This window comes from Rhinatrema bivittatum, chromosome 6, assembly GCF_901001135.1.
Source record: "Rhinatrema bivittatum chromosome 6, aRhiBiv1.1, whole genome shotgun sequence".
Classification (NCBI taxonomy): domain Eukaryota; kingdom Metazoa; phylum Chordata; class Amphibia; order Gymnophiona; family Rhinatrematidae; genus Rhinatrema; species Rhinatrema bivittatum.
Genome location: NC_042620.1, coordinates 341,515,948 through 341,660,126, shown reverse-complemented (window position 1 = coordinate 341,660,126; position 144,179 = coordinate 341,515,948). Strand labels below are relative to the sequence as shown.

Here is a 144,179-nt window from a genome sequence, read left to right as displayed (position 1 = left end):
AACATTTTCCTAGTAGGCAGGTAGGTGCAATTAGAGTCTAGAGAGACTATACTCTGACCTTGACATTTCAGAGGTGACTTTCCAGAAACAGTGATGCCATTACACCATCTGATTATCAATCCTGCCTTCACTCAGAACAGCATCTGGGTGTATCCTCCCTGAGAATCAAACATAACCAACATGACACCATCTCAACATGATAGTTGACAATTAGTCAAGTTTGATGTAGCTGGGTGGATCTGTGTATGGATGCGTATGGTACCTTATAATACCTGTGAACAGTGTGGGAATGCCACAATCTTTTTTTTTTCCAAACATTGTTTATTAGAAATACTGCAACAAACATTAACTAACAATACGTATATTTATATATGAACAGTAAGGCAATACTCCTATACATTTTTCCCTTTAAGACCCATCCTCTCTCACCCCCCGGGAGCTGGAACAAAAGGTATAACTAAAAACATAGAAAAAGAGAATAGTTTCAAGTGTATGGGGATTGAGAACCATCTAGTTTTTCCACAACTCACACTGAGGTGTCTAGAGGAAAGAGCGACTGAACAGTGGCTAATGACCTTTGAAATGCACCCCAAAATGTCCTTGAAGAACAACTTCTTCTTTCGTAAGTACTGCGAACCATATTCCAGTTGAAATAGTTCTAACATTAGTGATTTCCACGTATCCCCAGTTGGGGGTGAAGGTTTAGTCCAATGGAGAAAGATGCATTTTTTTGCGATTAAACAAGCTTTGAAAGTAAATATTGTATTGTCAACATTTAAAGAATCCTCTCCACTGTCATTGTGTAAAATCCAGATAGAACAAGACCACTGGACGTTCACACCAAGACAATCTGAGACTTATTTGTGTACACAATCCCAAAATTTTTGAACAGGTTCGCAAGACCATAGACAGTGAATAAGTGTAGCATGAGAGCAGTCACGTTTAAGTCGTCTACTAGAAGCAATTAGGTGAGCTTTGTGGGCATGGGCAGGGGAAAATATTGCTCTATGAAAAATCCTAATTTGCACTTCTCTAAGGTTAACATTAACAGTTAGTTTATTAAAAGCTGCAAATCGAGGCTGCGACTTTGGTCTACCTCTCCTGCGCCCAATTGTCTGCCCGACGCCGCTCCGAGACCGTCCATGATGCTGACATCACACAGGAAGCTGCAGGGCCTACATAGCCAGTAGGCAGGCCTCCTGCGTCTCACGCTGAAGGAGCGTGACTAAGGGGCCTAGTGTGCCCCTTTGTGCTGCCCCCTTCGCGCCCCTCCTTGGTGCCTCATCTAGTCCTCTCAGCCCCCTGAAATTGCAGCTAGCCCTTTCTTTCAAAACTTAAGCCCCCCTTGCCTCTCTTCCCCTCAAGCTCTTGTCCCCCTCCCCCTGGCAGCTCCCTATAATCCACTCCAATACTTTGCCTACCTCACCCAGTTCCTGACCCTTCCCAGAACCAAAGCTCTTTCCCCCCTCCTGCCACACCTCCCGCCTACACCCCAACAGGCCAGACCGATGGAACCTCCATCCCCTCCAAGCAATCAAACCAATATGTCCCCTTACCCTATCCCCATCCTACAATACCGCACACACTGCCACAAACCTCACAATCCATACACCCCCACCACTCACCCCAAATCACTGATACCCATCATGATCACCCCCCTCACTCAACTCCTTGGCCTCACCACCCTATCCATCATACTATTCAATTCCCAATCTTTAGGGAAAAAAGCACCTATCCTGAATGACCTTCTCGTAGACTGCAAACCAGACATCTGTGCTATCACAGAGACCTGGATTAAACAAACTGCTATTGTTTTCCTGATCCAGCTCCCCAAGCAAACCTACGACCTCGTCTCAATCCCAAGGCCCAAGAAAAAAGGCAGAGGTCTCCTCCTAGTCGCCAAGAAAGACCTTAATCTTAGACCTATAAACACCAACACCCCCTCCAGACTGGAAATTGGCCTCTTTAAATCACAACACCTTCAACTCTGCCTTATCTACACACCTCCTGGCCTTTTGGAGCAGAATCCCTCACCTATCATTGAATTTATTTCCGAGAACATTAACATAGACACCCCAGCCATCATTCTGGGAGATTTTAACCTCCACGTGGACTCCATTCCTCTTTCATCATCCTGCAAATCCCTCCTAAATGCCTTTCATGCCTTAGACTTTCAACAACTCATTAATTCCCCCACACACAAAGCCAGACACACTCTTGATCTACTATTTGTAAACGACTGTATACACTCCCCCAACACTCCATCCTGCACCCCTGTCCCATTGTCTGACAACTCGCTCATAAAGGCTCACCTAACTGTGAAGCTAACCCCCTCACCCCCCCTCAAACTCAATAACACCATACAATTCAGGAAACCCTTCAACAACGAAGACCTAATCGCCGCCCTCACTGACTCCCTCCATAACCTCGATCTTACAAACCCCGACACAGCACTCACCTCCTGGAACAACCTTACAAACTCCATTGCCAACAACCTATGCCCCCTGACAACCAAGAAAATTAATCACTCATCTCATGCAAAAAAACCTTGGTAAACCCCTGAACTAAGGAAACTTAAACATGACCTCAGACAAAAAGAAAGTGGCACAAAGAACCCTCCCACTGTACACAAGCTGACTACAAAGCCTCCTTACACCACTATAGAACCTCCATACTCAAGACCAAACGTGACTATTACGCTACCAAAATTCACAACTATCTCTACAACCCCAAAGCCCTCTTCACAAGCATAGCCGAACTCACCAAACCATCACCCCAACCCCCCCCCCCCCCACCCCCCCAGATCTCTGAAGAGGACACAAAAGCGAAATGCGAACTGATCGCCAACTTCTTCAAAGAAAAAAATCGCAAACATCCTTCGACGATTCTCAGCACCCTCTCCCTCCATGCCCTCCTCCTCTAAATACACAAACACCACACTAGAAGCTCTCGACACCACCACGACCTCAGAAATTGAAACCATACTAAAGAGATTACACCCCTCGTCACACCCGGCTGACACTATCCCAGTAAAGCTCTCCTACCCATTGCAAGCACAATTGCCAAATCCTTGGCTGAGATAATCAACTGCTCTCTCTCTCCCATGGCATCGTCCCCAATTCCTTAAAACATGCTATAGTGAAACCCATTCTAAAAAGACACAACCTCGACCCTGCTGACCCAGCCAACTACAGACCAATCTCCAACTTCCCCTTCCTGGCGAAAGTAATGGAAAAAATTGTCAACAGCATCTCACTGATCACTTGGAGATCCACCACATCCTATCCCCAGCCCAATTCGGCTTCCGTAAATTTTTCAGTACTAAAACCCTCCTCATCTCCCTCTCAGACACCCTCCTTAAAGGCCTTGACCAAGAACACTCCTACATACTCACCCTATTAGATATCTCCGCCGCCTTTGACACTATTAACCACAGCATTCTCATCAAATGCCTCACAGAAATCGGGATCTCTGGATCGGCCTTACTCAGGTTCATATCCTACCTGGAAAACAGGCAGTACACAGTCCAAATCTCCAACACTGAATCTAAACCCGTTCATCTCTCCCAAGGAGTCCCCCAAGGCTCATCTCTCTCATCCACCCTCTTTAACATATACCTGCTGCCTCTCTGCCAACTCCTCACAGACCTCGGCCTCACCCATTATCTCTACGCAGATGATGTACAAATACTCATCCCTATACAAGAATCCCTACACAAATCCCTTTAAACCTGGGATAACTGCCTCCACTCCATAAACTGCCTCTTCACCAACCTCCACCTTGCTCTTAACACTGTGAAAACTGAACTCATCATCTCCACCCGCAATGACCCCCACCCCCGACCAACTCCTCTCCAGCAAAATGTACGAAACCTTGGTGTCAGATTTGACAACAAATTCAACCTAAAAACCTTCATCAATACTACCATTAAAGAATGCTACTACAAGCTCCATGTACTCAAAAAGCTCAAACCACTCCTCTACCTTAATGACTACCGTACCGTCCTCCAATCCTCTATATTCTCTAAAATCGATTACTGTAACACCCTGTTACTAGGTCTCCCTGCCTCAACCCTTAAACTCTTCCAAATGCTGCAGAATGCAACTGCAAGAATTTTTACAAGCACCCGCAAAACAGAGCACATCACTCCTGTCCTCAAGGAACTTCAATTGATTCAAAATTCAGCAGCCAGACTTCTTACCGCCACTCCGCCACTACAAAAGTAAAAAATGTCCAAGAGGCGTGGTCATTGTTAAAAAATACCATTCTAGAAGCACAGTCCAGATGTATTACACACATTAAGAAAGGTGGAAAGAAGGCAAAACAATTACCAGCATGGTTAAAAGGGGAGGTGAAAGAAGCTATTTTAGCCAAAAGATCTTCATTCAAAAATTGGAGGAGGGATCCAACAGAAGAGGATGGGGTGAAGCATAAGCATTGGCGGGTTGAATGTGGGACATTGATGGGACAGGCTGGGAGAGAATTTGAGAGGAGGTTGGCTGTGGAGGCAGGGGCTCACAGTGAAAGCTTTTTGAAGTATGTCCGAGGCGGAAAGCCTGTGGGGGAGTCAGTTGGACCGTTGGATGGTCGAGGGGTTAGGGGGGCACTTGGGGAGGATGGGGCCATCGCGGAGAGATTGAATGGTTTCTTTGCTTCCGTGTTTGCTGGGGAGGATGTTGGAGAGGTACCCGTGGTGGAGGGGGTTTTCATGGGCGGTGATTCGGATGGACTGAATCGGATCGCGGTGAACCTGGAGGATGTGGTAGGCCTGATTGACAGACTGAGGAGTGGTGAATCGCCTGGACCGGATGGTGTACACCCCAGAGTTCTGAAGGAACTAAGGGATGAGATTTCAGACCTATTGGTAAGAATTTGTAGCTTGTCATTAAAATCATCCATTGTGCCTGAGGACTGGAGGGTGGCAAATGTGGCCCCGGTGTTTGGGGGGGGGGCTCCGGGGGCGATCCGGGAAGCTGCGGACCGGTTGGCCTGACTTCAGTGCCAGGAGAGATGGTGGAGGGTGTTCTGGGTATCGGAATCACAGGGCATGTAGAGGGACATGGTTTAGTGGAGCAGGGTCAGCATGGCTTTGCCCAGGGCGGGTCTTGCCTCGCAAGTCTGCTTCACTTTTTTGAAGGAGTTAATAAACATGTGGATAAAGGTGAACCGGTAGATATAGTATACTTGGATTTTCAGAAGGCGTTTGACAAAGTTCCTCATGAGAGGCTTCTAGGAAAAGTAAAAAGTCATGGGATAGGTGGCGATGTCCTTTCGTGGATTGCAAACTGGCTAAAAGACAGGAAACAGAGAGTAGGATTAAATGGGCAATTTTGTCAGTGGAAGGGAGTGGACAGTGGAGTGCCTCAGGGATCTGTATTGGGACCCTTACTTTTCAATATATTTATAAATGATCTGGAAAGAAATACGACGAGTGAGATAATCAAATTTGCAGATGACACAAAATTGTTCAGAGTAGTTAAATCACAAGCAGATTGTGATAAATTGCAGGAAGACCTTGTGAGACTGGAAAATTGGGCATCCAAATGGCAGATGAAATTTAATGTGGATAAGTGCAAGGTGATGCATATAGGGAAAAATAACCCATGCTATAATTACACGATGTTCGGTTCCATATTAGGTGCTACAACCCAAGAAAGAGATCTAGGTGTCATAGTGGATAACACATTGAAATCGTCGGTACAGTGTGCTGCGGCATTCAAAAAAGCAAACAGAATGTTGGGAATTATTAGAAAGGGAATGGTGAATAAAACGGAAAATGTCATAATGCCTCTGTATCGCTCCATGGTGAGACCGCACCTTGAATACTGTGTACAATTCTGGTCGCCGCATCTCAAAAACATATAATTGCGATGGAGAAGGTACAGAGAAGGGCTACCAAAATGATAAGGGGAATGGAACAACTCTCCTATGAGGAAAGACTAAAGAGGTTAGGACTTTTCAGCTTGGAGAAGAGACAACTGAGGGGGGATATGATAGAGGTGTTTAAAATCATGAGAGGTCTAGAACGAGTAGATGTGAATCGGTTATTTACTCTTTCGGATAGTAGAAAGACTAGGGGGCACTCCATGAAGTTAGCATGGGGCACATTTAAAACTAATCGGAGAAAGTTCTTTTTTACTCAATGCACAATTAGACTCTGGAATTTGTTGCCGGAGGATGTGGTTAGTGCAGTTAATATAGCTGTGTTTAAAAAAGGATTGGATAAGTTCTTGGAGGAGAAGTCCATTACCTGCTATTAAGTTCACTTAGAGAATAGCCACTGCCATTAGCAATGGTTATATGGAATAAACTTAGTTTTTGGGTACTTGCCAGGTTCTTATGGCCTGGATTGGCCACTGTTGGAAACAGGATGCTGGGCTTGATGGACCCTTGGTCTGACCCAGTATGGCATTTTCTTATGTTCTTATGTTCCCTATTTCCTTTCGTATCACCTACAAATGCCTCTCTATTATTCACAAAACCATCCACAACAATGACATTCATTGGCTCGACAACTCTCTCCGCCTACACACACATCCAGCCGCCCGACCAGATATACCTATAAGGGAACCCTCCATACCCCCACCCTCAAGTCCACACATCTCTGCACCACAAAAGACCGTGCCTTCTCCCTAGCCGGACCCATCCTCTGGAACTCGATGCCAATGGATCTTCAGCTAGAGCCAAGTACACAAACATTAAAAAAAACCCAAAAACTCAAGACTTGGCTATTCAAACAAGCCTTCCCTGAATAGTACCCCCCCCCCCCCCCCCCCCACCCCTCTTACTGCTTCACTGGATGCTTGCAGAAGCCCTGAAACCTTTCCTACTATAATGTTCCTTCTCACTACCTCCTAAATACTTATTTTATTCTCCCCCTAAAGCGCTCCTCCCTCTTCTTACCCCTTACACAAATATCACTGTACCTTTGTATATAACATGACTGTACCCTTGTACAGTCATGAAGAGGTTAGGGCTGTTCAGCTTGGAGGTTAGGGATGTTCAGCTTGGAGAAGAGACGGCTGAAGGAGGATATGATAGAGGTCTTTAAGATCATGAGAGGTCTTGAACAAGTAGATGTGACTCGGTTATTTACACTTTCGAATAATAGAAGGACTAGGGGGCATTCCATGAAATTAGCAAGTAGCACATTTAAGACTAATTGGAGAAAATTCTTTTTCACTCAATGCACAATAAAGCTCTGGAATTTGTTGCCAGAGGATGTGGTTAGTGCAGTTAGTGTAGCTGGGTTCAAAAAAGGTTTGGATAAGTTCTTGGAGGTGATGTCCATTAACAGCTATTAATCAAGTTTACTTAGGAAATAGCCACTGCTATTAATTGCATCAGTAGCATGGGATCTTCTTAGTGTTTGGGTAATTGCCAGATTCTTGTGGCCTGGTTTGGCCTCTGTTGGAAAGAGGATGCTGGGCTTGATGGACCCTTGGTCTGATCCAGCATGGCAATTTCTTATGTTCTTATGTATATATTACCATACCCTCATATCTACTGTATATACCTGTTCCTATTAATACTGTACATGTTATACCCCCCAAGTTCTAATCACCCCTGTTTTTTGTACTTTCACTGTTCAGTTTCATGTAAACTGATATGATGTTTCGACGAATACCAGTCTATAAAAACATATAAATAAATAATAGAGAGAGAACAATCTCGAAGCATGATATCATCCAACTCTTCTGGGAAATTTGGTTGCCACTTCCCAAGGAGAGCAGAGAAAATAGTGTGAGATTTCGAGCCTTGGTAAAAAGAATATAAGCTGGACAGAGAATCTTGTTTAGCTACGAACAGCCGTAATAAAAAGTTGTAAGATGAATTCGTCATTAATCCCAAATTGTTTCTCATATGATGACCAAAAAAAGCTTTCAATTGCCAAATAATAGAAATTGTGTGGGCTTAATACCTATTTTCTCTTGGTATGTTTCAAATTAATAAAACTGTCCCAAGGCAAGGTCTGTAAGCTCTCGAAAAAGCCAGTCAGGGAAAATAGAGAAACAATGTCGCTTGGGCAAACCATGAGGTGTAAAACTTGGGTTCCCTTTAACGGGGAACTCTGGAGGTGCATGTGGAGATAACATCAAAAGTTTATGTATTTCAACCCAGGCTTTTCTCATTGTCCTCCCAGTCCAGAGTGAATCCCGACCTCTTTTAGCTCACGACCAGAGGCATGGAGAACAAATTTGGGGGTTTATAGGGTCAGTAAGGGCTGATATCAAGTCAGTATCTGTATATTCAGAAGTATTATTTAACCAGTCTCCTAAAAAATGGAGGTTGGCAGCCCAGGAGAATGCCCTAAAGTCGGGAACACTGAACCTGCCTTGAGCCCTTGGAGCAGATAGTGTCTGAAACAATAGCACCCATTTCCCCCTCCAATAAAGGATCCCATGCTTTTCTGTAATGTGTGTTGCTCCCTAGACCGCAATACAACTGGAAGCATCAAAAAGAGGTATAGGAGTTTTGGGGCCAACCATTTTTAATGCCACAATGCGGCCTTGCAAGGACAGAGGGAGATTCTGCCAACTGATTAACTTCTGGTGCATTTTTTCCACCAACGGGGAATGTTGATTTTGTACCATTGGTTGGGACATTTGTGGATATAAATTCCCAAGTATTTAATAAAATCCCCCGCCCATTTAACAGGGACGTCCAACCACTCTTGCTGCAGGTACCTAGAGATGTCCAGGGCCTCGGTATTGTCTAGATTAAGTTTAAATCCAGAGACCACCTGGTATTCCGAAAAAATTTATAAGGCCACTAGGAGAGCGCTCTTAGCATTGGAGAGGAGCAGCAAAATGTCATCGGCAAATAAAAGGGTTTTATATTGGCAAGGCCCCACCACTATCCATGAGACCTCGGGGGAATCCCATAACTTAATAACTAGTTGTTCTACTGTCAAAATAAATAATGGGAACAGAGGGACGAATTTCTCTACGGAGGGAAAATTCCTCCACTAATAGGCCATTAACCAGAATCCTGGCTGTGGGATTTGAATAAAGTACCTGAATATACTGGTAAATTTTTCCCACAAAACCAAATTTATCTAGTGCGCTTCACAAAAAAAGGTCACGCCATGCAATCAAAGGCCTTCTCTGCATCACAGCTGACAAAAAAGGGGTCTGGTGTAGCAGCTAAATCACACCTCTCCAAGGCCACCTGCACTTTATGAAGATTAACTGTCGAGTGCCTCCCATGGACAAAGCCCACTTGATCAGGTGAAATAAGTACGGGTATGACAAGCTTCAACCTGTTCACTAATATCTTAGCATAAATTTTAATGTCTAAGTTGAGAAGTGAAATCGGACTATATGAAGAAGGGAGTTGACTATCTCTACCCGGTTTGGGTAGAACAACAATTGTGGCTGCTCTCATGGTTACAGGCATAATACCCTGCACAGAGATATCTTTGTATAAAACACAAAGCTTTTCAGAAATATCAGGAAGTAGAGATTTATAAAAAAAAGAGAGTCAAGACCATCGGAGCCCGGGTGCTTTTAATGCAGGCAGAGATTTTATAGCCTCAGAGTCTTCTCCTGGGGTTGTATCCTGATTCAATTTCTTCAATGCCACATGACAAAGTTGGACAGAAGATATTTTTATCTATTCTAGATAGATATTTTTAGATATTTATCTATTTAAATATTTAGATATTTATCTATTCTAGATAGATATTTATAGATATCTAGAATAGATATTTTTATCTATTCTCCATTTTTGTTGTACAGATTACTTTATTCTTTAGACAGTTATCTGTTTGTTTGTTTTTATGGTCTTAGCCATATCTTAGCTAGAACAGTTTCCCCTATCCAAGTTCATGTACCACCTCCGGGTGAATTCTTTCTCTGTTGCAATGTTTCAATGTAAACCGATGTGATTTGTATATCATACAGGAACACCAGTATATAAAAATTAATAAATAAATATATTGTAAAAACCTATTGATACCATCTTGATTCACCTGGTCAGCTGAATACAGTTTCTGATAAAAATCAGAGAACACTTGTGCTATTTCTAGAGAGGATGTTTTAAGGCGCCCATTAGTGTCTTTAATAGTTGGTATAAATTTAGAGGATTCTCGGCTTTTTAACAACCATGCCATTAGACACCCAGATTTGTTCCCGAAACGGAACAATTGATATTTCAAATTACAGAGGGGAGCCCTGTGCTCTTTCATGAAGTAAAGTACCTTCTGAGTGGCCTTAAACTCCTCCAAATCTTTGGCTGAAGAGCTCGTGATCAGGTTATGTTTCTGACTTCTCAAGCGTGTTTCCAAGCGTATAATCTCTGCCTGCATTATTTTCTGTTTGTAGCTTATGTAGTTAATAATGTCACCTCGGAGCACCACTTTTGCTGTTTCCCAAAATAAAGTAGGTTGATTGAGGTGCTGCTCTTTGAAATCAACAAAATCGGCCCATTTACGTTGCAAGTAGCCCAGAAAGTCAGGGTCCAAGGCTGGATGGGTAAAATCACACTCCCCAGGGTGTAGTACTCTCCATAAATCCAACATTTGAAGATTATGGCACAGATAACGTGATCCCTTTGTTTCACTTAAAGGGTGTTCCCTCCTAGAAGGATAACAATCTAGTTGGGTATCTATAATACAGTTAAGATCCCCTCCCAGAATTATAGGATAATCCCCAAACTGGGATATTTGAGAGAATAAGCCAGAAGAAAATAAATGATCATAATTGTTGGGGGCATGTGCTGAGACCAAAATAATTTCGTAACCCATCATTTTCCCCAAGAGAATTATGTATTGTTCCTTAGGGACTGCAACAGATTTAATTAACTGAAATGATACTGCCTTATGTATAAGTATGGCTACCCCACAGCTTTTTGAAAACCCGATGTGGCATGTACTTGCGAGACACTCCCCCCCCCCCCCCCCGGTTTCCTTGATTTGAGAAACTCCGCAAGAGTCAAATGGGTTTCCTGAAGAAAGGCTACTTTAAATTTGAGCTTATTAAGGTGAGATAAAACTTTCTCTCTTTTTACTGGGGTTCCCAGGCCCGCAACGTTCCAGGTGATAATTTCAAAGGCCATTATTGATGTATTTGAGTGGATCATCCACTAGCACCGAGCCCCTGTACCACTTCTCCCTGCACTTCACACCATGAGCGTTGCCCCCATCTTGCCTTTCGTACCAAATAGCTGAAGTGTTCCCCAACATAGAGGGAGTAGTCATTAAGCTCTTAAACCTTGTGGCCCATACCACAATAAGTTTGTTGCACTTTATCCAAACATGTCAGGTTCTTTCCCACAAAAAGCAGCTAAAACAAACATGTATCTTCCCCACTTTTTGCACCCCAGCTCCTTTAAAACCCCTCCAACCCTTAACAGGTTATCAAACCGTCCCAACTAGGGGGACCTGGAGTCATCTGATGTTGGATGTGCTCTCCACCACCCCACACCAATGATGAACATAACATGTTGCATGAACAGTTACAGACATCTCCCAGTAATAAAGAACACAATACTCTCCAAAATAAGCGTAAAAGTGGGTCACCAGGAGAAAAGAAAGAAACCAGGCTACAAACCTTCCTGCATCATAACTGGGTAACAAGTTGCTAATGAACTTTAAGGATATATTTGGAAGCACTTTCCGTGTTCCTCAGATTGTCTTGGCAAAATTAATATAGCATAGAGCTTAGTGCGGCTTTGGATTGATCGTTTTCAGCCATGTTGGTTGTCTTTGACCGGCAACGAGTTCACAAATTCTGTAGCTGATCCAGGGTTTTCGAATACATGTGTATTCTCTTGATGCCATACCTTCCGTTTGGCTGGATACAATAAGGAGAAACGTACGCTTTTGGTAAACAGAGTTGTGCAAATTGCCGAAAATGCTCTCCTTTGGTGCAGAAAAATCTTGAAATACCAGTATCTTTTTATTTTCAAATTGAAATTCTCTGGACTTCCGATATTGCTGAAGGATTAGCACTTTGTGCGTGTAATTCAAAAACCTTGCAATTGTGACTCATGGCTTGCGACTCATATCAGTCGTGGCCTTTGTTCCAATTCTGTGGGCCCGTACAATCAGACCCCCTGAGGAAGACGGTACAGTAGAGATGATTGAGGTGAGCCAGGCTTCTAAAACACGCGGAAGGTCCAGCTCGCAAACAGACTCCGGGATGCCAATAAATCTTAAATTGTTACTCCTGGAGTGATTCTCCATGTCATCTATTTTTGCATCTCTGCTCTGTACTTCCTTGTCTAACTCAGCAATCCGCCGTTTCATGGCCCCGCACATCGTCCTCCACTAATGCTACACGGCCCCCCACACGTTCAATGTGCGTATCATAGTCATTAAGCGAGGATTTTACCCCTGCTATTTGTTCATATATTTGGTGGAGTCGGATGTCCAAAGCGGTTATCACCACTTGAGAAATCTTGTCTTCCAATGTGTCCTCCTCCACAGTATCGGGGAGGTCTGGAGGAGCGGCGGCCATTTTGGTCTCGGAGGCCTTCAGTTTATCTTTATCTTTTTTGAGCAATTTCGTTGCCATCAGTGGGGGGATCTCTTCTGTTACCACCCAAAACCAGATTTAATCAGTTTTCCTCTGTTATGGAGCCACAAAAGCCACATTTGGCATGGAGGAGGAGCAAAGTTTTAGGGGTGGTAGTCAGAGCTCAGTGCACGCACAGATCACTGAGTCCACCACATCACATGACGCCCCCCATGCCACAATTTTTGACATGCTATTTACTAAAGCTTATAACTGAAGAGCTGCTAGGTGAGCACTTTGATGTCACCACTGGCTCAGAAACTGCTGAGGCAGTGCTTGCATCAGGATGTTTGCAGGCCCATATGACACAATCAATCTGATGTATCGGTGCATTGCCTCAGAGGCACATGGATGTCAGCTATGGAATGAGGCAGTAAAATGATTGAGACTTTTAATTGTCAACCACTAGCTTGAGCCTGTGCCTTTAAGCTTCACAGCTTCTTGTGTATCATATGATTTCTGGAGCCTTTGGCCTCAAGATTTAAGACTCTGCTGTAGTTCTCTCAGACCTATGCCACTATCTCGCCCACATGTGAGGGCTAGGACAGAGTCCAAGGGATAGGTCTGCCCAGCCAAATGCCAGCAGCTAGGGCTGACTACTTTAAATTCTGTAGCTGATTCTGTAGCTGATCCAGGGTCTTGACAGTCATACAGGGTGTTGGTAGTCATACAGGAACACTATGGGGAGACATGTCTCTTTTACAATCACTATCAGGCAACAAACATTAGGCCAGCCACATGTATTTGGTGTTATCTTTACTTGGAAAACACTTTTGGCACTACATTCTATTGCTCCATAAGCCTAAGTGGGTTCTGTTACACACTGAGCCAGATAGAGGACCAGTGAGTAAAAGAAAGATGAGAGAGAGGAGTTTAGTAGAAATAACTCTGCTGGGCTCTCTGCAATGGAAAGAGAATGGGGTCTATGAGGGCTTTCACGAAGCTGGCTGCCAGTCAGCATGTTGTCCTCTGGTTCTGTGGATGGACATGGGCAAATCTTGGGGCAGATCTGAGTGTATCTCTATTGGTATACCATGGCGCAGAGCCAGATTATGGAATACACAGCAGAGCAGCACTGTGTCAGCTACTCTAGGTGGGACATACTTTTAAGCTCCTCCCGTTTTGTCCAAACAGCGAAATCTACTTTTGAGAACCTCGAAGGTGCATTCTGTGACACAGCGGATAGAATGTAAGGCCTTGTTGTACCTCATCTTCGCCAGCGTGTGGGGGAATAGGAATGGGGGTGGGGGGAGGGGGGGGGGGCCAGCACCATATCTGGAATCTTCTGCGGCAAAGACAAGAATGGCTTCATCAATCACACTACCATGACTTTGACAGATCACTAGTATCCCACAGCATGTTATACGACAGTAGAAGCTAAGCTGTAGCTTACCATGAGCCTTAAATTCCTTTTACAAAAACCCAATTCTATGCAAGCTTTTTTGGTCACACTATATGAACACTATAGCACTTGCTTTATCTGTGGCTGATCTACTGGACTGGGGAAACTGCATCTGGTGTTGCAACGTCCTGTGTGCCTGTCACTCACAACCAAGCTAAGGCTCCCCATTTGTAACATTCATCAAACCCTAAAACTGACCATCACATGTCATCGCCAAAAAACATCAACCCTGTGTTATGATTATGCAAGTCCCTGGCTGCTCTGCAGCATATTGTCCTCCAGAGACACACATTGGTGTGATCTCACTAAGTGAATATGCCAGGCCCAATATTGCACTGGCTGCCATTTCAGTGTTACCAGTGTGATGCTTCAGACCAACTGGGCCTGACATCCTGGCTGAGCCATCACTAACAGGGCACAGCAGATCTGGCAGTCCCAGCAGTGTGGGCACTAAAAGGTTGTGATGAACCCGTGATATTTGAACACCTCCAAATGGGAGGAATGGAAACAGCAAAGTTTTAAAATGGAGCCTAAGAAAGTGTTTAGTGGCTGGATGACCCCCCCAACCTTAGTGACAAGTGGCCATACAACATGTAGACTTAATTGTACAAGGAACTTGTCATGTAAGTGACGCAGTGACAACCCCCACAGCCCCCTCCCCCAGGTGCTGCTTGGTGCAAACACACAGGCAGAGAGGGAATAGAGTAAGAGGCATCTGTCTTACCTAACAGCTAGCCCTCAAAATTTTCAAAGCGGTCCGATTGCCTGAGTATAAAGGAATTGTGAGCAGATCCCGGGTCCCTGGCCACCACGTCAAGGATGCGCAGTCGCGCGTCACACACCACTTGCATGTTGAAGGCGTGGAAGAGCTTTCTGTTGTGGTAAAAAAAAACTCCTCCCTGTTCCATGGTGGGATGATGGCTACATGAGTGCAGTCGATAGCTCCCACAACATTTGGAAAGCAATGGTATAAAAGCCTCTCTTCACGTCCATCAAGCCCTGCTTGTCCTAAGGGAATGTTATGTAGCGATTAATGCAGTCACCTACAACTGATATGATCTGTCCCAGACAGCAGGAAAAAGTGCCTTGGGACATTCCCCTAACAACCCCTACTGTCGTCTGGAAGGCGCCAGATGCCATAAAATGCAGGCTGGCCAATAGTTTGGTGATGCCTGGACCTTTCTGTGGATGGGTCCATACCTCCTCGGATTTCATTATATAACTTCTGGATAGCCTGAGAACTGAGGCAATACCTGCTAACCACATAATCTTTTGACATGCCCAGCAAGGAGTTTTGCGGTAGAAAGATGTGCTCCCTGTATCTCCTCCATCATGCCCATCTGTGTGCCAAAAGCACTCCGGTGCAGGCCCTTTCCTAGGAGGGTTTTGAACTTCCCTTAACAGTTTTTGTTGTTGTTGTTTTGGCGAGTAGCCTGAAGCATCCTATTGCCCACAACAAGTAAACTTCATCCAAACATAGTAGTTTTAGGAAGTCAGGGCAGGTAATAAAAACTGTTTTTATTGGCCCAGGAGGCCTCGATAGGTGAATCAATGAGTATCCCAAAATATTGCGTTCTGCACTAATAGCCGCAATCCATGATAATGGCAGGTGTTACGCCCGGTCGCAGATGGCTGCGACCACTAATGCTCACCTCTTTCTTTGCTGCCTTGTCACTTCTTGGACAAATGGTGGTCTCCGCCAACCACTACTGACCTGCCTGGCGTTCCTGCCTGGCGTTTCATAACCAGACCAGCACACAGAGGCCAACCGCTCTGCGATGCAAATTAAATCTAAGTATCTGATAGGCCGCCTCTTATCCCCTGCTCCCTCCCGATCTCACTGCCATCCTCCTAATACTCTCTTAACCACAAAACTCACCGCCGGGTTCCTCCATCCTTCAAGCTTTTGGAAGAACGAGAACCCCGCTATGTGGGCCTTGACCGAGGACAAGGAGTAGCCATTGCTCTTTGCCTACAGTATAAATTGCACTATCCACTCCTCTCCAACCTGTCCCCCCCTCCATCCTATCGACTGCAGGAAGTGCACCACAATATCTCTTCCTGTAACATAGGCTGCCCAAAGTGGTGGGTGCCATGGATTTTCGAATCAATTTCCATTCTTCCTCCAACTGAGCTGCCACAGATGTTCTGGAAAATGCTCCGCCGTCTCGCAATGCTCCGCCTTCTTGCAAGCATGAGGTGCCAACTCCTTGAAGAGACTCCACTTGAAACGAGAGAAAGCATCCGTAATCACATTTTGAATGCCCGGGACATGCCTCACTCTCATATTAATATTCAACTGCAAACAGAGACCTACCAACACCCATAGCAAGGCAGATACCTGCAAGCACTTGGCTGATAGTCGATTAATCACCTGCACGACTCCCAAATTATCGCACCAGAAGACCACGCACTTGTTACTCAACTTGTCCCCCCAAATCACCAAAGCCACAACTATAGGAAATAATTCTAGGAAAGTAATATTTTTTGTGACGCCCCCCGACAACCAATCCTCTGGCCAAGGCTCTGCACACCATCGCCCTTGAAAATATACTCCAAAACCAGATGCACCTGCTGCATCCGAGTATAATTCCATATCAAAATTTTATATCTCACTGCCCGGTATCAACCTCACCCCATTAAAGGATTCCAGGAACACCTCCCACACCCCCAGTTCCTCTTTGACTTTCTGAGTCACCCGAATAAAATGATGTCCCACTCGGATGTCTACCATGGAAGCCGATAACCTCCTGATGAACGCCCGTCCCATCGGAATAACCCGACAGGCAAAATTGAGTGATCCAATCAAGGACTGCATTTGCCGCAATGTTACTTTAGTCGCCCCTCTTACTTCCCGCACCAACTCCCTCAGCTTTAGCATCTTTTCCGTTGGCAATCTCAACATCATTGCCTCGGAGTCCAACTCAATATCCAAAAAGGTCAACTGCGTGCATGGACCCTCCGTCTTATCCTGTGTCTTAAACTGCCAGTCACTGTCATAAAACCATACAGCTGCTCCTGACACTGGTTGGATGTGCTGGGCCCTACAAAAAGGAAGTCATCTAGGTAATGCAACATACTGTTGCATCGCGTATGTTGCTTGGTTAACCAGTGCAAAAAGGAACTATAGGCCTCAAAGTATTATTATTATTATTATTTATTTCTTTTGTATACCGACATTCGATCGAGATATCACATCGGTTTCCAGAAAACAGGTTGAATAGAGCCGGAACTGCCCTATTTTACATTGTAACAAGAGAACAGTTGATTAAACAATAAATATAAGGAACATTGTAACATATGAATAAAATTAAAATTAAATATTAGATGTGGGTATATAGAAATGGCATATAGCCTATATACAATATGTACAATATGACTTGGTTATGAGTAGGGTGGGGGACAGGGAAGAGGGAGGTTACGAGAAGGGTGGGGGGCAGGGAAAAGGGAGGATAGAGAAGGGGGGAGGGGTTATGCGTTCATGCAGAGTAGAAGTTATGCGGTAAGGCTTTCAAGAGCGTTTATTATAGGATGTTGGGGTTCAGGAGGGAATGCTTTCAAGAACAGCCATGTTTTGAGCTGTTTTTTAAAGACTTGCGGTGAGGGTTCGTTTCTGAGCTGTGGGGGGAGGGAGTTCCAGAGGGTAGGGCCAGCTATTGTAATGGCTCGTTTGCGTGTTGTATTGAGGTGAGCATTTTTAAGAGTTGGGATGGAGAGGAGACCTGAGTTGGTGGATCTGAGATTTCTTTGTGTGAAATATGGTTGGATGTTGTTGTTTAGCCAGACCATTCTGTTGTTGTTTATTTTTTTGTGAAGAAGGGTGAGGGTTTTATACTGGATTCTTTGTGTGATGGGCAGCCAGTGGAGGTCTTTGAGAGTGGGTGTGATGTGGGAGGATTTTCTGTGATTGGTGATAATTCTGGCGGCGGCGTTTTGTAGAACTTGGAGGGGCTTGATGTGGATTTCAGGAAGTCCAAGGAGGAGGGAGTTGCAGTAGTCGAGTTTTGAGAAAATAATTGATTGTAGTACTGTTCGGAAATCATGCGGTTGGAGGAGAGGTTTGAGTTTTTTAAGTGTTTGAAGTTTGAAAAATCCATCTTTGATTATATTGGAGATGTGTCGTTTAAAGTTGAGTTGGCTGTCGATGGTTACTCCTAGGTTTTTTGTGGATGGTGTGAGTGAGGTTCTTGATAAGTTTGGCATCCCAGTGTTGTTTGCGCTTCCTGTGTTGTTTGAGGGGGTGCTCTCGAGGGGGGAAGCGGGACGGTCGTCCTGGATGTGAATGATTTCTGTTTTGGCTTGGTTGAGGCAGAGAGATAGTTGTGATAGCAGTTGAGATAAATTTGAACTGAGTTTGTTCCATCTTTCCATGGTGAGTTCAATGGATTTGGTGATGGGGAGGAGAATTTGAATGTCGTCTGCATAAACGAAGTAGGTGAGGTTGGCATCAGAGAGGTATTTGCATAGTGGGAGGAGGTAGATGTTGAAGAGGGTCGAGGATAGTGAAGAACCTTGAGGGACGCCATGGGTGAGGGGCACTTGGGAGGATTCAGAAGAGTTTGTCTTGACAATGAAGGATCTGTTAGAGAGGTATGATTTGAACCAGTTGAGTGTAGTGTCTTGCAGACCGATCTCTTTAAGTCTGGTGAGGAGAGTTCTGTGGTTGATGGTGTCAAATGCGGCTGATATATCGAGGAGGATCAGTAGAAATGTCTTGCCACTGTCTCGGCCTCTGAGGATGGTGTCGGTGAGGGAGAGGAGGAGAGTTTCTGTGCTGTAGAGTTTTCTGAAGCCGTGCTGTGTTGGATGGAGAAGATTGTGGGCGTCGAGGTGGTCTGTGAGTTGATTGTTGACAGTTTTCTCGATGATTTTCTCCAAAGTATGCGCACAATACCATGCATCCCATGGGAAGACACCGATCTAAAAAATACTTTCCTTCGAATGAAAACCCCAAAAGTGGCAGGCTCCTCGGATGTATGGGTAACAACCGAAAAGTCGACTCAATATCCGCCTTTGCCATCTGCGCCCCCCACCCCGCCTTGTGCACGATCTAACGCGGCCTCAAACGAAGCATAATGCACCGAACATGCGCTTTTAGGGATAAAATCATTGACTGACTCCCCAGCCGGATAAGAAAGGTTAATGATCAATTTATACTTACTCAGTGCCTTCTTTGGAATGACTGCTAATGGAGAGAAATGCATCCGCCGAAACGGGGGGGGGGGTCATCAAACGGCCCGGCGATGCACGCCATGCTGAGCTCTGCCTGTAGCTTCTCCCATGGGCAATCTCCCCACAGACCTAGAATTTTTTGGGAAGCCCCCCCCCCCCCCCCGCCCCCGGCCCCATGTACGAAATTATAAAGCCCTCCCTAAAACCATCATATAACAAAACTGCAACTTTCTTGTCCGGGTAACAAGTTAACCCTGATTGTAACTCCTCCATCACAACTGGAGAAAATGCCTTTTTAAAAGGACTTCATTGCTTACCATCTTTTCGGACTGCTCCTCCCTGGCTAGTGGTGCACTTAGTGGCTGGATGAGCTCCGCCACATGTCCTACACGCATGCCGGAACTTGCAATCTGGGAACAAGCAAGTGGCCTTATTGAATCTCCAACATACATCTGCCCCGCTACCCGCCGTCTTGCTCCCCATATCTGCCCTACTGGTGCTGCCCGCTGCACGAAAGGAACTAGGAACTCCTCCCTCGCTCCCTACATTCGTCATCCCTGTATGACCACTCCCTCCACCCACCACCCCTTTTGCGCTTAAGGCACTCTTGTTAGTCATCTGCATAAGCCACAGGTTGATATCCTGTGTACCCCAAGACATATGACGATTACCTGCCATTTTATCCCGGAACTTTTCATCATAGTTGAGCCATGCCCAACCTTCGTAGTCCCTAAATGCTCCTAAAATGCTGTCAGCATATGCTAGCAACGGCCCATACTGTACCGGTTTCAAAGTGTCCCACTACACTAGCCAAATGTAAGAACCCTCGGACCCAGTTTAAAATATTCTTTGCCACCTTAGGTACCCCCGACCCATCCTTCGCTTTTTTCTTATTCTTCTTCTTATCCTTCCTTCCTCCCCGTCTACCCTCCAATAATTTGAAAATATTCACATATTTGTGCTTACAAATGCGCTTCCGCATCTTCCGTGGGACTTCCTACCACAGTTCCATCAGCGACGCCAGGGCTGGATGACCCATGTCCTGCTTTGGACCCACACCTGCCCCCACATGCCTACCCGTCCCTGAGTCACAGGAGGTGGAAGATGAAGACGAAGTCGAACTGGAGTCAGACGCAGAACTCAAATGCCTTGCTCTCTTCCTCTTTTTGCCCTTACCCTCCTCATATACTCCCTTGCAATCTCATACTCACCTGTTCCTAGGCCCACGAAACTCCCTCCCACAGCCTCCGGTGCTCTGGCCCTCGCCGTTGAACCTTCTCTGCTCCCATTCCTTGTCAGGATACAGAACTGCCCATTCCCTCCAAGCTTCCTGCTGGGAGGTGCCAGGAAACCCTGCATCCGCTGCACCTGTCGGCATAGAAACACAGGCCACAAGACTGCCACGCATCCCCCCTCGCCCCGTCCTCTCGAACCTGTGGAAAAACCACCTTCTGTAATCCCATCACATATGCCCTCACCAGTCCCCCAATCCCTGCTAACTTCTCCTGACCTGCTCCTGTCCTCCGGGGCAGCTTCCCTGTACCACATAGGCCAGCCACCAATACCTCCCCAACCCCGACGACCCTTACCTGCCGAAGGGAATGAGGGGGTACTTCCCTGTTGTCTATCTGGAAAACCGTAAGGATATCCCTCGGGTAGTGTCTGACGCCTACCCAACCCTTCTGTAGCCACGCCTCTAGCGACATCTCTATCCCTTCCCCTTCAGGAACCAGCAAGAGAGGGAATAGATTAAATTCTTAGTGGAACGCAGGATTTGGTGAGAGAGGTAACGGTGGTGGGGCCACTTGGCAATAGTGATCATAACTAAGCTGTTTCATTGTATTCGACTAAGGAATTTTTTCCTGCTTTTTCTGTTTCACTGTAAACTGGCATGATTTGCATTTAATGCAAGAATGTCGGTATATAAAAGTTAAAAATAAAAATAAATAAATAAATAACATGATCAAATTTGAGCTAATGACTGGAAGAGGGACAATAAGTAAATCTACAGCTCTAACACTAAACTTTCAAAAGGGAAACTTTGATAAAATGAGGAAAATGGTTAGAAAAAAACCTAAAGGTGCAGCTGCAAAGGTTAAAAGTGTTGAACAGGCATGGACATTGTTTAAAAATACAATCTTAGATGCGTAGTCCAGGTCTACTCCACACATTAAGAAAGGTGGAAGGAAGGCAAAACGATTACCGGCATGGTTAAAAGGTGAGGAGAAGTCCATTACCTGCTATTAATTAAATTGACTTGGGAAATAGCCACTGCTATTACTAGCAACAGTAACATGGAATAGACTTAGTTTTTGGGTCCTTGCCAGGTTCTTAAGGCCTGGATTGGCCACTGTTGGAGACAGGATGCTGGGCTTGATGGACCCTAGGTCTGACCCAGTATGGCATGTTCTTATGTTCTGGTTTTCAAGGGGACGTCGCAGCACTGCAATCATAAAAGAAAAGAACTAAACAGATCTGTAGATGCTCCAGTCCTTACATTCCCAGTGCAAAGATTCCTCAAACGTCCGCAGTTACCTGGAGACTTAAAAGTTCAGTAACATAACGAGTATTGTGAGTCCATACAAGTTAAGCAGTAAAGACTGTCCCAGTTCAAATCAAAATGTAGAACTCAAAGTACTCCGCTTATGGAAATAGTTGCAATAAGGAAATGGGAGACAATAAAACTTGTGTCCCTCGCAAGCTGGGCCAATAGCCAAAGTTACAGTGAGAATGCTGAAATCACAGATCTTCGAAATAAAGATCCGTGCACTGCGGCTAGAAAAAAAATACAAAGCAATAACAGCATTCTAAAAGCGATTCTCAGTGGTGACGAAACGTTATGAGCCACAGCGCTCATGTTGTCAGTGAACTGCAGTGCCTCAGCTGCCAAAGTATCCACTTATTGCCCTCAGCTAAGGACACTCGCAGCTTTTCTGGGTAAGTTAGAGTGAATCCAACTCTCAAAGAATATAGCCGCTTGCAGATGGGTGCAAATTCCCTCATTTGGGCTGATAATTTAAGTGAATAATCTTGAAACACCAAAACCTTAACTTTATTTTAAGTCAAGGTTTTTCCATTTTGGATCGCTTGCAAAATTTCGGATTTGTAGACAAAGTCAAGAATCTTAGCGATCACCATCCTCGGATGTCCAGAGTTGTCATGCCAGTTCCCAAGATGATGGGCCCGCTCAATCTTATGTGGGCCTTGCGCCAATGCCAGGCCCAGCTCATGCACCAGCCTTGTTTCCAAAAATGGGTACAATTCTTTATCTCCCAGCGACTCGGGGAGCCCAACGAATCTCAAATTATTACGACAAGAGCGATTCTCAAGCTCCTCAAGCCGCTCTTCTTGTTGCTGAATCCGGGTTTGTATACCTCGCAGATCATCCTGCGTTGCAGTAATGTCATCCTGGTTGCCCGATACCCGATGTTCAAATTCCTCACAGCGAGATTCATAGGTAGCAATGCGGGTGGTGAAATCTTCAAGTTTGTCAATGATTTTCTTAAATTCAGAGGCCAACACATCGACTACTCCTGCTTTGATGTAAGAAAGCCCCATTTCCTGTAGTGGACTTGGCTCTGCTGGAGAAGTTATGACCCTCATTTTGCTGCTGCCCGACTTGGATTTCACTTTATCTTTATCCTTCTTCGCCAGTTGACTCATCATGTGTCATTCAGTGATCAGAAAAGATATGCAGGCGACTTCAGCCTACCATACAGCACTAACCACATCCTCTGGCAACAAATTCCAGAGATTTATTGTGCGTTGAGTGAAAAAGAATTTTCTCCGATTAGTCTTAAATGTGCTACTTGCTAACTTCAAGGAATGCCCCCTAGTCCTTCTATTATTCGAAAGTGTAAATAACCGAGTCACATCTACTCGTTCAAGACCTCTCATGATCTTAAAGACCTCTATCATATCCCCCCTCAGCCGTCTCTTCTCCAAGCTGAACAGCCCTAACCTCTTCAGCCTTTCCTCATAGGGAAGCTGTTCCATCCCCTTTATCATTTTGGTTGCCCTTCTCTGTACCTTCTCCATCGCAACTATATCTTTTTTGAAATACGGTGACCAGAATTGTACACAGTATTCAAGGTGTGGTCTCACCATGGAGCGATACAGAGGCATTATGACATTTTCCGTTTTATTAACCATTCCCTTCCTAATAATTCCTAACATTCTGTTTGCTTTTTTGACTGCTGCAGCACACTGAGCCGACGATTTTAAAGTATTATCTACTATGACGCCTAGATCTCTTTCTTGGGTGGTAGCTCCTAATATGGAACCCAACATTGTGTAACTGTAGCATGGGTTATTTTTCCCTATATGCAACACCTTGCACTTGTCCACATTAAATTTCATCTGCCATTTGGATGCCCAATCTTCCAGTCTTGCAAGGTCCTCCTGTAATGTATCACAGTCTGCTTGTGATTTAACTACTCTGAATAATTTTGTATCATCTGTAAATTTGATAAATAGTGATGAGAGAGTATCTGGATTGTCCAGCCTACTTAATGAAAGCTTATTAAGAAGTGATACTAGTTCGTTTGCCTGTATAGAGTTAAATTTGATATTTTATCCCTATTATATGTAATGAAATACTATAAATATTGTTTATTTAGGGAAAAGAACCTATATGGCAGGATGAGGTGAAATATGCAGTTAGTTTCTGAGTGTCTTTCTCTTTAAACAAAGAAGATGTTTGAAATTGTTTATGCAGAGATCTGATAGAGATGAGATAAGATTCCTTTTTACTTTTCTGCTTTATGCGTCCGGTGGAGAACCTTCTCCCTAAGTTGCATAGGGGCCACTGTCTTCCTGGGGGACACTAGAACCGCGGCAGCTGCCAGGATCCTTACAGGATCAATAATGTGATGGGGTGATTCCTGTGTATCTGATGCTTTGAAGGAACAGGAGAGAGCATCCTTGTGTTGATTCATCTCTGCTGGCCAATACTTGGGCTTGTAGTCAAAGCGATTAAAGAACAAGGACCACCTGGCCTGTCGAGAATTTAGCCATTATGCCTGTTGGAGGTACTGGAGGTTCTTGTAGTCAGTGTATATTGTGATTGCTGAATGGCTCCTTCTAGCAGATAATGTCATTCCTCCAAGGCAAGTTGTATGGCTAAAAGCTCCCTGTCTCCTATCGTGTAGTTCCTCTCTGCAGGTGTGAACATTCTTAGAGTAAAAGAAGCAAGGAATAAGTGTCCCCATTATCATTGTGCTGAAAGAGAATAGTCCCTAATTCAGTGATGGATGCATCTACCTCCATGGTGAAGGGCTTCTGAGGATCTGGGTGCTGTAACCATGAGGCTTTAAGAAATGCTATCTTGAGCTGTTCAAATGCTTGAATGGCCTCTTCCAGCCAGTTCTTGGTATCAAAGCCCATTTTAGTGAGTGATATGAGAAGTGCCACTAGAGTAGAATAATTATGTATGAATGGCCTGTAGTAGTTTGTAAAGCCTAGGAATCTTTGTTGGGTTTTGAGGCCCATAGGCCGGGGCCAGTCTTGTATAGCTTTCAGCTTTTCTGGGTCCATCTGTAGACTGTGACAAGAGATAATATAACCTAAAAAGTGTAACTCCTGAATCTTGAAATTGATCAAGCATTACAATAAAAAATGTCCCCCAACAAGGACACCGTGTCTCGCCACAAAGGCTGCGTCATAAGGGAGAAAACGCCTGGCAATAGAAGAATGTATCTATGAGTGTAAGAAATACAGTTTTTTGTCCTTCCCAATGCAGCCTTTGTGGCGAAACACAATAAACACATTTTTGTGCAATTTTTAATGAAAAATTGCTATTTGATTATTGTAATAGATTGAAAATAATAAAACAGTGAATGAGATATGTGCAAAAGTTTAGATACCCTTGCAGTTGATTCATTAGTACTTTTTTTTAAAAAAGTTGTCCATAAAGCCCAAAATGTTGAGTGACTCATTAGGCCTTCAGTTAGTCAGGTGAAGACAATTCCATGGTTGAATACTTTGACCCTTCTAACTTTTCAGCTTGTGATTGTTATTCTCTCTCTTTGCTGCAACCATGGGTTTCTCTTCACAGCTGTCTGAGCATTTGAAAATTAAGATAACTCACTCTTGCAAAGCAGGAGATGGCTATAAAAACATCTCTAAATTCCAGCTAGCAATTTCAACTGTCAGAAACATTGTTGAAAAATGAAAATTAATGAAACTGTTGAGCTCAAGGCAAAATCTGGAAGACCAAAAAAGTCTCTGATAAAACTGTCATTAAAATAAGGAAAATTTGACAGATGACTACCCTAAATGATAGGATCTGACTTAGGAAGAAGACAGACTTCAGCCTGTTTAATAGATCACTGGAGATGGGAGTGGTGTTGCGAGATTGGAGAAAAGCGGTTGTGGTCCCGCTTCATAAGAGTGGTAGCAGAGAGGAGGCTGGAAGCTACAGGCTAATTAGCCTCACCTCAGTGGTAAAAAATTAATGGAGACGCTGCTGAAAGAAAGGATACTGAACTATCTACAACCGGTAAGTTGCTGGATCTGAGGCAGCATGGATTCACCAGGGAATGGTCCTGTCAGACAAATCTGATTGACTTTTTTGATTGGGTGACTAGAGAATTGGATTGAGGATGAGCACTTGATGTGAACTACTTGGATTTCAGTAAAGCTTTCGAAACCGTGCCGCATTGGAGGCTTGTGAATAAAATGAGAAGCTTGTGAGTGAGCGCTAAGGTGGTGGGGTGAATTACAAACTGGTTGACTGATAGGTGACAGCGTGCAATGGTAAATGGAACCTACTCTGAAGAGAGAGCCTTTTTTGGTCTGGGGAACTGATGCGCAGACATAAGGCAAAATACACAGGACTGCTTCTACAGACTAGTCCATACGCAAAGCATGTCAAGCAGCACTGTCTGAATTTCACAAAGCTTCATCACCCAGTAGAAATGAACACTCGGGAATAACTGCACAGAGCAGCAGTTGTTATCCTTAAGAGAAACCATGGTGTAACCTGCACGGCACGACATGGCAGAAACTTCCATAAGAAGCTTGCTGAGCTGACTGGTTGGACCATTTGGTCCTTTTCTGCCCTCATTTCTATGTTACTATGTTAACCTGTCACTGGAACCAGAGAGGATAATGTCCTTTTCTCCAGTTTTTTTTTCTTTTTACCTCACCTTCTCTTGTAACTTCTCTCTGCTATTGTATTGTCTATGTCCCTCGCGTCCATTCAAGTTCTCCAGCTTCGTATTTTCATCTCTCATTCTTTTCATAAGCAGTGTTCCAATTTGTCAGGTTCAGCAACTTCATTTCACTATGTGCACATATAACATACCACTGTCACTTTCAACACGCAATCCATAAAATGTAGTACAGACATAGACCAAGTGACAATTGCACCACCTACAAAATCCATTACTGCAAACCAATTGGCATATCTCACCTCATCTTTCAACTTTTTTCTTTCCTTTCCTATTAAATACTTCTATTTTTATTTCCTTTCATTCTGTATGGCCATGTCTGTACTCTCTCTTTTGTTTTTCTTTACTGTAATCCTATCAGCTGTAGGACTGCCAAGCACAAGTAACAAAGGAAAATTGCTTGACTTTTCCATTTTGGATACGAGATCATTCCTGCAGTTTGTGAGATTTCCTTTGCAGTGATGGGTTTGGGTAAAGCTAAAAATAACAGAAACCCAGAAGCAGCCGCCTGATAGAAGATGAAATGCAATCATGGATCGTTTTACGTCAAAGAAAGGCTGCAGCCCACGTCTCCATTAACTAAAAGTTCATAGCGCAAAAATGTTCTGGTAGGTTTATAGAACCAGTTTGTGAAAACAATATTAGAAGAGTACAGCCTCAAAAACATTATGGGAAACCTCGATGCCCAATGACTTTACACCTTCTGTAGTGTGGCTGGCAAGCTCCTTGTAGATGTAGAGGACAGATGGCTTGACTTTCTGGGCAAAAATGAAAGGGAGCAAATCCGCATTTATTACTACTCTTGCATAAGGAGGACAGACTGACCATGGTAAATTAAGGGTAAACACGGGGAGGATAACTTTCAAACAACTGAGCCCAGTGGCATCTACACGAGTATATGGCCGTGCATAGTTTTACCATAGTAAAATATAACCCGTGGATATCAGTACGTGCGTATTATAAAATAAGCTTATCTTTACCCGGCAACATACACGCACATGTATGCTTACGCACGAATACACGCAATGCATTGAACGTGCATACTTTTTCTACCTATTTTTAAAAATAGTACGCAATGGACACGTTTAATAATATCACATACGCAAGATAACCGCTACTTCTTTCTTCCCTTGGTTATTGCAATGCGCTATATATATAGGCCGACCGCATTTACACTTAATGGCTTTGCAATTGGTCCAAAACTCTGCTTGATCTCTGGGCTCTTCCTTGCGGGAACACATTTTCACCTGTTCTAACCAGTCTTCATTGGCTGCCTGTGGCTTGGCATCTGAAATTTAAAGTTTTCACTCTCTAATTTTTAAAGCTTTGCTCAGTCTTACTCCAGACTCTAAAAATCTGCTAGAGTCCACCCTTAAAAAAAACCCCATCCAGTCTAGAGCATGAATCTTTAGTACGCAGGCCCCGACTTACGGAATGATGTACCTGAAGAGATCAGAGCAGAAAAAAATCTTCGTTTCAGAAAGCTTTTTAAATCTCATTTTTTTCACTCTCGCTTTAGTTTCCTTGCTCTTCATGCAATGCAATTTCTATTTACCGATATAGCTTACGTATATATTTTGTGTTGCTTTTTGCTATTTTTCATTCATTTTATACTCGTGTATGTTTAACTTTTAGATTATTGTTAGCGTTGCTAGGTTAATTATGTTGTGTGTGTGATTTTTATTAGGTATGTAAAACTGTAAACAGTTGAGATTTGTGGACTGGCGGTACACAAACCATTTTAAATAAATAAATTCGCAGGTGTAAACTGATGCAAGTTGGCAAATCTGTGCACGCGTCTTTTAAAATAGAGACTTACATTTACAAAATGTTGGCGCCCCTCCCCCCACCCTGGAACGGTTCTAGACCGCCCCGTTTCCACACGTATATATGTGTGCACAAAAGTAAACATATGCTCGCATATTTGTGCTTTCTAAAATAGCCTTTACGCGAGTAGATGATGCTTATGCAGCTATAAGCTCATTTTTACGCAAATCTTTGAAAATTCCACCCCCCCCTCATGAAATATTAAAAGTTTTACGGTGAATCTGAAAAGCTTGATGCATGCACCAATTAGGGGAGGAGCGAATATGTCAGGCCGGTGCGCACCAAGCAGATTTTAAAAGCCGCCGGGGTCCACGAGTACTTGCCGCCGTGTGCACAAAAGAAAAGTTTCCAAAAAAGGGGGCGAGGTGTGGACTAGGCAGGGCATGGGGCATGATGGGATTTTGGCATGAAATCTGTGAATAAATACTTATACGCGCTGGCGTGCGCCGGGGTCCCCCCTTCTGTGGAACTTCACTTCTGCTACGGATGCCGTGTAAGTTATACAACAAAAGGAATCTAGCAAATCGGTGGGGTTTTAAAGTTCGGGGCTGAACGGGGGAGAAGGGAGGTTATTAAACTCGGAGGGGGGGGGAGGGGACTGGCAGTGGTGTCAGCATGTGTGCCTTTTAAAATCCCTCCCTCCCACTTACGCAGTAAAAGCAGCATTTGTGCGCGCGATCAGGCTGTTTTATAAAGCGTGCGCGCGTAGACACGTTGTAAAAATAGCCGCGTCCCCGGGCACAGGCCATGCAACGCGCCACATGCTGCTTTGAAAGTTACTGTCCCTCATGCAGCAAAGTTTGTTCAGATAACTTTTCAATAGTTTTATCGCCCTCTGTTAAAGTCCCCTTACTAAGTTTCTCTTTCCTCTCTAAATTCCCGCCTGCCCCTCTCATTTTAGGCAGGTTTTTTGGCTTGCGGTGTGTTTGTTATATTTCCTTAATTTATAACCATCGTCCCGGCTTACCACTGAAAAAAACTTTGTCAATGGCCAGATTATTATAGCAAACCTATGTTGTTCATGGACAGTAGGGGGCACCTGGGTTATCTTTCATACTTGCCTCAAGAATTAATTTGCAGATACATATTTTTTGTACTTTTAGAGCTGCTCCCTATCCCAGTTAAGTCAGGACCCTAAAAAAAAGTATCCTCGCTATTCCAGGCAATTTTACTGGCTTTGTCGTCTCCCGTTGGGAACATTTTGCTGCCAAAATAAACATCTTTTCTTACCGTTTTATGTGGTAGCATTTCTTTTCGCAGTCATCATTAATAAAATTAGATGTGAGACGAAAGCAGCAGAACTAGCAGCACATAAACAAAAAAGGTGTATACCCTAGAGGAAATTTGGGTTAGGGGAGATATGATAGAGACATTTAAATAGCTGCAAGGTTTCCACGCGAGCTTCTTTCAATGGAAAGGAGGCTGTGAAACGAAGGGTCATGAGATGAGGGAGAAAAAGGGCAGACTCAGGATGTGTTTCTTTAGGGAAAGTGGTGGATGCATGAAACAGCTTCCCAGTGGAGGTGGTAGAAAAAAAACCCCCAAAAACAGTTATCTGAATTCAAGAAAGCACGGGATCAACACTGAAGGAGTGGTAAGGAATGCAGAGCTGGGCTGTTGGTGTGGTTGAACAGACTCGACTGGGAATATGGTCTTTTTCTGCCATCACATTTCTACTCCCAGAAACTACTTTCTGGGAGTAGTGGACATGAATGTCCATGGTCTGCGTATATGCATGGATCTGAAAAAAAAAAAAATCCCCATGCCTGGCAGATTCATCATATCTGACCTGACCTATCCTGACAATTTGGGGTGGATAAGGATGCTAAAGAAAAGCGTTATCAGGGGACACAGACAGAGATAAAATCATCTCACAAGCCTTTGCTTCCTTTGGAAAGTTGGCTAATAACACGCACAGTTCTGACCAGCATTAAAGCACACAAACCTGCCAAGGTTTTCTTTCATTTTTGTTTCTGGGGAGAGAATATTGATAATGAAAAGTTCACTATATTCTTGCCTACATATGCTTACCCTTCCAATCTCGGGTCCAGAGGTCTAAATAAAATTAGGGCGCTCATCTTCATCAAAACTCCAGGTAGGTATCGTACCAAGGTGAGTAAACCACAGTAAGATACAAGCAGCTGTGTGTGGGAATGAGACTCAGAAAAGCCAGGAGTGTGGCCAAAATAAAAAGCATATACCTGTATACAGAAAATAGAAAAAAGTAGTTCAAAAAGAGACTAGATCTTGGAATAAGACCAGGACAGGAAGCGATAGAATCACAAAACCAGGCAAACTGATATGCAGAGATATCTAGATAGTAGATCTCCCAAAACTGAGGAGAAGTACTGGCTGTTTTTGTCTGGCATGAAAGCTGCACAGATGATCCATTTTGTTAATAGGACAGGACTCTAGTCATTTAATATTACTTGGGCCTAGCTTGTTTTTGCTGGTCAGTGGCTGTACTGCCATTCTACCTGTCCACTCCCAAAACATTCTCAAACCTGTCCTGGAGGACCCCCCCAGCCAGTCAGGTTTCAAGCTATCCACATGAGATGAATTTGCATGCACTACCTTCACAGCATGCAAATTTTCTCTCATGCATATTCATTGTGGGTATCCTGCAAAGCTGACTGGCTGGGGGTCCCCCCACAGGACAGGTTCGAGAATCTCTGCTCTAGTGGTTCTTCACGGACAGAATCGGAAAGAAAAAATAGAACTGGGGAAATATTAAATGAGGCAGGAAAGACGGAAGACTTGAATAATATGCTTTATTTTTTTTTTTTTCAGTTATCTCAGATTACATGAAAGATGATTTTAAATAATCTGCAATTTTGTGAATCATTTACTTTATCTATGGTATCCCATGTATTCATTGGATTTGGGTCCCCCTTTAGTAGAATTTGCATTGTTTACGGAACAGTTGCAGTTTGGGCAGTGGTGGTACGATGGAGTTCGATGGTGAGAAGACCTTGACATTGAAATCGCAGATGCAGCCGCAATCATAGGCATCGAGAACCAGGGGTTACAGAATGGCAGTAAACTAGCCAAATGAGCCTGCATTACTGAGATATCGGGGAACATTGTTTGGAAGGAAGGAAACCCCATCATATGCCCAAAAGGACTGCTTGGTACCGGAGGTATAACATGATAAAGAGAGGTAGCAGAAGTGGTTGTAGTGGAATCTATGTCATGGGTGTTAACTCGATTATGACAGGTGTGTTGGGGTTGGTGAAAGGGTGCCAACTGACTTAGCTTAGCACTAGGATCTGCCGTGCCATGTTCTGGCGCTTTCACTGAAGTGGACGGTTGAGCTGCGTAGCCGCTTCGGATGCGGTTGGTCGCAGTGGGCGGTTTCTGGCTGGTAGTGGGATTTTCGGATAGTGAGTTCTGAGTGGCGTCCTCCGACGGAGAAGAAAAATGGTCACATGGTTGTGGGCTGGAATCAATGCCCAGGACAGATTTCTGAGTGTCTGGATTATCTATGTTTTTTGGACTGCTTTTTCCAAAATCTTGTTCCAACGAGCAAGTAACGGGAACAGCATTTTTGATGCCAACTCTTCTCTTCATTCGTCCTAGCAGATGAGGATAGTCTCTTCTAAAGTTTGGGTTGTGGTAGAACTGTAACTAAAACAAAAACAAATTAAGTGGATTATACAGATACTCATGGCTAAATAAGCAACGTTAAGTTTGATTGAATCATGTGGGACCCACAGTTCCTTTCTACAGCATCCTGCTGCTCTTATGGGCATCCAGTTCCATCACAACCTACCCTCAGCTGGGGGCAGGGACGGATTGGCCTATCGGGGGGGATCGGGCATCCCCCCGGTGGGCCGATCGCTCCAGTCATGTGGTCTGCCGTGCGCGGCCGTGACAGAGCTGCGCTCGGCAGACCACGTGATGTGTCCTGGGCGGCGAATACCCGGGCCGGTCCGACATCGTGTGTCCGCCGCTGGCTGGGGGTATAATGCCTTTTACAGCTGTATGGGCATTTCCCCTCATTTTAATTCCCTCGCTTTCCTCCAGCTATAGTCTATCCATTGCAGTGAGTCTTTCGTAGGGCTCCACGGAACCAAGAAACAGGTGCACGTGTGCTGGGAACCCCCACCCAAGGGCATCACGGTCCCTATGATGGCTGTCATTCCTTCCCTCGGGGAGCCGTGAATGCTGTCTCTGCAGCGTCCTCAGCCCACTCCCCGCAGGTCCATTGAGCAAAAGTCTAGTCCAGGAATCAAGTCTAGGTCTTTTATACAGCAATTATTATTATTTATTAGATTTGATATAACATGTAAAAAGTAAATTAACCAAGCAGTTTACAATAAAAATTAACATAAAATCACAATTTAAATTAATTAGTTAGGCAAAGTACACTGTAATGCATAATAATAATAAACATATACTAAAATATAATAAACATACAATCAGATGCAATGTGCAGCACTTCTACTGAGCCATCAAGTTGGCCCTGCCATGATAGTTTTGATTGGATGATAAGAAAAGGGAAAATAATATAGATGAAACAATATGTAAATAAGATTGGGCAAGCCTGTAGGCTTGGGAGTGTGAATAATAATTTTTAAATAAATAAATCACTCTTAAGTTGTTAGTGAATGTTGCTTGGTCAATTAAATAAAGTTGCACCAGCTAAGTGTCTAATGTTTCATACTGCTCTATGCAGAAAATGAAAGCAAGAACCACAGAACAGATTTTGCTCTGACTTGCTACACTATATACCAATCTTACTGTTTTTAAAAAAAAAAATATTTTAAAAAAATTGGAAAAGCACAATTTATATCTCAGACAAAAAGCAAAAAAACCACAATCAATTCTTCAGGAATCCCTCCTGTACAACCATAGCTGTACGTTTTAACCCCCCAAACACGAAAGCCTTGTGAAGTCCGGAGCAAGAGTACATTTGATGCTAGCAAATAGATCATTCTGATTGACTGAGAAGCAAGAGACAAATGTATTCATTTTCATGCAGTGCCTAAAGAAATAGGACTATTCCATTATGGCTGCCCTGTCTATTTCATAGAGAACTGGAATAAAAACAAACCTTATAGCACTTTATAACATTGCATAATTCTTACGATTCTTGATGTTTCCTATAATTGAATTACAGGGGGTCAAGGTAGAATCTTAGTTTTGTTTCGCTTTGATGTGACCCATCAAACCTCGACAGGGCCTTATAAACATGATAGAGGCATCAGTAGAATTTCAACACAATTCAGGTACGCACACCTCATTCTCTGCATAACCTATATTTTAAGTTCTTCTGTCTCATATTTTTGTGCCGACCAGAATATTCAAATATATTTTATTTGCTTTTACCTTGTTCAAGGCTGTGACTGTTTTTTCTTCTGCTAGAAATTCAGCGAGAGAAGCAGAGCGTTGAAAATCCTGTCGTATTTTACTAAAGCCATAGAGATTGAGCTGGCGAATAAAACTCTTCATGCAGTCAGTCTCAAAAATCCTGAACAGGCCTCTTCTTTCTAGCACCTCTCTCTTGAAAAGTTCTTCATCAATCACCACATAGTTCCCTTCATCGTCCCACCAAATGGACTTAAACTGCTCGCTTTCGACAATTTTCCACAGTTTCTTCGGAAAGGTGAGAGACAGAAAATCATTAACCTCTACAAATCCATCATCACAGAAAGTAAAACGTGGTCTCTTTACCAAGGGCCCGTCGGTCAAAGCTTGGAAAGCCGTTTCTTCTATCACAGACCGCAAGTCAGAGTCGCCGGCTGCTGTCTGATCACACATGGGAGACACAGAAGAAAGCAGTGAATTTATTGAGATCTCAGGGGAATCGACCATTTTCATTTGATCGGAAACGCATGGAGCTTTTGCTACCAGAGACTCCATTTTAAAATCTCCCTCACACTGGGTACGCTCTTCAGCTGTGGCCATTATCATGAACCCTGATTGATCTCCATGCTGTTGAACCCTGTGAGCTGAGTGAAATGCTGATGCCTTACAGTGAACCTCAATAAAGAGTTCTAGAACATCATAATGCTCAGTGTTGCATGGCTGTGACATCACAAGGGGACTTGGTTTCCCAGGAAGTGACTTTCCTTGTTGTAGTTAAATCGCCTGGGAAACCAAGTCCCCTTGTGATGTCACAGGGCATCTCAGGGAGGGCTTGCTGAGCCATGGGGGTTGTGGGTGGTGACTTAACTACCAACAGGGAAGTTGGCTCTGGGAGTCTTAAGCATTTGACATTTTCTTCTCAGCAAAACATGAGAAAAAAGCCAGCTCTGGAGAGAGAAATATTTTGACTGCGTTAAGCAAAAATTGAAAATGCAAAATGTTTTATCTATGCAAAGAGAGTGTCACAAAACTAGTATTCATAAAAGTATTTCCTATTTATCAAAGCAGATTAAGGCAGCTAGTATGCAGATACGCCTATGTTGTTCACATGGCAGACTGTGGAATTGTATTGAATGGTTTAAAGTGACAGGTGGCATCATACAAAACAGCATTTAGTATGTTGTGAAGTATCTGACTTTACACTTAACAATACAAATAAGTATGAAATAATACCTTTCAAGGTTTTTGGCAGTAGAGAAGAAAAACAGGTGGAGGCAACATAGTTGCCACAACCCAAACACTGGCAGGCCGCTCTGCATTTTCAATCAGAGAAAAGCATGCCGAAGCATAGGCAGAAAGCAAGGATATTTCCTACAGGCCCTAGCTCCATCCATAGGAGAGCGATGGATCGTTTTTTGTCCATCTAGAAGGGTCAGGCCTGGCTATCGCCGGGCTGCTTCCAGAAGCCCACCCCCATCTCAAGGTGTCCTGTGCACTAGAGGAGCCACCTGTAACATTGCTGAGTGGTGATTTGTCTCATGTACATTCATTGTGGATAGCCTGAAACCCCCAATGGCATGGCTGCGCAACACCATTGACCCAAATGGAGATTCCTCCAAAGCACCCCAGTGCTGCTCATTGGTTAGCAGGGGCTATAAACAGCAGCAGCTCTCTTCTCTCTGGGCCTCATTGCTTATTGATTCCATTATGAAACCGAATTTGTTCTGGCTTCTATCATCAGGTACAGTACTGAAAATGCCCCAGTCCATCACGCTCTCCAGTTCACGGAGACCATCTATTATTCCTTTACAGCAGTGCTGGCCAGAAATCATTGATGATCTTCTGTTAAGATGGCTGGCAGAAGTACTCGAAATATTATGTTTTTAGATTTGTTACTACTTCATGTAGTTTTGGCAAATGTGACACTTCTAAAAAGGATGGTCTAGTACATGAGCTTTCAAGACCTCACAGGCGTCTTTTTTAGATGTACACGAGACTGGTAACAATTCAAAAGCTGATGTTTTACAAGTTTTTTTGGTTGGTGCTTTATATTATACTTGTTATTTCTAGATTGTCTTTCCAATTTTAGCTCAAGGTGGTTTACAGCATTTTTTTTTCATGTACAAGTCCCTGCCCCGAAGAAGTTACCGCCAAAGTGGGTACCTAAAGCAAAAGGAGATAAAAATGACTTGCCTAAGATCACAAGGAGTATCACTGGGAGAAGCAGAATTTAAAATATATCCCATCCAATAAAGACTCCAGTTTTTCTCCAGTAGATCTCTTACTACCATCGTTCAATGGTTAAGAAATAACATAGTGCATCATGTAACCTATCAAAAAAACTCACAGGCCGAGATAATTTGTGAGGCATTAACTAGTAATAGAGCAGATTTAATAATGCCTTGTAACATCAATACACTCTAGTTTAGATGGAATTTGAGTTTATATATTAATACTTTGTTAAAAAAATGTAAAAGCTGGAACATTCAACTGAGTGCATTAAAGCATTTCAATATACTTTACTAAAGACATGCATAAAAAAAAAAAAAAAATATATATATATATATATATATATTTTTTTTTTTTATAATTATCCATACATAATCAAATGCATATACAGAAAAGGAGGGTTTTATCAATAACCAACATAAGAACATAAAAACATGCCATACTGGGTCAGACCAAGGGTCCATCAAGCCCAGCATCCTGTTTCCAACAGTGGTCAATCCAGACCATAAGAACCTGGCAAGTACCCAAAACTAAGTCTATTCCATGTTACTGTTGCTAACGGCAGTGGCTATTCTCTAAATGAACTTAATAGCAGGTAATGAACTTCCCTTAAACATTTAAGTCTAAATCTATTTATTGTATTTATTTATTTATTTAGAATCTTTTAATATACCGATGCTCAAGATAAATATCTTATCGTACCGGTTTACAGCATAACAGGGGATAACCAAAAGTATAGGAGGAAGTTACAAAAAACAGGGTGATGCAATTCAGGACAAGAGAGCAAGGAAGAATTAGCTGAACATAGTGTTACTATAGTGTATAAATCTACTCCTTCCAAGTCCACATTATATAGGGAGGGAGATATTTCCAACCTCATTACAATTTCCAATATCAAAAAGAAAAAAAAAAAAAAAAGACTAAACTGTTATACAGAGAGGTCTCTTAATTTTACGTATATTACAACAAGCTTTCTTACGGTGTTCTCCCACTTATGCAGAGCTTACAACAAATGTTTTACTTGCCAAGAAATTCAATTCTTGTTCTGGAGTGAAAAATACATAAAGTGTTCCCCTGATACTTCAGGATACACTTTAACAAGGAAATGTTATTAAGTAACAAGCTCCTAATTCTAGCACTCTACTTTTAAGATTCAGGAATTCTTTGCTCTTCATCTGCGTTGCTCTTGACACGTCTGGAAATAATGAAATATGCTTATTTTTAAGCCCATAAACAATTCTCGTCGGTGGCGAAAATATAATCCATTCTTTGTCTGATTCTATAAGGAAAGTGACAGCCATTGTAGATGGCACTACTAACGCCTCATTTGTTGACTCTAATATTCCAGATATATTCATCGGTGAGGACAGTGGTGTAAGCTCTTGCAAGCCGTCTTGGTTTACAGGTCCTTTTTTAAATAGTGGTATAAAATATGCCTTTAGAGATTATTGGCAAAACCTGTTCTGAAATCTTGAGAGTTTGAAGCGTATATTTTTTCATAGCATCCTTAGCTGCTATCAATGGTTCTTTGGGAAAATTTTAAGATCTGCAAATTTTTCTCCCCTTATTAAATTTTCCAGTTTTTCCACTTTATTCATCAGATCTTTATTTTCTTTAACCAAGTTTATCTGAAGATTATTTTTTTTTCCTGAATTTCTCTCTTTAGAGTCACTAGATGGTCAATGTTTTTCAACCGTACTTTTTTCTAATTTGTCCACACGCTGCTCCAAAGCTTTTTGAGTCTTCTAGCACAGGATTTGTTTCCAGCTATAAGTTTTTATTCAAAGTCTGAATGGCTTCCCCATATTTCTTCCAAGGTAATTCGCTCGGGTCTTACCTTAACCAACGGCTCGATGCTCCTTGGGTGAAGTTCTCCGTCACTTGTTGCTTCTCCGGGCAGGGCTGGTAGTTTAGACAGGATCCCATCTCCTCTGGGTAAGGTCTTCGGCACGACTGCCTCCAAATCAGCAGCCTCGCTTCCTTTCCCCTCGCTCTGCCTCCCGGAGTCGCTCTCCCACACGTGTCCTGAAAACTCGTTTGCCTCCCGGAGTCGCTCTCCCACACATATCCTGAAAACCCGTTTGCCACAGCCAAACGGGTTTTCAGGATATGTGCATGAGAAATTTGCATATACTAAGGAGGTAGATTTTAAGAGACGCGCCAATTTTATAACATGCACGCTCATGTTATAAAATCTGTTGGCCATGCACACATACGCACCGGATTTTATAATCCGCGCAAAAGGGGGAAGGGGTTAAATTTTTGCAAAGTCCGTGCAGCGACGCAATCAGGCCTTCCCCAGTTCCCTATCCCCCTGCCTACCCTTCCTTCCCCTTCCTTTCTCCTCCCCACCCTCTGAACCTAACCTACCTTTCTCCTCAATTTTATTATATTACTTACTGCTCCTCAGGACCAGAAGTAATTTGCACGCGGCGGCTTGGCTGCCGCTGTGCGCTTCCCTGGTACAGCAGCTAATGGCCTTTTTCAGGGCCCGGCCCTTGTGCACATAGCGGTACCTATGCGCGTGGGGCCAGGTCCTTTTGAAAAGGTGCGTGGGGCCGGGCCCTCGCGTAAGTACCAATTGTTACGTGCGCCGGGCATTTAAAATCTGACCGTAAATTCGATACGTAGATTTCTCATGTATATTCATTGTGGATATCCTGAAAACCCAACTGGCTGTGCAGGCGCCAGGACAGGTTTGGGAAGCCCTGCGCTAGAGATCACGGCAGTAGTGCCTTTCCTACTGCACTACCGAAGCTGCTAGACTGTCCTGGCACTAGTGGGAAAGCGAAGGTATGCGGCAATGCCCACGTGGCTGCTTTGCATAAGTCTTCAAGTATTACCTCCCACAGAGGAGTGAAAGGGGAAGTCATAGCTCCTACTTGATGAGCTTTCTCTGGATTGGCTAGATCTAGTTGGATGCAATCAGTAATCCAATTTGATAAGGTGCATTTTGCTACTGCAATACTGTGAGTAATAGGATACAAATAGTTATGAGAACAGATAATGAGGTTCTGCATCTGTAGTTGGCAAGAGCTCTCTTGCAGTCCAAGGTATGAAGAGTTTTTTTGCCCTTGTGACTGTAAGGTCAGAGGAAAACACATCAAAAGTGTTATTGATTGGGTAAGATGAAAAGCTGAGATAATATTTAGTAGGAAGTTAGGGTGCAGTCATAGAACTACTTTATTATAGAATTGCAGGTAAGGTGAGGAATGGAGTAGAGCTTGTCGTTTGCTTACCATTGGTGCTGAAGTGCAGCAACCAAAAATAGCATTTTCCATTTGAGAGAGAGGCTGTGTCTAACCGGTTGAAAGATGGCTCCATAAGAAACACGAGCACCAAGTTGAGATCACAAGGAACTGCTGGTTTCTGAACAGAAGGTTGAAGGTGCAATAAATCTTTCATGTATTTGGATATCAAACAGGAGAATTATCAACTGGAATGTGATTATGCGCAATGACACAAAGTTGCCAGATCAGCCTGAGGTAAGAAAGGATTATAAGGGAGGTTTCACAGATCGATTTAATGCTGTTTGCAGTAATCTATTCATTGCTAATTAAAAGGAAGGATAATGTCTTCTGCTGCCCTTGGTAAACCAAAATCAGCAATTATCGAGCACTCAAAATGCTTGCCATCAGGTTAAGAGATGGAAATGATGGATGGAGAAGCTTGCCGTCTTCCTAGGGTCGATCCTAAAACAGAAAGGGTGGACACCGCCAATTTTAAAAAGACATCACACCAGATCTGTGTCTTGGCCATTCTGGAATCATTTGCACTTGGTCTCAAATAAGTTTCTGTACTGTTGTTCTCACTACAAGGGGTAGCGGTGGGAAAGTGTACATGAGGTCTCTTCCCCAATCCAAAAGGAAAGCATCCTGGGCAGACCTCCGACGACTTGGAAGAATGAAGAAGAACAGATCTAAGTTTCAATTTTGATCCAATGTGAAAAGACTTATAGCTGGGTGACCCCACAACTTGAAATTTCCTGGCATGACATCCAAGATCTTGTTGCTTCTTGTTTGTTCACTTAGGCCCGATTGTCATTCTGGAGAATATTCCCCCCCGAGTAGATAGTTTTTAATCATGAGCCTATTCTTGATAGCTCTGAGCTTGAGATTAATCTGATAAGTTTTCTTTTGGGGTAACCATAGGCCCCAGGTGTGAGAGGTCTGTGTTTGGGTGGCTGTACTTAAGATCACCTGATAGGGAAGCAGCGCAAACTCTGCAAGAACAGATGGTTAGAGCCACCACCAGCTTCTTCTTTATTTCTAATGTGATGTGGACCATGGTGTGCAGCTGCTGCAGTAGCTGGTGCCACTGGTTTCAGAGACCCTATTGAAGGCAGTGTAGAGGTGCATTAGAGGAACAACAGGGATTGCTGCCATGTGCTCAAGGAACACTAGTATTCGCTGGGCTGTGGAATACGATGCCAAGAGAAGGATGCTGATCACAGAGTGTAAACATCTCGCTCTGTCAGTGGGAAGAAACACCCTGCCCTCCAGAGAATCTATCAATGCTCTGATGGATTGAAGATGTTAAGTTGGGACACGATTGGACTTTGCAAAGTTGATGAGAAAGTCTAGGTACTGGAGAAACTCAACTGTTTGGTGGAGAGCTTGAAGGACTCTGTCATGAGTATAGGTTGTGATAAGCCAGTTGTCAGGATATGAAGAGACTCGGATTCCCTGTTATCTGAGAGGGGCTACCCCTATTGCAAGGCACTTGGTGAAAAATCTGGGGGCAGCAGGGAGCCCAAACGGAAGAACCTTCTATTGGTAGTGCACAGAGGCTATCTGGAAGCACAGGTATTGCCAAAAGGCCCAATGAACGAAGATGTGCACATACAAATCCTTCAGGGTCACCAAGTACATCTATTCTCCCTGATGAATGTAGGGAAGAATTGTGTTGAGGGGGTTCATTTTGAGTTCCACCTGTTGCAGAAAGGCATTCAAATCCTGGAGATCCAAGGTCTTCAGCACAGTAGTACGGGGAATAAAAGTCTTGGTCATTGAAGGAAGGTACCTGAGCTATTGCCCTTTGTTGTAGAATGTGTTGAATCTCCAAGTGGAGCTGTGGCAATTGTGAAGGATCTACTGAAGTAGTGGTAGGACATGGTAAGATCAGCAACTAGGAAAAATGTAAACGGTACCCATGCTAGACTATGTAGAGGACCCATTGATCAGAAGTGATGGCTTTCCAATTTCTCAGAAAGAACTGGACTCTGCCCCATCCACCCCCAACCAGGCTGAAGCTTTCCAGAGCCTTGGGCCTCAAAAAGTGGGAGATTTTGCTTGGGTTGGCACTAGTCCCTCTGGTGTGATCTGGTCCACAGTTGCTGCAATTATTGTCTGTGAGGCTGAAGAGGAGGGAAGCGAGAGTGGTGCATGGGACAATAGACATGTTATACTAGAAGAAGCATAGTCTTCTGTGAGGAGAATCTAGTTCCAATCCCTTTCCTGCACAGTGGATCACATTTTGATCTTATCCATGAACCAGAGGCTCGCAATTTTTCTCTGAAGAGATTACTGCCAAGGCAGGAAAGGTCAGCTAATCTGTCATGTGTCTCTCTCACAAATTGAACTCCATCTTGAGCCATGCCCTACGTAATGCTCTTCTTAACCACGCAGATGATCTGGCATAGGGTAAAAAAAACCACCTGTCTGAACAGATGTCTTACTGCCTCCTCCAAGACCAGGAGAGGTTGAAGTGTCAAGCTATGTCTGTCTTCTGAGCAAATAAAGGTTTTCAGGCATTGACAACAGGCATCAATATATAATTGGCAGTGAGCAATTCAGGTGGCAAAACTGGTGCCTCCAACTACCTTTTCCCCCCCACAGGCAACCAACAGGCAATTGTTTTTGCCTGGTGGACAGCATAGTTCCCTCTAAGCTGAGCACATGAGCAATTGCTCATACATTTCAGAGCATCGCGAACAGGTTTTACATGGTCGCTCACAAACGTTTTTGAGCTATGTACAGAAATACTGGCACTCAAAAATTGTTGGTTTAAAATAAAATTGTTGCTCACACAAAAGAAACTTTGCACACGCTTACTCTCATCAGAGGGAACATTGGGAGTTCAAATGCAACTTTTTTTTTAATTTTTTTAAAGCTAGTAATAGCAGTGGCTATTTTCTAATTCAACTTAATTAATAGTAGGTAATGGACTTCTCCAAGAACTTATCCAATCCTTTTTTAAAAACAGCTACACTAACTGCACTAACCACATCCCCTGGCAACAATTTCCAGAGTTTAATTAGGCACTGAGTGAAAAAGAACTTTCACCGATTTGTTTTAAATATGCCACATACTAACTTCATGGAGTGCCCCCTAGTCCTATTATCCGAAAGAGTAAATAACCAATTCACATTTACCCATTCTATATCGCTCATGATTTTAAACAACTCTATCATATCCCCCCCTCAGCCATCTCTTCTACAAGCTGAAAAGTCCTAACCTCTTTAGTCTTTCCTCATAGGGGAGATGTTCCAACCCCTTTATCATTTTGGTCACCCTTCTCTGTACCTTCTCCATCACAACTATTTTAAGATGTATCCACCAGAATTGTACATAGTATTCAAGGTGCAGTCTCACCATGGAGCAATACAGAGGCATTATGACATTTTCCGTTTTATTCACCCCTCCCTTTCTAATATTTCCCAACATTCTGTTTGCTTTTTTGATTGCCGCAGCACACTGTACCAACGATTTCGATGTATTATCCACTATGATGCCTGAATCTCTTTCTTGGGTGGTAGCTTTTAATATGGAACCTAACACTGTAACTATAGCATGGGTTATTTTTCCCTATATGCATCACCTTGCACTTATCCACATTAAATTTCATCTGCCATTTGGATGCCCAATTTTCCAGTCTCACAAGGTCTTCCTGCAATTTATCACAATCTGCTTGTGATTTAACTACTCTGAATAATTTTGTATCATCTGCAAATTTGATTTCTCATTTGTCATATATCTTTCCAGATCATTTATAAAATATATTGAAAAGTAAGGGTCCCAATACAGATTCCTGAGGCACTCCACTGCCCACTCCCTTCCACTGAGAAAATTGTCCATTTAATCCTACTCTCCAGTTTGTAATCCACGAAAGGACATTACCACCTATCCCATGACTTTTTACTTTTCCTAAAAGCCTCTCATGAGGAACTTTCTCAAACACCTTCTGAAAATCCCAATACACTACATCTACCAGTTCACCGTTATCTACATGCTTATTAACTCCTTCAAAAAAGCGAAGCAGATTCGTAAGGCAAGATTTGCCTTGGATAAAAGCAATGCTGACTTTGTTCCATTAAACCATGTCTTTCTATATGTTCTGTGATTTTGATATTTAGAACACTTTCCACTATTGTTCCTGGCACTGGTCAGGCTAACTGGATTGCAGTTTCCCAGATCACCCCTGGAGCCCTTTTTAAATATTGGGGTTACATTAGCCACCCTCCAGTCTTCAGGTACAATGAATGATTTTAATGATAGGTTACAAATTTTGACTAATAGGTCTGAAATTTCATTTTTTAGTTCCTTCAGAACCTGGGGTGTGTACCATCCGGTCCAGATGATTTACTACTTTTCAGTTTGTCAATCAGGCCTACCACATCTTCTAGGTTCAGCCCATCTGAATCATTACCCATGAAAACCTTCTCCAGTACAGTTATCTCCCTAACATTCTCTTCAGTAAAAACTGAAGCAAAAAAAATCATTTAATCTTTCCATGATAGCCTTATCTTCTCTAAGTGCCCCTTCGGATATTTTTTTTTAAAGATTTTATTGTGAGTTTTTGCCTCTACAGCCAACTTCTTTTCAAATTCTCTGAGCCTGTCTTATCAATGTCTTACATTTAACTTGCCAACACTTATGCATTATCCTATTTTCTTCTATTGCATCCTTCTTCCAATTTTTGAATGAAGATCATTTGGCTAAAATAGCTTCTTTTACCTCACCTTTTAACCAGGCTGATAATCATTTTGCCTTCCTTCTACCTTTCTTAATGTGTGGAATACATCTGGACTGTGCTTCTAAGATGGTATTTTTTTTTTTTTTTTTTTTTTTAACAATGACCACACCTCTTGGCAAATCTACGACTACCAATTGGTGAGGAAGTTGAACTACAACAGGATATTTCTGCATTCATAACTTGAGATCTAGCTTCCTGGTTGTGGTAGTACCAGGAGTTTGAGGTTTCTCACATTTTTGACATGTATCAAGAATGGCATGAGTCAATACAGCTGTTGGCTCAGAGGTATATCAAGTATCTTTAAGATCTCCATAACTTTCAGTTTGTGGATCTGGGTCTTCCGGATATGGACACCAAGGGTTCAGTCCATCTTTTCAACAAACTTTGAATAAGTTAGATCTTCTGGAAGGGAAAAGCAATAAAGCAAAATACTGGCGGTAGGTTAGGAGTATGCCTGTAGAACTTCCTGGGGACTCCCTTGAGGACGGCCATCCTGAAGTAGAAAGAGAGAGTGATCTAGGCAAGGGGAATGTGTGAATAACATGGCCAACTTGGAGATGGCCAAGACTGAGATCTGTGTCCCAAGCAAGAAGATTCTGCCACCTGGGAGGAATCCAAAAGAGTAAATAGTGGAGGAGTTCTGGAGACTGCACTTTGCGGTGACTGAGGCAATAATGGTTGCTGCGGAGTCAAGTGCAGAAGCAGGAGAGGATATGGAGTTGATGGATCCAGTAAGGCAGCAAAGAAAAACAAAATTCCACAAGATGCTCCAGAGAAGATGGAACTATTTCAGCAGAAGTTGGGGGAAAGGGGGGGGGGGACATCCTCCTCCGGTACAAGGATGGGCTCTTGCTGGAGTACAGCTGGCCTAGCTGATGCCAAAGGAAGAATTGAGTATATTGGGTAAGGGGACAAAACTGTAAGACTGATAGTGCCCTGGACAGAGGAGGTGGAAGATTGAGTGCTTCCTCTGGATATAAGGGTCGCTTCAATTGAGGATGCATAGATGCTTCTAAAATATGGGGGCTCCCCCAACACTGATATTTGCTGGTTTTGTGCTTCTGGAACAGATATTGCATTATATTTTTTGTTTTCCTGAGGTTTTTTGATTGTGTTGCGAAGATAAAGAATGAGTTGAGGAAGGTCAATGACTTTGCTTATGTAAATATGACTCGGTTGGCGATTTTTGCCTGAAACATGTCAACCCATTTTTGGAATACGTGAGGAAGATGCAGACAGAGAGGGTATGCATCAAGGTATTTCACTGAATGCATCAAGCAATTGCTTGTGTGTCGGGCACTCCGATTTGCTGTGCACACTCAAGCTCTGATGGGCCATGATTTAGGTGCTTTCATGTGCAGTTTTCCAATGCATCACAAATGTGTTTCTGCAGCTTTTGAACCTGACCTCCAGACACCTATGCTAACTGTGCATCTCTGTGCTTCTTCACAACAAGAGACTAGTCCCCTGGCTTCTCTCTTCACCTTTGATGCACCCTGGTCCTCCCGCCCAGGGGCAGTGTATTGTGCTAAGGGAGGACGTTTAAAAATGGTCGCTCAAGACATTTACTGGTGAGAAAGACAGCTGCACTCCTGGAAGAGGACTTAACGGTCTCTACAGGACCTACAGAGGCTATCGATTTTCACAGCTCTTGAATGCTGAGACCGTGGGAGATGGCTGTTTCTAACGGACATGAACCCACTCACAACTGGCTTCTTGTCATCAGTGTTCCAGAAGATTCTGAAGTGAATCTTTTCTTTTTAGATGCTGCAGAGGCAGTGAAACTTTCATTTTTTTTTTTATAAAACTGAAGAAAGAGAACCCTTCGTGCATATGCTTGGACAAAAAAAGATTGAGGCGGCTCCAAGGCAATGCCTACATGGGAATTCTTGCACTGCTGGATGACATCACATATCTATCTATCTCGTGGCTAATTCGGACTGCCTATCGATGGAAAAACATGCTTCTCCAGAAGGCAATTTAAAAGTGATTTACACTGGTAAAAAGCATTTTTCTTGTGATAATCTGCTACCTGAAAATTGCCATCCCTCAATGCGACAAAGTCTGTTTGGACCTCTAGCTACAGTGAGATGTGTTTCGGGATTGAGGGAGAAGAGAGAGATGTCGAGGTCTGAGTTTGAATTCTTCTGAATACTTTTCCAGCAAAAACTCTACCTTGCAGATAAAGCAGGTGTAGCTGAACACACGTACTTTGTCCCCAGAACAGTTTTCAGAAGGAAAGACGCTGATGTATCCTCTTTGGAAACTGATGCAAAGCCCAGGTGTAAAAAAAAGAGGACTGGGCTTTGCCCCAGTACAAACAGTTTGAAATGGGCTTCTCTTTCCTTCCCAATGTGTTAATGCTTGGGAAAATTTCATGCTATGCTGGTCTAGAACCGATTTTAAAATCCTTATGCGTGCATTACTAAGTTAAGTTTTGTCATAAAAAGGCAACGTATACTATAATAGGAAGGATTTTATTATTTAATAAATATTAGATAAACAATTGACAACTACAAAGAGGGAAACTACAGCCTTGGATCTACTTGCAGTCTCAACACAGAAAATCTGATTTCTTCTGGATACAAAAAAAAGAGATCTTTTTGGCACAAAAAGCTGTGAGATATATAAACTCACTGATGTTAACAGTAAACGATTTCAAGTTTGACATCTAGAGCAAAAAAATGACTTCCTAGTCAGTCAGTTTGCTTATACAACTCTGAAATGGCACATCTTTTGAATTTAAATTTCCTACAATTTCTGGAAGGGAACAAATAAATCTATAGAAAAAAAAATGCAAGAAAAATATATGGTGGGACGTTTTGATTCTTAGATTTAAAACTTTAGAACAAAATTCCCACAGTGCATGTTGCTTAAAAACTTTTTTCCTGTGACTTTTTTTTCCTTTCCTGATGTTGTAGGAAGTTGGAAGTTTGGGGCAAAAGATAAGCTCTTTCAAAATTGGGTAAGACACCTGACTTTTGAACCATTGTTTTAACCTTACTTCTGACACTGCCTCCCCAAAAGGTTCAGCAAGGAGCTGCCCCATTGCTACTGCAACCTGAGGCAACCTGCTCAGACAGCTTTTGGGTTGAGAGAGAAATGGCTGCAGATAGGAAGACAGAAGGAAAAGGCTGAAGGGAAATACAAAAATAAAGCAAAATGAGAAGATGGCGGGAACATGGTGAGTGGCTTAAAGAAGCGCCAACACTTCATACTCATGACACTTGGGCCATTCCTAACTGGTGTTTGGTGGAATTTGAGGACCGAGAGCATTGAGACAATAGGTTTACAATATAAAAAAAAAAAAAAAAAAAAAATTCACAATTTACAAAATAAGCAGCATACCGAGCACAAGCCAATGACAGTTTATTTGACATCTGTAATAGGGAAAGACTAATTAAGAATACTGTCCTGTATTTAACAGTAAAATCATGATACCAGAGGACTATAAAAACTATTTTATAATAGAATAACTTACAGACCCTTCATAGGCTGGTGCAAAGATTATATGAACATTTACAAAATAACTTAAAAAATGAGTCATATTGTAAAGTAATTACAACTATAAATCATTAAATAAAAAATATTTTCAACTCTGTCCCGACGAGGAGTGAAACACTCCTGTGCCACCTGTCTTCCAAATGATTTTGAATACATTTTTAGAGACTTTACATCCCATGGACAGTTATATATATATATATATATATATATATATACATACATAGCTCACACTAAATAAGAAATCCAAAGAAAATGGATTATCTAGATCTTAAAAAAAAAAAGCATGTGAAAGATACTCTCATATAATCACTTTTTTTTTTTTTTTACAAATGAGTTTTTTTTTATAAAAATACTTTATACAATATATAATATACAGAACTAGAATTCTGAACAGATTACATTACATTACTAAAATGGTCATATAAATACTATACAGCAAAGCACTGATTAACTCGTGCAAAGAACAGTAACGAACGAGACACAGGATGAAACGGGCCTATAAATACACCTGGGCTTCAAGGAACGTTAGTTCTTTAAAAGAAAGACTTGCATTTTTAACCAAAATGTGTAATTCTGTATTAAGTAATGCCAAATTTGTATTTCACAGCTCAAGATACTTAACGTCTTGCGAGACTGCATGTGGTACAGAGTAACACACGGTCTGCCTTTTCACAACCTTTCAATTTAGCAGAACTGCAGCATTTTGCAAACTAGTTCTTGCGCTTCAATCTGACATCTGTTATCATATCCCCCCCAAACCAAATTTGCCAAAGTCAGTTTCAGGTATTTTTTTTTCCCCTTATATATACAAATTTGCACTCAAATGTCTCCAAGAGTTTTAATGTTACTGAAATGTTCATTCCCAGGTACGAATCCTTCATTACAATATAAGAGAGACAAACATTTGACGACAGACTATTCCAGTTGAAAGCGTTATTAAGGTTTTGAGCTTCATCTTAATCAGGCGTGTCTATGTTTAACTTGGGAGGAGGAACAAAATACTTCCCCGGACTCTGGGTAATCACCACGTCGGTCTTTTTGCGGAACAAGGGCGCTATTTTCGGAGGCTCTGGCACAGGCATTTCTTCAGCCTCTTCGTGGTCCTCGTGATGGAGGTCGTAAGAAATGTTGCCATACTCCCTCAAGAAGGGGAAGATTTCCAGCAGGAACTGGCAGAAGTCTTTGCGAATGCCAAACCACCCTGGCAAAACAAAAATTATTCACGTTTTATATTCTTTTTCTCCATTATTAAAAAAATGTATTAGCCACCTGCTGCTCGGGTCGCGGCAGATGACATAAAACATATCCATAATAAAAACACCAAGAAACACACCAGCATGAAAAATATGATAGCGACATGATCAATCCGACAGTGAAGTAAATGAAATGAACTTAACAATCAACACATCAAAATCAGACACTGCTTTTCTGTAAATTCCTCCGACTTAATATCGCGGCGATATTAAGTCGGAGGAACCGAAAGAGGAAAACCATAAAAAAAAAAAATAAAAATAGTGTGCCTGCGGTCAGATTAGGGAAACGGATGCTCAATTAATAAGTGTCCATTTTGCACAAGTTAGGAAACACAAAATAAATCAGGCGCTTGGGAGAGGTGGATCAGTGTACATTAAAAGAGAGTGGGTGCTCAATCATGAGCACCGGTTTACCGCACACCGATATGGCATTGGCCCATGAGTGAGTAGTGTCTCTCAGCCAATATTTACCAATTCAAGCAATGCTTTGCCTCAGATAAAAAGATTGATAAATGCCTCTTCTCTTATAGCCATCCCCATGGCTCAGGCCACACTTCTACCACCCAGATACCCAGGATCGGATCAGTTATTTGTTGGGGGGGGGGGGGGGGGGGGGGGGGGGGTCGGTCAGGCCTAGACTCACAAGGGACATGGTGAGCTGAGGGAGTGGACATGAAAGAAGCAGTATGTGTCAGTACTTTAACGACCTCTGCGGACTAACCAATGGCACCGAGGTGGCACCCCCTCCAATCAAGGTTGTACTGAGCCACTGGGCATGCCACCAGTATGAGGGGAGCAAAAATTGTATGAGTAAAATGAGAAACTATTTAAAAAAAATGTCTTCCCTATAAAGCACTCTGAATATATATGCGTATATAGACTAGACATACAGATCCAAAAATATGAGATAGCTTGCCATTCTTTGTGGTCTTGATTTTAGAGACATAAAACACATGCACACAGCATTGCAAAACGCTCTAAAGCTAGCTGCTCGATTTCAAAAGCATAAATGCATGGATTATATGCCTTTACTTGAAACCGAGAAGCCACAAGTCTGCGTATGCTGAAAGCAGAACTCTCTTTTCCAGGACAGTTGAGCAACATTTGTCCTGTCTTCAAATCCAGATCATTCCTTCGGAGTTTGCTGCAGCGTGGCGACAACCTGTGCTATGATACGGTTTGAGTTCAGTCCTGGTTTTGTCTGCACATCTATTTTGCATATTGCTAATTTAGATACAGAATTCAAAAAAATCTACATTTAATTTCGTAGAGTTTCATTTTAAAAGATAAATATTCACACATCTACTTACAATGATTTCCTCCTTTCTGTCCAAATGTTGTTGCCATTAAAGTTATCAATGAAAGCCAAAGAGGAACAAATATGGGTATATATGAAAATAGATTATGGCCATCTAATCTATGCACAAGGAGAATCTAAAATTGAAATAAAACACAGGGTCATTTTCACCGTCAAATATATTGGATCATTATTAAAGCAGCTGTTTAACGCAGTTGACTTGAAAGTTGGGAAGACCATAGCTGACCTGAAAGCAACCAAAAAGTGTATCAAAAACAGATGGTTGCAGACACCACCCCACTTACCATCAGTGGGAAAACAAGTCAATATTGAAAAGGTTATGAAAATATTTAACACTGGTCTTAATAAAGGACTAGTGTATGTAAGAAGAATCCATGGCAAATTCTCCAAGTGGGATTTCTATTTCAGATCAGCATCATAAAACAATGAAATGCTTATCCCTCCATATTGCTCTCAAACAATATCAAATAACCATCATTACAAGCTATTTTCAACAATGTGTCTTTAATGAAATGTGTCCACTTTTTTACTATACATTTCCATGACATACCAAGAATAAATCTTGACAAGATAGCAGAGCATTTGGAAAAAAAAAAAAATCTTGACCAAAAAATGGTATCACCAGTGATACAAATGTAAAGGTTCACAAAAGGTGGAACCAACTGCACAGGAGAAATAAAATAGAAGGAAAATCCTCTCTCCAGTGTAACCCGAGGACAAAACAGATTAAGCAACTGAGAAGAGAGCATAATCCGGGACCTTCATTTTCAGTTTTTGTTTTGCCTGAGAAATTCAATGTTAAAATAAAAAGAAATCAGTGGAAAAAAAATCAGTGGAAAATCCATTTATAACACTGGAGAGAAATCAGTGGAAAATCCATTTATAACACTGGAGAGAAATCAGTGGAAAATCCATTTATAACACTGGAGAGAAATCAGTGGAAAATCCATTTTTTTTTTCACTGATTTCTTTTTATTTTAACATTGAATTTCTCAGGCAAAACAAAAACTGAAAATGAAGGTCCCTGATTATGCTCTCTTCTCAGTTGCTTAATCTGGAAAAAGACTTTTTCCACTAACTTTTTTTTTTTTTTAATAATGATAAAACATTGAAATTCCCGGGCAAAATAAATTGAAAACTGAAAACGAAGGTCCCAAAGCATAATTCAATGTGCTACAAAATCTAATACAGTGAAAATATACAATACCTGGAATTGGAAACATCCTGAGGCCTAGCAAAAGTTGTAGGGTTATAAAATCTAAAATGAGTAAAGAATATAATTCTAGAGAGAGTATTATGCATCATCTTGCTTGGTCTGAAAACTTCAGTAATGGCATTTGGCTCTTTAAATGTTCCATCACCCTTTCAGTTCTTTTCTAAATTTGTTTGGTTTTCAGTTTTCAGAAAAGAGTAGAAGTTTAGATTATTGCTCATTCCAGTTAGATAAGTGGGGCCCGGCTTACCAAAAAGGATCTCTTTCATCCCGGGCTGATACGGCACCACCTTTGCTAAATTAAAGTCCAGGTTAGTTACAATAATCCACCGCTTTCAATTGGACCCCTTCAGATTATTAGTTTCATTTTATTTCCCAGAGAAGCCCCTCAGCCAGGGCAAATCTATTTGAGGGATGTTTGTGACGGGGCTCAATGGATGATCGAGGGGGAGATTTCCAGAATCCACAGCTTATTAAAAGAAAGGCCTTGGCATATTGGGGAAAAGAGACGGGGTTTGGCTTTTCTTCATACTAAAAAACGGAGTTCAATTTCGGCTGCGATAGTGGAAAATGGCTATAAACTGCTATCACTGCGGGTCGATTGCCCAAATTATTTTCTGGGCTGGGAGGTTCAGGTACAGTTGGGAACCTTTTTCCGCACGCGGCGGGAGAGTCCGAAGATACCCTGGTTCCTTTCTGGGTCTCGGTAGTACAGCTGATGAGCGATATGGTCGGGGGGGGGGGGGGGAGCAAACACCCAAGGAGCCGCTATTTTTGCTTTTAAATATTCCATTCATGGAACACTGCTGTATTTCTAGGCCAGCAAATCATCTTCAATGTCTCCCCTTTGCAGCGCTTATTCTTACAAAAGGGCGATTCCAAGGCTGGGTAAGGGCCATTTGAACATGTTAACCACAGCTGGGCATCAACGTGTAGCCAAAATTCAAATTGCTGGAGGGCAGGGGGAGGTGGAGGGTGTTTGTGGCATCTAGTTAACGTAAGGAAGGGGAGGTTCGTGCTGCATTATTATAGTTCCGCTCCCGTTAGTCACTCCTGACTTGAGCGTTTCTGTTCTCCTGTGTCGAATTCCATGCATGCTCATGTAAGGCTTACGTGTTGTACTGGGAGAGGGATTTGGGGGGGGGGGGGGGGTATCAAGATGGGAGTGGCAGTATGGAAAAAGAAAAAAAAACAAAAAACTGTGGTATATTGATTTTTGGGATTGTTTTTGCATATCATTGTACTGGTTTCTTAATTACCACAATAAACTTTCAATGGAAAAAAAAAAAAATAGTCCACTGAGGGACCAAGTAACTGAACTGTGTTGATGCAATGTTTAATGCATGCATTAATAGTTGATAAAATATTTTGTTAAAGTACACCCACAGATGCAGGCACTAATGCAAAAAGTTAGATACACCTCCTGCATTGCATTTTGTGAGTTTTAACATGGTTTTTTTTCCCCCCCCCACCGTGTTACTAGCTAATGAGCTATCTAGCATACTTTTGCACAGATTCTGCATTCTTGCTCGTGTTCCTGTCGACGCAGTTTAGTAGACTGGTCCCTTACTGCGCCGATGTATATATATATATAAAATATATTTTTTATGAACTTCCGGTTCCAATTATTTCCCTCATGATAGAAAATGTAGAGGTGTGGAATATAAACTATTGAGAGCGGGGTCCTGAACAGCTCACGTTGGTACCTGAAATGCCTGAAGAAACAGGCGAGACTTTACAGCTTTTTGGGCAGCAGATGGCATGCAATAATTCAGGGAGCGGGTTCCATAGACGCGGACCAGCAACACAAAAGGGCTCAGTTCCCTTAGGGGTGGAACGTCAAGCTGTGCAAGGTCTGAATAGCCATAGGACTGATGAGAGCCCAACCAAGATATCACTGCTTTAAATATGTTATGAATAAGAGTAGTAACTTTGTACTGAATGCAATATTGTACTGGTGGCTAATGAAGTGAGGGCAAGCAAGACGGATCACATAACTTGGTCCCTGAAAGTGTCTTGCACATGGCCGCCTTTTACTTTTTCTTTAAATTGTGTAGCAGTTCTCTTAAATCCCCTCTCCACATGCTAGTTCTTCCTATGTATTTTAAAATGTCATTCCTGGTGCTAAACTTTTTTTTCCCCCCTTTAGTTAACAGCACTAGATATCCCGAGCAGAGAAATATGGAGATCAATAGCTTTCATTAACCATTAACCGCAGGTGCCGTGTTATCCCGGGCACGATTTACACAATCTGTCTAAACTATTTGGTCTACAAATAATATTATATAACCTGTGAGATTTTATCAACTCCCCCACCCAAAAAAAAATAAAAAAAATCTTGAATAATCTTCCGGAAAAATATTTCAGCTTTTAAACGCCTTGAACTGGCTGCTCCTTAAATGCTACATGCTGTTAGAAAGTGGGGGATAGAGATTAGCTTTCCAATGATGTATGACATTAAGGAGAGCTGCAACACATCTGCATGACAGCATTTCAGCAGATTTCACTTTTGAGCTGGCTATGCAGAACTGTTACTTAAACACACTCTTACCCACATTTAAGGCAAGATAAATACAATCAATTAAGCAGCTGACAGTAAGCTGTTATAAAAACTACACAGCCATGACGTGCAGGCAGGAAGAAGAGCTGACGGCCTTGATTTTCTGTGCAAATTTACCACCAAATACCTCCCAAGTGTCTTATTTGAAAGCTAACCATTTCTGTTATTTTTCTTCTGTAAAGCAGGTACCCTGGGCACAGCATTAACTCATTTTACTTCCACTGCATTGTTACAAGTTTATATTTATGTTTTGCAGTTAAGGGCTCCTAGGGGGAATGGGACCTTTTTTTTTTTTTTTTTTTAATGCAGGACAGCATAAGAAAAAGACAAAAGGAAATTTAATGCTGAATTTGTTTTACAATCAGGCACAAGATAGAAAAAAATGATTGCACCATCACAAGTTCACGGTCACCTTTATATAAAAAATAAAATAGTACTTTAAAACCTATTCAGACATGCTAAGTAGTATATATGACTGCCGACAACCTACTTTTGGCTGATGGTATGGCTTGCTACATTTGCACCAGCATTTACCAAAATAACAGATCAAGTACATTTAAGACCTCTTTTTAAAAAGAGGTTTAATCCTTCTGCTTTGACAAGGGACATAGCACAATCTTGTCCCCAATGAGGGTCAAATTAAACCCCTATACAGTACAGGTTTCTAAATCTCAGTCAAAGACCAAGGGGACCACTGTCAGGCCATAGCTGAGACCCTACCTTTGAATCGGCACCAAAAAAAAAAGGGAGTTGCTTATCTGTATCAGGTGTTCTCCGAGGAGAGCAGGATGTTAGTCCTCACACATGGGTGGCATGGTTAGATGGAGCCCCGATGCAGAAAACTTATCAAAGTTTCTAGAACTCTGACTAGGCACATTGAGCATCCATGCAAGGTCCCTCTCCAGTCCTTTAGCATAGAATTATGATTGAAATAAAAAAAAATAGGAGAAACCCAACTCTGTGGGGTGGCAGGCGGGTTTCATGAGGACTAACATCCTGCTATCCTTGGAGAACAGCTGTTACAGGTAAGTAACTCTGCTTTCTCCGAGGACAAGCAGGATGGTAGTCCTCACACCATAGGTGAATCTCTAGCTACAGGCTGCTCCCCAACACAAAAGGGGACCAACAGACACCCAACCAGGTGCCAATGGGCACAATACTGGTGGTAACAGAGGGGGAGACAGGCCCTAGGCAGGACAGACTGGCTGAACTTTCGGTTGCATCGTCCAGACAGTAATGAGAAGTGAACGTGTGACGAGAACTCCACGTCACAGCCTTACAGTTCTCCTCCCCAGTAACTGCTCACAAGTGAGCCAGCGACGCTGCCATGGCTCCGACAGAATGAACCTTGACATGACCTCCAAGATGCAGTCCCACCTGGGCATAAAAGAGAAGATGCAATCTGCTAGCCCACTGGATATTGTCTGTTTGGCAAAGGCAAATCCCAACCTATTGCTAACAAAAAGAAATAAAGAGTGGCCTGTCTATGGGCTTCCGTCTGCTCCAGACAGAAGGCTAAGGCTCGCTTGCAGTCCAAACTGTGCAGTGCTGGTTCGCCTTGGTGCGAATGGGGCCAGGGAAAGAATATTGGCAGGACTAACAATTGGTTAAGATGGAATTCTGTCACCACCTTAGGAAGAAACTTAGGGTGCATATGCAAGACCACCCTGTCATGATAAAACTTAGTGTATGGTGGATAAGTCACTAAGGCTGGACCTTGTTGACCCTGCGTGCTGAAGTGACCTTCCAGGTCAGATACTTCAGGTCAGAGGTGCGCAGCGGCTCAAAAGGAGCTTTCATCAGCTGAGCTAACACCACGTTGAGGTCCCAAGACACAGCAGGCGGCCTTAGGGCAGGGCTTCCCAAACCTGTCCTGGGGACCCCACAGCCAGTCGGGTTTTCAGGATATCCACAATGAATATGCAGGAGATCAATTTGCATACCATGGAGACTCAGTATATTCAAATGTATCTCCTGCATATTCATTGTGGATATCCTGAAAACCCGACTGGCTGTGGGGTCCCCAGGACAGGTTTGGGAAGCCCTGCCTTAGGGGAGGCTTCAATTGAAGCAGGCCTTGCATAAAGCATACAAACTGTAGGCTGTGCAGAGATGGGCGTACCATCTACACCTTGGTGGTATGGGCCAATTGCACTGGGATGAACTCTAACGGCGTTGGTCTTTAAGCCAGCTTCCGATAGGTGCAGGAGGTAATCGAGCAGATTTTGTGTGGGGCAGGAGAATGGATCAGGGCCTTCTGCTCACACCACATGGAAAACCTCCTCCACTTCAGTCCGTAAGACTTTCTAGAAGCCACCAGGAACTGAGATGCATTCTCCGAAAGATCAAGCAGCTACTGGAATAACTTCTCAATATCCAGGCTGTGAGCGACAGGGCCTGGAGATTGGAATGTCAAAGCCTGCCCTGATCTTGCATGATGAGATTTTGGGGGAAGTCCCCAGGCTGATCAGTCTCCGGATGGACAACTCCCGTAGGAGTGAAAACCAGACCTGTCTCGGCCATTGAGGATCATAGCTGCCTTGTCCTCAAGAAGCTTTGAGAGAGTCGTCACTACTAAGGGAATTAGAAGATACGCATACAGAAGACCTTTGCCCCAATGACAGGCGAGGGGGATCAGAGGCTGGTTTGCCATCTGACCTGTATACAGAGCAGAACCGAGGCACCTTCCTGTTGCAGGGGGACACGAACAGATCTACATCCAGGCTCCAGAGGTGGAATATTTGATTCGCTACCTCCTAGTCCAGGGACCACGCGAGGGATCCCGGCCAGGAACATAGCTCTGAACACCATATCCCATGGGACTAGGCCCATGACCAAATCTGGACCACTTCCTGACACAGGAGGTACAATTCTGTGCCTCCCTGCTTGTTAAACTACCACACAACTACTTGGATGTCTGTGTGGATCCGGACAACTTTGTTGGACAGACGATATCTGAAAGCACGCAGTACATACCTGATCACCCGAAGCTCCAGGAAGTTGATTTGACAAGAACATTCCTGGGCAGATCAGAGGCCCTGAGTGCTGAGCCCATGTATATGAGCTCCTTATCCCAGAGTGGATGCATCCATGGTTAGGACAAATTGGGTAAAGGGACTTTGGAATGAGATCCCCCATTCTAAGTTTGAAGGTACCCGCCACCAGGACAATGAGTCCCAGAGAGACGGGATGACTCGGATGCAATCCTGGAGGCTTGCCACCACTGTGACCTCAGGGTCCACTAGGCTCTGCGCATGTGTAAACCTACCAAGGGAGCGACACTGACAGTTGCAGCCATTTGGCCCAACAACCTCAACATGTGCCAGGCTGACACCTGCTGGCTCTGCTGGATCTCTGCTGCGATGGTCATCAAGGTGATGGCTCACTGGCGAGGCATGAACGCCTTGGCCTGAGCCTGGTCTATGAAGTCCAACTGAAGTGACGGGCCGAGATGGGACTTGGGTAGTTAAGAACGAACCCTAGCGATTCCAACACCCGGAAGGTTAAGCTCATGGACCTGGTGGCCCCCGCCTGAGATGTGCTCTGGACCAGCCAGTCATCCAGATATGGGACTCCCAGGCCCATGGAGGTGTGCCGCCGCCACCACCACGGCTAGGCAAAGACCCGTGGGTCTGACACGAGCCCAGTACTGGAAGTGCTATTCTCCCATGACAAATCGGAGACACTTCCTGTGACTGGGGAAGACTGATATTAGTGCATGCATCAAGGGAGCACAGCCAATCCCATTTTTGCAATTAAAAAAAAAGGAGGGGGGAAATCAAGATGCCCAGGGAAACCATCTTGAACTTGTCTTTTTTTTAGAAACTTGTTCAAGGCCCTTAAGAGGTCTAGAATGGGAGAGAGTCCCCCATTTCTCTGGAATCAGGAAGTACCTGGAGTAGAATCCCTGCCCTCTTTACCCTGGTGATATGGGCTCAACCGCTCTGGCTGTTAAGAGGGAGAAGAGCTCTGCTCGTAGTACCTCCTGGTGCACTTCCAGCCCCCAGAACGGGCACGGAGCTCAATTTGGCGGGACACCCTGGACAGAACCCACTGGTCCGAGGTTATACTGGGCTCTTGGTTTGCAAAAAATAAAAAAAATGCAGCCTTCCCCCAACCGCATGGTCCATTGTCCAGGGTATGGGCAACTGGCTTGCACTCCTTATAGCCCAGTCCAAACTCTGTCCCTGGAGTTGACTGAGGAGCCAGCTGGGGCTTGGGGGCTCTCTGCCGCCTGGGATGGCCACAGGAGCCCTGAGGGTGCTGACAGGAATAAGGAGGCAGAGGATAGTATTTCCTTTGGCTCCAGTCTTGCCAGCCTTCTGGATACCGAGAATGGGTCCAGAGTATTGGCGGAGAGTCTCATGGTGGTCCTGAAGTTGGGCCACTGCATCCCTCACTCAGTCTCCGAAGAGATTCTCTCCCGTACTCGGCACTTCAGCTAATCGATCCTGTACCTCTGATCGGAGGTCAGAGGCCCACAGCCAGGCCATTCTGCAGGAGCCAAATCCCGCTGCAGAGACTCACAATGCAGTCTCGAAAACATCGTAGGTCGCACGGACCTATTGTTTTCCTCACTCCAGGCCCTTATGCATCAGTGACAGGAGATTGCCCAGCTGCTCAGCCACTTCCTGCACCTGCTTGCAGATGTCCCCCGAGTACTGGCTCATGTAGGGCTGGGTAGGTGGCAATGTGGGCAATAAGAATGACGCCCTGAAATACTTCCCCCGGGGTGCAGAGGAATGACTTCAAGAGCGCTTGGCCTCCTTGAAGGCGGATTTGACCACCACTGACTGGTGGGGTAGCTGCGTCCCTGTCAGCTGGCGATACCAATGGAACCGACAGTCCGCCTATGTCGATGGCTTGGTGTTCATCTGTGTGGCTCCTCAGCCCTTCAATCCCAATGATGCAGATATCTCGGACTTCTTTGACTCGAAGAGCTGCTCCATCTTGTCGAGTCAAAGCAGACATCCCTCCAGGGTCATCTGGGTGCATAAGCAGTAACCCCAGACATCATGAAAATGCGAGAAAAATGAAATTTTCTACAAGGCCAAAAAAACCCAGCCAAAGTGGCTCACTCATACCACGATGCTTACAGCTCCACAGAAAGAGAGACTGGAGAGGGACCCCGCGTGGGTGCGTGGTATAGGACATGCTGGCCATGCTCAGTTCTAAAAACTTGGGTATAAACTTTCTGCGCCATCTGATATCACCCATGTGTGAGGACTACCATCCTGCTCGTCCTCGGAGAATTTAAGACACTAACAAGGGCAGATTAAAAATAAACTGAGTGTTTGGGATAGAACTTCCTATTGTTGGAAATAAAGAGTAGAGAGAGGAAACACAAGGTGTACCAAGCTATCTACAGCGAAGGGACAGAAACAATAAAATCCATTATACCTACTTCAAATGTAAGTAAAGGAACAACAACTGCCATCCAGCTGATAGCCATCGTTATGTGCGTTCTCCTCTGTTCAGCAATTACATCCATCGAGCGCAGGAAGAGCACAGACCACACAATATAATAAAGCACTATCAGGCACAGAAATGACATCAAGATCCATAGAGGAACACAGACGACCTACAGAAGGAAGTATATTTGTTAATGCTGGTAATTTTGTAATACTGAATCAGTTTATGTGAAGAAACATTAAAGCAAATTTACGGGCCGATACAGTAAAGTGCGCTCCGGTGGAGTGCACTGTTAGCCCACGTGTTTGACGTGCTATTTTTACTACCCCTTATACATAACGGGGTAATAGCATGTCAAAAACACGCTGCCAACCCCCCCGAAACTAATAGCGCCTGCAACATGCAAATGCACATTGATGGGCCTATTAGTCATTCCTGCGTGATACAGAAAGCAAAATGTGCAGCAAAGCCGAACATTTTAATTTCGGCCGGCACTAGGAAAGTGTACAGAAAAGCAGAAAAAACTGCTTTTCTGTACACCCTCCAACTTAATATCATGGCGATATTAAGTCGGAGGCCCCAAAAGTAAAAAAAAAAAAAGTTAAAAATTTTTTAAAAATTGAAAAATTAAAAATCTGCCCGCGGGTTGGAAGACGGACGCTCAATTTTGCCGGCGTCCATTTTCTGAACCCGTGGCTGTCAGCGGGTTTGAGAACAGACGCCGGTAAAATTGAGCGTCGGCTGTCAAACCCGCTGACAGCCACCGCTTCTGTCAAAAAGGAGGCGCTAGGATCGCGCTACTGTCCCTAGCACCTCCTTTTACCGTAGGCCCTCATTTGTATGCAGGCCGATACTGAATCGCACGCCTAGGACACTGGCCTGTGCGTGCGCCAGGACAGCGGGCACTCGCCGGCTCTCCCTCGCTTCTTTCTGTATCGGCCCGTTAGTTGGTTAGATGTGGCTAAACGCTTGGAAACTGGGTAGGCTTATCCAGTTATCTTACCTGATGACTGGGTTATAAACATGCCCAATTTCCTGACTGACTAAACCAAGCCTTGGCTGTTGCTCTTCTACTCGATAGTGGAGTGGGAGAGCCCACCAAAATGCAGAATTCAAGTCTGAATGCAAGACTCGTGTTCTTACTTAAAAACTGGTCAGCAAAGCAGAGCCCTCAAGAGCCTCTCCTTGGACGGAAAGTCTAAGCAAACGTAAGCAGCCAAAAATGCATAATGCAAAATTTAAAAAAGAAGGACACCTCCCTCACAAAAGAAAATCCCCTTTACAGAAACGCAAGCAGGGAAAACCTACAAGCCACGGCCAGGTGATAATCCGGTCCAGTTTCAGTGCAATGAATATGAACTGTAGGATATTGACAGAACACAAGATCTCCAGCTAGAAAAGAAAAGAAAGCACAGTGCAAATTACTTCACACGCAGGTAAAAAAAACAGTGCTCAAGCACATAAATGAACTCTAAATTGAGACCTGATTATATAAACTGTTCAATATATATGTTATCTAGTAAATTACACTTCTTACTAGAAAAAAAAAATGAGTATCTAGAATTGTCCCTACTAAAGTTGAAAGCATATTGGAAGCTGCTGAATTTAGGCCTCTGCTATGAATTGCATCAGTAGCATGGGATCTTCTTGGTATTTGGGTAATTGCCAGGTTCTTGTGGCCTCTGTTGGAAACAGGATGCTGGTCTGAGCCAGCATGGCAATTTCTTATGTTCTTAGCTAGGCATTTGGTGCTTTTGAGGTCTAATGATGGTATTGAGATAGGCTGGGAGCCCTAGACCCCTATATGTAGAAGAGCAGCATTCAGTTTCTAGTATCTTCAAACAGGGGTTGCTAAGACATTGAAGTGCAAAAGGTCAAGACAAGCCTTGGAAAGGTGTGTACAGTATGCCTTACAAATTTGAGATGGTACAATACAAAGGAGGCCAATGCCCACTGACAACTACATAAAGAAATAAAAGGGTCAAATAATCCTCAGCTACCACCAAGCGATCGCTGAAACATTATAACTGTTAAATGAGAAATACAATTAGAATGATTTCCAATTTATATTGATTTTCTGTAGCAATCCTTGCCACTTTCACAAAACTTAAAATGATGCCAAATCAGTCCCTCAGCAGTAACATGGATTGTCCAGAACACAAGTGCTGTTAACGGTGGGAAAAGTAGCACATAAAATAGCCAAGTTCATGGGGCTGGAAAAAGCATTTGCACCTTCTCACCTCCAGAGACCTGTCGTGGCGGAAACCCCAGACACAAGCTGCCACAGACACGGGAGACACAAAAAACAGTGGCATGAACACCAGCAGCCAGAAATGATTCCCCCTCTCAATTCTGTCGCAGACCAAAACTTCAAACATCAGCAGTAACAGGTGGATCCCTACTGCGATCAACATGGCCTTAAACTCCACACACGTTTCCCCTTCTGCCCTGGAAAAAGAGAGAACCAATATAAACACATCAAGCACAGTAACATCACAGAAATTGATATATAGCGCCTTGAAGTTAACTGGCAGGAACTGTGTAATTATAGACCAGAGAAAATTGTACATTTTAAAAACTGTTATTTCCTAATGACATTTGAATATATTCTATCCAGAAGTAATTTCAATAAAGGAACTCTACACCACAACAGACAAAACAAATATTTCATTTGACCCCATGCATTTATTTCATTTTTTCCCCACAATGTTATACAAAGTTATGAGGAGCAGTAGATAACTTTTATATCTGCTATCATGTTCTATATGCTTTCCATGTACGGTATCATTTTATAAAAGATGAGACGGTGAAATAGCCACCAGCCGGTACATAAGCGGCTGAATCCATGAAGCTCCGCATCCTCTCTGACAGTGGCCAATCTTGGTCCACCTAAAATGCCCATCAGATCCCAAATAGGAAAGCCCATTCTATGCTGCTCGCTCCCTGAAACAGGTGGAGGAGATACTGAAGTCTTTCCTGCTAAATAGTTAATAAAGTGGTTCTCACATGCGGGACACACTGAACACATGACTTGTCACGGGGCTAGATGTAAACGTGCACTCTGCATCCACAGGAACTGTCTTGATCCCCCAGCAATGGGTGCAGAACAGAATCAGGACATTCCCTGTACAACTCGCCATACAAAAAAAAGATATTCTGGGGTCATCTCTGTAACAGCAACACAAACACCCTCTACCACCAGGCGCAATAGCCCAACTTATGAAAAGGACAGCAGTTCACCATCAAGGCGCATCCTATTGAGAAAATATAACAAATAAGACTGACACAAATGCCTACTTGCCAGTAAAATACTTCAGCTTGATCAAAACCAACCTTCACCAAATACAGAAAGACTACATATTACAAATATGGAGACAGAAACTGGAATGGAAAACCAAAAAAGCCACTCTGCATGCAGTGCAAACCTGGAGAAATGGAAACAGAAATACAGCACCTAACAAAGTCCCAGGATCTGCAATAATGCACAGAAACTAATCCGTACAAAGTTACACCTGCATTATGGCATGCACTCAGATGGAACAACCCTACCTAGGAAATGGCAACACTACAAATATTAAACCAGGCCCTAAACACCAATACACCTCCCATTAGGAAAACCGAACAAGCCAAACTGCTATAGATCCCCAGACAGAAACCACAAGCTTGAGGCCAAATTTTCAAGGGCTTACGTGTATGGTCGGGCCTTGTGCGAGAATTTTATAACAGGCCCGGGCACAGGCGTAAACCTCACTACATGCACAAGTGCGGGGTCCTGAAAAAGGGGCAGGCCAGGGGGGGGCGTGGTCTGGGCAGGACGGAAGCCGGTCGGGAGGGACAGTGGCCATTAGCCGCTATTCCAGGGACGTGCACCATCTGCTGGCCGGCGCACGTAGCTTGCTTCTACTCCGGAGGAGCAGTAAGTAATAAAATAAATTTAGGGAAAGCTAGGTTAGGTTTAAGGGGTGGGAAATCTGCTTAACTGGAGCAGACTAGAAGGAAACTAGGAAAGGCTCGATTGCATCGCCGCTCGTACTTTACAAACATTTGCCCCCTCCCCCGCCGTGTGCACAGCCATCCGATTTTATAACATACACATGCCAGCACGCGCATGTTATAAAATTGGTGCGTCCATGTGTGTGCGCTGCTTTGAAAATCTACCCCTTGGTGACTATCTCACCTCAGTCACACATGCAGAACACAGACAGGGCCCGGACCAAATACAGAAGAAAGAGACCATAAAGCTAATGTTTTTGTTTTTCCATTCTTGCACTGCATACAGAGTTTGGCTTCTTGCTGTTTCCAGTTCAGTTTTTCTCTGCAAATTTCTACTTATTCATTCCTCAAGGAATATTAAATTATAATTGTAAAGCTATACTAATAAAGGAATAAATGTTTCAAAACAACTGACAGAATAGCATCCAATAATTAAAAACTAAAAATTCTCCAAACACTAATAAAATATTTCAAACAGCAGCCATCACACACAGGTCAATCCAGTAAAGTGCGGCCGCTGTTACCCCGCTCCTAACCCACTTTCCGGCCGCGTTAGCCCTTCCTGCGATCCACAATCCCCTTTAACCTACTCTTACCGCGTCCTTAAATCCCGGGTAACCCCTTCCGCACGCGGCATGTATATTACATGTAAACGATGGAATTAGCTATTCCCTCCCATACAGTAACGCGCGCCCCGACTACCGCTTTGCCGAGCATTTAACCTGCTAACTTACCCTTACCCCTGCGTTAGAGGCAGGGGCAAGGGTAGACGGCAAACTTTCCCCCAGCCCCCGCTCACTTGCCCTGGCCGCGTCCATGGGTGCTGGTCTCCGGGGCAGCCCCAGTCCTCTCCCCTCCTCCCGAAGCAACGAAAGCGGAAAAAAAAAAAAAAAAAAGCGAAAAAAAGTTGCAAGAGAGAGGGGAGAGAGAGGGGGGGGAGAGAGGATGGGCAATACTACACTCGGGATTGCCCGTCCTCTCTCCCCTCCTCCCGAAGCAAGGCACGAAAAGCAGCCTTGCTCCGGGAGGAGGGGAGAGAGGACGGGCAGTGTAAAGCGACGAAGCGACTTACTTTTTTTGCAGCCCCCCCTCCGGAGACGGACGTCGGCGAGGACGACCGCGGCTCCCCTGCCTCCAGCTGCCCGCGAAGATGGACGCTTGCACGGGCGAAAGCGGCCCCTGTGCGTGCAATTGGGCCGCTCAAGGCGTGACGTCACGGCATGAAATGCTGCCTTCCCCTTTAGGAATTCCAGCTTGGCTTGCCCTCAACACACAGGGAAAAGTAACCCTGCAACACTCGGGACCACCTCCCGCTCTAGCACGTTGCAGAGGCTTAGCACGGACTGCCACGGTAGCTCTGCTGCTGCCCCCCCCATGACGTTGCCACTATTACCCTGGAGGCCTCCTGCGGCCTGCAAAACCAAGACTGACGCTGCGCCAAAATAGGACACCCCCCAGAATGGAAAAACACAACCCCACACAATGCCTCTTCTCACCAATGGGTACTCACCATCTCTGGGGCCCTCGAATTGCAGCTTCCCTGGCTGACAATGCTTCTCTCCCCCCCCCCCCCCCCACCTCCCTATTTTGTTGTACCATGAACAGAGCACATATGAAGGGATGGGAAGGAGAGAGATAGGGGAAGTCGATCCTACAGCCCTACCAAACCCAACAGGGAAATGTTTTGGTCAGGGCCTCGCAAACCCCAAGGGATCTCTTCCCTAAGAATCCCCAGACCCCTCCCAGTACTGGGTTCGCTCTCAGGACACTCGACCAAGTCCTACCCTGGGAGAGTATTCCCACTGGTAAATCAGCCCCTAAGGGCTGACGTCCCAGGAGCAACAAGGGCTAGACCAGATTGGGGGAGGGGGTGTCACACCTAGGATATGGGAGCTACATCCTCACATGTCCGCAGGTGCTAGAGAGACAACTACTGATATTGGGCCAGTACCACACCTCCCTCAGAGCCCAGCGTGAAGTCATAGAAGTAGCATGTCCGCTGTCTCCGTCATCTGTGGAGGAGGGAAATCCTATACAATGAAGACTGATCTTGCAGGAAGGTAAGGAAGATGGTAATTATGGCATGGGGCTAAGTGCGTGAGCATGGCTATTGGGGGTGGGGGAGGGGTGTTTGCTGTGCTGACTGTGCATGCCTCATTGCACGTGGCTGGGAATGTATGCACATCAGAGGTATGTGAAAGCCTGGGGATGTGTAACTGGATATGGATGTGGATGGGGGAATATGGAGGGGGTGTGTATATGAGTGGCTGGGGATGTGTAACTGAGCATGCATGGGATAGCCAGAGTGGGTTTGGATGGCTGGGGAGAATATGGAGGGTGTCTGTGTATGGAGATTTGGGTGGGTGGTGGTGAGGGGGCCGGGGAATGCACACTATTAATGTTTTGTTGCACTCTGTTAGCTCTGCCCACCACCACATTTTACCTGGATCTATTGGCAGTGTGCTTGCTCTGCTCTTCAGTGCTGTAGCCCCGACCTATGTGCACATCTGCTACCTTATAGGCACAGTGGACTACAACTCCAGCGGCTGCGTGCCACAACAAAGAGACACACATGGGTTGGCGCTCCATGCATAGGCTTCTCTATGTCACGTGCTACACTAGGCCACGTATGCACACTAGGAGATAGCCGGGTAAGGTGGAGAGTGGCTGTATATAGCACAGTAGCCAGGTATGGTGACAGTGACAAGTCCCCGACCTCATCCAGACAGTGAGCTATAAAAACTAAGCTCATTAACTCATTATGATGATTAGTGTTAAGGAACATGCAATATATTTAAAATTTAAACAGAAAGCTAAAGCCAAATACAGAAAACACTATTTGGAAAAAAAAAAAAATCCTCATTTTACCTGTACTGTGGGTTTCGAGCCCACACTCCAGTTCCCACTGAAGCTCCAACTATGACCATTAACTTCCACAACCATACTGGAGCAAACACAGCCCAAAAGCTCCACTGTATAATACCATCCAAACGGAGAGATAAGAGAACAGAGAACAGCAACAGGCAGGCATAAATAAGAAATTTGCTAAAAAAAAAAAAAAAAAAAAAAGAATAAAATTAATTTTAACAGTTTTATTACATCAACTGACAGAATAATTATGCTCACACAGCTTCAGCCTTAGTCCTCCAAATACACAGTTCAGGAGTCATACATTTGCAGCACCAAAATAGCATGATGGAGTAGGGAAAGGAAAGACAGAAGTTAGAATGATGGAGGAGAGGACAAAGGAGGCAAGAAGAATTAGCAGATGAAGTGTTATAAATAATGAAAATACCAGACTTGAAAAAAAATTTAAAAAAATAAAAAAAGACATGAGACTAAACAAGTATCCTGACTAATCCCTTTGCCTCACCACTCAAATTTGACTAGTTCAATCCAAATTCTCTGTAAATGGACTGTGATCCTCCTCCCTTTTGTTTTGTGCTCCTGCAATCAGATTCTCACCATCATCTGTTAATATTTCCCCGTATTTTTACTTTTCACTAACTTTTTTTTTATTTTTAAAACGCGTCGTCTTCTATGTCCTTCTGTGCCTATTGGGGGGTTTGCTTCAAATAAAGGGGGGGTTTCCAAAATAGGATCATCATTAGGAAAGTCTATTACTTACATAGCACTATACAAAAACACACCAGACAGTCCCTACTAAGTAGTGCTTACAATCTAATCAAGATATACAGGGCAAATGTCCCTGTACAAGAAGGAACGAGGAAGTTCTTGGCCATTAGTAAAGTAACTAGGTTACAATTGTAACAAAGTTTACAAGTAAAACTCTTACTGCTAGTATGAAACCTCTCCAAGCCTGAACCCCAAACACCTGCTACCACACCTGAAGAGGAAAAAAATTCTAAATATTTGCTCTTTAGTACTTCCCCTTCCCCTATGCTCACCTCAGTCCCAAATGACCTATCTACCTCAATCACAGCTACTCCTCCCTCAGCTCCAGGCAGATCAATTAAATGCCCTCTTGACAGTATTCCACTATGTAAATTCAAAACAGTCTCCCCTAAAGAAGCAGAAAAAAATCAATCATTCCTTCTGCCATTAAACCCAATACCTCACAAATACATCTTTTGTCTTAAATCACACTTAAACCCTGGCTAGCCACTATAGTAAATAGCCATGTTAACTCGAGACTTGCTGCCTCTCCCTCAAAAAAAAAAAGGCCTTAATCAAACCTATCCAAGAAAACAGATCTGTCTAAAAATAGTTGGCAACTATTGTCTAGTCTCCAGCCTACCCTTTTTATTAAAAGCACTGGAAAAAGTGGTCTAACAACTACTCCTAGCCTACCTTGAAGGCGGCAACATCCTCCATTCTTACCAATCAGAATGCAGGAAATGCCATAGCTTTTAGTCCTATTAAATCTCTCCACTGCTTTTGACACTATCCATCACCAACTCCTATTAAAATGAGATCAGCATTGAAGGCACACTGCCCCAATGGTTTCAATCCTTCCTGGATTACAGGACTCAATCTGTATCACAGGTAAACAAGTTATCCTTACCCAAAAAGGACCCCCCTGGGGAGTAACCTAGGATTCAGTGCTTTCGCTGATTCTTTTCAGCATTTATGTGCACCCCAATCAGTGACCTGATCCAGTCCTTCACCACCGAATACCACCTCTTTGCTGATAACATCCAACTCTGCATTAAGACTGGCAATGGAAGAGGTTTGGTCCAAGCCTATTTTAACAACTATCTTATTTATTTATTGGTTTTATATACAGACATTCATCAATGATATCACATCGGTTAACAGTAAAATAGTAAACTACGCAGAGGATGCATCCTATGGCCGTAACCCCAACGGTTCAACAGCCACATAACCAAAATCAACCTCTTCAAATCAAATTCACATGGCTATGCATACAAGCTCTACGTGCTCTATCGAGAGCTCCCGTACAACCTAAGGGCTTTGCGAAGTTTGGAAGTTCCAACTCGACCACAATATTACAATGAAACCTCACATGTCAAAGATGGTAAGGACCTCGTTTATGCATCTGCACAAGATACGCCAACATCATAACTATTTTGATAAACAAAATCTTGCCACTATAAAACACAAATTAATAATCAGCCGCAAAGACTACTGCACTTCTCTGCTCCACAGCATATCACCATGCAATCTCAAACACCTCCATCTCCTATAAAGTACAGCTATCAGAAGTCTGGTAGGGGCCAATGAGACCAACAATAAAAGTTCAATCTTAAATCAATTGCACTGGCTCCTGACTGAATATAGGATTTTTTTTACTTTGTGTGTAAGCATGACCCCCTGAGTATCTCTCCTAGCTACACTCAAACAAGAGGAACTGTTTTAATAATCAAGAGATGGAAAAATGTCTGTTGCTGAATTTGTCACAGTTGTGTCAGTTTTTGGGGTTTTTTTTTGTGAATTTAGAGAAAGGCCTGGGTGAATAATCAAGCCCTAATTCTTTTTCTCACAGTCCAGTAAGATGTCACAAGGCATAGGTATAGTGAGATCTTGCTCCATAGTTTTGGGGCATCTCATGCAAGTAAACCTGGTGGAAGCCAGATAGGGAGCACATAGGAGGGCCATTTGGGAAGACTGAAGACCTGACTTCCACTTATTGACTAATTCCACTGCACTGGGTAACAGCCTTTTTTTTTTTTTTTAAATGTATTTAGATTCCAAAATTTATCACAAGAACTTATTAAACTGAAAAATTAAGATTCTAGTCACAATACTCAAAAAGGAACATAAAAATAGAATATACAATAAGGAATCCCAACATGCAGTTGACTATATAAAAAAAAATAAGGAGGTGGGTGGGAGAAAGAAGAAGTCAAAAGGAGACAATATCAATACAGAAACAACAAAAACTATAGTAAAAGGCAATAGCTGAAGGCCTGGGCAAACGATCACTCCCATCCCCACCTGCTGGAACAGGATATTAACTTTCTTCAAATCAAGGAAGGATCTTAATTATACTTTTTGTTCCTAAACAATTAACATGAGCATAAGTAACTAAACATTTACAAGGATAATACAACAGGAAAGACAGGCCGAGAAACCTAGTCTCTTGCTACCTTTTTTTTTTTTTTTTTTTAAATGCATCAGCAAGATCCTTCCCTTGGCTCTTTAAGCCATCTGGTAGACCTTATATGCTGCTCCTTAGATGAGAACTACACTCCTTTCAACTCTAATCTTATATACACCCCATTTCGTGTTTTAAATGCTTATTGCAAACAAGCAAATGTAAAGTTCATACAGTTATAAATATCATAGTAATCCACCTTGAAACCAGTTTGGTAAAAGCAGAATATCACATGTTAACAGTTAAAAAATTTGTTTTTAGCCTTCCAAAAAAGGTGATTATTTTCATTTACTTAAGTCAAGTAATTCGAAGATACAGCAATGTAAATGAAACGGTAGCAGATTAAGTAGAAGACTTCCGTAAGCAGTTGTTGCCACAGTCCTTGGTGTTTAATAATTACTACTACTAGGCCTGGCTCAGTCTTGCCCCCTCCGCCGCGAGCGCCGGGGTTTCGCTTTCACCCCGAGTTTCAGGGAAGAGCGCTCGCTCCTCCCGCAGAGGTAAACAAAGCAGCGGCCGGGAGACACGGAACCTCCCGCGCTCTTTCAACCCCGCTTCCCCCACCCCTGGACGCTGCCGGCACAGCTTCAGTCCGAGGACCCCCGCGCCGCGTTCAGCCATGGGGGGCGCAAAGGCAGCTGGTGCTCGTCGCCCACTTCTACCTTTCCCCGCCCCGAGAGAAGGTTTCACCTGGGATTGAAATCCTGAAAGAGGCCCCTTAGATTCATGGTAGGACGATCTCCGGCGGCACCGCTAGAGAGCGGACATAGCGCTCGAGCCTCCCCCCTTCCCCCTCTCACATACAGCGTCGCTTCCGGCCTCTACCGGCGCTGACCTCAACCCGCGCCTGCGCAGAAACCATACGCTTACCCCACCTGCCCCGGGCGCCTGCGCAGAAACCATACGCTTACCTCCACCGCCCCGGGCGCCTGCGCAGAAACCATACGCTTACCCCCCCCCCCCCACCTGCCCCGGGCGCCTGCGCAGAAACCATACGCTTACCCCCCCACCTGCCCCGGGCGCCTGCGCAGAAACCATACTCTTACGCCCCCCCCACCTGCCCCGGGCGCCTGCGCAGAAACCATACGCTTACCTCCACCTCCCCCGGCGCCCTGCCCCGGGCGCCTGCGCAGAAACCACACGTTCACTCCCTCTTGTCTCGGTCCACACGCCTACGCAGAAACCGTACGTGCGCGCCGCTTCCACGAGCTCCGTTCTATCCCGCACGCCTGCGCAGAAGCAATAACCACACTGTCATTCTGTTCTCGCGCTTGCGCGGAAATTATCGTTGTAGTTTGTTTGCAAAAAGCCAGGTTGCATCAAGGCCGCTGCTTGTTTTAACTTTTTTATTGAAAAATGTAAATCGCCCATTGTGTGGCCTGACAAGAGGAGAAAGGAGTACCCTGGTTTTAAATGAATCGTTTATGCCAGAATTGTAATATATACCAGGAGAAGTGTGCCTGTTTGGACATGTAATAACAAATACACCGACTAAGTAGATGAATTAGCACGATTTTGAAACTTCTGAGCATAGCTCCATTCGTCAAGGCTGCACCTCTGATCTGTGATTCATTTTATTTTTTGGCATCTCTACCATTTTCTTTTACCTGTTCTTTGGCTCGAGGAAGGAACTGTTAGCATCCCGAAAACTAGTCAAGAAGTGTATTGAGAGTTCAAATAACAGGTATTGCCTAATACTTTTGTTTATTGGCGTATAAGAACATAAGTTGCTATATTAGATCAGATTGAGGGTCCATCAAGCCCAGCATGCTGTTTTCAATAGTGGCCAATCCAGGATACGAGTACTTGGCAAGTACTCAAACATTAAATAAATCCCATACCAATAATGCCAGTAATAAGCAGTAGCTGGTCCCAAAATAAATTTGGTTAATAGTTTATAGACTTCTCCAGAAACTTGCCCAAACCTTTTTTAAACCCAGCTAAGCTAACTGCCTTAACCACATCCTCTGGGAATGAATTCCAGAGCTTAATTGTGTGTTTAGTGAAAAAGAATTGCCTCCAATTTGTTTTAAATGTGCTATTTGCTAACTTCACAAAGTGCTCCCTAGTTATTGTATATTATCTGAAAGAGTAAACAACTGATTCACATTTACCCAATCTAATCCTCATAGATCTCTATCATATCCCCACCACCCCAGCCATCTTTTCTCCAAGATGAATAGCCATAATCTCTATAACCTTTCCTCATAGGAGAGCCATCTCATCCCCTTTATCATTTTGTTCATCGTGCTCTGAACCTTTATTTCTGTTCATTCTAGGGGATTACACAAAAAACACACTTGGCTATGAAACAAAATCATCTAGAAATGATCTCAGGTCTGCTCATAGAAATGATGAAGTGAAAAATAAGGTCTGTAGTAAGAGAGCTACCCATTTTTTGGAGGATGAAGACATTTTGCTATTCTGTTTTATATATGTGGAGTATTTGCCCCAACCCAGTATGCAGGAACTCACAAGGAACGTCATGGGCCAGAGCAGAAACATTGCTCTTGGGTCCTTCCTTCACAGTGGGATGGGGGGGGGGGGGGGAGGGGAAGGAGTCAGACTTTAAACACAATTTGGCACAAATGAGCAGGTAAGCTCTCTGGGTAAGGCACCCTTTATGTGTACATCCTCTGGTACCTGTTTCTCAAGATATAAGTTCTCCTCTTTCTTTTCCAGATGAGTCTCTGGGTGATTCTTTTTTTTTTTTCAGTGTGTAACTCCCAGGACCTTCCTAGGCAGTTTTCCATCTAAGCTCCCATAAAGGCCAATCCTCTTTCTCCAACCTCTGAAGCAATGCTTCTGATGTAGATGTTCCAGAAAACTTGGAAATCCTCAGCCAGAACCCAGGAATCCGTCTGGGACTCCTAAGACAGGACCTCTCCAATCCTGAAGGCATGGGCGCCCTGATCTTGGACCCCAGCCATCTTCCCAGGATAGAAGCAGGGACTGGCAGTCCTCTCCCTTTTGCAGAAACCACCCTCCACCTGCACCTCTCTTACACAAAGAGACACCCTGAAGAAGAGCTTCACTCCTTGGAGGGAAAGACCTGAAGAACCTTTCTCATGGAATCTTAGGCTTGAGGACCTCTGAACCACGAGGGCACAGGAGTTTTGTTAAACTCATGACACTGCTCCCTGGGAAGCATTCAATGTCTAACACACCTACTGACATCGCAAACTTCATTGCTCAGTAGTCCTATTTCTTCTGTTGGAAATCAGGGCCATTGTTCAAAGGGTTATGCAAGGCCAGATCTGGCTTAATGCTTTCCTCCTGAAAATGGAACACTTGACAGCTTGGGTGGACCCTGGACAGCGCTACTGTTTTTATACAAAAGAAGCAAAAGGTGGCCAATAAAAAAAAAAAGAGGATCACTTTAAGAGGGAGATTAGTGAAGGGGATAAATGACCTTTATGTTTTAAAGAACATGCAGTGGAGTAACTGAAAAAGAATGATATGTGGAGGGAGAAGGGGGAAAATTAGTGCAAAGAAGAGAAACATTTGACATCATTGCATTTGCATCCTGTGCTTTTAAAAAGAATTAGTCATGTATTACTGGATTTCGCCACCCTTGCCCGCACTGAATTAGTCCAGTCTCAGGAAGCTAAAGTGGCAGACAGAGGGATACAGTATAGCTGTTCCATCTCCTATCTGGCAGCCCCTGTGCTGCTTTGGAGGATCAAGGTGATATGAAGGAGAGCACCATCTTGGTGTGACCCTACAGGTGGTACATTATCCTTTCACACCAAGGAAATGTCTCCAGGAACATGTGCCCTGGAGGGAAGGTTTAGGATGGCGGTTGTAGTTGGCAATTCAGTCATCAGAAATATAGATGGCTGGTGAGTGTGAGGATTGCTTGGTAATTGGTGTGAAAGTGGCAGACCTCAAATATCACCTAGATAGGATTTTAGAGAGTGCTGGGGAAGAGCTGGCTATCATGGTATATATGGGTACCAACGACACAGGAAGATGTATTTATTTATTTATTTTTTGTTTTTTTTATACCGATCTTCCTACATTAGATGCAAATCAAACCGGTTTACATAGAACAAAAAGAAACTTGCCTGATGGCATTACATGAAACAAAGATGCAGCCAAGAAGTTCTGGAAGCCAAATTTATGCTTTTAGGTGTAAAACTAAAATCCAGAACCTTCAAGATTTCATTCTCAGAAATGCTTCCCGTTAAAGTGCAGGACCCCAGAGCCAGGCTGAATTCCAGAGTCTCAATGTGTGGATGAGACAATGGTGCAGGGAAGAGAGCTTTAATTTTGTTAGCACCTGGGGAACATTTTGCGGAAGTGGGAGCCTAGTCTGACAGCTTGGTCTCTTCCTTAACCAAGGTGTAGAACCCAGCTGCTGGCGTGAACATTTAAAAAGGGGAGTTTTACAATTAGATTACGGTGGATAACTGACAGTCGCTCAAGAGCGCACGATTCAGAGTGAGATATCTTCAAAGGATACTGGCAAATTCAGAGAAGTTAGAGACTATCCCAAAGGAGAGACTGTAGTACAGGCTGAGGGAGCCCAGGCGGAATTCAATAAAAAGCAAACAAATATTTATTTATTTATTTATTTGAGAGGTTTTTGTATACCGACATTCGTTAAGAAAACATAACATCGGTTTCCGTGGAACAATAATTAGCCAACAGGGCTTTACAATGAACCTGATAAGATAAACTAGGGAGGGGGAGAGGAGGGAGGGGAGGGGGTGGGGTTAGGGTGTGCGGGAGACGAAGGTTATGCTGTATAAATAGGTTAACAGAAAACCATAGTTAAATGAAGATAATTATAGTTAATACAAATATAGATAATGTCCAAGTATTGATAAAGTACATAGAGTACTCGGAGGAGAGAGAAAGGAGAGGGGTATTTGGTGGAGGGGGGAAGGGAGCCTAGGGGTGGGTGGGGAGGAGGAGGAGGAGGGGTAAAGGAAGGAAGGAGAGGTGGGAATAGTGGGCTCATGAGTAGGATCGGGCGAGCATGAATAGGGTCGTGGTCATGATATGAAGGATTCCAGCTTACCTGTATCAACTGCAAGTATGCAGGTTGTTAATACAAATACATAACAAGCCCTAAATTGTATGCAAATGATTGAAGTCTAAAAAGATTGAAGAGCTAGAATGTATGTCATTATATGAAGATATAGACATAGTGGAAGAAGGATAACCAATGGGACACCTTAATGTATTAATTATACATTAAGGAAAACTACTGCAGAAGCATTTAACTTTAAAAAGGAAGATTGATAACATGAGAAAATGAGTTGGTAAAAGACCTGAAAGAGTGGTTATAAAGATTTAAAAGTTTGTATGAGGTGTGGTGTGATTGTTTAAAAAACAGCATATTGGAAGCTCAGGTAAAATGTATTCTATACAATAAAAAAAAAAGACAAAATCATTGCCAGCGTAGTTAAATGGAGAAGCGAAATAGACAATGAAAGCCAAAAAGACATTATTCAAAACAAGGAAAGCAGATCCAAATGAGAAAAATAGGAAAGTGCATAAGCACTGGCATGTTAGAAGTGAAGCATTAATAAGACAAGCCAAGAAGAAACTTTAAAAGAAGCTTGCCATAAAGGCATAATATTAAAAAAAAAAAAAATCTGCCACGGCATTCGAAGAATAAAGCCTGGGAGGGAGTCAGCAGAACCATTACCTCAGTGGTCCCCAACCCTGTCCTGGGGGCCCCCCAGGGCAGGGTTGGGGGCCACTGCGTTAGATGACCGAGGGGTAAAGGGGGCACTCAGTGAGGACAGAAAGTTAGAAACATGATGGCAGAAAAAGACCGTATGGCCCATTTAGTCTGCCCATTTGTTTAATTTATCTTAACCCTTACAATTCCCATCATTCCCTCAGCGATCCCCTGCATTTGTTCCATGTTTTCTTGAATTCAGATAACATTTTTGCCTCCCCCCATCTGCACTGGGAGGCCGTTCCATGCATCCACTACCCTCTCTGTAAAGAAATATTAAGATTACTCCAGAGTCCACTTCCTTTCAGTCTCATCCCGTGACCCTTGGTTCCAGAGCAGTGATGGAGAACTCCAGTCCTCGAGTGCCACAAACAGGCCAGGTTTTCAGAATATCTACATTGAATATGCATGAGAAAGATTTGCATGCACTGCTTCCAAATCTAGAGCCTCCTTTCCGTTGAAAGAGGCTCGCCTCCTGTGCATGAATACTTTTGAGATATTCAAATGTCTCTATCATATCTCTCCCATTCTCACCTTTCCTCTAGGGCGGTGGTCCCCAAACCTGTCCTGGAGGGCCACCAGCCAGTCGGGTTTTTGGGATATCCTCAATGAATATGCATGAGAGAAAATTTGCATGCACTGCCTCCATAACATGCAAATTTTCTCTCATGCGTATTCATTGTGGATATCCTGAAAACCCGACTAGCTGGTGGCCCTCCAGGACAGGTTTGGGGACCACTGCTCTAGGGTATACATGTTGATATCTGTAAGGCTATCCTCATATGCTTTAGAACAAAGTCCACTGATCATTTTAGTAGACAGTCTCTGATCCAACTCCATCCTGTTTCTATCCTTGGGAAAGTGCGGTCTCCAGAGGTCTCACCAGGGTCCTATACAGGGGCAGTATCACCTCCCTTTTTCTGCTGACCGTTCCTCTCCCTCTGCAGCCAAGCAGCTTTCTGGTTTTTGCCATTGCTTTATCCACCTGTTTGGCCACCTTAAGATCATCAGATACAATCATCCCCCAGATCCCACTCCTCTTTTGTGCTTAGAAGAATTTCACCTCCAATACTGTACTTCTCCTTTGGGGTTTTGCAGCCTAAATATATCACTCTGCATTTTTAGCAGTAAATCTTAGTTGCCAGCCTCTAGATCATTTCTTGAGCTTCGCTAGATCCCCTCTCATATTTTCCACACCTTTCTGGCTCTCTACCCTGTTGCATATTTTGGTATCATCAATCCTGTTATGTTGCCCTTAAAAATGTTGAAAGGAACCGGTCCAGGGCACACCACTACCTTTTGTCACCTCACACTCAGCCAGTTTCTAACCCAGTCAGTCACTTTAGGTTCCATACCAAGGGCGCTCCTAGCAGAAAAATGAACAAATTCCTTATTTTGGTTTTTATCCAGGAGAGAGTTGGGGGGATACCCATGCCTGAAATATGTGGGGGCTGCAGCTACTTCCTCTAGCCCATGGACAAAATATACCAGACTCCATATCAGTACAATGCCTAATGCTTTCAAAGGGAAAAGGCTGTGAGTAGCATTCTGAAATCTATTACATGTACATTCAGCAAGACTTAAATACTGTTTCTACACAAAGGAGGCAGTATGCAGGGGTTTGGTTGTGCAAAGATGCCTCCAACCTTGATTTCGGTTATTTCTGCAAGCTGGCACAGCACATCTTGTTACTGATAAGAAGTTCATACATTCTTGACTAATCTTGAAGACCTTGTCTTAGGCTCCTTATGGCCTTCTAGTCTCCGTTCTCATAAACATGTTTACTATTAGTCTGGTAGTGCTTGGCTTCTGAAAGTAGTGCTCTGCTATTATAGATCCACTGAATAGAGGGATGCAACCTCAGGTCAAATAGCTTATCAATCCCCCCCTTCAAATACTCTTTGATGGTGATGATTCAGAGGAACTGAAGTAAATCACTTTGAAAATGGAAGATGTAATAGACCAAACTGCTAAACTAACGAGTAACAAAATCACCAGGACTGCATGATATTCACCACAGCAAGCGGAAAGAACTCTAATATGAAATTGTAGATCTGTTACTAGTAATCTGTAACCTATTTCATTACAAACAGCCACAATACCTGAAGACTGGGGTGGCCAACATAATGCCAGTTTTTACAAAAAAATAGGCTCCAGGCGTGATCTGACCAGTGAGCTTGACGTCGGTGCCAGTCAAAATGGTAGAAGCCATTTTTAAAAACAAAATTCTGGCTGTGTGGATAGGACATGGCTTAATGTGGAATAGCCAAGATGGATTTAGCAAAGGGAAGTCTTCGTGGCTCGGGGGGCAGCGTTGCCGTCTGGAGGATCTGCGTCCTGATTCCCAGATGGGGTCAGCCGGAACTGGGGCCCGCCGTGGATGTGGCATCCACAGCCCCCTCGGGTTCCGGAAGGTGTGTTGAGGTCAGAAGGCACGCGCTTGACGTTTTCAGAAGTGCCCTCTTGGCCGCCCTCCCGAATAGCAGGTGAAAGAGCAGATGCTTTTAACCTGTGTTGCAAATAATAAGGGCCACTGAAAATGGAACCCCTTAACATATAAATATATTAACGAATAAACTCTGGCTAAATAGTAGATTGCACTTGGCTGCAAAGCGGAATTCCTCAAGCTCCATGCAGCAAACGGCAGATTGAACTGATCAAAACTGCCACCTGAAAATCATTTCGAATAAGGACTGCCGCAACCTGCTGCAAGCATGCAATTACAGCTCAGATGAGATAAATGCGACTGTCAGATTAAAACATTTGCCGCGGTGGTGTATACATCATAAATAAGAGACTTGTTTGCTTCCATCTATTGAAAGAGAAAGGCGGTATATCGATCAGATGATGGGTTTGGCACTCAGACACGGATTGCCCGCTGGTGATTCATGTGCTGTGCAGAGAAATGACAGAATCAATACTTCTTTTGCTCCTGTACCAAGGTTTCAAGCCACAGCAGAGTAAAAATGAAGTTTCAAATAAGCCATCACTTAATGCTAACAGCAACATGAAGTACATTTAGAGGTGAAACTTAAAAATTGCACTGCTACCAATTTTTTTTTCAATAATTCAGTTACCAGCTGAAACATAAAATGATTAATTCCTTTCTGAATTTTGTCTCATTTTTGAAAGATAAATGGTTTATTTTTTTAAACATCCCTTACACAGCCATGGTAACTAGATTCTTCTAGATATCTCTTCTGCTGTTTATTGTTTCTGTGACTTCCCCTTATGACTTTGTTCGTTAGTTTCCTATCTTTTGTATTAGTATCATTCTTTTTCTGTGTGCGAGGTTATTTTTTTTTGCACATTTGGGTGCACTAAAAGGCCTTGCATGATGATCAGGCCCTGAGTTTATAGCAAATCTCCCTTTCAGCTCGTTTGTCGAGTTCTCCTAGACCGGGTGCTTCCCCGACTTGCAGGAGGAGGAGAGAGAGCAAGGTCCAGTCCCAGTCACCTCATGATGGCATCGCCGGCCCTGGGAGATGACCTGCACATCTGCTTGAGTAAACAAACTGCAGGCAAATAATTTGTTTTTTTTCTCGAATGCAGCAGTGACTTTTGCTGCCTGCTCTGTCTTTACTTACGTCTGTAGGCTGCCAGCTGTTTCAGGCTGTCAGCAGAATAATACGTGCCCATGTATCAGACAGACGGGGACAGACACAAAGGGCTGAATTAGCACAAATTTGAAACTTGTGAGCAATGAATGGCGCTAATTGTCAAGGTTTCAACCTTAGCTGAGCCTTTTGTCTGTGTGTCAGCAGAATCAATCCCAGAAGTGGGTTGTTTTTTTTTTTTAATTTTAAATCTGCAGTCTGTCATAAACCTGTCCTAGCTCTCCTTAGGCATCCTACAGAGAGGTAAACAAAATGAAACTGATTAAATCAGACAGTGAACAGACTCTGTATAGTTTTAGGTGTGGGACTCTGATCATCCTGCTACCCCAGTGAGTGATAACTTAAAGCAGTCAGGAGAGGGATTCTGAGAAGGGTGGGAGCAGCCAGGTGGAAGACGTTTCCAAGCACTTAAGAGCCCGCCGTGCTGCGCGCACAGGTTCACTCAGATTCCTGCACATTTAATACAAATTTTAGTGCACAAAAAATGTGCAAACAAATTAGCTTCTCTCCACGCAAGCCCATGCTAATGAAGGCATTAGCTAGTGAGGTGTGTTAAAGCTCTGAAGACTTAACTCATATTTTTTAGCACTGGTATCTCTGGGAATTGCAATTTAACGTTTTGTGGCGCGCCTATATTCCTCCTGCCAGGGCGGCTCTGTTTGTTGTGAGAAATGTGAACGGGAAACGGGCCCCCTACTTCATATGCTTTGGGGATGTTATCTAATACGGAGGTTCTGGGGCCGCCTATTGCACTGTCTGTCCGGCTTATTGTCAGTTATTTTGACTTTGGGACCGCAATTAGTTCTTTTTGGCTCCTTCCCCACCTTGCAAATCCGTAAATGGGGGCTTCGGATGCTTAAGCGCAAGGTCCTTTGTGTGTGGGGAAAAAAAAAGAATCCTTTTTGCAGTGGCGGTCACCAGATCCTCCCTCTTATTGGTCCTGGCGCAACCAATTGCACGACGTGATGCAAACGGAGGTGGTGCTGGCCTGAACCTCACCTCTCCGTTGACGGAAACGTTTACCTATTTGGGAGCTCTACATTCAAGCATTGCCGCACCGTCCACGGAGTTTAATTTTAAATACCTTCCGTTCCCGATGAGCTGGACATGTGCGGAGGTTAATATCTACTTTGTTTTGATAGCACTATCTATCGGGTCAATCCGGTAACGAGCGGTAGGAAGAGCTGCGTTAGTGCCCGGCGCACCCGCGGTTGCCGCACGCACAGTCCAGCTCACCTACCGCGTGATCCCGCGTGAAATGCAAGCTGCGTCTAAGAAGCGTCCATGAAGCGTTAGGCCCGCGCAACCCATTTTACTGTATAGAGCGCTATACAGCGCCTATACAGTAACCTGGGTGCGCGGGCATAACGCTTCACGGACACGCTGGTATCTGTCATTTCAAATGACATTTGAAATGACAGATACCAGGAAGTGGACGGTTCTCCGACGCTCGGGATTGTCAGCCCTCTCTCCCCTCCTCCCGAAGCAAGGTGCGAAAAGCAGCCTTGCTCCGGGAGGAGGGAGAGAGGACTGGCAGTGTAAAGCGACGAAGCGACTTACTTTTTTTTGCAACCCCCCTCCGGAGACGGACATCGGCGAAGATGAGCGCGGCTCCCCTGCCTCCAGCTGCCCGCGAAGATGGACGCCTGCACGGGCGAAAGCGGCCCCTGTGCGTGCAATTGGGCCGCTCAAGATGTGACGTCACATGCCGTGATGCCAAACGTTGTGATGTCACGCCTTGAGCGGCCCAATTGCACGAACAGGGGCCGCTTTCGCCCGTGCAGGCGTCCATCTTCGCGGGCAGCTGGAGGCAGGGGAGCCGCGGTCGTCCTCGCCGATGTCCGTCTCCGGAGGGGGGGCTGCAAAAAAAGTAAGTCGCTTCGTCGCTTTACACTGCCAGTCCTCTCTCCCTCCTCCCGGAGCAAGGCTGCTTTTCGCACCTTGCTTCGGGAGGAGGGGAGAGGACTGGGGCTGCCCCGGAGACCAGCACCCATGGACGCGGCCAGTGCAGGTGAGCGGGGGCTGGGGGAAAGTTTGCCGCCTATCCTTACCCCTGCCTCTAACGCAGGGGTAAGGGTAGGCGGTAAGTTAGCAGGTTAAACGCGCGGCAAAACGGCAGGGTAAAAAAGGGATAGTCGGGGGGCGCGCGTTACTGGATGGTAGGGAATAGCTAATTCGATCGTTTACATTTAATATACATGCCGCGTGCTGAAGGGGTTACCCGGGGATTTAAGGACGCGGTAAGAGTAGGTTAAAGGGGATTGTGGATCGCAGGAAGGGCTAACGCGGCCGGAAAGTGAGTAGAAAGTGGGTTAGGAGCGGGGTAAACGCGGCCGCACTTTACTGGATTGACCTGTATGTTCTTTAGTCTAGTTGAGCCATAGGAGAGAAGAGGGGGGGGGGGGGCTGGAGATAAGGGCTGGGAATTAACTGCAGTGGAGGGGGGGTTGCCCTTAAACCAAAATGAGTGACTTTTATGGATGTACTTGGTTCTGCAGCGAACTGTTTACCAAAGCTGTTTTTCTTGTTATCGAAGTGATCATCTGTCTTCTTGTTGCATATCTCAATAAAAACCGTTTTTGACATAACACTAGAAATGTAACGCTTGGGTCAGAGATGAGGTAAAACTGAACTCACATTTCTGGGGCCAGTCTTAATTTATGGTGCTGTGCCAGCATGGTCCCTGACCTGGACTTCCTGGGTGTAGGGATCCTGTACACGGGTCTCCTGGGTCTGGGATCCTCGGGTTTGTCATCACACTGTCACAGCACCATAGACTAACACTAGCCCCAGAAACGTTTATTCCGTCTCTACCCAGGACTCCAAGCCTAAAATAAAAGAAATCAGTTGAGCACTGGGGTATCCTAGTCGAGGACCCCCAAGTCAGAGGCCCTCTGCCCAGGACCCAAACCCACCCACCCACCCACACACTAACACCCCTATCTAACTTCCTAATCTTATCCACTCCTACAAACATTCCCCCACCCAACCTCTCACCTACCCACCCACACAACTGAGATCACGTTTTGCCTCTCTAGTGCACCTTTGCAGTTTTATGCACAATACTCATTAATGGGGCAGAGGTAACAAGGTGCGCTAGATTAAGCACACATTTTTACTCACATACACATTTTGTTTTTTGTATTAGCATGCTTTTTTGAACTCCAATAGCCATTACATACCATTAGCTTGCGGCATCGAGAGTGAACTCAGCATGTGAGCAAAGAAAACGTGTGCTAAATTCAATGCACATGTTTTTCCTCCAGGCCAATGCGGAAAGGTGCGTTCGGGCGAATATACCTTTCTGCCTGAACTTCAACTTGCGGTTTTTGTGCGCAAAACTTACTGCCCATGCAGCAAGGAATTTTGTGTGCAGAAAATACACATTTCTAAATGGAAATCCTAGGCAAATGAGGGTAATAAGCTAAGCAGTACCTTCCCAATGCAGAGAAACTGCATCGGGCCAAACAACCGTATCGCAGCATCTACCATCTGCCTTCCGGTACCCCCCAGAGATCCCAAGCTGTGCCGGGGTTTCTTAAATCAGCGCTTTATACACTTCTCTCTTCAACCCATGCAGTTCTCCAGTGACACCATTAAAATTACTTTTATCCTCTCCCTCCTTGACGGGAAGGCACTGGCTTGGGCTTCCCCCCTATGGGAGTGGGGAGATGCTTTGCTTCAGGACCTTCAACAATTTGTCAAGGCCTTTATGCAGGTATTCGATGAGCTCGGTCGTCTGGACACTGTGGGGTCTGACCTGCAGCTGCGACAGGGTACCAGGACCCTGATGGACTATGCCATCAAATTTCGTACCATGGCTACGAAATGTAATTGGAGGGAGGACAGTCTCAGGAGCATTTTTTTGGAAGGACTATCCTCTTGAATCAAGGATGAATAGGCAGCCCGAGAACTACCCAAATCACACAATGCCCTCAATGACCTGGCCGGGTGGATTGACCGGCGCCTCCAACAAAGAGCATGAGAGTTGCAAGTCCCGCATAGGCATGTGCAACTCGCTTCATCGGTTTTCACGTTCCCTTGCTCCATTACCCATGGCAACCCCCTGCGTCAGGACACCATGAAGAACCCATGCAGCTCGGGCATAGCTACCTCACGCTAGAAGAGAAGCACCGGGTGGATTTAGTGGAATGAGCGCAGTGGGCTACATAAAAAATTCGCATTTAAAGATAAGTACAACTAGATGTGGAAAATGAAAATAAGTGAGAAGTCTTTAAATATAAGATATATGTGGAAATATTAATTTTAAAACTAATAAAAGTAATACAAGTAGTTTGGGAAGATAAAAATAAAAAAAACACGGGAAGCAGTATATGACGTGAAATCAAGTGCTTTTCTAATGGTACTGGTTGTAGCCCATTGCGGGCAAGAGCCTGGAGATTGAAATAGCACGTTAGTCTCTGATACTGAATCCCTTAAAAATTACAAACATTTTTGAATTGTGATATGAAGTATTCCTCATATTGGGAGTAGGGTGATTTTTGATATTGAAAACGTGAGGTTTTGTGAGCCACTTAAGTATTAAGGATGGCATATGTTTTAGACATTTATTACAACTTGGATCCTGATTTCCTAGCAAACTACCGCCCTATTTCAAACCTATCCTTCATAGCCAAGATCATCGAAAAAGTCATACACTCCCAACTTGATGATTACCTTGAAACAAACAACATCCTATCACCAACCCAATATGGATTCAGAAAGAACCTAAGCACAGAAACTCTCCTACTCTCATTGAATGACACTATACTAAGAGGATTCGACAAAGGCAAAAAATACCTACTCATACTCCTTGACCTCTGAGCTGCCCTCGACACAGTAAACCACACTATACTCCTAGAACAGCTGACTGAAATTGGTTTAACTGACACTACCTTACGATGGTTCTCATCCTATCTATCCGACAGAGCCTACCAAGTATCAATATATATATAATTCACCATGGTTCAATGATATTTATTTTTGGATCAGATGTATTGATGATCTGTTATTTTTCTGGACCACGGACAAATTACAAGCATTTTTGAGATGGATTAATACTTTTGATGCTGATTTACAGTTCACTGTTCAATCAAGTTGTGACGAAATAGCTTTTTTGGATATATTGATTCTCAAGCAGGAAGACAAGTTACATACTACAGTTCACCGAAAGGCTATTGAGAGGAATAATTTATTGATGTACAAAAGTTTCCATCCGCGGGCATTTAAAAATGGCCTCCCGGTGAGTCAGTTCTTTAGGATCAGGCAACTTTGTTCTTCCGACAAGGAATTTAAAAGACAAGCTGGTTTTCTAGCTACTAGATTTTTTGATCGAGGCTATCCTTACTCTGCTGTTTATAAAGCTTATAAAAGAGCGTGGTATTCCCCGCATTTAGCTCTATTACAATATCAGGCTAAACAACCGGTTAGCCTGATATTGTAATATTTGATTGTGGAAAGTATTAAGAGACATTGGCATGTTTTACAGCTCCATTCAATTTTTGCAGAACTCCCATTGATCTCCTATCAATGTAGCAAAATTATTCGCGATCAAGTGGTACATGCTGTACTCTCTGAGGACGCTCAACCTCCGATGCAAGGCACTTACAGTCAGTGTGGGAAATGTGACATGTGTTAACACTATAGAGGGAAATGTTTGGCAACATCCCATTACTGTAAATAAATATAAGAAAAAATTAGACACATCATGCGAGTCTACACATGTAGTCTATTTGAAACAATGCCCCTGTCCATTAATTTATGTGGGCCGGACCAGTAGACAAATTAAAATACGTCTCCGTGAGCACAGGAGTCGTGTAAACACAGCAAATTTAGAAGCCCCAATTGTAAGCCATTGTATTGAAGCCAACCACACTTTTGAGCAATTAAAATGGACTGTCTTAGAAAAAGTTGTGAAAAATCAACGTGAAGGTGATCTTAACTATGTCCTGAATTATCGCAAGCAGTGGTGGATTTTCACGCTCGCATCACAATCACCACAAGGCTTGAATGATAGTGTTGAATGGTCCTCATTGATTTAACATGTGATTGGCTCCCTGGATATGTAGTCTTGCTTTTTGATTGGTCCTTTTTCAAACCATCAAAAAGTTTAAATGGTCAAAAAATGGCGGATCCAGTTGTTCGCTATAAGCTAAGACCGAGTAGCAGAGTGGCAGATATCAGAAACGTATGTATTATCCTGGCAGCATGAGAAGGTAATGTTTGAAATGAATCCACATACCTATGGGACTTTGTTTTTTATTATAGATACTGCACTTTATTGCCCCTGATGAAGCCTAAAGAAACACGAGCCGTGTTGGGCTTTGCGGTTTCAATTGCTGGTCAAGTCCTGCTACGATAAGTTCATTATTACTGCCTAAAAGCTATTATAATCAAAAAATCTATTTTAAAAAAAAGTGTTCCTAAATGACATCTGAGTGGGGAAACCGATGATTATAAGTTGGTGAATTACAGTCGTAATAACGCTAGTGACTGTAAAAACTGCAAAGTTGGCAACTTTACTGGCCACCAGACAAGAAGCCCGCCATTTGTATGAGGTTTCCTCATTCTATCAAATATCGACTACACGGTGATAGCTACATGTAGTTTTTTGAATATGATGTTCTTTGAGTACTAATAGTTGATTATACATCATATATATCAGTTCTATTGAGTTAGTATTATCACAACGCGACATTGGATTGATTGATAAGAGGAACAAGTTTCACACTGAAAGTTTTCTGAAAGTTCCAGCTTTTGAAATACCAACCAATGTTTCTAATGATTGTTGCGTCGGCGGTGGACCTTGGGCTGAGGTGGGGTTGACGCAAACCGTAGGCGAGGACCTATGGGTCCCCACCGTCAGGTGGAGTGGGCTGAAGCTAGAGGCCGCTGGAGCGTCACCTATACCAGCCCTTGTTCCTCTCGGCCTGAATCGGGCTGTTTATGACGATTTGTGATAATAAAGAATCCTTGGTGTTTTACCGGTCTTTCCCCTTCCACCTACTCAGTGATAAAAAAATGATCTCCCTACTCTCCTACCTGATCTAAAACAAGAAGACCCCCCCTCCACCAACTCCCTTGATCCATCTCCCCTCTACTAGGCCCCTGCAAAAGCTCCCAATACTGACTCTTGCTGAGCCAGCAGGAGAACAAAGGCTTAACTCCTACTAGCCTGGTGTCCTCTGCCATAGATAGAAGCAAACATTTCCAAGCAAAGTGTTCCCTTTTGACCTTTTTAGAACTTGGATGATCAGTTTATTAAAGGGGTGCTCAAACCGATCTTCAGGCCTCCCCACAGCCAGTTGGGTTTTCAGGATATCCCTTATGAATATGCATGAGAAAGATGTGCATACATAGGAGGTAGTCCATGTAAATAAATCTCATGCATATTCATTAGGGATATCCTAAAACCCGAATGGCTGTGGGTGGGGTGCAGGAACCTGAGGACTGTTTTGAGCATCCCTGGTTTATATGATTAGTTAATATTATTAGGGATCCATAAACCCAAATATTTTATAAAGGATTCAGCATCTCCAGGGAATTTCTAATAGGCATTAGGCAAGGCCTCAGATTTTTCCAGATTTATTCTGAAGCCTGGGAAAGAAGCAAACATGAATAGTCTTAACAATTTTAGGTCCGATTTCTTGGGATTGCTAATAAGCAGTAATATGCCATCTGCGAATAATGAGTGCTTGCATTTAACACCTACCTTAATCCCTTAAAAATATTTAGGTCCTTTAATTATGGTGGTTCCAAGGACATAACAAATAATACTGGACAGTATTACAATATGTGGAATTATGAAGGACATGAACAAATTCTTACGTAAATAAGGCGAAGTCATAAAGAAAACCAATTTGTTTTCACTCCCCAATATCCAATTCTTCTCATCAGATGAAATTATACCCATCGTGGGCACTGAGGCTTTGGGACTGGTGTACAGAAGTTTAACCCAATTCCATAATTGGCCTTGAAAACCGTAAGATCTTAGAGCCCAGGAAAGGTACTTCTATGACATGAGATAAAATGTCTCTTCTGTATCAAGGCTCACCACGCTATCAGGACTCTTTTTTTTTTAAACTTGTTCCAACACAATACCAGCAACTCATTTCTCCCAAAATTTCTTATATCACATAAAAAGCTCAATCTCTTAACCTTCCTATAGTGCTTGAGAGCATCTTCTTCAGAATTACGTTAGCTGCCATGTTTGCATCCTAAAATTAACTTATATCCTTCAAACGTGGCAAGAATTGTGAAAATATTTGTAAAGAAGGGGATGACGTTAGACATCAGGTGCACATATACTCCCTGACACAATCTTCTCAGTATACAACAATCCAGCAACAAATATAAATCACCCTTCCTTATGACTGATTGCTTGTTCTTTTAGGAAAGGCATATTCTTTCACATAATTATGGCAAAGCATCTTTTCCTAAAGAAAAGAGAAACATAAAAAGCTTGGTCATCAATTTTAGATGTTCTTTGTCTTGTGTAAATGCAATATGTGGATTTTTTTGCCTTTTAAATAACTTTTTTTTTCCACTTAATCGGCGAATGTTGTCTTTCCAGCAGATCGCTTCGGTTGCATACACAGATATCAGTGAATGCAAGCCAGTGTTTGGAACTGAATATTTTGTCTTAAGCACTTTTGAAGTGATGAGCCTTTTTTTTTCTTTATAAAGAAAAAACAATCTAGTAGATATTTAGGAGTCAACAAACATCAATATTTTCCTGAACATACCCAGATCAGTCCAGAAAAGTGGGTTGTGTATCCCTACCAGCAGGTGGAGTCAGAGAGCAGTTAGACCTTTGGGCACTGCTCCATAACGAGAGTGCCACCTGCAGTCCCTCAGTATTTCTCTGACTCCAGCGGGTGGTACAGATGCACACCTGCAGTCTTTAGTTATATTTTTTATTTAGTTAGTTTGAATTTAATTTTTTAGCTTACGGTCCCTTCCTGAGGTGTTAGGCGCCTTCGTGGGCCATCCCTCAGTAGAAGCTGGGCGTCCGGGGAATTGGATTATTCCTGTCAGGGTTTCGCCCGCCACAGTTCGGTGTCTGACGACCAGGGGCTCCTGGCTACTCACCACCATCTCTGCTACAGCTGCTCCCTTGTCTCCTGCAACAGCTTTTCTCTGTGTCTTGGTAAAATTTAATTAAAAAAAAAAAAAAAAAAAAGAGCTGTTTTCATTGCGGCTGACTGACAGTCTTCAGTGCTGAGGCAAGGAGAGGTGCAGGAGGGACCGGGACTTTTAAGGCTGGCCGGGGCAGCTGTCAGCAGTGTTCCCCCTCAGCTCCCAGGGCTCCGGGTCATTTTCTGAGGGCAAGGGTGAGTTTTTCTCCATGTGCCTCGTTTACCTGCCGCTTCCCTGCTGGGGGCCTTGCGATTTCATTATAGACAGGCTCCTTTCCCGCGGCACGGCTGCGCGCGTTTTTTTCTCCTCAGCCGGTAGTCTCTTAGCCCGCAGCACAAAAAGTTTGTTTTTCTGGTCCTGCCTGACTGAAATTTTCTCCGCGTCGTGGCTCCGAGCATTTCTTTTTTTTTATTCGCGCCCTTTTCTATTTCACTTCAGACTATCGGCGCGCTGCTGCGGATGGGACTGAAAACAGAATCGCAGGCCTGCCGCGCGTGTGGGTCACGCGGCCAGGCGTTAGATGCCGCCTTCTTATGCGCAGCGTGTTCCCCGGGGTTAGAGGGCTCTTCAGGGCTTCTTGCCTCCTCCCTTGGGGAGGGAACGTCTGCCTCACTTTTGGCTTTGCGGGAAGAAGATTCTCTACCTGTTCCAGCCCCAGTGAGGGAAGACCTCACCGGGGGAACTATTACCCCAGTTAACTCTCCAGTGGGGGAAGGGGGACCTAGAGGGGTTTCTCCAGAATTTGTCCTCCTTATGCACCAGGCTTTCCTGGTAAGGAAACACTCGGTGGTAAAGTGGCCTGGTCTCCTGGGGGCAGATTCGGACCCGCCTGAGAAAAGAGGTCGGGGTATGGACTCTTGTCAGCGCCTCTCTGATCAGGCTAACCCCACAGGGGATTCTCCCCAGGGTTCGCGAGATCCGATCCCGGGGTCTGGGGCGACGCCAGCTTCTGGGGTAGTAGGGGGGCGGCAGACCTGGATCCATGGCCGGATCCGGCTGATGTGGATACTGATGATCCGGATGAGCCCAATGACCCTCCTGCGGAGGGGGATGACCCCAGCATGATGCGTTTGTTCAAGCGGGATGAGTTAAGACCCCTTATTCCCCAGATCCTTGAAGTTTTGGGACTTAAGGTTTCTCGAGAAGAGTCTGACAACGAGGGTGTCAATCCAGTCCTCAACGGCATTAGGGGTCCCACAACATCTGTTCCTCTGCCTAAGAAGGTTCGCAAATTAGTGACCCAGGAGTGGGAGACTCCGGATTCAGGCTTGAAGATGGGCAGAGCTATGGCGAAACTGTACCCGTTATCATCTGATGTTTTGGATTTACTGAAGATTCAAAAAGTGGACACAGCGGTCTCGGCAGTCATGAAAAAGACCACTATCCCGGTTGCTGAGATGGATGCCCTTAAGGATATGCAGGACCGCAAGTTGGAGATCCAGTTGAAGCGAGCATTCAAGGTTGCTGCTCTAAGCCTTCGGGCAGCGGCTTGCGCTAGCCTCATGCAGAGGGCCTGTCTGTGTTGGGTCCAGGTGTCGGCTGCCAGGGCCGGTATAGGCAACAGTGGGTGTTATAATTAGTGAGGTTTGGCTGGACCCTTGGACACTGTGGCAGCTGACCATACCCACGGAGGGGAAGTCCCGTGAGGGGCCACAGGTCAGGCTCAGCTTAGGACACACAAACACAGAGATTGATCTTTTATTAGACAATGTGATGAAGCCACCAGAGGTGGCAGTAGTGAGTAGAAGATGTAGCCCGGCTGGGCTAGTATCCCTCAGGCGCTGGAACATCGGATCCTCCGGTAGCAGTGCTGTAGTGGAAAGAACTGAGAATAATGAGTACAGTGGAATATGCACAAAGCCTCAGTATGGAGAACCCCAGAATAGGGAGAGCAGGCCCTTGAGGAGCGAGTACCTGATTCCTGAGAGCTGAGAGGCTTGAAGGAAATGTACTCACACAGCGGTTCCACGTAGGAGATGGCACTACGGCTGGAACGGAGGAACAGAGGAACGGAGGCAGGCCCTCGAGGAACGAGTACCTGGTCCCAGGGAACAGCTCTGAGTTGAAGATGGTAGTACTGACTGGTGCTGAAGATAGCGAATCCTTCCAGGCAGAAGAGAGGGTAGGAGTGGGCAGCGAGTCAGGGAACATGGGCACTCGAGGAGCAAGTATTGGTTTTTCTGATAGAGACCTGAAAAGCAAGTGAGGCCTCCGAGGAGTGGGTACCCCATTAGCGTTGAGTCCAATGGAAATTGGAGAGGCAGAGTAGCTGGGTACGGAGAGCGAATCCCATCCATAAGATTCCCCTTGCTAACTCAAAGGCTAGCAAACATTGTAGGCTTTAAATATCCGGGCAGCGTGACGTTATCACAGGGGGAGGCCCCTGAGATTCGCGCCAAGTAGGAAATAAGAGTGAGGGCCGCACGGCGCATGCGTCCTAAGTACCAAGCCGGTCTGGGGATGCTGGAGAGGACGGCAGGCAGACGCCGCGGCAGCCAGGCGTCCAGCCATAGCGAGAGGAGGTGCAAAGAAAGAAAGGTAGGAGGAGTGAAGCTGTCGGGAAGGGACGGTTGCAACAGTGGGGCTCTGCAGTCCGCCCGCCTAGAAGCATCGCTTATGTTGCAGATGCTTTGTATGATCTGGTGAGGACCTCGGCGAGAGGTATGGTGTCCTTGGTGTCAGCACGGCGTCTCCTCTGACTGCGAAATTGGGCGGTGGATTTGTCCTCCAAGTCCCAGCTTTGTAATCTACCTTTTAAGGGCAAGCTCCTGTTTGGGGAGGATCTGGATCAGCTAGTAAAGCTGCTTGCCGAATCCAAGGGCAATCGGTTGCCGGAAGATAAAAGATCTTCTTAGAAAGTCTTTCCTCCTCAAGCTAGGTTTCAGGACTCTCACCGCTTCAGAGCGGGAAGATACTCCGCACCTCCTGCTTCTAAACCTGCTTCGGGACACCAGCAGTCCTTTCGATGGGGTCGCCGGCCCGGAAGAGATTCGGGACATATTGGTGCAGGAAGTAATAAAAACCCCCAATGAAGCCACGAGCACCCATTCCGTCGCCGAAGCTGTCAGAGGCAGATTATCCAACTTTTATTTATTTATTTAAAAATGTTTGTATACCGCTTTTACAATCGGGAGATTAATCAAAATGGTTAACAAAAATAAAACATACATAATCTAGAGATAAAACCTTAAAAATTTAACAGTAAACACAAATACGATAATATAAAACATAGTTCAAAAAACATAAAATAAACAAAAATACAAGAATGCTAAACATAGTGCCTTCTAAAAATGTAATATGAGAGGAGAGAAGTTAAAGATGGATGGGTGTCAGTTGATTAATAGGGAAGAGAAAAACTTAGGTTATGGTTGGGTGCTACACGGAATGGGCAAGAATTACATCAGACCGCTAGGTCTTAGAAGTGATCAAAAACGGGTATGCACTGGGGTTCTCGCGCCCGGTCTGGGAGGTTTTTGTGGAGTCCTGAGTGGCCTCAAGTGTTGAGAGGCGGTCCGGATGACTCTACAACGACTTCTCGAGCTCAAAGTTATTGTCCCAGTTCCGGAGGCTCAACAGGGATGAGGTCAGTACTCTGTGTACTTTGTGGTCCACAAGAAGGAGGGCACGTTTCGGCCCATTCTTGATCTGCAGAAGGTGAACCGTTGCCTTCGGGTTCCTCTCTTTCGTATGGAAACCCTAAGGACAGTGATGGCCGCGATTCGAAAAGGGGAGTTTCTCGCTTCTCTGGACCTCACGGAGGCTTATTTACATATTCCGATCCGTCTGACTCACCAGAGGTTTCTGCAGTTCAAGGTCTTAAGACGACATTTCCAATTTCGAGTCCTCCCATTTGGTCTCGCAATAACTCCTCGCACGTTCACCAAGGTGATGGTGGCCTTCCTTCGTCAGGAGGGAATCTTGGTCCACCCATACCTGGACGACTGGTTGATTCGCGCGAAGTCTTGGGAGGACTGCGAGAGATCAGTGCACATGGTGATGTTCACATTGCGATCCCTAGGTTGGGTAATCAATGTGCAGAAGAGTCACTTGGAACCTACTCAGAAGTTGATTTATCTCGGAGCACAATTCGATACCTTGCTGGGCAAAGTGTTTCTAGTGGCGGACCGAATAGGTAAGTTGCAGGAACAAATACATTCCCTTCTTCGAAGGAACAATCCCACAGTGTGGCATCATCTTCAGGTCCTGGGCTCCATGGTTTCAACCTTGGACTTGGTTCCTTGGGCGTTCACTCACTTAAGACCTTTACAGCATGCTCCATTGGAGCAGTAGCAACTTGCGCGCGCCTTCCGTCCTGTCTCCGGTACAGCGGCAAATGGCCGCTGTACTGGCCGCCTCCAGCCCCGCCCCCGGACCGCTCCTTTTGTTCGGCCCGACACTTCTGCACGTAACGAGGGTTACGCGCGTGTGGCTGGGCCCCTTTGAAGATGCGTGCAAGTCCCAGCCACGCCAAAACCCCTCGTTTTTTACACTCGCAAGGGATTTAAAATTTGGCCGAATGTCTAACTGAAGTTATTACTTGAAGTGGTTAATGTTAGTAATTATTGCCCTTCATCTTTAATATTATTGTTTGAGCAGTGGCTCTCAACAGGTGTGTCAGCCAACTTCTCCTTTATTGTTCCAGAAATAAACTGTTCCAGACAATTGGAACAGTTTATTGTCTGGAACAATAAATTGACACACCTGTTTATTGTCTGGAACAATAAGGTGTGTCAGCCAACTTCTCCTTTATTGTTCCAGACCAACTCAAGATTGCAATGCTTAAACCTCTATTAAAAAAACCCAACCTATCACCATCAGACCCAGCCAACTTCCGCCCCATAGCAAATTTGCCGATGATCACCAAACTCATGGAAAAAATCGTAAACAAACAACTATCTGAATACCTGGAAGAAAATGATATTCTCGCCCCAACACAATTTGGCTTCCGCAAGGCACTAAACACGGAATCATTACTATCTTCTCTCTCGGACACCATCCTCCTAAACTTGGAAAAAGGACAACCATATCTACTTGCTCTTCTGGATCTATCCGCGGCCTTCGACACCGTGAACCACACTATCTTATTACAGCAACTGGCAGACATTGGCATCAAGGGAACTGCACTCAATTGGTTCAAATCCTTCCTTGAAAACAGGTTTTACAAGGTGAGGATCAACAATAAAGAATCACACTCAGACAGATCCAACCTGGGAGTCCCCCAGAGATCATCTCTCTCACCCACTCTATTCAACATCTACCTCCTCCCACTCTGCCATTTACTCGCTAACCTAAAGTTAACTCACTATCTCTATGCGGACGACATCCAGATCCTCATCCCTATCACAGAGTCTCTTCAGAAAACCTGGTCTCATTGGATTAGCTGCCTTCAATCAATCAACCGACTTCTTACCAGCCTCAACCTCATCCTCAATACCAACAAGACAGAGATCCTTCTAATAGCTCAGGACAACAACAACAACGTTCTTCTCAACTCCCCAAGTTCTTCCCAACTATCCAAAACATCAGTGACTCACTCATCACATGTGAGAGACCTGGGTGTTCTGCTCAACAACCAGCTTAACCTGAAAAAATTCGTAAATAACACCACCAAATAATGCTTCTTCAAATTGCAGGTATTAAGAAAACTAAAACCACTCCTACACCTCAAAGACTTCCGCTTGGTGCTCCAATCCATCATCTTGTCTAAAGCTGACTACTGCAACTTCCTTCTTCTAGGTCTACCTGCCAACACCATAAAACCTTTACAGATGGTCCAGAACGCGACCGCCAGGATTCTCACCAACGCTAATAAAAGAGAACACATCACCCCCATCCTTCAGAACCTTCACTGGTTACCAATCAAATTCAGGATTCTCTTTAAAGCCCTCATGATGATCCACAAGGCCTTGCATAATATCTCCCCCCTCAATCTAACTTTCCAACTACAGCCGCACATCTCAAACAGACCCATCAGAAGAGCATATAAAGACACTTTGTATACCCCACCTGCTAAAACCGCATTAAGGAAGCGTGCACTTTCAACAGCTGGTCCTCCCCTTTGGAACTCGTTCCCTCCAGACCTCCTCTGGTATTCAAAAAGAAGCTGAAAACATGGCTTTTCAGCCAGGCCTTTTCGGATAGATAATCCTCTCACCGAGGCCCCCCTGGTCATGTCCAACTATAGACTAGCTTTTTGACTCTAAGCCCTCTTAACTATACCTGCTCTCCATATATCCCCCAGCTCTTTAACTACACAGGGAGCCAGAGACTACATTAATTCCTTAACCTAGCTGCTGATCAATACGCTGTTAGTAGTCTCTTAGTCTCTCCATGAACCTTTAAGCTAAACGTTCTTAATGCATTTCTGTTTGATTTCTTCCCTTTTAACTTGCCTGCTAGCTAAGTTTATTTATTTATTTATTTAAAAACTTTTCTATACCGTCGCTAAGTTATATACCATCGCAACGGTTTACAAATAGGCACATAGACTAAGGTAAGTAAATATAGGATATCGTGCATTCTAACAGGTGCCAATAAAGTTAGGTTACAATTTCATAAATAAAATCATTATTTGAGTAATGTTGGTCAAGTCCAGGTATGTTATTGAGTTACTATCTCTTTGAGATATTACTTCTTAAATGTAGGATTGAGTAAATTCATTCTCATCTGCATTACCCTGTACTTTCATTCTCTACCCTCCACACTCTTGAGTGAAGGCTTTTTTAAAGAGCCATGTTTTTAGATTTTTCTTAAAAGTTTTGAGATTATTCTGTAATCTGAGTTCGGGGGGCATCGTGTTCCATAGTATGGGCCCAGCCAATGATAAAGCCCTTTCTCTCACTTGGGTTAATTTTGCTGACTTTACTGAAGGGATTGTTAGTAGTGCTTTGTTTGCTGAGCTGGAGGTTTCTTTGTGGAACGTGTACTCGTAAGGCTGTGTTTAGCCAGTCTGCTTCTTTATCATATATTAGTTTGTGTATGGTGCATAAGGCCTTGTATTTTATCCTGTATTCGACTGGCAACCAATGTAAGTCTGCTAGAGTTTCGGTTATATGGTCCCTCCTCTTTTTTCCCGTTAGTATTCTGGCTGCAGTATTTTGAAGTATCTGGAGTGGTCTTATCGATGTGCTTGGGAGTCCTAGTAAGAGTGCGTTGCAGTAGTCAGTGCTGGAAAAGATAAGTGTTTGCAATACTGTTCTGAAGTGGGCAGGTGTGAGTAATGGTTTCAATCTTCTGAGGACCATAAGTTTTGCGTAGCCTTCTCTTACTTTTATAGATATGTGTTGCTCTACCTGTTATCTGTCAGTTACTCCAGTTCTTCCCGTTATTACGGCTTTCTCCTAAAGATTATTTGAAATGTCATCATGTATAGCCCTTTGTTTCTGTTATATTACAGTATATCTCTACTGTACCACATGTTCATTGTTTTCTCATGTTTATTGTACCACATGTTCATTGTATCCGCCCCATGGCGACAGTTCAGTTTCTATGTAAACCGGTGCGATATGTGTCCTATACAGGAACAGCGGTATATAAAAGTTAAAAATAAATAATAAATAAATATTGGGTTCAAGAGGCTGCCTTCGCTTCCTTCTCCATGTCCTGGTCCAGTGGGAGGCTGCTCCCTCCTCCTTCACCCAGGTCAGAATGAGACATCGCCAACGCCTGCTCTTCTGGGCCTGGTGAGATGCCAGTTACCGTATAAGTCTTGGCACTTGTTTAGTGATAGATTTTATCTGTTTTCCAATATTAATATTGGTGCCTTCCTGTAAACCGTTATGATGGTACTTAACTTAATGACGGTATAGAAATGTTTTTAAATAAATAAATAAACTTTATCTTTGCCCACCGAGCCGGAAGTGATGCTGCTGATGCTGCTCTCTTCACCTTGCAGGGCCCAGAAGTGACAGACAGCAGGAGCGCGAGGGAAAAATGTGCGCGCGCTCTATGTGCATAGATCCACTGCCGGCTTCTGCTGTTGCTGTCTCCTCCTCCTCCTCCTCTCCCCAGTCTTTCTTGCCCTTATCTGCTCCCAGTAAGGAGGGAATGGACTGGAGGCTTTTCAGTGGGAGAAATGCAGGTGCTGGGGAGAGGGCATGGGTGCTGCTAGGCAGGGAGGAGAGGGGGGAATAAGGATGAAGAGTATTCTGGGTGGGATGAAGGGAAAGAGGGGATCCGGGCAAGCTGCTGGGTATGGAAGGGTTTTGATGCTGTTAGGCAGGGGGAAGGGGTGGAGAAGAGAGACTAGGCTTGGGTGCTATTAGTTGCGGGGTCCGGAGAGATATGAGTGTGGGTGCTGTTAGGCAGGGAAAGGTGAGGAGAGGGGATTTTGGATATGGGTGTAAATAGGCAGGAAGGCATAGGGAAACAGGGATCCTGGGATGCTGGGCAGGGAGAGGTGAAAGAGTAAAGGGTGAGGGAGCTTCTGAATGGGGTGGGGGGGAGAGAACTAAAGATGTGAATGCTGCTACACATGGAAGACAGATGGGGGGGTGTGGGGGCTGCTGGGCAGGGGGGGAGAAGGGAGGTCAGGGGAAACTGAGCAGAAAGGGGTGAGAAAGGGGTTTGGGGTATTCTGGGCAGGAGGGATAGAGGGGAGGAAGGGGGCAGGGCAAGTTGAGCAGGGGAAAGAGGGAGCAAAGAAAAGAGGATATGAGGGGGGGGGATCAAGAACACTGGGCAGGGATGTGAGAGAGCGGATGACTGAAAGGGAGTAATGTGGAGAAGTGAGGGATAATGAAGGAATGGAAGAGGAATGGAGGGGAAGTGATGAGCTTCCAGAGCCATAGTATGTCAGTTTTGGACATGCATTTCTTTTATACCTGTACTTTGCTTAGTGTGTTCTGTTTCTAGTTCACTTTTGCACTGCGTGCAGTGGCTTTGTGAGTTTTCTTTACAGTATTTGTCTCCACATTTGTAATTTGTAGTGTTTATTGTGTATTTGGTGAAGGTTTGTTTGTCTGCATTCAGTGTGTGTGACTGAGGTGAGGTATTTTACTAGTTTGCAGACATTAATATTAGTCTTATTTCTTGCGCTTTCTCAATAGGACATGCATTGTGGGTGCACTGCTGCCTTTTCTTAGGTTCGTTTATTGCTTTTAGTCCATGGAGTTAGTGCTGCTGTGGTATGGCAGATTTGTTACAGATGTGCTGAGTGGTTTTTTTTTTTTGTTTCTTTCTGTTATTTTACAGTACGCCTAGTAGTAGAGGGAGTTTGTGTCGTCCTTACTAAGATGACACCAGAATCAGAATATCTTTTTTTTTTTGTATGGCGAGTTGTACAAGGAAATGGCCTAGTTCTGCTCTGCACCCATTGAGGGGTGGGGGGTTTCCTGTGGATGCAGAGTGGACGTTTACATTGAACCCCATGACAGTCACATGTTCGTTGTGTCACACACACACACACACGGAAGCATCATCTGTCCACTGCATCCCAACAGAAACAAAAAAATAAAAGGCTTGAGAACCACCGGTTTGGAGTAGGCGCGGGTCCCAAGCAGCAAAACAACCTCTGGCACGAACAGTTCGACGACTTAACTCGGACTTAACCCAAAGCCCCAGGTTTAGAACCAGGGCGGCGCGAGCCAAAGCAACAAGTTCCGCAGCGCCAAAAAAGTCACGGCGAGGAGGAAACCGCAGCAGCCAATCACACCCCAGCAGAGGCTGGAAGCGAGCCAATCGGGAGAGAGCTGCCAGAGCCCTCGCGACGGCCGGCTGGAGTGACCGCAGAGGAGGGAGCTTTGCATGCGGAGCACCGTGGGCTTTCTGTGTCCTCCCTCTGCCGGTCTCCGTCTCCAGCGAAGCTTCTCCTGGGTGGGGGGATCGGAAGGCCGGGAGCTGCGAGCGCTGGCCATGCGCGGGCAGGGGAAGGCAGCCGGCGGCTGGGGCTTCCTGAAGGCTTGGGGGGCGTTCCTCGTGGGCGCTTTGCTTGCCGGCTCCGGTGCCACCGGCAGCCCCCGTGACACAGGTAAGGAGGGTGCCGCCGGTGACTGGATCTGCTGCCGGAGCCTGCATGCGTTTACCGTACCGCCCGTGCATATATGTATGTCGCTTGCTGTGGAGGATTCTCACGGCAATGTTTGCGCTTTTGGCTGTGATTTTAATTATGGCTTTCCTCCGAGTCAAGGGAAATCTTTAATCCCGCGTGCTCTGTTTTGGAAACTTATTTTTTATTTGTGCATTTTGTTTTGTCATTCATGATGAGTAAAACAATAGTAGGACTGAACTTCAATGCCGTTTGCTTTTGCTAGCATGAGCAAACATGAATTGCATGTAATTATGGAGGAGGGACTCCTCCAACCAACGCGGAATGTCTGCAGTTCTCAGTTTCGTTTTAGCACTGTGCCTTCCAGGAGCTTGTAGTCCAAGCTTCTCCTATGTCGGGCTTTATTTCATGCTGTTATGATCTTGGGTTGTGTGCTCTGAAATTGTGTGGATAGGTGGTCAGGTTGGTAGTGTAGGTTCACGTAAACTTACATTTTCAGAAACTAAAACGTCTTTTTATATGAAATATTCATATTCTTTTATTGGGGAAGTGAAAATAAGCACATTTTATCTGTTCACTAAGCATATTTAGCACACAAGAGCTGGGTCTGCTGTAATGGAGTGTCTTAAATTCTGTGTTCCCCCGATTCAATTGCTTATAATTAGACGCTTAATTTTGACCGTCATAATAGGCATCATCGTATGGTACTGATTGACTTTATTACTCTGCCTTATATATAATCATAGATCAGGCCCAAAAGATTCTATACTAATGAATTATTGATTATCAACATTGACATTTTATTATAAAATTAAAAAAAATATATAGTTGGGACTGACCTATGATTTTAAAATCAGTTCAAAATAAGCACAGGATGCACACAATTTTCCGGCACTTGAAAGCAGATTACATTCAGGTACTGTAGGTATTTCCCTATCCCCAGAGTGCTCACAATCTAACTGGGTCATTCATCAAGCTCATTAGGGCTCTAATGCATGGTTATATGCAATATTTTGCATGTCCCTACCCAGATACCCTTCCCTATTACAATGATCTTCTTTGCATGTGATTTGCATACATAAAATGCAAATGCATGCATAGAAGGTCACTACTAAGCAATTCTATGCAAACATTTTATTGTGGCTGACCGAGGAGGTTGTCAGCCATGATAAAACGCCACCACCTCCCTGATAAGCGCGGCTAACGCGGGTCCCGAGGCTGCCTCCGCACAATTAAAGAGCAAGGGGAAAAAACCGCAGCAAACGGGGAGGTTGAACGAGGATCAAGTGAAACCCGTTTCAACCCAGGGCTGCTGGTCGAGGTGGCCACGACTCCCCCCAAAATAAAAGTAAGTATGCGTGCAATGGAGACTGCAGCCCCCCACCCCGACAGATCAAGAAGGGGGGGCTTGTACAGATGCCTTGCTTTTGAAGCTTCCACCCACCCTCCTCACTGTCTGCTCTGCATTGGCCCTGCCGGTAGTTTTCAGACTTGGCACCTCCCGCGGCAGTGGCAGAGCTGCTCTGCTGCTGCTGCAGGGTTTTCTGTGTGCTGCTTTCTGGGCCCGTTCTAGGGGACCCCGCCAACCATGCTGCTTTTGTTCTATTGCTAGTAATATTTATCATTTTTAAAGCGCTACTAGACCCGTGCATCACTGTGCAGATACACGTAAAAGATTGTCCCTGCCGCATGGAGCTTACAATCTGGTGAAGGCAAACGGGAGTCTGTGGGATAGTGATTTAAATCTGACCAGAGGGGAAGCATGGTCCAAATCAGGAATTCTGTGCACAGCAGTGTTTTAGGATTATCTGCCTACCCACCTGCTGCTGCCGCCGTTGCTTGTAGGACCAGATGGACAGATAGATGAACCAGAAACATAAGCACTTGTGTGTGTGGAGGGGGTCCATAAAAAGCTCTGGCATGGTTCACAAAATTTAGCTCTCAGGTTCAGTAGTATGTAGCATTGATGTTTCTGTTAAGTGCAGGTGTACTTACATTTTTTTTTTCCGTCTGTACAGCTGGCATGAATGTCCTCTTAATAGTGGTGGATGACTTGCGCACCAGTCTCGGTTGTTACGGAGACACAGTTGTAAAATCTCCAAACATTGATCAGCTGGCATCTCGAAGCTTGGTGTTCAAAAATGCCTACGTGCAGGTAAGCAGAGAGAGAGTAGCATTTAGAACATAAGAACATGCCATACTGGGTCAGACCGAGGATCCATCAAGTCCAGCATCCTGTCTCCAACAGTGGCCAAGCCAGGTCACAAGTACCTGGCGGGATACCAAGGGGTAGATAGATTCGAAGCTGCTTATCCCAAGAATAAGCAGTGGATTTCTGCAACTCTCCCTTAATAATGGTTAATGCAATTTTCATCCAGGAACTTGTCCAAATTTTTTTTAGATTTCGCTTTCACCGCATCCTCTGGCAGTGAATTCCAGAGCTTAATTATGCGTTGAGTAAAGTTTTTTCTCTTATTAGTTTTAAATGTATTACCCAGTAACTTCATTGTGTGTCCCTTTTAGTCTTTGTACTTTTTGAAAGCGTAAACAACTGATTAACATTTACTCGTTCCATTCCACTCATTACTTTATAGACCTCTATCATATCTCCCCTCAGCCGTCTCTTCTCCAAGCTGAAGAGTCCTAACCTCTTTATCCTTTCCTCATAGGGGAATCTTTCCATCCCCTTTATCATTTTGGTCACCTTTCTCCTCACCTTTTCTAATCTTGATGTATTGTGTTTGAGATGCGGTGACCAGAACGGCAGACAGTACTCAAGATGAGATTACACCGTGGAGCGATACAGAGGCAGTGTGATGTTCTCTGTTTTATTCTCCTTCCTTTCCTAATAATCCCCAGCATTCTGTTTGTGTATGATATATGAACACAAGATGAGGATGCACCATGGAGTGATACAGAGGCATTATGATATTCTCTGTTTTATTCTCCATTCCTTTCCTAATAATCCCCAGCATTCTGTTTGTGTATGATATATGAACACAAGATGAGGTCGCACCATGGAGTGATACAGAGACATTATGATAGTCTCTGTTTTATTCTCCATTCCTTTCCTAATAATCCCCAGCATTCTGTTTGTGTAAGATATATGAACACAAGATGAGGTTGTACCATGGAGTGATACAGAGGCATTATGATATTCTCTGTTTTATTCTCCATTCCTTTCCTAATAATCCCCAGCATTCTGTTTGTGTATGATATATGAACACAAGATGAGGATGCACCATGGAGTGATACAGGGGCATTATGATATTCTCTGTTTTATTCTCCATTCCTTTCCTAATAATCCCCAGCATTCTGTTTGTGTATGATATATGAACACAAGATGAGGATGCACCATGGAGTGATACAGAGACATTATGATATTCTCTGTTTTATTCTCCATTCCTTTCCTAATAATCCCCAGCATTCTGTTTGTGTATGATATATGAACACAAGATGAGGATGCACCATGGAGTGATACAGGGGCATTATGATATTCTCTGTTTTATTCTCCATTCCTTTCCTAATAATCCCCAGCATTCTGTTTGTGTATGATATATGAACACAAGATGAGGATGCACCATGGAGTGATACAGGGGCATTATGATATTCTCTGTTTTATTCTCCATTCCTTTCCTAATAATCCCCAGCATTCTGTTTGTGTATGATATATGAACACAAGATGAGGATGCACCATGGAGTGATACAGGGGCATTATGATATTCTCTGTTTTATTCTCCATTCCTTTCCTAATAATCCCCAGCATTCTGTTTGTGTATGATATATGAACACAAGTTGAGGATGCACCATGGAGTGATACAGGGGCATTATGATATTCTCTGTTTTATTCTCCATTCCTTTCCTAATAATCCCCAGCATTCTGTTTGTGTATGATATATGAACACAAGATGAGGATGCACCATGGAGTGATACAGAGGCATTATGATATTCTCTGTTTTATTCTCCATTCCTTTCCTAATAATCCCCAGCATTCTGTTTGTGTATGATATATGAACACAAGATGAGGATGCACCATGGAGTGATACAGGGGCATTATGATATTCTCTGTTTTATTCTCCATTCCTTTCCTAATAATCCCCAGCATTCTGTTTGTGTATGATATATGAACACAAGATGAGGATGCACCATGGAGTGATACAGGGGCATTATGATATTCTCTGTTTTATTCTCCATTCCTTTCGTAATAATCCCCAGCATTCTGTTTGTGTATGATATATGAACACAAGAAGAGGATGCACCATGGAGTGATACAGGGGCATTATGATATTCTCTGTTTTATTCTCCATTCCTTTCCTAATAATCCCCAGCATTCTGTTTGTGTATGATATATGAACACAAGATGAGGATGCACCATGGAGTGATACAGGGGCATTATGATATTCTCTGTTTTATTCTCCATTCCTTTCGTAATAATCCCCAGCATTCTGTTTGTGTATGATATATGAACACAAGAAGAGGATGCACCATGGAGTGATACAGGGGCATTATGATATTCTCTGTTTTATTCTCCATTCCTTTCCTAATAATCCCCAGCATTCTGTTTGTGTATGATATATGAACACAAGATGAGGATGCACCATGGAGTGATACAGAGGCATTATGATATTCTCTGTTTTATTCTCCATTCCTTTCCTGATAATCCCTGGCATTCTATTTGCTTTTTTGGCTGCTGCTGAGCATAAGATTTCAAAGTATTGTAACCAGGGATTAAAATATGAAAATAATGGGATAAAGTTATTTATTTATTTATTTATTTTTATTGACCTGAGTCCTGGGGCTGTAAGAAGCATTGCTGGGATGTGGCATTTTTTTTCCCCATTTCTCTCTCTGAGTATGTTACTGCATGGGGGAGAAGTGCGGGCATCTTGTGAGAGCTCTTTCCCCTCTCCCGAGGCTGGGAGGGAGGAGCGGAGCTGCTGAGAATTTACTTTCATTTTGGCAAAAGCGGCCCCCGCTTTTTGGAGAGAGGAGCAGCAGGTGCAGAGGGCGAGGCACAGCTCGGAGAAGGAGCTCAGCCCAGCTGCTTTTTCCCAGAGGCTGTTTAAGTGCCATTTTTACTGGAAAAAGGACACGGAGGGAAGGGATAAGCACATTTAAGATTGAACGGGATGTGTGCGTGTGTGAAACTTTATAGTGGTTAAATGCAAATTTGAAGAAGTTTGCCCAGGTAACAGGCAGGACAGGAGCAGATAATACATTTTAGCCAAGGCCGAAAATGTTTTCCTGGCATTTGTTAGAAAAAGAGTGAGAGGTATCCCTTGTGAAACAATTAGTCGCTTACCTATGAGGTAAAGTGATACCTTACCCCATAATCATTAACTTCCTGGAAAGAATATTGTTCTGGGATATTGTCGTCATCTCCAGTAAAATTCCTGATAAAATAAATGTGCAGTATGAGAAGGCAAGGGAAGAGCCCACTTCATTAATTATGCTCTGCTAATCTGAAAGCTGCACCGTGGACAAAAAATTGTGAAAATGTAAGTAAACCTGATATTTTAAATTCAGGAAGGGAGGATTTATGTGTGTGATTTCTTTATACCACAACAGTGAAAAGAGAGAAAACACAGAGAAGAAAAAAAATAATGATCCCTGTCTTGTATAGAGCTTCAGTTTAAAAAGGATCAAAGGTGTTCTAGATTAAACACTTGTATGTCTGGAGAAGGAAAAAGTGCAGGATAATTTGCACTGACAAGACATAAAGGTCCCATCACTTGTATTATCTGTGTGGTGGCAACTTTGCACTGAGACTGTTTAAACGTACAGAGTTAAAGGAAATTTCCTGTGCGTTTGAGTCGGGGGAAAATGCCTGCCAAAATCTCCCTCTTTGTCCTAATAGAAAATATGGATGCTTAATTATTCATTTATTGAAGCCATAGCTAGCATTAAGTGACACCAAGTTGGCGAGAGTATACCCTTCACTTTCCCTGACCGGAAGACTTTATAGTGTTAGCGTAATCAGGAATCCTCTCTTTCATTTATTTAAAGCACAGCATAGCATAAGACCAGCACATTTTGATAAAAAGAGTTCCTGAGATAGCATCAAGCAGTGAACGCAAACAGGGCCCCCATCATCGAACCCCAGACCGGGTGAGGGGGACGAAGAATCTGCGCAGCCGGTCACACTCAAATTATTCAAATAAGGACTCTGAGAAGGGTACACTGGCACTGTGGCCACCAAAAGGTCTAGCTAGACCAACAGCCATTTATACCTTCAGAGAGTTTTAAAGGAAAAGAAAGGATACTCACGAACAGAAAAGGCAACAGTGAACATTACAGAGAGAGCGAGAAGAAGGAGATTAAAAAAGCAAAATCCAAATGCTGACGGAGAAAGTAAAGGGAGACAACAGGAGAAAGAGAGAGAGACAGATAATGACTAACTTATCCTTACCAGACAAGTCTCCGGGTAGTCTTTTCATTTACCAGCTGGTTCCAGGAACAACATCTGAAAAAAGAGTTTACATGACGAATCAGCTTTAAACAACTATTGATTTGAAGCGCCATCTTTAATAGTCCACTGTTCAAGGAGAGGACTGCTTTGATATTTGGTTTATATTTGGAACCGGTTCTGTTAGTTCCTAGAGATAAGGAAAATAAGAAGAGACCTAAATTTTATAGGAACATCTTGTTATCCTGTTTGGTTGTTAAGATATTATTCATGGTAGATACAGCATTGATTCTTGCTTGAAAATAAAATGAACCAGTTCTGAAGTATCTTGAGTGCTCTAAGGGCTTTTCATCTGGTTACATTTTAAATGTTGCATTATTTAATTGGGCTTCTGCCTTTCACCCTCTACCCCTGAGGGATGTGGTGGGTTTTGGATTCTCTTTTTTCCATTTTAAGGAAGACTCAGTTGGAAGGAGAATTCCCTTTCTGCCCTCCCCTTCATGGTTTCCTTCATAGGATGGCTCCTCTGATAACATCTGAAACCCCATTTTAATTATTGCACCTCAGCCATTGTAATGGAAGGGAGTGGGGGGGTGGGGTTAGAGTATTATCAACAATCGCACCGAGATCCTTTTCCTGAATGGTGACTCCTAATGTGGAACTTTGCATTGTGCAGCTATAATTTATAATTTGGGTTACTCTCCTCTAACTGCATCACTTTGCATTCATCCACATTAAATTTCGTTTGCCATTTGCAGGCCCAGTCTCCCAGCTTTGCAAGGCGCTCTTGCAATTTCTCACAATCCTCTTGTGATTTAACAACTTTCAATAATTTTGTGTCACTGGCAAACTTGATCCCCCTCACTCGTTGTTCCCATTTGCAGGTCATTAATAAATATGTTAGAAAAAAAAAAAGCAGTGGTCCCAGAACATATCCCTGGGACATTCCACTATTCACCTTTCTCCACTGGGACAATTTACCATTTAGCCCTACTCTGTTTTCTGTCTTTTAACCAGTTGAACACTGCCCCCTATCCCATGACTTTTGACTTTGTCATATGCTTTCTGTACATCCAGATAGCCAAATATCAACTGGCTCACATGTATGCACATTTATTTATGCTCTCAAAAAACGTAGCAGATTGGTGAGGCAAGACTTCCCTTGGCTAAATCCATGTTGGCTTTGTCCCATTAGGCTATGCCTATCTATATGTTAGGCAGTTTTGTTCTTTATGATAGTTTCTACCAGAATCATCAGACTTGACAGTCTGAATATTTCTCCAAGGACAAGTAGGATGACAGTCCTCACACATGGGTGGCATCATCTGATGGAGCCCATCATGGAAAACTTATGTCAAAATTTGTTGAACTTTAACTGAGCCTCTCTGAGCACGCGTGTGTGTGCATTATACCATGTGGCCATGCGGGGTCTCTTCGGTCTTTTCTGTGGAGCCCAGTGTTCCGCGGTAGAGCGAGTCTCAAATTTTTCTCCTTTTTTCGGAGTTTTTCCCTGGTGTTTTTCACTGCAATAAAATATTGTCAGGATTGCACAAGTTGATGTGGAGTCCCTCAGTTCTCCCCTCTATCTTCCTTTAGATAGGGTTTTCGACATTTTGGTAAGTTTTTTGTGTGCTTGGTGCCCATGGCCATTGACGGCTGCTGCCATCGAGTTTGATATCACGTCCCTTTTATTTTGCAACGCTATGTCATCTGTGGGGTTCCAGAAGTATCCTCCGTGCAGGAGGACTCTGTCTTTCGCAGATCCCCATGAGAGAGATGGCCTCTGCCTGGGGGAGGGGAGGGGGTCGTTATGATATCTGAGTTGCCACAAGTGCCCTCAGATGACCCCCTAAAGGACTTCAGGCTTCAAAAGACCAATATATCTGTTTTGGAGGTATCGACATCGAGGAACCTTGAAGCCGCACCAATGGCTGTCAAGCTATCAATGTCAATGACTTCCAGGGACTCCAGAGATTGGTCATCGCACAACTCTTCCAGATTGAAAACATTGGGGTCATAATCTTCAGCTCAGCATCAAGGGAAACCAAATAAGCATTTGCTTTGGTCTTCGTCAATGCACGGTGCTGGGCACAAGCATCCACCAGCCTTGGATGCAAGGCCCCGGAAGCGACCTCATGGTAAGCGCCAGTCCTCCATGGTTGGGTTCACCATGGCCTCCACTGGTCCCAATGTCCACCATGAATCATCTTTTCTGTTCTGAAGAGGATCTGGTCACGCCTCCTGGATCCCAAACCATCTTGGCATCTGTGATCTTTGAAGAGGATTTGTAGAAGCGACCACACAGGTCTTTACAAAATGCCTGACTGTGTTGGCAGCACACCTTCGCAGACTGAGAGTTCGTGTTTTCCCCTACCTTGATGAATGTCTGGTCAAGAGCACTCGACCATCCAGATGCTGTAGTCACTGGGCTTCATCATCAACTACGTCATTTCATTTCAGCTCATTCCCTCAATTAGAATTCATTGGATCCCAGTTAGACATGGCTCAAGCCAAGGCCTTCCTGCTGCGGCAACAAACCATCATCCTAAATGATCATTGCGGTGGAGATTCAGAAGAGCTAGCAGGTATCAGCATGGCACATGTTGAGAATGGTAGGCCACATGGCTACAACCCATGTATATGTCATGCTCTTGGAATGACTGCAAATGCAGAGAGCCCAATGGATCCTGAGGTCCCAGTGGCTTCAGGCCATTCAGGATCTGCAGGACTGCATCTGAGTCGCTCCGTCCCTCTTGGACTCTTTCCTGGTAGTGGGAAATTTCCAATTTGAAACAGGAGAAGTCCTTCCAAATTCTTCAGGTTGAAATTATTCTAATAATGGATGTGTCCACCTTAAGCTGGGGAGCCCATGTAGATGGGCTTAAAACCCAGGGTCTTTGGTCTGCCCAGGAACGTCTCTGCCAAATCAACTTCCTGGAGCCCCAGGCGATCAGGTATGTGCTGTGGATTTTCAGAAATCAGCTGTCCAACAAAATTGTTGATCCAAACAAACAACCAAGTGGTGGTGTACTAAGTCAACAAGCAGGGAGGTACGGGCTATTGCGTCCTGTGTCAAAAGGCAGTCCAGATATGGTTATGAGCCCTTTTCCATGGGATGGTGTTCAGGGCCATGTACTTGGCCGGTCTGGAGAATGGAATAGCGGAAGGCTGAGACATTCCTTCAGACCCCAATAGAATGGTCTCTGGCCCAAGGGGGAGCGAACCAGATCTTTCACCTCTGGGGAAGCCTGAAAGTGGATCTGTTCATGGACCCTTGGAACAGGAAGGTTCTGCAGTTCTGCGCCATGTACAGGTCACACAGCAAGCTAGACTTGGATGCCTTTGCCCTTCATTGGGGCCAGGGTCTCTTGTACGCATATCCTCCAGCACAGCTGGTAGCGAAGACTTTTTGAGAAGCTCAAAGAGGACCAAAGGACTGTGATCCTCAGCCTCACATTGGCTGAGACAGGTCTGGTTTCCACTTCTTTGGTAGTTGTCCATTCGAAAACTGATGGATTGGGGACTTCCTCAGATTTCATCACCCAAGATTGAAGCAGGTTGCACAATCCCAACCTTCAAGCCCTGTCACTCACAGCTTGGACTTTGAGAAGTTGATTTTGCAACCCCTCAATCTGTTGGAAGATGCCTTGTGTCCTTATAGCTTCCAGAAAACCTTCTATCAGAAAGTCTTATGGACTGAAGTGGAGGAGATTTTCTGTGTGGTACGAGCAGAAGGCTCTAGACCTTTTCTCCTATTCAACACTAAAACTGCTTGACTACCTTTTATACGTCTTCGAAACTGGTCTCAAGAGCAACTTCATTAGGGTTCATCTGACTGTGATTTGGTGCATATCACCATGGTGTAGAGCAGTGGTTCTCAACCTTTTCTCGGCCGGGACACACCTGACAGATGGTTCTCACATGAGGGACACACTGAACATATGACCATCACGGGGCTATATGTAACCATACACTCTGCAACCATGGGAACCCCCTTGACCCCTAACAATGGATGCAGAGCAGAACTAGGGCATTACCCTTAGAACTCACTATGCAAAAAAAAAGATATTCTGGTTCTGATGACATCTCGGTAAAAGCAAAACAAACTCCCTTTACTACCAGGCACAGTAGCCCTCCTTATGAAAAGTTAATAATTTACCACTAATGCATATCCTATTGAGAAAACATAACAAATAAGGTTGATACAATTGCCTACCTGCTAGTAAAATACCTCACCTCGGGCACACACACACAGAACCTACCTTCACCAAGTACAGAAAGACCACAAATTATAAATATGGAGGCACAAACTGGAATGGAAACCCAAAAAAAGCCACTCTGCATGCAGTGCAAACCTGGAGAAATGGAAACAGAAATACAGCACCTAACACAGTCCCAGGATCTGCAATAATGCACACAAACTAATCCACACACATCAGCATGATGGCATGCACTCAGATAGAACAACCCTATCTATGAAAAGACAACACTACAAATATTAAATCAGGTCCTAAACACTAATACCCCTCCTATTAGGAAAACAGAACAAGCCAAGCTGCTATAGATTCCCACAAAGAAATAACTGTAAAACTATATTAATAAATGTTTCAAAACAGCTGATGAACAAAATAACATCCAACAATTAAAACTCAAAAATTAAAAATTGTCCAAATATCAATAAAATATTTCAAAACAGCAGACACATCACATCATACCCAAACCAAATAAGCCTGGTACTTAACTTTCAATGCATATCCAGCATAACTCTCTGCTTCAACGGCAGGGGGAATGAAGAAAAGTAGATCTATATACAGACAACAACCAACAAGGTCTGAATTATTTAGTCTGGGTAAGCAAATAAGCATGGGTGTAGCTTGCTTATTGCGGCGGTTACTACCCCTAACTAATTAGGCTAGATATTTCACTTAGATGCAGTTCCAACACTGCTCTCTACATTAATGGTGGGGGTGGAAGGGAAATAGAATCAAAAGGTTACTAAGAGTAACAGATAAGTATGAGAGAAAAAATGTGTGAAGCTTGCTGGGCAGACTGGATGGGTCGTTTGGTCTTCTTCTGCCGTCATTTCATTTCTAAATTAAAATGGCAGTCAATCCAGAAAAATACATTTAAAATGCGACCTTTACTTACCCTCTTCAGCAACTCTCCTACTCCTGTCCCTTGAAAGCTCTGTTCTTATGATCCTCTTCTTTAGGGCCCACAAGTCTGTCTCTTTATCACAGACACACACACACAGACTTTACTTAGAGCCCCAATGCTGTGTTCCCCCTTTAATTTCGCAGTGGCAGATTTCCCAGTGCTGCCGCTGCCTTCTCAGCCGCACTGAAGCAGCAAACATTTATTTTATAAAAATATGCCACAGCACTCAAGCCTTTCTTCTGGCTGTCGGGATATCCCTAGGCTCCCCCGGCCCCCCCATCTGCCTGCTTTTACGGCCGCTGGGAGCTCCAATTGCCCCATCTGTAATCAGAATGGCAGCAACTGGCCTCTTTGTGCTTGTGACTCGCTGCCGCTTTGGGGAATCCCCGTTTCTATCGCGGTTCCTGGCGCGGCTGGCCTCTTTTTTTTCTTTGTGGCTCTCCGCTGTGTTTAATTTCAGCACTTCCAGCCCGTGGTAGCCACAGGGTCGGGCTTCTTCGCTGCCACGGGCCTGGACACTACCACCACACTCCTGGGCTATGAGATGCCCCCCCTTCTTCCTGCCCCACCGGCCAATCAGAGGCTTCCTCCTCTCACTGGCAGGAAGAACGGAGGAGGCTTCCGATTGGCCCGCGGGGGCAGGGAAAAGGGAAAGGGAAGTATAACTGGGGCTGTGGGACACCGGGAGCTGCGACACACCAGCTGGTGCTTGGCGACACATTGGTGTGTCTCGACACACCGGTTGAGAAGCGCTGGTGTAGAGGGTAAGCCCAACTCTTTATAGCCTGTAGTTGTACGTTTCATGCAAGGTCTACTTCAGCCGAAGCCTACCCAGGAACCTCAATGTGTTTTAACTCAGCAAATGAAAACTCGTTTCAAGCCACTGTTCTCTTGTATCCTGAACTACCTGACCTGGAATGGTGCATTTTTGATGGTGGTCATTTCAGCATGCAGGGTCAGTGAGCTCCGGGCCTTAGTGATTTATCCACCTTACACTAAGGGTTTTTTTTTTTGTTTTCCACGATAGGGTGGTCTTGCTTATGTGCCCTAAGGTGCTGTCAGACTTCCATTTTAACCAGTCCATTTTCCTGCTAACATTATTTCCCAGGCCTCACTCGCACCAAGGCGAACAAGCCCTGCACAGTTTGGACTGCAAGAGAGCCTTGGCCTTCTATTTGGAGCAGACAGAAGCCGATAGCCAAAATCTCCCCAGATTTTTGTTTCTTTTGATCAGAACTGGCAAGGGGATCATTGTTGCCAAGCATGCGCTTTCCAATTGGCTAGCAGACTGCATCTCCTGTTATGCCAGGTAGGATTTCATCTTGGGAGCCATGTCGAAGCTCGTTCTGTTCGAACCATGGCAGCGTTGGAGGTCCACTTTTGAGCAGTCCCCATTGAGGAGATTGCAGAGCTGCAATGTGGAGTTCCATCCACTCATTCACATCACATTACTGTTTGGCAGGATTGGGCAATCTGTCCTTCGGAACTTGTTTGAGGTGTAGAAGCCAACTCTGTTCCTGCTTAGGGCCCATTACTTCTGTTCCGGCTGATCTCCTCTTGTTACCAACAAAATGTTGTGTCCGCTAGCACCTGTTTTGTTGGTTTCCCTTTTTTGTTGGGGGGGGCTGCCTGTAGCTAGGGATTCATCCATGTGTGAGGACTGCCATCCTGCTTGTCCTCTGAGAAAGCAGAGTTGCTTTCCTGTAATAAGTGTTCTCCAAGGACAGCAAGGTGGCAGTCCCCATAAGACTTTCCTGCCTCCCCGTGGAGTTGGGTCTCCACTTTGTGGGTTTATTCTTTAATTCTCTGTTATAAGAGACCCCGCGTGGGGTCTGTGCATGCTCAGAGAGGTTCGGTCAACATTCTAGAAACTTTAAGTTTTCTGTGCCAGGCCCATGTGTGAGGACTGCCATGCTGCTGTCCTTAGAGAAAACCTGCTACAGGTAAGCAACTCTGCTTTCCTGGATCACCCCTGGATCTCTATTTAAAATGTTGATATTATGTTGGCAACCCTCCAGTCTTCAGGTACCATAGATGATTTTGATAGTATACAAATCACCAATAGGTCCGCAGTTTCATCTTTCAGCCCTGTGGGATGTATACCATCTGGTCTAGGTGATTTGCTACTCTTTGCACTGGAGCTTTGACAAACTAAAATTTCCTTCGTCTTCCTGCTTGTTTACTTTGTTTCCCACTAAGTGGGGTTGATGCGGATGTCATGGTGAGCAGGGAAATTTGTTTAGCTTTATTGCTCTGCTGTTTTGTCTTCCAGCAAGCCGTGTGCGCTCCGAGCAGAGTGTCCTTTCTAACGGGACGCCGTTCCAACACCACCAGACTCTACGACGTCAACTCGTACTGGAGAGCGCATGCAGGCAATTACACCACGATCCCGCAGTACTTCAAGGAGAATGGCTATACGACTGCGTCTGTCGGCAAAGTGTTTCATCCTGGTACAGATGACACATTTGTTGGGATGGTACTTTTTTGCTTTTTGACTGCATGAGTTTGCAAACGAATTCTTGGCTGGAACAGACACTGATTTGGCAGATAGAAACGAGCTTTTAGATGTAGGAAGTATTCATTTAGCAAACATTTTATGTTGCTGTATCTCTAGGGAAGTGGTGAGGAATTCCCTTCCTCTCCCATGGAAAATGAGACTGGCCGGAGATCTGTAAATATAATACGTTTCCATTATTACACAAGTACATTCACACCACACTTCAGCCCTCTGGTCGGCTTCAGAGGACATAGAGTTCCTTTTTTTTTTAACTGGGCAAGCTACATGCGTACTGTTCAGCCTGAACAAGTGCTGCTGTATTTTCAAACACAAGGTACCCCTGTAGATTGTGTGTGTGTGTTTTGAAGATCTCGTTTGTGTGGCTTACATGGTGTTCGTACTGTGGTTTCAAATACATGCACTGGTGGCATACCTATTACAAGCATGCATTAGTGAAACAGGTCATGCATGGTTTCCAACCACGCCTCGAGAAGATCCCCCCCCCCCCTCCCCCCCCAGAATGCCCCTTTTCTATGTGGCTGAGAACATGCACGTTTCGGTCAGCTAAAAATTCACTCGGCCAGACATGGCTGACTTGGGTGGGTAAACTCTGGTTTTCACCCACAGAAAAGGCCCCTCTAGCCTTATGTACTATAAAACGGAGGAGTGCGTAGCCCTGCCTGGGCTTCGAGCCAGCATCTGGATCTTGATGGGTTCTCGCCCGTTTGTATATTTTGGGGGTTTTCTTTCGATCAGTTTGTTTTATTGATCCGCTGCAGACCACAAACAGGTAACGGTGAGACTTGATCCCAGTTGTGGCCTCTGAGTTTTACCATGTCTACGGTGGTGTAATCAGAGGTTTGCAGAAACTCTTCTTTTTTTTTTTAATTCATACTCCAACATTGAGGAACTTTTGATTTCTGAGTCCTGATACTGTATAAGGGGCCAGATGTATTTAAATGGACAGTGCTTAGTATATCTGAGCCTCTGCACCTTGACAGTCTTTCTCCCCGTCTCCCTCCACCAGCTCGGAAATGCACCCGTGTCTCCTGCAACGCTGACACTAGGCCATGGAGCCCTTTTTACAGGGGCTCACCATCTGAATTTGGTATTGACTGTACCATTTAAATTGTTCTTGGTATGTTTGGGTTTACAAGAGAACATCAAAGCTATTATGAGTTTGCCTTCATTAGAAATGGGTAAAAGTTCTGGATTACAATCTGGGAAGGGGTGGAAATAGTGAGGCAGAGTGTATTGTCTTTGTGTTGAATAGATGTATATAGATCAAGGGCTGCTATCTATTGACCTATCAATTTATAGATATATAATAGTATATATCAATCTCTCTCTCTCTTTCCATATATCTATCTAGATATAATTTATTTGTAAATGTTTGTTTATTTTTAGGGGGAGTCATGGGGTGGGTTGGTAAAGATTTCACGTAGCTGTTTAATGCAATAAACTAATTTTGAGTCCTCTCTGAAGTTACCTGTTTTTTAAATGACCTTGGACTAGTCCTGGACATTAAGAAGTAAAGTGTGTTTTTTTTTTTTTTTTTTCTAAATATTTTCAGGGCTGTATCTGCTGAAGATTATAATTCCTTCAGCTAAGTGGCAGCTAATTAGATTATGAATAACTGGGTTAATGCTTTTTAAACAGCAGTGTTTTGGGGTTTTTTCCCCCCTCATCCTCCTGCTTTCCATCACCACTTTACTTGGATATAACTTTTTTTTTTTCTGTTTTCTCCCTCCTTTAGGCATCTCTTCTAATTATAGCGATGATTACCCACTCAGTTGGTCTGTCCCACCGTATCACCCATCTTCTGAAAAGTATGAAAATGAGAAGGTAATGTGGGAGAGGAACGAGTAAGATTCATGCTTTAACCCTTCACAGGAAGGTTAGAAAAGCCCTCGAGGCCGTCTAGTCTTGTCCCGGTCCCTGCGTGGCATTCAAATGCTGGTGAACCTCTGCTGCAGCACTAGGGGACCAGATGTTACTAAAGGCTTTTGCCGTTCTGTTTGTGGGGGTGGGAGGGAAACGTAGTAAACCCCTCCCTAAGATTTCACCACCTCCCCCGGGTAACGTCCTCCGGCGCGAGAGTTCCCTGTGTATAAAGGACGGCTGTACATGGTGCTGTACCTTGAGCCAATAACCTTGCCTGCTCTGCGCTGCAGGGGATGGCAGATTCGGTTTTCAAATAACGGATTTTTTATTTTTTTTTATTGGGCATTCACCGGCGCTGTTGGGTGCCTCGATTAAATACAAAACAAATCTTGCCAGCGCTTCAAAAACAAGTGAGAGATCAGATTGTGGAGTGATTTGAATCTCCCTGAAAACTAGGTTTTGACAGTTTTGAGGTCAGCTCTTCATCCAGTGGTGCACATGCAAAAGACCTTTTTTTCTTTAATTTGCAAGCTGATTTGTGGGTTGGTTTGTTTTTTTCAGTTCTGGGAGATTTGTTTTTTCTGAAAGCTTCTGCTTTAGCGACTTGCTTCTATGACTTAACGTAGAGGACTTTTGAGTCGGTGAACAACTTACCAAAATCCTCAGCTCGCTGCGCAGCAGTGGTTAAACGCAGAATATTCGGAATTATATTATTACATCTTGTGAGTGCAACTAGTACCTGGCTACTTTTACAAAGTATTTTTTATAATACTGGACCCAGGTTTGAGATAAATTGCAAGAGAAGACACATTTTGACTGTCTACCATGGTTATTTCACTATTTATCTTCCACCATTGGGAAAACATACTACCAAACAGGGAGAGCAGCCATGGGGGGAGGGAGGGCAGCCGTGGGGGTAGGAGGGAGGGAAGGGTTGAAACAGGGAGGGCAGTTGGGGTGGGGGGGGGAGGGAGGGAAGGATTCATACAGCAGGTTTGTTTCTTAGTGTGATTTCCCCATTTCATAAGCCCCCTACGCTTTACCCTCAACTTATCCACAGATAAATCTTGATTTTGAGGCCCAAAAATACTCTCCACTTATACATGAGATCGACTTATACACGAGTATGTACAATATATCATAGGGTTTTATTTTAAATATACATAAGAAAAACAGAGAAAAGACAAAAAAAAATGTATAAATATGTTTGAAATTCATAAAGGAGCATGCAAAGATTATAAATGCATAAAGAAAACAGCAAAGCCTTAGCATAACCTGTTTTTTCAACATATTAGATTATCAGTACAACCTGTATCTCCCTTCTATAACATGAAATGCGGATCTAGGAACCTGTATTCTTACAGGTATATGTTTCTACACTATTTCTTTATTCTCTTAAATATTGCTTTGCTTTGTACTTGATTAATTCTTTTTTTTTTTGGGTACGTCTTTTTTTGTTTTATATTAGACTTGTAAAGGTAAGGACGGTGCATTTCATGCTAACCTGGTTTGCCCTGTGGATGTCTCCGAAGTCCCTGAAGGAACTCTGCCAGATATCCAGAGCACAGCCGAAGCTATAAAGCTGTTACGGATCTTGAAACCGCAGAATGCCTCCTTCTTTTTAGCTGTCGGATATCATAAACCACATATTCCTCTAAGATATCCTAAGGTGAGATTGTTAAACTAAAACAAGTTGTTCCTTTACAGTACCAGGCATTAAAAGTGCAAAGTGATGCATATAGGGAAGAATAACCCTTGCTGTAGTTACACGATGTTAGGTTCCATATTAGGTGCTACCACCCAGGAAATAGATCTAGGCATCATAGTGTGTTTTATTTTAAATAGGTAGTCAGAAAGTCAGGCAACAAACAGAAGTTTGTGTTTGTATGTATGTATGTATTTATTTATTTAAAAGTTTTTATATACCGTCGTCATGTTATTCACCATCATAACTGTTTACAATAGGGCACCTATATCAAAGGAAAATATAGCTCATAAATTACATGGGTGGTGCCATTAGAATTCGGTAACAAACAAGAGTTTATTTCAAAAGACATTACTAGCTCATCCTTTAATTTATAGGCAGGTGACACTTTCACACTTAAAATAAAAAAATAAAAAACAGCCATTTAACTTTAAACTCAGAAATTTCCCATACCTTATCAAGAGTTTGATCATTCCTTTGTAGGCCACTACCAGATATATATAGTAAATACACTAATAGATTTAAAGGACCCTAATTAGACACATTCCTACTCCCACAGCAATCTAAAACTTAAGTAGGAACTGAACAAATTTAAGATGAAGCGAGCAGTCCAGCAGCAAGAGGGGGGCTTCCCAGTCTTTTGCATCGAGTGTCACATGTATGATTTTTTACCCGCCGGTGAGAAGTTGTACATGTGCATGCGATGCAAAGAGCTCCTGGCTCTCAGAGAACGAGTCCGATCTCTGGGGGCTAGAGTGGCAGACCTGGAGGAGCTGAGGCAGACAGAGAGGTATATAGATGAGACCTTCAGGGACATAGTAGTCAAGTCCCAACTTCAGACTGGCAGCCCTGGTGCTGCCTAGACCACAGAATAATGTACTTCCTCTGTCTGGGGCCTGTAAGGTTACACATGGAGTAATGACAGCTGTTCTTGAACTCTTTCTGTTGGTCTAAGTTTATTCTTCAAAGAGCTCACTGGAAGGGTATATAGGAAGAAAAATAAAATGTGCTATCTCCCCCCCCCTCCCTGCTTGGACAAATAGGGCAACGGTTGTAGTTACGAAGGCCTCCGGTTCTGCACTGTGACCTGAAGGGGGCGCCGCTGCAATTGCTGCTTTCTTACCACATTGTAGGACATTACATGTCTTGTCTCTGTTTTTTTGTTTTTTTATTTGCAAGAGCTTGAACTTTATAATTTGATGTTAAAGAAATCCTTCCACAATCTTATCTAGATCCCGATTCCTGGCAGAGGGATACATCACGCACAAAAATAGGAGAAAGTATAATGTTTCAATAGTCCTACTAAATTTACACTCCCGACGTTTTATTCACATATATCCTTTTCATTCAGTCATTTACACAATAGCAAACCTTGTTTTTTTACAGTGTGTTTAAACATATCAGTAAGGACACGTGTGACATACATGTTATTCCACATTAGATAAGCTGCTTAATATATTCATTACCAATCCCCCCTAAAATATTTCACACATACTCATCACTCATACTTCACACTCGTACTACCAGTCCATCTAAGGACATTAATTAAAACTGGCAGAGGGAGTCCTTTTCCTCCTCAGGGAGATCGCTAGTATCTGTGTTTGCTGGACTCTCCTGTTCCTTCCTGTTGGCACATCCTCCCCTCGGGGCAGAGCAGATAGACTATAAAGGCGCTTCCTCTTTGCTGGACCTCTCTTTGCTTTGCTTTTTCATTCTTCTAACATTGTCCTTGACGTAACCATCTGGCCCTCTCGACAGTGCAAGGTATGCCAGCTAGCGTATGTAGCCCCAGTAACCGTGCAGCCGCTAACTAGAAAACTCCTTTGTTGCAGGCTTGAATAAAACTTGGCTGTAACTCTGGATCCGGTACCCTAAAGCGAGCTTAGAACTGTGGTGTCCCTTCCCAGTGTAAGTGAATTTGGACCAGGCAGAAGCCAGTTTCTGAGGAAGCCAGAGCCCTCTCTCTCTGACTGTTTCAGTCTGCCTGATCGTGCTCCCATTACATCCCAGTGCAATGGCGTGCACACTTACAACCGAGGTCCTAGCAGAAAGCTGCAGGCCAAAAGGTTACATAAAGAGTTTAGGTTTCTCAAGTAACTGGAAACTCATGGGGTTTTATGAACCTGATAGCTGCTTCCCTTGATGTTCAGTTTCCATTCCCATCACTTTTTATGAGAGATTCCTGTTGGCATTGCCTTTGCATTAGTAATTAGATCAGCTCTGGAACAGAGCTTTTGAGCAACGTCCACCAACCAAGGCTTGGCTTCAGGATATTCAGTCAATATTGGGCAGGTATTTGCATACATATGACTTAAGAATGAGGCTAATTTGCATAGCTTTTTTTTTTTTACTCTCTAAAAGCCAGATCTGTTTTGTTGAACAGAGTTGAGAGACTTGATTAAAATTCTTTGCTGCTTTTTTTTGCTATATTTTGGACAGGATTCTCTTAAGAAATGCTTTGACATGGAAGATATACAAAGCTGTCATGGAGCACAGTTTAAAACTTTTTTTTTTTGTAATTTTATGATGAAGGAATATTTGCGACTCTACCCTCTGGAAAACATCACACTAGCTCCGGACCCTGAGATCCCTGTTGACTTGCCTCCTGTGGCGTACAACCCATGGACGGATATTCGTAAGAGGGAGGATGTGCAAGCTTTAAATATTAGCTTTCCATATGGGCCCATTCCAAAAGACTTCCAGGTAAGCCTTTAATACTCCAGATTGGAGATTTTTCACAGGAGGACTTACAAACATTAAACACAGACTCCGTGAATGTAAACGTTGGATGCATTTAGAACTAGAGTACGGCTTTAAATATCTTGTCTGCTCAGACTATAAAATTGCCTTCAATTCTTTCTGCTGGATGGAGGCAATCTGGATATGGAGGGGGGAGGGGCTGCGGGGGAGGTGATTTTATGCCATGGGGGTGGAGGGGAAAGGTGATCATGATGAAGGGGTAGTGCTGGGGCCTGGGGGATCTCCCCCCCACCCCCCCACTCCATTTATAGTGTTTTGCCGGAGAAGCAGCTCCTGCGCACATTGTGTATTTAAAAATGTGTTGGAAAGTCTTACTGCGCACGCTCCTTCACACACACCCCCTTACCGTAAGGTGAATGCGCTGTGCACAGCTTGACTTGCCAACCAGTGTTTAATGCTCAGGAGCTGCTTCTCAGGCAACGGACTCTGGTAACTTTCCGGTTAATTGCGTTGTTTTTAGATTTTTATAATTTCTTGCTATTTTTATTTTGTTTTTAACTACGGCCTTTATTTATTTCTTACCGTGGTTTTCTAAATTTTGTGTATCTGTAAATAACGTTCTTGTGATTTTCAGTGGAATTGCAGTTATATCAAATTTATTATTAATAATAATGATGATGATGATGATGATAATGCTGGGGCTGAGGGGATCCCCCTGCGCCATCTAAAAGCAACAAATGTACACAATCATGTTGTTCCCACCTCACCAGAAGGAAAGAAGGGATTTCCCTGTACGGACCCAGATCAGTCCAGACTCCTGGGTTTTGCCTCCCTTCCAGCAAATGGAGTCAGAGAAATTTTTACTGGCATTGCAACGTAACCCGAGGTGCCCACCTGCAGTCCCTGAGTATTTCTCTTGTCTACAGCAGATGGTGGAGGTGTAACACCTGCAGCTGTATTTCCAAAAAAAAAAAAAGAGGAGATAAAAAAAAAATAAACAATTGGAATTGCCTCCCAGGGGGTTGCTAGGTCCTGGTGGGGTCACCCCTGCTTTTAAGGAGGACGGGAAGGTGGGGTGCTCAGTCCTAGATCGCCGGTACGGACAGATAAGTGGGGGACCCAGTTCCCTCGCCCGCAGGAGGACAGTCAGAGCCTGCAACCAGCCTTCTTAAAAGGGAAGTAGTGGTTTTTTTTTGTTTTTTTTTTTGGATGTCAGCCTTATTAAAGTTTACAAAAACAAAAAAAAAGGGTAAAGGCATGGTTTCTTTTTCCTTGAGGCTGATTGAGTGGCTCTCCTTTGTACCCCGATCCTCCAGCGGCTGTTGCTTTGAGACTCTTTGATGGGTCTATTTCTCTGGTGGCTGTTTGCCGGGCATTCGATTACCGTCGGGGGTCCCGGTGCTTCGCAGCGATGCCTCGTGGCTTGAGTTGCAATGGCCGATGCTCTCAGTGCCTCTCTCTCTGGGGGAGAAGGAACTTCAGCGATTGTCCTGGCAGCATCGGGGAGGCGGCGCTGCAGACATTGGATGATCCCTTCCCGCTTAGCACAGGACTGACAGCCATTTTATCCACTTTCCTGGCTCTTTCGCAGGCTGCGGGCAGTTCCTCACCACCTGCAGCAGGCTGCTGCCGACGCCGTCCCTCACGCAGCCTGGAGGCCACCGACTGAGTTCCTCTTCACACAGCCTAGAGGCTGCTGCTGTCGCTGGTGCCTCTGTGGGCCTAGTGCCGCTGTCGGGATCTTCTCTCCGCGGCAAGGGGTGCTGCCGCCGCTGTCTCCTTCCTCTTCGCAGCCAGACGCCGCCAGCGTGGCTTCCCGTCTGCTTCCATCCTCCTGAGCTTCTTAGGTGCAGGTGTGCGCCTCTTCTGTACTTTTAAAGGGCCAGCGGCGGGTAAAGCCCCGTGGCCCTCACCGATGTCATCCGTCCACGCCTGGATCAGCCCTATAAAAGGGCTCTGCTTCAGTTCTTCAGGGCCTTCGGATCCCGTCTTCACAGCATCTGTGGTCTTCCTTCTGGTCCAGGTCCTCCGTGGTCTTCCTGTATCTAATGGCTCTTCGTTCCATGTTCGTGTTCCCGGTCTCCGTTGTCCTGATGTTCCTGCCCTCGTCGGAGCTCCATCGTCGCTTGTTCCTGGTGTTCCAGATATCATGATGTTCATGTCCAGAGGTTCCATGTTCCACGTTCCTGATGTCCAATATTCCTGTCCTGATTCGGTCATCCTCATCTTCAGCTCTTCGTCCAGTTCCCAGGTTCCTTGTCTGTTCACCCTTCCTGGTGTGCCACCATCGTGGTCCGTGACCAGCCCATGGGGGCTGTGTACGTTGCCTTGTGGTACAAGGCCTTCCTTCTCATCTGCAGCACAATCCTCCAGAAGGCTCCTGTTTTTAATGCCAAGCTTCTGAATCCTGAGTCTAGAATCCTGTCCCGGTCTTCGGGGTTCCTTGTGTCTGCTTCTGTACATGACCAAGACTCTGCCAGAACCTGCTCCGTGTCAGTGTGGTCCACGACCAGCCACCAGCGGCTGTGTAGGGCGTGCCTTGTGCAGGCCTCTCCTGAATATTCGTCATGTCCCGGCCTTGTTCCACTGCGTCGTCTGGAGTCTGCTTCGCCCTCTGCGTGGTCTGCTACCAGCCATAGACGGCTGTTCTGGGTGTGCGCTGCGATGCAGCACTCACCCAGTACTTTCTCCTGAATCCTTACCTGAGACCTCCAAGCATCCTGAAACCTTGTCTTCCGAATATCCTGAGTCTGAGTCTTCTAGTTCCTGTCTCGTCTTGTTCCTGCCCTCAGCCTCTGTCTGGCTTCACGTACTCGTTGTTCCCAAGCAAGCGGCAGGTCTGGAAGGGCTATCGAGTGGCAGGAGGGCTACTTCCAAGATCAGCATTGCGTTGCTGGGCCTCATTGGTGCGTCTCCTGTGGAGGGCTGAGCCTACTTTGTTCCTATTCCAAACGTTCCTTGCCTTGTCTTTGGTCCAGCCTTGTTCCTGTTCCGCCCATGCTTGTACTTGCTCACCTCTCACAGTGTGTTTTGGGGCTCCTCTCTGAGCCGTGCTGTGATCCAGGGGCTCACAATCTCCCTTGAGAAACAACCACGCCTCCACGCTCGTAACATGTCTGACCTGCAGGCTGAGTGGCTGGAAGCTGTGGTAACCATGCGTTGTACGATGTACAATGATGTCAGCGGTTTCAGCCAGGAGTCTCCTCTGGTTGACGAACTGGTTGGTGGATGTGTCATCTAAGTCTCAGCTGGGAGCCTTACCTTTTAAAGGGAAGCTGCTCTTTGGTCAAGACTTAGAGGAGATGATCAAACCTTCTCAGGGAGAGTAAAGGTCATAAGTTGCCTGAAGATATGCCTAAAGGGAAAGGGTCTCTTTCATCATGCTCTCATTTCAAAGGCAATAAATGTTTCCAGTTCAACAGGACTCCCAGTGGCACTGGGAGGCAATCATCCTGGAATTGGTCCTTTTGCGGGCAAATATTGAATAGAGATGGCTGTAACCAGGGAAGTGGTGGAGCAAAGTCCCTCCGATGATGTGAGGCTGGTCCACTCCTCGGTACCAATTGTAGGGGTTTGGTTGGCTCTCTCTTTTTTTTTTTTTTTTTTTTTTTTTTTATATGAGGAGTGGGCCAAAATCACGTCTGACCAGTGGCTGCTGGATGTAATAAGACAAGGTTAGGCTTTAGAGTTTGCTAGTCTGCTAAGAGATTTGTTCATAGTCTCCCCCTGCTCATACGAGGGAAAGAGACTTGTGGTACAGCAAATGGTCAACCGTTTGCAGTTGCTGAGAGCCATTGTTTCCATACCTCTGGAAGAGCAGGGGAAAGGCCGCTATTTAATTTATTTCATTGCTCCCAAGAAAGAATGGACATTTTTGGCCCATTTTTGGGCAAATTGAATGTAGCTCTCAAGGTTCCTCAGTTTCTTATGGAAACTTTGTATTTGGTGATTGTAGCGTTTGAGCAAGGGAGAATTCCTTAGCTTCTCTGGACTTGACAGAGGCATATTTGCATATAGGAATCCAACCCCGACCCGACCATCAAAGTTATCTCAGATTCATGATCTTGGTATGGCATTTTAGGTTTTGTGCCCTTCCATTCGTTCTGGCGACGTCACCCAGGACTTTCACTAAGGTGTGATGGTAGTCATGGCGGGGACTCTCTGGAGGGAGGGATCTTGGTTTATTCACATTGGGACGACTGGCTGATACGGGCAAAGTCAGAGTTCCTTTGCTAGCAGGCAGTGGATGTGGTGCTTTAGCGTCTGAGGTCATTAGGATGGATTATCAATAAGGCCAAGAGTCATCTTTCCCCTTCTCAAGTGTTGAAATTTCTGGGGGCGCGTTTCGATACCAAGGTGAGGAAGGTGTTTCTCACCAACAAGCCACATATCCAAATTAAAGCTACAAGTTCGAGCTGTGCTACAGAAGTAGGTACCTAGTGTCTGAGATTACTTGTTTTCGGCTGTATGGTTTCCATGTTGGAGTTGGTTCCATGGGCATTCGCTCATATGCGGCCTCTTCAGTCAGTGTTGCTTTCCTGCTGGAATCCATTGTCAGAACAGTTTCATCTGCTATTCCTCCTAAAGGTCCAGCTTCTGTGGTGGCTTATTCGGGACAAGGTGAATCAAGGAGTGGACTTGGAGGTTCCGGACTGAAGAATTGTTACCATCTATGCCAGTCTCTCCGGGGTGTGAGTGGTGTGTCGGGATCAGTCTGTTCAGGGTCTGTGGTCGGCGGAGGAAGCATTGTCCATTAACCGCCTGGAGACGAGGGCATTGTGGTTGGCATTGCAGGCATTCCTGCCTCTGAGGGGTAGCCCGTGAGAGTCTTGTCAGATAATATGACAGCGGTGGCTTACATCAACTGACAGAGTGGTACCAGTAGTTGGGCGGTAGCTCAAGCGCCCCAGGAGTCGTTCAACTTGGCGGAGTAGCATCTCTGGCTGTTAGTGGCTTCTCACATAGCAGGAGCAGACAATGTGCATGTGTATTTCCTCAGCCATCAGCAGTTGGATCCTGGAGAGTGGGAATATTCAGTGGAAGCAATGCACGTCATCGCCCAAAGATGGGGGCAGGCTGCATATGAATCTCGTGACTTTCCAAAATGTCAAGGCCCCCATGGTTCTTTAGTTGGAGAAGGGAGTGGGGAGCAGAAGGGGTTGATGCCTTAGCTCTACCTTGGCTGAGCAGCATTCTTCAGTATGTGTTTCCCCAATGGCGTCTAGTGGGTAAGGTCTTGCGGTGGATAGAGATCCATCCAGGCGATGTGATCCTGGTGGTGCCAGAGTGGCCGAGGCGACCTTGGTTTGCAGACTTGATAAACTTAGCGGTGGACGGTCCATTGAAATTCGCTCATCTGCTGAAGCTTCTGCGACAAGGTCACATATATTCCGATCAGGCAGCTCGCTTCTGTCTTGTGGCTTGGCTTTTGAGAGGAATTGCTTAAGGAAGAGGATATTCTGAGGACTTTATTGCTACTTTTTTTGCAAGCAAAAAGCCTTCCACCTCTGGCATATGTGAGGATATGGAAAATTTTGAAGTCTCATGCATGGAACAGGGGGCGACTCCTATGCAGACTTCCATTGCTCATATTTTGGATTTTTTGCAGAAAGGCTGTTATGGATCAGATAGTGAATCCCTTAGTAGAACAACAGTCTTACCTCAGGTTGAATCTGACAAGCTTAGAGATGACACCAGGTTGTCCCAGGACTGGTAACCAGCGATAGGGTTCAGTCCAAGCCAATAACAAGGCAGGCAAAGGAGGACGATATCCCAGCACAGTTCAGGGTCAGGGCAGGCAGCAGGCAAGAGAAGAACCAAATCCAAGTCGAGGGTAGGCAGCAAGAAGGCAAAATCCAGGCACAGTCCAGAGTCAGAAACGCAAGAAACACGGGAATCCAACGAGAGCACCAGCACGAGCAAGCCTGTAGCCAAGGCAGTGCTGTGCTGGAACCAGGGCTTTAAATATCAAAATTTCACGCGTAAACGCGGGGACTTCCAGGAGGGGTGATGACGCTCCTTGGTGGGCGGAGCCAGGATGCGACTCACACCGGGCCGCACTACAGCCGTGTCAAGGATTGTTGAGTGGTAACAGGCTTGGTGAAGGGTTTGTTTTAACTCTCTGAGTTCAGGAGGCGGCGTTGAACTGCCTAAGAGGCAGTCCAACGCCGTCCAATGTTCAGGGTGCGTCTCTAGAGGTGCATTAAGATGTAATGCATTTTCTCCGGGGGGGGGGGGGGGGGACATTTGCGAAATCCAGTTCAGAAGTTGTGACCTTTCTGGAACTAACTTAGTCCTTAAGAGATTGTGTGCCATGCCATTCAAAGCTTTTAAGAGGCCCACTATGAAGAATCTCACTTTGAAGGTGGTTTTCTTGGTGGCCATTTGTTCTGCCTGAAGGATTTTGCAATTGCAGGCTTTATGTTGTAGAGAACCCTTTTTGAGGATTTTGGATTCTGGGATTTCCTTGAGGATGGTTGCTTCCTTTTTGCCGAAAGTGGTTATGTCATTTCACTTGAATCAGTCTGTGGAACTGCCGTCCTTTTCAAGTTTGGATGCTACGCTGCTTCATGCTTGGATGCTACGCTGCTTCATGCTTGAAAGTTGAGACACTTGGATGTCAAGTGTGTTTTGTTGAGGTACCTTGAGGTCACTGACAGTTTTCAGCTAACAGATCACCTTTTTGTGCTATAGCATGGTGCAAAAAAGGGTTATAAAGCTTCGAAGGCCACAATTGTGTGGTGGTCGAAGGATGCTATTGGTTCTGCGTACATCTGTCAGTGTTGTCTTGTTCCGGAGGGTTTTGGGCTCATTTGACCCGTTCTCAGGACTCAATGTCAACAAGTGTCGCTCCAAGAGATTTGTAGAGCAGCTACTTGGAAGATTTTGACATCTTTGCAAGGCATTATCATTTGGATGTTCAGGCCTCCGAGTCAAGGGGCTTTGGAGAAAGTGTGCTTCGAGCGGGACTCTCACAGTTCCACCCCATTTAGGGAAGTTTTGGTACATCCCGGGATGTACCACCTTTAGAAATAATGTTCAACAAAATAAAAACAAAAAATGTGTATTTAAGTTTATTTAAGAGGTTTTATATACCGATGCTCATGAAAAATCATATCGCGTCGGTTTACATATAACTTTAGTTGGAATTACAATAAACAGGGGAGTTTAACCTGGAAAAAACAACTCTGGGGAGAGTCACAAACAAGAAAAGAGGTGGAGGAAGAGTAATAGCGTTAAATAAGTGGGACTAGCAAGGCAATCACATTGCCTTATACATAGTTAAACCTTAAGAGCAGTGGTACTGCTGCAGCTTCCAAGGGGCTTCCAAGGGGAGACAATTATCAGAACCCAAGCATCAATGCATTTGGTGAGGCCTGATTGATCTCACTTTGATTTGATTATCCGCTTTACAGAAACCAATTGTTTTTGGGCAATGACTTTGCTAGTTTTGATGGATGTTGCAAAACTTGATATTAAGAAATGGAAGAGGGTGTGGGTGTTCAATTAAGTAGGACGGGAGCCTGGAATAGCCCACTCATGGAGGTTGAAGGCCCGGTACATGTTATGGAATCTGGAAATGCAGTAGTAGGAACAGGGTTGAGAGGTTGAGTAAACCTAGTGACACAGTAGGCAGGCTGGTATGATCAGGCCACAGCTCGCCGGAAATCAACTGGGTCTGTGCTAGAAGGTTGATGTTGGCGAGTCACTGTCTAGTAAGGCCACAGAGACCTAGATGGCTGAATATTTGGGCAGTGGCCTCACTGGTTTTTGGTGGCTGCTTGGATTGTCACATGGCTTGGAAACGAGGATGGCGGGGAGGGGGGTGGGTGGAAGCAGATGAGTGTTTGATTGGGAGTGGGAAATTATATGCTCCATTTTGCAGGTAATGAAAGAGGAACATGACAAAACGGATGTGGATAAAAAGCAATATCCTATAAGTGATCAAGCTTCTGTGGCTGGGTTAGCAATATGGACTAGAATAACTGTGCAGACTTGATGGGGTGGTTGGGTCTTTTGGTGCTGTCTTCTACTGTTACAATTTCTGTCACATTCTCCTTTTTCAAATAAAGTAAATCCTGTTAATATAAAAACATAATTTTTATCCACACAAATGTACAATGTTTGCAAAAGTTAAAGGTAGGCTTATGGTGGTGGTGGGGAGGGAAAACAAGGCAAGGTTTGCTTAAAATGTCTAATGCCCTGCCGAGGTTCAAGAATGGCATTGCCCATTTTGGGATCCTACCTATTCTTAAATCTTGTAGTCTTTTATAAAGTGTCATTTATTTATTTATGGTATGAGATAACCAGGATTCTCACAGTATGATCCGATTGCTTGCTTGCTTTTTATTTAATTTTAATTTAATATTTAAATTTATTTTTTTTTTGTAGTTGCTGATTCGACAGAGCTATTTTGCTGCGGTTTCCTATTTGGATTCACAGGTTGGTCAACTGTTGAGTGCCTTGGATGAATTGCACCTTGCCAATAACACAATTGTGGTATTTATCTCTGACCATGGTAAGTACCGCAAGCCTTGCCCAGTTTGTGCCCTGATGGGCGTTCTTTCCCCGGTGTGTGTGTCTACAGGAAGGCTTTTCAGAAACTGTTCCACATCAGTCTTTGAAATGGCTCAGATTAGAAGTTATTTGTTTGGAAGGGCATTCTGATAAATTCTAGGACTTAATCAGTAATTTGGGCAATTTCAGAATCGTTTTAAGAAGATTCAGTATAGAAACTTTTGTTGCCTCCTATTTTTTTCTGCCTTTTTTTTGGAGTGTCTTATGAACAGGATCTTGACTAAACCCAAAAGCGTAAACATGGACTTGCAGATTTAGGAAGCTCCCTATACCTTATGGAGGGTTATCTTACACGGATGTGTGATGCAGTTATGTAACTTTTCCACGGTTGCCTCTGCCCAAATAGTCTAAAGCGTCTTGTTTAGCTAATCACACGTCCCAGTTAGATCTCCCCGCTACACAAGTAGCTGAGTTATGCACTTCCAATGGAATCCTGGCTAAAGATAATAGATCTTTACGTTCTAAAATGTAATTGCTCAAAAATTTCAAAAGATATAAGAATTCACGTTTTTTGAACTTTCCTAGGAGCGGATGTTTGTCATCTTATGAGATAGTTAAGAAATATTTTATAGAGAATTTAAAGATTTAATCTCAAAATATTCCAGAAATGTATAAGTATATTATATTTTATTTCTAAAATATTTACATACATAGAAATGACGGCAGAAAAGGACCGAATGATCTACCCAGTCTGCCCAGCAAGCTTTTGCCAGTATCTGCTGCACTGTGCAGGTTATCCCCATGCTTATCAGTTTCTCAGACTGTAAAAGTCAGGCCCCTCCGATGCTGTTTGAATCCAATTTCCCTTAACCGTTGCCGTGAAAGCAGAGAGCAATGTTGAAGTTGTATCAAAAGTATCAGGCTTAGTGATTAAGGATAGTAAGCGCCACAACAGCTAATTACCCCATGTTTATTTGTTCCCTAAACCGTAAAAGTCAGAGCTCTCGTTGGTTACTGTCTGAATCCAATTCCCCTTTTCCCTCTGCTGTTGAAGCAGAGAGCAATGATGGAGCTGCATTAACAGTATCCAGGCTTATTTGTTAAGGATAGCAACTAGCACATCAGCAAGTTACCCCCAATTACCCCCATGCACTCTGAAAGAACTAAAAAATGAAATTTCAGAACTATTAGTAAATTTTGTAACTTATTAAAATCAACCTATGTACCTGAAGATTGGAAGATGGCCAATGTAACCCTCTATATTTAAAAAGGGATCCGGGATGATCCAGGAAACTATAGACCAGTGAGCCTGACTTCAGTGCCGGGAAAAATCGTGGAAACTGTTATAAAGAATAAAATCACAAAACATTTAGATAGACATGGTTTGATGGGACACAGCCAACATGGATTTACCCAAGGGAAGTCTTGCTTCACAAATCTCCTACATTTTTTTGAAGGGGTGAATAAACATGTGGACAAAGGTGAATTGGTAGATGTAGTGTATTTGGATTTCCAGAAGGGATTTCACAAAATCCCTCATGAGAGGCTTCTAAGAACTATAAAGTCATGGGATAGGAGGTGATGTCCTTTTGTGGATTGTAAATTGGTTAAATGACAGGAAACGGAGAGTAGGATTAAATAATTTTCACAGTGGGGAAAAAGGTAAATAGTGGAGTGCCTCAGGGATCTATACTTGGACCGGTGCTTTTTAATATATTTATAAATGATCTGGAAAGGGGTATGTCGAGTGAGGTGATCAAATTTGCAGATGACAAAAAATTATGCAGAGTAGGTAAAACTCAAGCGGATTGTGATGAATTGCAGGATGACTATGCGAGACTGGAAGATTGGGCTTACAAAGGGCAGATGAAATTTAACGTGGACAAGTGCAATGTGATGCAGATAGGGGAAAAATAACCCATGCTGTAGTTACACAATATTAGGTTCTATCTTAAAAGCTACCTAGGAAATATATCTGGGCGTTAGTGGATAATACATTCGCCCAGTGTGCAGTGGCGATCAAAAAAGCAAACAATGTTAGGAATTAGGAAGGGAATGACAAACAAAACGGAGGATGTCATAATGCCTCTGTATTGCTCCATGGTGAGACTACACCTTGAATACCGAGTGCAATTCCTGTCACTGCATCTCAGAAAGGATATAGCTGCACTGGAGAAGTGCAGAGAAGGGTGACCAAAATATAAGGGGCATGGAACGGTTGCCTTATGAGGAAAGGCTAAAGAAGTTAGGGTTGTTCAGTTTGGAGAAGAGACTGAGGGAGATATGATGGAATTCTACAAAATCATGAAAGGACTTGAACAAGTTAATGTAAATCGGTTATTTACTCTCTCAGATAACAGAAGGACCAGGGAGCACTCCATGAAGTTAGCAAGTAGCTCATTTAAGACAAATTGAAGAAAATTCTTTTTCACTCAGCACATAGTTAAACTCTGGAATTCATTGCTAGGGGATGTGGTTTCAGCAGTTAGTGTTACTGGGTTTAAAAAAGGTTTGGATAAATTCCTAGAGGTTAAATCCATAAACTGCTATTACGGTAATTAATAAGCAATAGTAGCTTGCGATCTGTCTAATGTTTGGGTACTTGCCAGGTACTTGTGACTTGGATTGGCCACTGTTGGAAACAGGATACTGGGCTTGATGGACCCTTTGGTCTGACCCAGTATGGCATATTCTTATATTCTTATATATTCTTTATTCCCATCCTCTAGTCGTGTTTATCCCATGCCCCTTTGAATTCCTTGACCGTTTTCATCTTCACCACCTCTTCCGGAAGGGCATTCCAGGCATTCACTCTCTCCATGAAGAAATATTTCCTGACGTTGGTTCTGAGTCGACCTCCTAGAGTTACATTTAATGACCTGTTGATTTCTTTCCAACGGAAAAGGTTTGACAATTGTGTATCATTAAATCCTTTCAGGTATCTGAAGGTCTGCATCATATCTCCCCCTGCACCTCCTTTCTTCTTCCAGGGTATACATATTCAGATCCTTCAGCCTCTCCTCAAAAGTCTTCCAATGCTGACCCCTCACAGTTTTGGTTGCTCTTCCTTGGACTGCCTCTATCCTGACTTTATCCTTTTTGAGATACGGGCACCAGTACTGAACGCAGTACTTCCGGTGAGGCCTCACCAAGGTCCTGTACAAGGGCGTTATTACCTCTTATCTTACTCTATGCATTCTTTTTGGCTTTAGCTATCGCCTTGTCACATTGCTTTGCCACCTTCAGATCATCAGACACTATCACACCAAGGTCCCTCTCTCAGTCCGTGAGCATTAGTCTTTCACCGCCCATCACATAAAGCTCTTTTGGATTGCCGCACTCCAGATGCAGGACTCTGCACTTCTTGGCTTTGAATCCCAGCTGCCAAATCTTCAACCACTCCCAAGTTTTTCTTTAATCATTTTTCATTCTCTCTAACTCCTTCAGACATGTCCACTCTGTTGCAGATTTTAGTATCATCTGCAAATAGACAAACTTTACCTTCTATCCCTTCCACCAGGTCTCTCACAAAGATATTGAACAGAACCGGTCCCAAAACCTTTACTTCACACCGCTCTCTCTTCAGAGTAGGTTCCATTTACCATCACACGCTGTCTCCTGTCACTCAACCAGTTTGCAATCCATGCTACTACCTTGGCACCCACTCCCAAGCTTCTTATTTTACTTATGAGTCTCCTATGTGGGACCATATCAAAAGCTTTACTAAACTCCAAGTAGATCACATCGCGCACTCTTCCCTGATCCAACTCTCCAGTCACCCAATCCAAAAAATCAATCAGATTTATCTGACAGGACCTTCCCCTGGTGAATTCATGCTGACTTGGGTTGAGCAACCCACCGGATTGTAGATAGCTCACTCTCCTTTCCTTCAGCAGAGTCTCCCACCACCGAGGTGAGGCTCACCGGCCTGAGGTTTTCAGCCTCCTCTCTGCTCCTGCTCTTGAGAAGCGGGATCACCACGGCTCTTATCCTTGCGGTACCACTCCCGTTGCCAGGGATCTATTGTGGACCCGCCAGCACATCTCTGAGCTCCCTCAGTATCCTGGCATGTACCTTATCCGTTCACAAGGCCTTGTCCACTCACTTTTCCTAGCTCTTCCCATCCATTCTCTTCTGTAAACGGAGTTTCATCTACGCCACCCCCATCCACTGTCCTTCTCCAGGGTCTTCTTTAGTGAACACAGAACTGAAGTAATTAATATTTCTGCCTTTCCTTCGTCTCTCTCTCCACACATTTCTCCTTGTCACCTTTCAATATCACCATACCACTTCAGACTTTCTCTGCTACATCTGGAAAAAAATGTTTTGTCCCCTCGCGTTACCTCTTTGGCAATCCTTTCTTCCGCCTGACCTTTTGCTTTCTTGATTTCTTTCTTCGTCTCCCTCAGTTTCACCAGATATTCTTCCCTCTCTTTGGGATCCTTTATATTTCTTGAACGCTGTTCTTTTTTGCTTTTCTTTTATCAGCCACTTCCTTTGAGAACCAGGTTTTCTTATTTCTCTTTCTTTTGTTCACTTTTCTAACATATAGATTAGTTGCCTTTGTAATTGATCCTTGAAGTTTGGCCCACTGCTGTTCTACCGCTCTCATTTCTCCCACTCTTCTAGTCCTACCTCCAGGTGTGTCCCCATTTTGACAAAGTCCATAGTTTTGAAATTCAGAACTTGGGTCTTCGTGTGACTTCTCCGTATCCTATTTGCGATATGAAACCATATCCTCTGATCACTGGTGCTCAGGTGGGCACGTACCCGGACATTAGAGACATTATCCCCTTTAGTGAGCACTAGGTCGAGCATAGCTCCCTCCCTCGCAGGTTCCTTTACAGTTTGTTTGAACAGAGCCCCTTGCAAGGCATCTTTCTACTTCGGGTAGATTCTGCAGAATGGGGATTCTCCAGTCTGTCCGGCAGATTAAAATCTCCCACTGTCAACACTTCTTCCTTCTTTCCCACCTTTTGGGATGTCTTCACTTAAGTTCTCTGTCCAATTCTTCTGTTTGAGTCAGAGGCCTGAAAACCACTCCAGTAAAAATGGATGCACCATCTATTATTTTTTTTTTGATGGCCCATAATGCTTCTTCTCTACCCCACATTCCTTGCAATTCAATTGCTTGGATATTGTTTTTTAAATAAAGTGCTGCTACTCTTCCTTTTTTTGTCCTCTCTGTCATTCCTTAACATGGCCGTATCCCAGCCATGAGAATCCATGAACCACGTCTCCATAACAGCATCGATGTCCAAGCCCGCCTCCACCAGCAGGGCCTGCAGGTCTGGGATTTTATTGGCCAGACTACGAGCATTTGTAGTCATAGCTTTCCAATTTTTCTCCATTGCACTTCCTAGATACTTTTTCTGCTTTTTTGAGCTGATTAATTTTATTTTCTCCTCCCACTTCCTGTATTGCTCTTTCTTCCTTATGAGGGAGCAGCTGATTTGTTGACTTCCTCTCAAAATGGGGATCTATTTGCTTTATTAGAAGCATCTCAAGAAGATATTTTGACCAGGGAGACACTGGTCGTTATTTTTCCCCATTTTATGGATAGGGAACTTGTTCTGAAAACTTTTTTAAGAACAGATCTCTGAAATTGTGTCTTTCCTGACCTCTGCAGAGGAAAGCTTTTCTTGTCCTTAAAACCACGATGGTTGACATTGGGAGCAACTATTTTTTCTCAAATTCCCTAGTAAATGTGTAGTAATGTACATAAGAAGTTGCCATACTGGATTGTATCGAGGGTCCATCAAGCCCAGCATCCGGTTTCCAACAGTGGCCAATCCAGGCCACAAGAACCTGGCAAGTACCCAAACATTAAATAGATCCCATGCTAATAATGCCGGTAATAGCAGTAGCAATTCCCTAAGACAGCTTGATTAATAGTGGTTTATGGACTTCTCCAGGAACACATGCAAACCATTTTTAAAACTGCCCTGACCACATCCTTTGGCAACAAATTCCAGAGCTTAATTTTTTGTTGACTGAAAAATTATTTTCTCTGATTTGTTTTAAATGTGCTACTTGCTCACTTCATGGAGTGGCCCCTAGTCCTTCTAATAAAGTGTAAATAACCGATTCACATTTACCCGTTCTAGACCTCTATCATATCCCCTCTCAGCCGTCTCTTCTCCAAGCTGAACAGCCCTAACCTGTTTAACCTTTCCTGATAGGGGAGCTCTTCCATCCGCTCTATGGTTTTGATCACACTTCTCTGTACTATCTCCAGAGGAACACATTTATTTTCTATGACCCCCATGCAGTTGAAGACATTTATAGAAGATAAATCTATCTCCTAGAACTGTTTATAATCTTACTGGTGTTTTGTTTGATACAGAGGTTTAATCCTAAATTACAGAATATTATAGCTCTCTGATTACAATCTTCCCTCCCTTATGGACGAGGTTAAGGTAGTAAAAATTTAATTTGGAGATTTCTATGTTTTTTGTTTTTTTTTCTTAATTTGTGCTCTCATTACAGCCTAACATTTCTTGTTGAATAATACTTGTTTTGTTAGCAAAACTTCCAATAAATAAAATATATATATATAAAAAATGGACTTACGATACACATGGAACTGAAAGAATCGTGGTTTCCTTGTAGTTTCTTCTCTTGTCTGTAAAACGAGAGGTTGCTGTGTTTAAACACCAGTGTGGACCCATAAAATGAAAGGTGTGTTTACCATCAGGTGCAGCGCTATAAGAAATTCCCTCTGCTTCTTTACTGAGGGAATGCTTTAGGCCTCCACGTCTAGCTCCATTCTGGATCATGCATGTTCTTTCGCAGGCCAGAGTAACAAGATTGTCCCCTTGCACTTTTTCTAGTTGGGACTGACTTGACTTCTCACGTATTTGAGGAACACGAATGACCAGAAACTAGACCCTTTTAAGTAAATAATTTGTTGGACATAATTGCTCGTGTTAACCACACTTTTTTTTTTTTTTTTTTTTTTTTTTTAAATCTTCCAAGGATGGTCCCTAGGAGAACATGGAGAATGGGCAAAATACAGCAATTTTGATGTAGCTACTCATGTACCAATGATGATCTACGTGCCAGGAATAACTACAGATGTTGGTCCGCACAGCCCTGTTTTTTCTTTCATTGATCCTTTAAGCTATGTTCCAGCCCAGATTCCTGAAGGTGAATTTTCTTGACCTCTGGACTCAAACTGCAGTGGGACTCCCACTTAATTCCTAAGGAATAGTAGGAAAATCTTAGGTTTGGGAAGATCTGACATTTATCACGTTCTTTCCCATTTATCTTGGTGACCTTACAACTAGTCCGATTTTCAGGATATCTGCAGAGAAGTATGTATGAGATAAATTTAGCATCCATTGGAGAGCCAGATGTGCATATGGATAGCCTGAGAACTTGACTAGCAGTGGGGATTCACCTGGACAGATTCTGGAAATCCCTGCATGAAACATTTGAAACTGTGGCTTTCAAACTGGCTTATGGTACGGCAGTAGCTGGTTCATAAGCCTCCAGTGCTGTTGCTGTTTCTCTGATTTGACTCTGTATGGTTATTGCAGTAAATATGAGCTGCGTGGTGTCCTTTTTCTGCACTGTTCATAGAGACCAGTTGAGCTGTCACCATCGGAGCAGCACAAATATAGGCATTGCACGACAATTAGCAAGCTACTTGCATAAGAGTACAGGAATGGGAGTGTGTGTCGGAGGAGCAAGCAAGTGTGGGAGGAATAGTGGTGGTTGTGGGAGTTTGGGGTTGTCACAAGCATGAATCTGTGTGTGTTCTTCTTTCTGTCCCCTTCCACTGGGTCATGAGAGGATTTTAAAAGCCATTACTTTTATCTCCGTATCTGAATGCTTAACGAAACTAAAAGTTAGGGAGTCACCCTACGTTTTTGGTTTTTTTTTTCCAGTGAGATTGTTCTGGCTCATGCCAGTGAAGTTTCATTCCTTATTGTCCCCCAGACCAGTACAGATGATTGGGTTTTTCTCGTCTACTAACAGTTGGAGACCGAGAAGGAAAGCTTTACTGTACTATTGGTCCATAAGATAGTGTAAACACAAAGGGAGGTGACTGCCCTCCCCACAAAATGCCTGTAAACAAGAAACAGTAAGGCAGAAAAAATGTTAAGCATCCATATAGTCTCAGACTCTGAATTCCTTTATTTGTAATGTTCCAGATGTAACATTCAGATATTTCCAAACTTCGTAATGGGTTACACGGTTCCCCGATCCGGACCGTGTTTTGTACAGAGAACTGCGTCAGGAGGGACCCAAAACCCCATTTTTGCAAGTATTTAACTGCTGAGAGACAGACAGTGTGATTCCCAGACTCCATGTAGGCGAAACGGATGTGTTGAGGAATTTAAAACTACTTAGGAGCATCCAATCGATGTATCATTTTTTTCTTTAGGCAACCTTATTGCTCGATTGGATGCTCCTAAGTAGCTTTAAATTCCTCCACGCATCCGTTTCGCCTACATGGAGTCTGGGAATCACACTGTCTATCTCTCAGCAGTTAAATACTTGCAAAAATTGTGATTTTTGGGTCCCTCCTGACGCATATCTGTACAAAACACGGTCCGGATCGGGGAACCGTGTAACCCATTCCAGATTGGAAATATCTGATGATGCATCTGGAAAATTACAAATAAAGGAATTGAGTCTGAGATTTGTTTTCTGCCCTACTCTTTCTTGTTCACGTTAGCATGCCACCTGCATCGCTCGGTATTCTGACTCCACCAGATGGTTAACGTGTCTAACCCGTGGTCAGACTTTGTGAAGACAGTGCTCCCAGGGGTACTAGCTCCTGGTCTTGGGGCCATCTGCCTGTGAAACAGGGTTGATCAGGGGTAGGTGGCCTTGATTTTGCTTGTAATCTAGAACTGAGAAGGATTTGATAGCCACGGGTGCTGGCTCCCTGACTCCCCCCCTCGCTCTCACTGGCTGAACACCTAGCCCCACACAGAAATCTTTGAAAAGGAAGTCATTCATTTGTTTCATAAATTTCTCAGGGGGGGTTTGGTCACTTTTAAGAAGTTTGATTGAAAAAAAAAAAATAAAACCTTCAGTAAGCAGCAGTGTGGCTTTGGGGCCTACTGAGCAAAGGAGTTGAGCAGTGGTGTGTGGGCTTTGTAGAGCATTGCTGCAGTGAGGGAAAGCAGAGCCTGGTGGGTAACTTCAGTTGTTCCTGTGGGGGGCGCTGTGCCTGTGACTGCTCCTGAGGCGTGGGGGAAGCAGTGCATGGCTTTGGGATCACCGGCCTGAGCTCCATACATCCATGTTGTGAGTTGGGTGCCTGAGTGGCAGAGAGGACTGCTCGGGAATCCCTTCTCTGCTCACGGAGTTTGAAAAGGCTACAGGTAGGATGTAGCACCTCAGGGGATCTCAGCAATGCTCTGTCGGGGTTTTTGCTGGAGCAGGAACTGCAGCTATATTGTCCAGCTCTCCCACAGCTCATGGAGGCTTAGAGGAAGAAAATGCAGATCCTACATTGTTGTTTTCCCGTCTTGGGGATATCAAGTGCTCAGCAGGTCACTTTGAAGAGCCTCTGGAGGGCTTAGTTGCTGAGGGGCCTTGTGTTTTCCAGGGTTTGTGCTATTGATGCGTAAGCCTTTTCCAGAAAAAGTCAAAAAAGAAATTGTCTGAAGGACCCACTTCCATAGGGGGTTCATTCCAGATCCCCAGTGGCTTTCTCCTGACCCAAAATGAGAGGACTGGCGCCTGATCCAGACCTGGGATTGTAGACCAGGGATCAAACTATAAGCATGCGTGAGGATCTTCGGCAGATTTCCCAAGGGATGAGTCCTGGCTTTTGGAGCCTTTAGAGGAAGGCAAGGTTCTGGTACCTAAGGGGGATGACCCGAAGGTGATTTGGGTCTGTGAAACATTTTGCCTGATATGTTTTACTTAAGGAGCTTGGGATTAAAGGGAATCCGGAGCAGGAAAGGAGAGGATCCCATTCTCAAGGGGCTTAGTGGACCCGCTATGGCGTTTTGCTTTCATCTGGTGGTGCAAGCCTTGCTCTTTATAGAATGCCCTGGATGCTGGCCTGAAGGTTGGTAGGTCCATGGCACAGCTGTATCCTCATCTGGAAAATGCTTTGGATTTATTGAGGTTAGCAAGTGAGGATGCATTGGTTTGGCTGTGTCCAGAAAGACCACATTCCAGTTTATGATTCTGTGGATCTTAGGGTTTCTTGGGATCAGTAAATGGAGTTACCTAAAAAAAGTTTGAGATGCATCTGCCGTGGCATTCTGGGCGGCTGGGGGTGCTCTGGCTATGGCAAATTCCAATGGAGATCTCTGAAGACGGCTTTTTGGCAAAGGGCACGAAACCACTGGAGGCTTGTTTTAGATTTTATTGCAGTTTCCTTGTATGAATTTCTTCGTATGGCAGCCAGGAATAGAGTGTCTGTGATGTTGGTCAGGAGACTCCTCTGGCTGTGCAATGGGATGGCAGATGTTAATTAAATTCCCATCTTGGTAATACAACCTTTCGAGGGACTCTTCTTGTTGGAAGATCGACAAAAGAAAAGGGCCTAACTAGATCCAAAAGATTTTCAAGAGTAGGTAGAATTTCAGGAAGACAGGCATTATCGGCTGGGGGGAAAGTTCCTCCATGCAATGCCAGTTTTCGGTCAAATCTCAGTCCTTTTGAGAGGACCATAGGCCCTAGTTCAGGAGGGCTTAAGAGTTCTCAATGAAATTAAGTCGCTCCAGTATTCTGTTGTGCACATAGGGGACGGTTGTCCCACTTTTACAAAGTATGGACCAGGATAACAGCGGATCAGTACTACTTAGATTTGACATGCTCAGTAATCGACGCCTACATGGTCTTTCCCGGTGCTTAGTGAATGAAAATGGAAGCCGTGTATTCTAAGTTGGATCCTCTTCTCCTCTGGATGTATCATACCGGTTCCAGAAGCAGAAAAAACTCTGGTTCAGTACTCCTTTTGATTTGTGGTACCCAAAAAAGGAGGAAATCTTTTGACCCATTTTAGTTGTGGAAAAAGGTGAATGCATTCTTGCGGGTTCCCTTTTGTCATATGGAAATTTTCCAGTCTGTCATTGCAGCGGACAGTAAGGGAGACTTTCTGGGGTCATTAATTCTTACAGAGGCTACTCTGTGTGCTTTCTGATTTGGAAGGACCTCTGGTTGGTGATGGGGGGTGGGGAGGTGTTACAATCTCAGGTGTCCCCTTTGGGCTGGCAGTGGCTCCTTGCACATTTTACAAGGTGATGGTGGTCATGGTGGCGATTCTCTATTCAGGAAAAGAGCCCAGGTACATTTGTACTTAGAGGATTGGTTGATTTGAGTAAAGCTGAAGGAAGAGTGTCATCATACAGTCCATAAAGTGATTTGCCTCTTGCAGTCTTCAGGTTGGGTGGTCAACTTTTATAAAGAGAGAGTTAATTCCATCGCAGATCTTGGAATGCCTAGGTTCTGGTTTTGACATGAGTATGGTCAGGGTGTCTTCAAAGTCAGGTCCCTCAGTTGTTGCATATGATAATTCCCAGGGTCTGGAATTATCTTCAGGTCCTGGGATCCATGGCATCTATACTATACCTGGTAGCTTGAGTTACTCAAATGTGATCATTGCAAAAAGCCCTTCTCTTGCAGTGGAGCCCTTAGTTGTGGAATTCTCTTTTTGAAGAAGCCAGATCATGCCTTTCTTGGGGGCTCTCACAGGCCAATTTGGTAAAAGGGATGGAGCTGGAATTTCCGGATTTGGTATCAAATGCTAGCTTAAGCAGTTGGAGATAGCCAGTTGTCAGAATTAGACAGAATAGGGCCTATGGACAAGCATGGAGGCATGTTGGTTCATGAATCAGTTAGAAACCAATGCAGTCAGGAAAGTCTTAAGGTTCTTTCAGCCTTTGTTTATGTTTATGTCAAGGGCAAGGCGGTAAGAGTATTGTTGGACAATGTGTTGGCAGTAGCCTACATAAACAGACAGGAAGGAACCAAGAGTGCAGAGGTCTCTGTGGAAGTGGGAGTTTGTTCCGTTGAGTTTGAGCATTATCTAGAGGTATTGTTGGCGTCCTACGTAGCGGGGATGGAGAACATGCAGGCGGATTTGTCAGCAGGCATCTTTTGAGCCCCCGGAGAGTGGGAGTTGGCGGAATAAGCATTTGCTGTCATCGGGGCCATGGGGGTGCCCCAGTTGAATTTAATGGCAACAAAATAGAAGACCAAGCCCCCAAGGTTCTTCATTCAACTGAGAGAATGGGGCTTGGAAGATTTGAATGTCCTTCTCATGAGCCCCAAGGGTTTCTGCTTTATATCTTTTCTCCTTGGCCCTTGGTAGGAAAAGTAATTAGACACACAGTCTTCTAGGAAGTGTAATTCCAGTTGCTCCTCAATGGTCCCGATGGCTGTGGTTTTGGTGAATTTTGCAGAAGTGATGCCCATACAGGTCATTCATGTTTCCTATCAGTTAAATCAGGGCCCCGTTGACTTAGAGTAGTCAGTTCACTTTTGTCTCATGGTCTAGCTCTTGAAAGGAGATTTGAGAGTGAAGGGAGTTGGAAGTGGTCATTACAGTTTTGCAACAGGCCAGAAATACTTCGACTTCTCTGATGTACATGCATGTCTGGAAGGTATTCAAGTCCTGGTGGTAGTCCTAAATTCCAGTGATCTTGGTTTTCTTGAAAAGGAGTTAGTCTTGAACTTTCTGAAAATGCAAGTGGTGGCGTTGTCCTCTTGTAGAGGAAAGATACATAATTCTTCTCTAGTGTCATACCTGGATGTGGTTAAGATTTTTATGGGAGTTCAATATCTACATCTCCCAGTTTGGCGAGTGGATCTATTGTGGAATCTTAGGCCTAGATTCATCATTTTGCTATAAATTTCGCATGAATAGTGCCTGCAATTATAAAAAAAAAAAAAAAAAAAAGGGGGGTTGGTGGTTAGAGTAATTTTTGAGTTCCCGCAATGCGTGCTATTTTTAGCTTTTCACATAGGTATTTTACCAGAGACTCTCTTTATAAGGCTCTTATATGTCAACTATTTATACCACTGTAGGAGGGTCAACTAGAAACTTGAGATGAGATTTTGGAGGTGGTCTAAGGTTTGGGGGCCAGTTTTACATGCACAGTCAGAGGTACGAACAGCATAGTACACATCAATGAACATTTGATATGATTTGAAATGAGGAAAGGTACACAAAGATAAGGTTTCTACAATGTACTCTTGCCTTAGCTTTATGTTCGTACTTCTGACTATGCATGTAAAATTGACCCCCAAACCCTAGACCATCTCCAAAACCTCACCTCGAGTTGTTAGTTCACTCTCCTACAGTGGTATAAATAGATAATAAATATGTGTGCCACCCAAAGGCTCTCTCTCTCCACTCCACTCCCCCTTTCCCATCTCCTGCCCAAAACAGGATTTGCGATATTTATCGCAAATCCCGGTTCGGGCATATCGTGCAGCATAAGGTGTACTTATTTCCTGCATTAAAACACGCAACGTTAAACACCCCTCATTTTCATAAACTCTGCCCAAACTCCTCCCCTTTGACTAAATTTTAAAACTTTGCATATGCATCTTGCAATGCGAAAAATAACGCATGCATTATGGCATAATGCCCCGGATAACGCCCTAACGCCTTCTGATGAATGACCCAGTTAGTTGGGTGTTGATGGGCTTTTCTTATCTGTCTCCATCTAGTGGTAGGGGAGAAAAACCTAATACTTTGGTCTGTGGGGACGCAAGGAAAGAAAATTAGCAGATAAGAATCCATTTTTCCATAACCGGTTCGGCACACGTGAACCAAACAGTTCATGTATATGCCATTAAATATTGGCTTGCTCTACCTCATATCTGCAAGTTAACATTTTTAAATCCCGTTGCAGCTAGGGTTAGCCAGAAGTACTGTGAAGCATGTATGATTGAAAAGCACTTCATTTTGAAATTCTTATTTTATTCATTGTCAAAGCCACAATGTAAATCCTCCCAGATGTTGGGTTTTATCTGCTCATTTGGTTTACGGAGCCAGTGAGCATTGTGCATTGTGTGGGTCAGTTCAGGTAATGTTCTAATAATAGTTCAGGGATTTTTATTTTTTTTGTCTGGTTCAGAAAAAGGTTTTGAATCAAATTCAGTTTGCCTTCCTGCATAAAGTAACTACATGTTTTATTCCACATCATTCTGCTCCTGCTTTACCTGTATACTGCTTTTTTTTTGGTTTTTAGGTATGCTTGGTGCCATCTGTTATGCACAAGGCATGATTTTGCAGGGCGAGACTAAATGATTTGCCTTGTGGATTAGAGATTCCAATCACTTCTTTATATGAGCCCTTTATTGCTAATGTATGGACGCAGCAGGGATAAGTGTGATATACTCTGGTTGCCATGACCGGCTTGGTATTTCCGGAACTGGCGTGAAAAGCTTGTAGGAAGGCAATGTTGATGGTGCGGGCACAATCTTATGCTGGCTAATGCAGTGTACTTGCTGCTGTTTGTAGCTGGGATGAGTTTGACCCATTATTTCGATGGGTTAAATTTTATTCCAGTCCTGGTTTTCCGCTGATTAGTGCTGCCCCCATGTCCCAGGGGGACAAGCTGTGAGCCAGTCCTGGTTTTCACTCCCACGGCATGCAGGGAATCCATAGGAACTCAACTGGGAAATCAGAATTCCAGCCCCTGCCTGCCGTGGGGTAAAACCCAGGACCGGCTTGACTTGTCCCCCTCGACATCCGGAACGTCACGCTCGCCCTCCTGCTGTCTCTTTTTTTTTTTTTTTGATTGAATTCTTTAGCAGAGGCAAGACGTTTTGTAAACGGTGGGCATTTCATCTTTCCTCCCAGGGACCCCAAGAGAAATGGTGGTGGAGCTCCTGTCTCTCTTTGCTACGCTCTCTGAGCTTGTGGGACTGCGGGTGCCGCCGCTGTGCCCGGAAACGTCCCTCGACGTTCAGCTGTGCACAGAAGCGTCAAGTCTCGCGGCGTACTTCAACATTTCAGACAACGAAGAGGAAGGCATTGCAGAGTCTTTCGCCTACAGCGTCTATCCCCGTCCTGCGGACACTCCCCAGTGGGACTCTGACCTCCCCCGTCTGAAAGACATAAGAATCATGGGACACTCCATCCGCACAGTGGACTATAGGTATACCTTGTGGGTCGGGTTTGATCCAGACACCTTTAATTCCAACATAAGTGACATCCATGCAGGAGAGCTGTACTTTGTTGAGCTCGACCCTAATCAAGATCATAATGTGTACAACCGCTCCTTCTTTCACACACTGTCCAGGAAGATCCTTGGGTTTTTGAGAAAATAATGTTAGGCATTTTGCACCGTCTGCCTTTTGCACTACTACGTCATTATACAGGGATTTCAACCTAGTTTTTGTTTTATAATAAACGAGGTAATTTTGAACAAATCACTTGACAGGATCATTACGTGCATTTTTGGGATGGGTAAACTGCTTCTGCATATATGAGTATGGCGTCGTTTATTTCTTTTATTTCAGATTCAATCCACACCAGGACAGGCCCCGAATCAGCTGGGATAAATTAATCCTTTTACATCATTTTCCTCCCCCCAAATCTCCTTTTCCAGCTTTGTTAGGATGCAGCTAGTGATCCTGTTGCTGCTGCCATGTGATTAGGGTAAAAGAAGCTGTTGCCCGTATGATCACCAGAATAGCGATCAAGACCGAGGGAGCTGTGCAGAAAAGCCCAGAAATGACAAACTGTGGGGGCTGCCAGCATTAACCCTGGGGTTAGGCGCTCCACTGACCAGATCAGAGGCTCAGGTGGAGAAGAGAAGGCAGCCGAAAAAGGCCACAAAAGTTAAAGGAGTTGAAGCTGAAATCCATAAGTCAAAGTACCTACAGTACCTGAATGTGATCTGCTTTGAGGTGCCAAAAAGCAGAATATAAATTAATAAAAATAACACAAAGCTCTTACACTAGATTCCAAGGTTCGTGGGTGGGCTTATGAGAGCAGGTCTTGACTAGTTAAAGATGCTAAATGCAGGAGCCAGGATGCTATTTTCCAGCTCTACTACATGACTGCCCGGGACCTGTCTCCAGCTTCAAACCATCCGCCTCCCACTGGTATCTGGCATGCAAGGTTTGCCTCAAGCCATCCAGGATCAGGCCCGCCACGTCAGCACGGTGACTGGAAATGCGGATCAGGATGTCCACGCTGCCACCTTTTCCGAAATGTCTGACCAACTCTTCACCACCAGCCAGGGACAGCTTGAAAAAAAAATGCAGTTGTCTAATGTTTGATATCCAGATTATGAATGTTTATTTGTAGTCCAGTTTGAATGATATTAGGGACTGTGGACCATAAGAATAAATAGCACATTTCTTTTTTCAGTACTTTGTGATTTTTTGATAATTTGACGTTGGAATTAGCCTAGGAAAATCTTGATATATTGAAATGTTTCTTATCCAAATCCGATAACTGGGGTCCAAACCGATCGAGTTAGTCTGAGGCAATAGTAGGAAGAGGTGAAACCTGGATTTGAACCAGCTCTGTTGTATATCCATCGAGGAAATGGGCCCTTTATTCCCAGTAGTTTAGTATTCACTCTCTTTTTTTTTTTTATAAAGCTTTTTTCTTAGTGCATTGGGGAACCGGTGTAGCTGATATCCAGGCTGGATTCCTGACACATTTTCCATTGCACACCTCCACCCCCACCCCTTTCTGTTCTGAGACCCTCTAAAACACCTTAACTAGTGATCTGAGTGTGATGTGTAAATATATATTCAGGTGAATGGATGTTCGTGAGGGCTGGGAGTGTACAGTAAGGAAGGCTCCTTCCGTGCACACCGAATCTTTCAGGCCATGAAAAGTTAGTTTGCGCAAAAGCTGCTATTCTGGGTTTTGGCTCAGTATGCCCTGCAGCAGCCAAAAGGATTGGTGTGCACCAAGCTCTGTGTGTATTGTGCTAAGATTATATATATTTTTTTAACAAGATAATATGTACCACCAGTTCCTAAAAACAGTTGTTTCCGACCATCTGCATGAGTTTCGACACATCTTGGACTATACATTTCAGATGAGTATTCCTTTTTAGATGCCCTGATTTACAAGCCCCTGCCCCTCTCAATGAAGCTACTTTTTGTAATGAAACTGTGGCCTCGTCTAGGGGTTATTTACACGGACCCTTTTAATTTTTTGTATAACATCACCATGAGCTCATCTAAGAAATACTATGTGGGAGTTTTCTGGTGCAATACATGTTTTTTATAAGGGCACTTCCACCCAATGTATGGTAGATATATATATACAGAAAAAAAAGTATATAAAAAAAAAAGTCACTGGGGTGTGTTTTCAGCCAGTAATGATTAAAAACACTTGCTAAAGCTGAGAGGCATTTTTAAGAAAGACATCTGCTCTGTCGCTTATGTGTGGAGCTGTGAACATGGCTGCTTTCATGCTTAGGATTTGTAGCCAAGATCCCTCAAGTTACTCTCTCAACTTTTCAGTCCTCACCCCCTGCGCTTAGGTTTACTCAGAAGGCTGCTTGCATGGCCTTCCCATCACGTCCTGTGGGAGAGGATGGTGTGACGTTTTAACGCTTAGAGATCATTAACCTCGGAGCAAGCTCTACCTTGTGTAACACAGCACCACAGAAGGAGGATCCTGCCATCGTCTCCCCTCCACTTTTTACAAGATCTCAATTATTTTTTCTCGATTGAAAAGTTGCTTTTAAAGGGCCAGGTCCCTTTTTTTTTCCCATGGAAAATATTGCAATGCTGCTTTTTTTTTTTTTTTTTTAATAGTTTAGTCTACTGACACTACCACAAACAGTTTGCCTATCAGCTCCCAGCCCAGTTGAGGACTGCTTTTACTTGTACTTAAATGCTGGAAATGCGGTTCACTACTTTTTTTTTTTTTTAATTTGGTTGAGTAATGGCACCTTCACAGTTCCCTGTCGCTCATAATTGTATACATGTGCAACTCGACCTTTCGATTTCAGAAACTTCACACACTTCTGTTAGTG

General features: G+C 44.1%; 3 protein-coding genes across 5 annotated transcripts; 1 reads left to right on the top strand and 2 right to left on the bottom strand.

Moving 5' to 3' along the window:
• Positions 1-30,845: 30,845 nt before the first annotated feature.
• On the bottom strand, positions 30,846-35,922 carry LOC115094567 (heat shock transcription factor, Y-linked-like). 2 transcript variants are annotated; one of them, XM_029607756.1, is made up of 2 exons: positions 33,423-35,922; positions 30,846-31,712 (listed from the first exon to the last, which is right to left on the bottom strand). In XM_029607756.1, the coding sequence occupies exons 1-2, from the start codon at positions 34,128-34,130 to the stop codon at positions 30,942-30,944; spliced, it is 1,479 nt and encodes a 492-aa protein (XP_029463616.1). In that variant the 5' UTR covers positions 34,131-35,922; the 3' UTR covers positions 30,846-30,941. The 2 variants fall into 2 exon arrangements, with proteins under 2 accessions (XP_029463616.1, XP_029463615.1); XM_029607755.1 differs by having other exon boundaries at positions 30,846-31,718; positions 33,423-35,919.
• A 10,150-nt stretch (positions 35,923-46,072) lies between these two features.
• Positions 46,073-69,781, bottom strand: TMEM185A (transmembrane protein 185A). Its single transcript, XM_029607754.1, has 7 exons — positions 69,627-69,781; positions 65,726-65,902; positions 61,105-61,312; positions 60,173-60,256; positions 58,857-59,033; positions 49,672-49,795; positions 46,073-48,309 (listed from the first exon to the last, which is right to left on the bottom strand). Exons 1-7 carry the CDS (start codon positions 69,662-69,664, stop codon positions 48,065-48,067), a joined length of 1,053 nt encoding a protein of 350 aa, XP_029463614.1. The 5' UTR covers positions 69,665-69,781; the 3' UTR covers positions 46,073-48,064.
• Positions 69,782-70,266: 485 nt separating this feature from the next.
• Positions 70,267-141,603, top strand: IDS (iduronate 2-sulfatase). 2 transcript variants are annotated; one of them, XM_029607753.1, is made up of 9 exons: positions 70,267-70,620; positions 99,390-99,526; positions 111,207-111,384; positions 113,188-113,276; positions 114,784-114,984; positions 117,553-117,723; positions 126,112-126,238; positions 133,216-133,386; positions 141,029-141,603. In XM_029607753.1, the coding sequence occupies exons 2-9, from the start codon at positions 99,395-99,397 to the stop codon at positions 141,496-141,498; spliced, it is 1,539 nt and encodes a 512-aa protein (XP_029463613.1). In that variant the 5' UTR covers positions 70,267-70,620; positions 99,390-99,394; the 3' UTR covers positions 141,499-141,603. The 2 variants fall into 2 exon arrangements, with proteins under 2 accessions (XP_029463613.1, XP_029463612.1); XM_029607752.1 differs by lacking the exon at positions 70,267-70,620 and adding an exon at positions 96,971-97,353.
• The last annotated feature ends 2,576 nt before the right edge of the window (positions 141,604-144,179 follow it).

Bases quoted from the DNA above. Each gene is read 5' to 3' on its own strand.
- LOC115094567 (XM_029607755.1), bottom strand. From the start codon at position 34,130: ATGTCACAGCCATGCAACACTGAGCATTATGATGTTCTAGAACTCTTT. The intron at 31,719-33,422 runs GTAAAAGCAAAT...TTTTTGTTTTAG, and splicing joins CAGTCACAGCCTTGAACAAG to TTACAGTTCTACCACAACCC.
- TMEM185A (XM_029607754.1), bottom strand. From the start codon at position 69,664: ATGAATCTAAGGGGCCTCTTTCAGGATTTCAATCCCAG. The intron at 65,903-69,626 runs GTGAAACCTTCT...TTTTTTTTTTAG, and splicing joins TTTCAGGATTTCAATCCCAG to CAAATTTCTTATTTATGCCT. The intron at 59,034-60,172 runs GTAGGTTTTCCC...TTCCTTCTGTAG, and splicing joins TTATCACCTGGCCGTGGCTT to GTCGTCTGTGTTCCTCTATG.
- IDS (XM_029607752.1), top strand. From the start codon at position 97,131: ATGCGGAGCACCGTGGGCTTTCTGTGTCCTCCCTCTGCCGGTCTCCGT. The intron at 114,985-117,552 runs GTGAGATTGTTA...TTTATGATGAAG, and splicing joins TTCCTCTAAGATATCCTAAG to GAATATTTGCGACTCTACCC. The intron at 117,724-126,111 runs GTAAGCCTTTAA...TTTTTTTTGTAG, and splicing joins CCATTCCAAAAGACTTCCAG to TTGCTGATTCGACAGAGCTA.